The 105,180-nt window shown below is 45.6% G+C and overlaps 3 protein-coding genes across 6 annotated transcripts; all 3 read left to right on the top strand.

Moving 5' to 3' along the window:
- The first annotated feature begins 393 nt into the window (after positions 1-393).
- Positions 394-52,204, top strand: LOC112221553 (cadherin EGF LAG seven-pass G-type receptor 3-like). The gene is made up of 35 exons (XM_042303951.1): positions 394-5,565; positions 12,226-12,563; positions 12,792-13,080; positions 20,239-20,461; positions 20,970-21,085; positions 21,197-21,285; positions 21,740-21,897; positions 23,757-23,920; positions 24,296-24,421; positions 24,538-24,707; positions 24,895-25,080; positions 25,700-25,810; positions 27,513-27,681; positions 38,180-38,321; positions 39,160-39,280; positions 40,579-40,762; positions 41,021-41,122; positions 41,419-41,513; positions 41,618-41,827; positions 41,947-42,130; positions 42,537-42,686; positions 42,813-42,999; positions 43,255-43,422; positions 43,660-43,993; positions 44,554-44,728; positions 44,842-44,954; positions 46,592-46,671; positions 46,875-47,001; positions 47,118-47,237; positions 47,600-47,697; positions 48,007-48,098; positions 48,957-49,130; positions 49,344-49,541; positions 49,734-50,689; positions 50,901-52,204. The coding sequence occupies exons 1-34, from the start codon at positions 696-698 to the stop codon at positions 50,540-50,542; spliced, it is 10,872 nt and encodes a 3,623-aa protein (XP_042159885.1). The 5' UTR covers positions 394-695; the 3' UTR covers positions 50,543-50,689; positions 50,901-52,204.
- Positions 52,205-55,287: 3,083 nt separating this feature from the next.
- On the top strand, positions 55,288-59,630 carry LOC112222106 (WD repeat-containing protein 6-like). Of its 4 annotated transcripts, none has more exons than XR_002949107.2 (5): positions 55,288-55,410; positions 56,045-56,145; positions 56,389-59,050; positions 59,139-59,219; positions 59,427-59,630. XR_002949107.2 is itself a non-coding variant. In XM_024383592.2 (3 exons), the coding sequence occupies exons 1-3, from the start codon at positions 55,376-55,378 to the stop codon at positions 56,589-56,591; spliced, it is 339 nt and encodes a 112-aa protein (XP_024239360.1). In that variant the 5' UTR covers positions 55,288-55,375; the 3' UTR covers positions 56,592-58,734. The 4 variants fall into 4 exon arrangements, 1 of the variants encoding a protein (XP_024239360.1); XR_002949108.2 differs by having other exon boundaries at positions 59,139-59,205; XR_006079638.1 differs by having other exon boundaries at positions 56,389-58,842; positions 58,909-59,050; positions 59,139-59,630.
- Positions 59,631-83,548: 23,918 nt separating this feature from the next.
- Positions 83,549-101,345, top strand: slc26a6 (solute carrier family 26 member 6). Its single transcript, XM_042303949.1, has 19 exons — positions 83,549-84,236; positions 86,014-86,153; positions 86,300-86,410; positions 87,176-87,351; positions 87,531-87,695; positions 88,433-88,585; positions 89,028-89,110; positions 94,762-94,909; positions 95,052-95,165; positions 95,422-95,499; positions 95,583-95,678; positions 96,830-96,936; positions 97,261-97,330; positions 98,125-98,217; positions 98,449-98,571; positions 98,737-98,892; positions 99,104-99,158; positions 99,488-99,621; positions 100,367-101,345. The coding sequence occupies exons 1-19, from the start codon at positions 84,109-84,111 to the stop codon at positions 100,388-100,390; spliced, it is 2,154 nt and encodes a 717-aa protein (XP_042159883.1). The 5' UTR covers positions 83,549-84,108; the 3' UTR covers positions 100,391-101,345.
- Positions 101,346-105,180: the final 3,835 nt, after the last annotated feature.

The raw sequence follows: 105,180 nt of genomic DNA on the forward strand, positions 1-105,180 counted from the left end.
TCTTTATAATGTATTAGGTTACGTGTGACAGAATATGTGCAATAATAAACATCATTTGCAGTACTCTCTGTGTTACACTTTCATATATAATAAAGCCCAAATATTTATAATTATCACCAAAATGGCATTTGGTTTCATATGCTACATGGCTATTAGGTTCTGATATAGGCTATAAGGCTATAAGGTAATTTATTGAGATGGGTTTATTAAAAGATGATTGTAAGATATAGAGTCGCCTTCCAGTTGTGTATATGGCGGCTACGGGTGGCGTAACAGCCCTGCGCGCTGGAATAAACCATTCTCTCCTATTTCTGTGAGTCGAGAGGGAGAGGGAGGCGGAGGAAGAGAGCAGCGAGGGGGAGGGGTGTTGAGAGGAGGAGAGTGTAACGCGAGGATGGTAGTACCACGGGGTCTGCTGAGAGCCATGTTGGATATGAATGAAAGGGAGAGATGATGCACCCCTGACGCCGACAGCCCGAGTTCTACCGAACACAGCGAGTAAATGACAACTTCCCGGGCCCAAGGAGAGACGGGGGAGCGCGGGGGAAGGTGTCGAGCGGTGCCGCTGGAGCTGGCGACCTAGCCGGCGACGGAAGAGAGGAAGAGACGCACTCGAAGATAGAGAGCGAGGGAGAGAGAAAGAGAGAGGGGTGAGAGGGAGAAAGGGGGAGAGGAGAAAGGATCTTACCAGACTAATGGCTGCACTGCTACTGGGTTCCTGCCTGCTCTCGCCACTTCTTCTCCACCTGTTCCTCAGCCCTTTGTTAGCAGTTATCCCGGGGAAGGCAGCAGGGTCCTGCCGCTGGAGCCCGGGACCCTGCCCTGAGACACCTAGCCATCCCGGGGAAGCTGGGGTCTTGGCGAGCAACAGCGGCTCGGTGATTCGCCCCAGGTGGACGTTACAGCGGTTCCCATCGGGACCAGAATGCCCAGTGTGGAGTCTTTTTATATGGCACGGAGACCCTTTTGGACCCTTGTGCACGGAAGAAGGGGAGGCGACAGGGGCGTGGAATGGAGACATGCTTCCCGACCCTGCAGGTATGAGCAGGAGCAGCAGTGAGGAGAGGGGCGTTGTTTCACCTGTTTTCTCTTCCCCTGTTCAAAATGGCAAAATGCGGTTTGTACAAAGGACTAGAGTGTGCGCGCGGTTACCATCCTGTCTGCTGCTCTCCAAACCCGACACCAGGAGAGTCTTTGTGCGCGGCCACCACCGGGGACCTGAGAGCGAGGCGTTCGAGACAGCTACGGACGTGAGAGCGGCTTCTGAAAGGTGTAGAAGGCCTCTCCACCAGCCGGATGATGATTTTGCCTCTGTTTATCTAGCAGCCAAGCCTAAAGTGCGGGCTGCTCCTCCACAGAAATTATCAGTGGTGGCAGGCCGAGAACAGACCTCTCAATCCCGTGTAGAGAGCAAGGGGTTACCCTGGGGGTCTCTCCCCGTAACGGGGTGTTGTGGTTTGCAGCAGATGGATGTGGGGGGAGGACCTCCAGCCAACATTATTGGACCTAGGGGGAGCATAGCAGGGAGTAATGTCGACATTCAATTTTCCCCCACCACAAATATTACGCATAGTCTCTGTTTTCTATCTAACGGTAGGCATACCGCTAATGAAAACATCAATTCACTTAGCTCTACAAACTCGTTTTCCTTATTCCATGATGACATACAGGCAGCAGAATTGTCTGTTCGAGCCACTAATCCTCACCCTCAGTCTGAGCCAGCTCACAGTGAGTCAGCTCTCGTCACGCCTGTAATGTCTTCCATCACCGCTTTCACTATATCATTCTCGGCACACGCCCGTGCAATTAAGTCTGGTGTTACTCACAGGGATATCGTTACCACAACCCCTTTATCATTCTCCATCGAGCTCAACCTGACTAAACGGGATGATGACTCAGATTCACATTCCCGGCCACGAGCTAGCCCCCACCGCACTACCCGTTCTCAGCACATGAGTTCAGCACCACAGGCACTGTGGACAGCTCCCATGAAAACCTTTACACAGGATTCCCAAAGTAAACACGCAGATTTGGCTCAACACTTTCAGCCAATCTTTTTCGGGAGTGTTCACAACGTCAATAACAATAACAACTTAAGAAATGACAACCAGAACCACGACCACCAGAACCACAACAACAATAGCAACGAGGAGAACAAAGAGGAGAATGTTCTAACGAATGACGAAAGTAACGATGCCGATAGTAGACAGGTGTCGGGGGATCTGAGTGGACCGTGCTCACAGACACAGCAGGGGTCGTTCCCGGAAGAGTGCCTTCACGCTGCGTGTGCTGTCGACAGCTTAACCACTGTACAGGGGGGCTCCCGCATGCAATTAAAATCCAGTAAACTGGTGCCATTACAACAAGAAGGTGTCAGTCTGCGAGAGAGGCATATGGTTGTCGAGGTTGAAGAGGGGTCTGGGGAAGGAGAATTACAGGTGGGGGAGGGACAGGCCAGAGAGCCGTGGAGGGAGGAAGTGGAGGAGTGGGAGTCAGAAGGAATAACAAAGAGAGCCACAGCCCAAACAGATGAAACTGGAGAGGGAGAGGGAGGAAAGGGTCAGGAGAGGGCCAGGCACACACAGGCACAGAGTGGGTCAGGAGGACAGGGGAACAAAGAGTGGCAGGGGGATGAAAGCACACAGGGAGAGTGGGAAGAAGAGGAGGAAAGGCACAGTTCAAGGGGAGAGAGAAGCCTGGAAAGGCACATAGTGAAAGATAGAGGTGAGGGGGACAGAGAGAAAGAGGTTTTGGTGGTGGGACGCGCTCGCCGTGCTGCCAACAGACACCCTCACTTCTCCCTGTATAACTTCCAGGTGCAGGTACCAGAGAACCAGCCCCCAGGCACCTCAGTCATAGCCATTTCAGCCACAGACCCAGACTCAGGTGATGCAGGCATGCTCAGCTACACCATGGCCCCTCTAATGAACAGCAGATCAACTGACTACTTCCACATTGACCCCGACACAGGCCTCATCACCACCTCCCAGGTGCTGGACAGGGAGCACATGGATCTGCATTACTTCCGGGTCACAGCGTCAGACCACGGCTCTCCACGCCTCTCTGGCACCACCATGGTGGCCATCACCGTGGCTGACCGCAATGACCACTCGCCCATTTTTGAGCATGTAGAGTACCGGGAGACCATCCGGGAGAACGTGGAAGAGGGTTACCCCATCCTGCAGCTCCGAGCCACTGACCTGGATGCCCCGTCCAACGCCAACATCCGCTACCGCTTCATAGGAGACACCGCAGCCACCGCCCGCGCCGCTTTCGAGATCGATCCCCGCTCAGGGCTGATCACTACGCGGGGGGCAGTCGACAGGGAGACCAACGAGCGTTACACCCTCCATGTGGAGGCCAGTGACCAGGGAAAGGAGCCCGGGCCGCGCTCAGCCACCGTTAAGGTCTTCATCACGGTGCTGGATGAGAATGACAACGTGCCCCAGTTCAGCGAGAAGCGCTATGTGGTGGCGGTCAGGGAAGACATCCGGCCCCACTCGGAGATCTTGAGGGTGAGCGCTACGGACCATGATAAGGATAGCAACGCGGCCGTCCACTACAACATCATCAGTGGGAACAGCCGGGGCCAGTTCTCCATCGACAGTGTGACGGGGGAGATCCAGGTAGTTGCCCCTCTGGACTTCGAGGCAGAGAGGGAGTACACTCTGAGGGTACGAGCCCAGGACAACGGCCGGCCGCCCCTCTCCAATAACACAGGTATCATCAGCGTGCAGGTGACCGACGTCAACGACAACCCTCCCATCTTCGTATCCACACCGTTCCAGGCGTCAGTGCTGGAGAGCGCCCCCGTGGGCAGCTCCATCCTCCACATCCAGGCCATCGACACTGACTCTGGGGACAATGCCCGTCTGGAGTACAGGCTGACTGGCACTAGCCCTGACATGCCCTTCGCCATCAACTCTGCCACCGGCTGGGTGACGGTCAGCTTGGCTCTGGACCGGGAGTCTGTGGAACACTTCTTCTTTGGGGTGGATGCCAGAGACTATGGCGTCCCACCTCTCTCTGCCACAGCCAGCGTGACCATAACAGTGATGGACGTCAATGACAACAGGCCAGAGTTCCTGCAGAAAGAGTACTTTGTGAGGCTTAATGAGGACGCGGCCGTGGGCACCAGTGTGGTCGTTGTGACCGCGGTCGATCGTGATGTCAACAGTGCGGTCACATATCAGATCACGGGGGGCAACACGCGTAACCGCTTTGCCATAAGCACAGCCGGAGGGTCGGGGCTGGTCTCTCTAGCACTGCCACTCGATTACAAACAGGAACGGCGCTACGTTCTGACGGTGACTGCCTCAGATCGCACACTACACGACACGTGCCAGGTCCACGTCAACATCACGGACGCCAACACGCACCGGCCTGTATTCCAGAGTGCTCACTACTCAGTGTCTGTGAATGAGGACCGGCCACCGGGCAGCACGGTCGTGGTCATCAGTGCCACGGACGATGACGTCGGTGAGAACGCTCGCATCACCTACTTCTTGGAGGACAACATCCCCCAGTTCCGCATCGACCCGTCCAGTGGAGCCATCACCCTGCAGGCCGAGCTGGACTACGAAGACCAGATGACCTACACTCTGGCCATCACCGCCCGGGACAACGGCATCCCACAGAAGTCTGACACCACCTATGTAGAGGTGAATGTGAACGATGTGAATGACAACGCACCACAGTTCCTCAGCCCCAGGTACCAGGGCACCGTCAGTGAAGACGCGCCACCCTTCACTAGTGTCCTACAGATATCCGCAACGGACCGAGATGCCCACGCCAACGGCCGCGTCCAGTACACCTTCCAGAATGGGGAGGACGGCGACGGGGACTTCACCATCGAGCCCACATCGGGCATTGTACGCACGGTCCGTCGTCTGGACCGCGAGAGCGTTCCCTTCTATGAGCTGACGGCGTACGCAGTGGACCGTGGTGTGCCTCCACAGAGGACGCCCGTCCACATCCAGGTGACAGTTCTCGACGTCAACGACAACGCACCCGTGTTCCCAGCGGATGACTTTGAGGTTCTAGTGAAGGAGAACAGTGCTGTGGGGTCAGTGGTGGCCCAGATTACAGCCACAGACCCAGACGAGGGGGCCAACGCCCAGATCATGTACCAGATCGTAGAAGGCAACATCCCTGAGATCTTCCAGATGGACATCTTCTCTGGGGAGCTCACCTCCCTCATCGACCTGGACTACGAAGCCCGCTCAGAGTATGTGATCGTGGTCCAGGCCACCTCAGCCCCCCTGGTGAGCCGGGCCACGGTGCGCATCCGGCTGGTGGACCAGAACGACAACCGGCCCCAGCTCCAGGACTTCCAGATTATCTTCAACAACTTTGTGTCCAACCGTTCCAACAGTTTCCCCAGTGGGGGGATCGGACGGGTGCCGGCCCACGATCCGGACGTGAGCGACCGCCTCTACTACACTATCGAACGGGGCAACGAGCTGCACCTGCTGCTTCTCAACCACAGCAGCGGGGAGATCCGGCTGAGCCGCAAGCTGGACAACAACAGAGCCTTGGTGGCCCCCATGCTCATCACTGTCACAGGTGAGACAGAGAGCGAGAGAGAGAGAGAGTGGCTGGATGTGTAGAGTGGGACGAGGACAGAGAGATTTGTGTGTGAAAGAGTGTGTGGTTTGTGTGTGTGTGGGACAGAAAGAGTGTGGGGGAAGAGCTGGTCAGAAGATGTGAATGACTGAGCGGTAAAGGGGCATTTCAAATACTTAGGCTCTTGTTCCATGATTTATGTATTTGTATTGAGATAAATGAAAGAGGCGATATGTGGCATGGTATGATAAACTGCCTGGTAACGATGGTTTATGATTTATTTTACTGTACAACAGTCATGCATTTCTAGTTTGTTAATACATAGGTTTTATATAGGCAGTGTTTTTTGTGTGAGCTGGCCTATTTACAGAGCTTTTATTCCAATATATATACGAGTGTGTGTTTGTTTGTCTATCAGTGTTTGTTTGTTTGTCTGTGTATGTGTGCGTGATTGTATGTGCGTGTGTGTTTGTGCGTCTCTCTTTCTCCCTCTCTCCCTGTCCCTTTCAATTTTCCCTCTGCAGTAGGAGTCTCTGTTCATCGTTTCCCTCCCTCCATGTCGCCCTCCCTCCATCTCTCCCACACTCAGCCTCTCTCAGCCTCTCTCTGCCTTTCTCAGCCTCTCTCAGCCTCTCTCAGCCTTTCTCAGCCTCTCTCAGCCTCTCTCAGCCTCTCTCTGCCTTTCTCAGCCTTTATCTGCCTTTCTCAGCCTCTCTCAGCCTCTCTCAGCCTCTCTCAGCCTCTCTCTGCCCACTCCTCTCCTCCAGGGCTGGAGTGTTATGAGATTATAATGAAATACAGTCAGTCTGAGAGCAAGTCTGTCAGATTCATTGTATATGCTGCTGTCTGTGTCTGCCTGGCTCCCCTCCCCTCTCCTCCCCTCCCTTCACATTCTCTCTCTCTCTCTCTGGCTCTCACGCTCTCTCTCTCATGCTCTCTGTCTCTCTCTCTCTCTCTCTCTGGCTCTCACGCTCTCTCTCTCATGCTCTCTGTCTCTCGCTCTCTATCCGTCTCTCATGGGCTCTCTGTATCACTCTCTTTTCGCTCTCTCTCTCTGTCTCTCATGGTCTCTCTCTCTCTCTCTCTCTCTCTGGGGCTGTGGCTGTCTCTGGTTCTCTCTCGCTTGCTTGGCTTTGACTCGTGCTCTTGTCTAACACTGGAGAGTGGGGATTAAGATGTAATATAGCCAGTCGGTCTAAGATCCCAACAGGACAGCAGGACTCATCTGATATCTGTCTCTGTCTATCTGTCTGTCTTCTTCCCCTGGGACACCAACACACACCACTACCACTTCCCCTCTTTTGTGTGTGTGTGAATCTGTGTGCTTAGGTGTGTATCTGTGTTTGTGTGTGTCTATACAGTACATATGGGTGTAGACAGAGATATTTAAACATGGAAGGCAAATAATAGAGATTTGATTTGCATTTTCTATAAAACGTGTGTTGTAAACGTTTACCCTCCAACATATATAAATGTGTTCTTGACTGGTCATGCAAGGGATGGCCAGATAGTCTGGCACAGTTTACAGTGTTCGTAAAGAGATCCTTTTCTTCCTGCTCCAGCTGCTAAATAATCCCTCTGTTGGCAGCCCAAGTGGCGCAGAGGTCTAAGGCGTCACTACAGACATGGGTTCGATCCCAGGCTGTGTCACAGCCGGCTGTGACCAGGAGACACATGGGGCGGCGCACAATTGGCTCAGCGTCATCCGGGTTAGTTTAGGGTTTGGCCCACTGGGATGTCCTTGTCCCATTGCACTCTGGTGACTCCTTGTGGTGGGCCGGGTGCTTGCAAGCTGACCTGGTCGCCAGTTGTACAGTGTTTCCTCCAACACATAGGTGCGGCTGGCTTCCGGGTTAAGCAAGCAGTGTGTCAAGAACAGTGCGGCTTGGCAGGGTCGTGTTTCGGAGGACGCACGGCTCTCGACCTTCCCCTCTCCTGAGTTCATATGGGAGTTGCAGCGATGGGACAAGACTGTAACTGCCAATTGGATACCACGAAATTGGGGAGAAAAAGGGGTAAAAGTACAAAAAATAAATAATAATAATATAATCCCTCTGTAATTTAACCACAACAGACAGCAGGGTCCCATACCCCCTCTCTCTTTCTTTCCTCTCCTCTCTTAGGATCATCCTTTACTTATTCAACACACACTGATGCATCCTGTAGTGAGTGTGCCCAGGTGTATTTGTGTGTGCAAGCGTAAGGACAGTATAGTCAATGTGAGGGAGCGTGTATGCTACAAATGAGTAATTTCCCATTATATACATACAGTAGTTGTAAACGTGGCATGGTAGATACGTCTGTACGCCTGGGAAGATAAAACAGATAGATCAGATCACTGAGACTGTTAGCATATGTCTGTAAAATGCACTTTTATGCTGATGCCCAATGTGTGTGTAAAGTGATCGTGTGTGTGTGTGTGTATCCATGTATGTGGTTTAATGGGAGATTAGACACTGTGTTGTAAAGATGCAGTATAAGCCTGCAGAGAGCTCTTTGACTGTGTGGCTTATTCCGTTCTACTTTGCACTGAGAATAATGAGTGTTCAGACCTCATGGGGAGAAGGGATTTTAAACAAACAGAGCACGGAAATCATCTGTCAGACCACTGCCTGTAGTGTGTACATGTGTGTCTGTGTTCAAACGAGCAAGATTGTGAATGAATGCAGGCTATAGATGTGTTTCTTTCTATGGTTGTGTGTGTGTGTGTTTCCGTGTGTGTGAATCTGTGCCACATTGTGTGTTCATAATTTACCCCTCCTGGGGACCTACACTTGTTATTTCTAGGTGACTCTGCATGCCCAAAACAATTTCCATCCATTTGAAAAGGCCAACACTTGTTCAGTCTCCCCTGATATGACTGGAGGGAAAGGGAGCTGTGTGTACATGAAATGAAAGTTGTTCCCGTCTCGCAGCAGGTTCAGGCTTGGCTGAAGTGACAGAGGAGCAAGGCAAGGCTCCATCTCTTTAAAAGAGTTTGGGCATATACTGCATAGCTACTGACGTGGGTAGCAGGCAGCTTGCTATTTCCAGCCCTATGTTTAGGAAAGGAAGCATTGCTTATATCTAGGAGGCGGTAAAACTATATTAGCCAAGTGTACCTGGAATAGCCCCTCTCAACCCAGCAGACCTAAAACGCCACTCCTCCGTTTGAAGTGTGGAGTCATGACGCGAAAACATGGATAGGAGCAAAAAGAAGCCCACAAAGTGTTATTTACAAACACTTGTTTTCCCCTCAGTGCTAAAGATGCTAAAATAACCTCCATTTATACTTTGAGGAGGGTTATAAAAGTTTAAAGATGTGCGCGAGAAAGGTAGCTTAGCCTCAGAGGGCCAGTAGCTATATGCATTAGGTCTGGGTTTTGTTGTGTAGCTACAATACCTGCTTCAGAGTGAGTTAGCTACTAGCTGCTAGCTGGGTTATATTATTGTGCTGTATGTACAGTATCTGTTCCTAAGTTATTGCTGATTGCTCAGTTATATTGTACTGTATGTAGCCTACCTGCTACCGACGTAGCTAGCTGCTGGGTGGATTAGTTTATATTGTAGCTCATTGTGTGTACCTGTTTCTGAGTTAGCTCTCTAGCTGCTAGCCAGAAATAAGCCAGGCAAGGGGTGCAAATCACAAAAGATTACCTCCTTTGACTACGATCCATGTCTCATTTCAATAACAAAAGTAATTAGATATTCATTTTTGCAAGTTATTTTGTCTGAGCAGTATTCCCTATTTTGTATTTTGTGTTGACATTTCCTTTTTCTTTTTACAATGAGAGAAATTCTCCACTGTTTTTCCCCATATTATTTCTTGAACATGAAGAATCATATTTTGGTTTGAGCCTTCCTCTCATAATCCTAGTCGACCCCCTGGTTGTTCATTTATTAGCGCCTGGTGTGTGTGTGCGTGTGTGTGTGTGGTGTGAGTGTGTGTGAGGTCAGTAGGGAGTCAGCCTCCTCATAATCCTGTAATCAAACCAGCTGCCACCACTCCCCTCCCCCCACAATGTCAACATCCTCATTCTGTCTCCTGTCTCTCAGTAGCTCCACCGACCCTCACTCTCTCCTGTCTCTCAGTAGCTCCACTGTCCCTCACTCTCTCCTGTCTCTCAGTAGCTCCACCTACCCTCACTCTCTCCTATCTCTCAGTAGTTCCACCGTCCCTCACTCTCTCCTGTCTCTCAGTAGCTCCACCCGACCCTCACTCTCTCCTGTCTCTCCTGTCTCTCAGTAGCTCTACCAACCCTCACTCTCTCCTGCCTCTCAGTAGCTCCACCGACCATCACTCTCTCCTGCCTCTCCTGTCTCTCAGTAGCTCCACCGACCATCACTCTCTCCTGTCTCTCCTGTCTCTCAGTAGCTCCACCGACCATCACTCTCTCCTGCCTCTCCTGTCTCTCAGTAGCTCCACCGACCATCACTCTCTCCTGCCTCTCCTGTCTCTCAGTAGCTCCACCGACCATCACTCTCTCCTGCCTCTCCTGCCTCTCAGTAGCTCCACCGACCATCACTCTCTCCTGTCTCTCCTGTCTCTCAGTAGCTCCACTGACCATCACTCTCTCCTGCCTCTCCTGTCTCTCAGTAGCTCCACCGACCATCACTCTCTCCTGCCTCTCCTGCCTCTCAGTAGCTCCACCGACCATCACTCTCTCCTGTCTCTCCTGTCTCTCAGTAGCTCCACTGACCATCACTCTCTCCTGCCTCTCCTGTCTCTCAGTAGCTCCACCGACCATCACTCTCTCCTGCCTCTCCTGCCTCTCAGTAGCTCCACCGACCATCACTCTCTCCTGCCTTTCAGTAGCTCCACCGACCATCACTCTCTCCTGTCTCTCAGTAGCTCCACCAACCCTCACTCACTCCTGTCTCTCATTAGCTCCACCAACCCTCACTCTCTCCTGTCTCTCAGTAGCTCCACCAACCCTCACTCTCTCCTGTCTCTCAGTAGCTCCACCAACCCTCACTCTCTCCTGCCTCTCAGTAGCTCCACCGACCATCACTCTCTCCTGCCTCTCAGTAGCTCCACCAACCCTCACTCTCTCATGCCTCTCCTGTCTCTAAGTAGCTCCACAGACCATCACTCTCTCCTGCCTCTCCTGTCTCTCAGTAGCTCCACCAACCCTCACTTTCTCCTGTCTCTCAGTAGCTCCACCAACCATCACTCTCTCCTGTCTCTCAGTAGCTCTACCAACCCTCACTCTCTCCTGCCTCTCAGTAGCTCCACCGACCATCACTCTCTCCTGCCTCTCCTGTCTCTCAGTAGCTCCACCGACCATCACTCTCTCCTGTCTCTCCTGTCTCTCAGTAGCTCCACCGACCATCACTCTCTCCTGTCTCCCCTGTCTCTCAGTAGCTCCACCGACCATCACTCTCTCCTGCCTCTCCTGTCTCTCAGTAGCTCCACCGACCATCAATCTCTCCAGCCTCTCCTGCCTCTCAGTAGCTCCACCGACCATTACTCTCTCCTGCCTTTCAGTAGCTCCACCGACCATCACTCTCGCCTGTCTCTCAGTAGCTCCACCAACCCTCACTCACTCCTGTCTCTCATTAGCTCCACCAACCCTCACTCTCTCCTGTCTCTCAGTAGCTCCACCAACCCTCACTCTCTCCTGTCTCTCAGTAGCTCCACCAACCCTCACTCTCTCCTGCCTCTCAGTAGCTCCACCGACCATCACTCTCTCCTGCCTCTCCTGTCTCTCAGTAGCTCCACCGACCATCACTCTCTCCTGCCTCTCAGTAGCTCCACCAACCCTCACTCTCTCCTGCCTCTCCTGTCTCTAAGTAGCTCCACAGACCATCACTCTCCTCCTGTCTCTCAGTAGCTCCACCAACCCTCACTTTCTCCTGTCTCTCAGTAGCTCCACCGACCATCACTCTCTCCTGCCTCTCCTGTCTCTCAGTAGCTTCACAGACCATCACTCTCTCCTGTCTCTCCTGTCTCTCAGTAGCTCCACCGACACTCACTCTCTCCTGTCTCTCAGTAGCTCCACCAACCCTCACTCCCTCCTGTCTCTCAGTAGCTCCACCAACCCTCACTCTCTCCTGTCTCTCAGTAGCTCCACCAACCCTCACTCTCTCCTGTCTCCAAGTAGCTCCACCAACCCTCACTCTCTCCTGTCTCTCAGTAGCTCCACCAACCCTCACTCTCTCCTGTCTGTCAGTAGCTCCACCGACACTCACTCTCTCCTGTCTCTCAGTAGCTCCACCAACCCTCACTCTCTCCTGTCTCTCAGTAGCTCCACCAACCATCACTCTCTCCTGTCTCTCAGTAGCTCCACCGACACTCACTCTCTCCTGTCTCTCAGTAGCTCCACCAACCCTCACTTTCTCCTGTCTCTCAGTAGCTCCACCAACCATCACTCTCTCCTGCCTCTCCTGTCTCTCAGTAGCTCCACAGACCATCACTCTCTCCTGCCTCTCCTGTCTCTCAGTAGCTCCACCGACCATCACTCTCTCCTGCCTCTCCTGTCTCTCAATAGCTCCACAGACCATCACTCTCTCCTGCCTCTCCTGTCTCTCAGTAGCTCCACCGACACTCACTCTCTCCTTCTTTCCTATTTGTGTGTGTCATGCTACCTAAATATGTGTATCTCTACAGATTGACACAGCAACCTCACCCCCCCTCTCTCTCCTCCCATCCCCCTCTCCCTCTCTCCCCCTCTCTCTCAGACGGAGTCCACAGTATCTCGGCCCAGTGCGTTCTACGAGTGCTCATCATCACAGAGGACATGTTGAGCAGCAGCGTGACGGTGCGCCTCCAAAACATGTCCCAGGAGCACTTTCTGTCCCCACTGCTGGGTCACTTCCTGGAAGGGGTGTCGGCGGTGCTGTCCATCCCTCCGGAGGATGTTTTTGTGTTCAACATCCAGCCGGACGGCGAGGCAGGGGGCATCCTGAACGTCAGTTTCACCGCTGCGCTGCCTGGGGGTAACTTTTTACCCTCAGAGGCCCTGGAAGAGCAACTCTACCTCAACCGTCCGCACCTCACCTCCTTGGCAAAGATGGAGGTACGGGAGGAGGAAGAACAGACAGATCAACTCAGAAACACAGATAGCATTAGACATATGTGGTTACGCATCAAGATACATAGATGTACACACTGAACACACACACTTACAAGTTGACGGACACGCACACGCACACGCACACACACACACTCGCTCTCTTTCACTCTCACTCTATTCCCAACCCGTCCACTGAATTGAAACTATCTATGTGTGTGTGTTGTAAAACAGGTGCTCCCATTCGATGACAACGTGTGTCTGCGGGAGCCGTGTCAGAACTACATGAAGTGTATCTCGGTGCTTCGCTTCAACAGCTCTGCTCCCTTCATCTCCTCTCCCTCCATCCTGTTCCGGCCCATCCACCCCATCGCCGGGCTGCGCTGCCGCTGCCCCACAGGCTTCACTGGGGACTACTGCGAGACGGAGATCAACCTGTGTTACTCCAACCCCTGCCTCAACGGAGGTGTGTGTGCTCGCAGGGAGGGAGGCTACACCTGTATCTGCAGAGAAGACTACACAGGTAGTAGGTGTTTAGTCACTGTGTGTGTGTGTGTGTGTGTGTGTGTGTGTGTGTGTGTGTGTGTGTGTGTGTGTGTGTGTGTGTGTGTGTGTGTGTGTGTATGTTTATGTCTGATTCACTGTGTCTGACATTTTGTGTGACGTTTTCTGACTGTTTATGAAAAATGTGTGTGTTTTTTCCTGTGAGTGAGTCTCTGGAAACAGAGTAGTGTTATGTCCTCACAAGGACGTGTTTCCCATCCCTCCTCATTTCCCCTGGGAATAGCTGCAATACTGTCTTATGGTGGAAGTGATGGAGGATAGATGCCATGAATATGTTAGAGGTGTTTCATATTCTCTTTCATTTCAGATCAAAAAAGCTTGGGGTGAACCAGCACTTTTCTTTCAGAAGTGAGAAGGAGCCTTAAGCGCTGTTCAAACTCTTGCAGAGAGAGAAGTTAGAGACTTAAGGAGAGAGGGAAGACTAGAAAGAGGGCGAGAGAGATACGGGGAATGAAGAAAGTGATCGCAACGATGAATAGAAAATAGATACTGATGGGAAATAGAGAGGAGGGTTTTGAGGATTTTCTGTATTGCCTGTGTTTATATGAAATGTCACTGTGTTGTTTCAATGGACTGCAGAGAACTAACACAGGCATTTAATAATGATTCTGCAATAGATGGAATGATTCCCATGGAGATAATAAAAGATATGGAGAAAAGAGAACTACTTAGAGTATTTATAGATAAAGGAAAGGGGGGGAGTATAGAGAGGGAGAGATGGAGCAAAAAGTACATTTTACATTTAGCAGATGTTCTTATCCAGATCGACATAACAGTGAGTGCATACATTTTCTTACTGGTCCCCTATGGAACCCACAACCCTGATGTTGCAAGCGCCATGCTCTACCAACTGAGCGCCATGCTCTACCAACTGAGCTCCATGCTCTACCAACTGAGCGCCATGCTCTACCAACTGAGCGCCATGCTCTACCAACTGAGCTCCATGCTCTACCAACTGAGCGCCATGCTCTACCAACTGAGCTCCATGCTCTACCAACTGAGCTCCATGCTCTACCAACTGAGCTCCATGCTCTACCAACTGAGCGCCATGCTCTACCAACTGAGCGCCATGCTCTACCAACTGAGCTCCATGCTCTACCAACTGAGCGCCAGCTCCACTGCCACCAACTGCTCTACCAACTGAGCTCCATGCTCTACCAACTGAGCGCCATGCTCAACTGAGCTCCATGCTCTACCAACTGAGCTCCATGCTCTACCAACTGAGCGCCATGCTCTACCAACTGAGCGCCATGCTCTACCAACAGCTCCATGCTCTACCAACTGAGCGCCATGCTCTACCAACTGAGCGCCATGCTCTACCAACTGAGCGCCATGCTCTACCAACTGAGCGCCATGCTCTACCAACTGAGCGCCATGCTCTACCAACTGAGCGCCATGCTCTACCAACTGAGCTCCATGCTCTACCAACTAGCTCCAACTGAGCTCCATGCTCTACCAACTGAGCTCCATGCTCTACCAACTGAGCTCCATGCTCTACCAACTGAGCTCCATGCTCTACCAACTGAGCTCCATGCTCTACCAACTGAGCTCCATGCTGAGCTCCATGCCAACTGAGCTCCATGCTCTACCAACTGAGCTCCATGCTCTACCAACTGAGCTCCATGCTCTACCACTGCTCCATGCTCTACCAACTGAGCTCCATGCTCTACCAACTGAGCGCCATCTACTGAGCTCCATGCAAGCTCCATGCTCTACCACTGAGCTCCATGCTCTACCAACTGAGCGCCATGCTCTACCAACTGAGCTCCATGCTCTACCAACTGAGCTCCATGCTCTACCAACTGAGCGCCATGCTCTACCAACTGAGCGCCATGCTCTACCAACTGAGCGCCATGCTCTACCAACTGAGCGCCATGCTCTACCAACTGAGCTCCATGCTCTACCAACTGAGCGCCATGCTCTACCAACTGAGCGCCATGCTCTACCAACTGAGCGCCATGCTCTACCAACTGAGCGCCATGCTCTACCAACTGAGCTCCATGCTCTACCAACTGAGCTCCATGCTCTACCAACTGAGCTCCATGCTCTACCAACTGAGTTCCATGCTCTACCAACTGAGTTCCATGCTCTACCAACTGAGTTCCATGCTCTACCAACTGAGCTCCATGCTCTACCAACTGAGCTCCATGCTCTACCAACTGAGCTCCATGCTCTACCAACTGAGTTCCATGCTCTACCAACTGAGCTCCATGCTCTACCAACTGAGCTCCATGCTCTACCAACTGCTCCAGCTCTCCATGCTCTACCAACTGAGTTCCATGCTCTACCAACTGAGTTCCATGCTCTACCAACTGAGCTCCATGCTCTACCAACTGAGCTCCATGCTCTACCAACTGAGCTCCATGCTCTACCAACTGAGTTCCATGCTCTACCAACTGAGTTCCATGCTCTACCAACTGAGCTCCATGCTCTACCAACTGAGCTCCATGCTCTACCAACTGAGCTCCATGCTCTACCAACTGAGCTCCATGCTCTACCAACTGAGCCACATGGGAAAATGGGGACTAAAGGGAGTGGGAGGGGCTAAGCTAGGAAGAAGAAAGGGAAGCATCAGAGGCAGAGAGAGGAGAACTAGGCAGAGAAAAAGAGAGAGGGACTAATGTACAGAGAGAAAGGGAGTTAAGGAGGTAGAGAGAGAAAAAGAGAGAGAAGGATGTAGAGAGAGAACAGGGAAGGAAGGAGGTAAAGATGGAGAGAGAGGGAAGGAGGTAGAAAAAGAGAGCGAAAGAGTCAGAGGAGGTAGAGAAGGAAGGAGGTAGAGAGATGGCCTCTGGGGATGTACCATGTGTGGGAGGGAAGGAGGGGTAGGTTGAGGAGCCGTAGGGGAAGGGATGGCTTTGATGAATAAAACATCCCATGAATGAAGGGGTGTGAATGCATTAGCTCGAGATACAGAGAGAATGAGGAAGGGAGGAGAAAATAAGAAGCAGGGGAAATAAGAAGCAAAGATAGGGATGACGGGCAATCGGAAGATAGTTTTAAGAATGTGCAGGCATAGGGATGGAGAGAATGAGGGAGGAAGAGAGGAAAAGGGGAAGTCAGGATGGACAGGGAGTGTGGAGAAGAAAAGAGAGAGGGGGGAAGAGAGGAAAAGGGGAAGTCAGGATGGACAGGGAGTGTGGAGAAGAAAAGAGACAGGGGGGAAGAGAGGAAAAGGGGAAGTCAGGATGGACAGGGAGTGTGGAGAAGAAAAGAGAGAGGGGAGGAAGAGAGGAAAAGGGGAAGTCAGGATGGACAGGGAGTGTGGAGAAGAAAAGAGAGGGGGTGGGGAAGAGGACAGAAATAGTGCTCCGTTTGTACAGAATAAAGAGAATCGAGAAGCACCGGTAGAATGTAGAGTCGTTTTTTATAACAAGAGCATAAGTGTCTTGTTATCTTAGGGAAAGCTTTTGTCCAGTAATTGCTCCATAACCATGTAAGTCTGTGGAGAATATGAATGTAGAAGCTAAACTGTGCTCCCTATCGGTTTGAGTGGGCCTTCAGTGTGTTGAGTGAGCACAGAGTTGTACACCAAACAATTATAGGAGAGTCAGTGAAGTGAAAAGAATAGGATCTTCTGTTCTTTGCCAGGGCAACATGGACTCAGTGGTAGACATAACATAGTAAATGTAAATCTGGGCGACTCCAATTAGTATGATATGTTACGTTTAATATGGCATACATTGATTTGTGGATGTCTATCATCCATTTCGTACAATATATTACGAATTGCAATTTGTACAATATGTTACCAATTAACAAAACGTATAATATGTTATGTATTCAAATTTGTTGTCTCTAACATCAGCTAGGTGGCTAATGTTAGCTAGGCAAAGGGTTAGGGGTTAAGGTTAGGATCAAGGTTAGGGTTAGGATTCAGGTTAAAGGGTTAAGGTTAGGGTTAGAGTTAGTGGAAGGGTTAGCTAACATGCTAAGTAGTCGTAGCTAAAAGGAAGTAAGTACTTGCAAAGTTGCTATTTAGCTACAATGACAAAGTTGTCCGTGATGAGATTCAAACACTCAACCTTCGGGTTGCTAGATGTTTGCTCTGTCTGTCTGTCTGTCTGTCTGTATCACTAGAGAAATAATTCATGATTATTAATGTCTGTTTATTTATTTTAATATTAATAAGTTGGTGTGTGTGTGTGTGTGTGTGTGAGCAGTGTGGGTGGAGGAAGAAGGAGGGGTGAAAGTCATTTAAAGTCTTCTTGCTTTTAGACACAGAACTCGACCATGTTTTAACACTGCACATCATACCGGGGGGTACAGTCAGTCAGTTTGTGTGTGTGTCAGCGTGGGTGTCCATACGCGCATGAGAAAAAGACCAAGGCACTCTGCAGTCTCGCCCACCAAGCTTGGTGGTTGTTTTAAACCATGCCAGTGGCTGCATTCACCATAGTAGTGCCTTGACGTTGAACAAATATTGTACCAACGAGACACCATTAGGCCCGCCATACAAAGGCCTGCAGCTCAAACATGATCTGCATGTCTCCATGGACCTCAGCAGGCCTCTAAACTGGGGGCCTGGAGGAGCAGTGTCTGCAGGGTGAAGGCAGTTAATGCCCCCACTGTGTTTACACCAGCTCATTGAAAGGGAGGCTGGCTGGTGCTCTCTAGCTGGGTATTTTACTCAATCTGCTGAGTCTGATTATATGTACATTTTTGCCTGTAGTGATATAGTTTTATTTGCTGGGCATTGAGCAGAGATTTCTGCCCACACAAATAGGTTTGCCTGCAGTGACAGTCATATTTTGAGAAATCCTGGCAAAGGAATAGAATGAGGAAAGGTTGGTTCATTCCATAGAGAATGATAGAAGCAACTAGTGAGACTACTGCCCACTCAAATGGGGTTGCTTGCAGTTACAGTCATATTTTGAGAAATCCTGGCAAGAGAATTGTTTGAGGAAATGTTGGTTTCTCCCATAGAGAATGATAGAAGCCTCTAGTGGCCAAAAGGCTGTTATAGCATGGGCAGCACCATTGTGTGCTTCCACCATGCTTCAGACATTTTAAAGTAGTCAACTGGGTGGGGATTCTGATGGGTTGTAGCCTCAATGGCGCTGCCCATGCTGTCACAGATGCTATAATGGCACAGATATGAAGATGAGTCCTCTATACATTCCTATGGTTCATCGAAACATTTAATACACTCATGACCAAAAGTATGTGGACACCTGCTTGTCAAATATCTCATTCCAAAATGATGGTCATTAATATTGAGTTGGTCCCCCTTTGCTGCTACAACAGCCTCCACTCTTCTGGGAAGGCTTTCCACTACATGTTGGAACGTTACTGTGGGGACTTGCTTCCATTCAGATACAAGAGCATTAGTGAGGTTGGACACTGATGTTGGGTGATTAGGCCTGGGTTGCAGTCGGAGTTCCAATTCATCCCAAATGTGTTTGATGGGGTTGAGGTCAGGGCTTTGTGCAGGCCAGTCAAGTTCTTCCACACTGATCTTGACAAACCATTTTTGTATGGACATCGCTTTGTGCACGGGGGCATTGTCATGCTGAAACAATGCCCAAACTGTTGCCACAAAGTTGAAAGCACAGACTCGTCTAGAATGTCCTTATATACTGTAGAGTTAAGATTTCCCTTCACTGGAACTAAGGGGCCCGAACCATGAAAAACAGCCCCAGACCATTATTTCTCCTCCACCAAACTTCAGAGTTAGCACTATGCATTCGAGCATGTAGCTTTCTCTTGGCATCCACCAAACCCAGATTTGTCCGTCGGACTGCCAGATGGTGAAGCGTGATTCATCACTCCAGAGAATGTGTTTCCACTGCTCCAGGGTCTAATGGTGGCGAGCTTTACACCACTCCAGTTGACGCTTGGCATTGCATATGGTGATATTAGGCTTGTGTGCGGCTGCTCGGCCATGGAAACCAATTTCATGAAGCTCCCAACGAACAGTTCTTGTCCTGACGTTGCTTCCAGAGGCAGTTTGGAACTCGGTAGTGAATGTTGCAACCGAGGACAGTAGAGTGTTACGCGCAACGTGCTTCAGCACTTGGTGGTCCTGTTTTGTGAGCATGTGTGGCCGACCACTTCGAGGCTGAACCGTTGTTGTTCCAAGACGTTTCCACTTCACAATAACAGCACTTACAGTTAACTGGGGAAGCTCTAACAGGGCAGAAATTTGATTAACTGACTAGTTGGTAAGGTGGCATCCTATGACTGTGCCATGTTGAAAGTCACTGAGCTCTTCAGTAAGTCCATTCTACTGTCAATGTTTGTCTATGGAGATTGCATGGCGGTGTGCTCGATTTTATACACCTATCAGCAACGGGTGTGGCTGAAATAACCTGAAATAGCCAGTTTCTTTGCAGCAATTCGACCATGAAGCCCTGATTCACGCAGTCCCCTCTGAACAGTTGATGTTGAGATGTGTCTGTTACTTGAACTCTGTGAAGCATTTATTTAGGTTGCAATTTCTGAGGCTGGTAACTCTATTGAACTTATCCTCTGCAGCAGAGATAACTCTGGGTCTTCCTTTCCTGTGCCGGTCCTCATGAGAGCCAGTTTCATTATAGCACTTGATGGTTTTTGCGACTGCACTTGAATAAACTTTCAAAGATCTTGACATTTTCAGCATTGATTGACCTTTTTGTCTTAAAGTAATGATGGACTGTTGCTTCACTTTGCTTATTTGAGCTGTTCTTGCCATAGTATGGACTTGGTCTTTTACCAAATATGTCTATCTTCTGTATATAATCCCTACCTTGTCACAACACAACTGATTGGCTCAAACGCATTAAGAAGGAAAGTAATTCTACAAATTAATTTCAAAGCACACTTGTTAATTGAAATGCATTCCAGGTGACTACCTCATGAAGCTGGTTGAGAGAGTGCCAAGAGTGTGCAAAGCTGTCATCAAGGCAAAGGGTGGCTACTTTGAAGAATCTCAAATATAAAATATATTTTGATTTGCATAACTTTTTTGGCTACATGATTCCATATGTGTTATTTCATAGTTTTGATGTCTTCACTATTATTCTACAATGTAGAAAATCATTAAAAATAAAAAAAACCTTGAATGAGTAGGTGTGTCCAAACTTTGGACTGGTACTGTATGTGTACAGTAACATGCTGCATCCCCTCTCCTTCCCAGGTGAACGGTGTGAGTGGGACAGGCGTCAGGGCCGCTGTGTCCCGGGGGTGTGTAGGAATGGGGGGACGTGCAGGGAGCTGTCTGGAGGGGGGTTCCGCTGTGAGTGCCCTGCAGGAGGGTATGAGCGGCCCTACTGCGCTGTCACTGCACGCTCCTTCCCCCCCAAATCCTTTATCATGTTCCGAGGCCTCCGCCAGAGATTCCACCTCTCCATTTCTCTCACGTGAGTACTGACATTCTTTCTATTTCTCTCTCGCTCTCTCTTTCAATATTTCTTTTTAGACCCTTTCTCAATTCCCTGCTCTTTCTTTCATGTGTCATGTCATTTATTTTTTATATTTTACCCTCTATCCTGTTCTCGTTGTCCCCTCCCCCACTTCTAGAGGCCCAACTTGGGACCTGGTGTGGCCCCTTGCTGTGTTCTGATTGGTCAGACGTGATTGCTTTTGTGAAGTGGTCACAAATGTGATCTCAGGTCTAACTAAATCCCATGACTCAGAGGTACATTAGCTTTAAGACACATGACGTGATCCGTCCCAGCCTTTCTCAGCAGGCATAGCTCTTTTATTTATTATATACCACAATGTCCTATATACTCATGTACACTTGCATTAGAGATGTGCGGTGAACCCTACAGCTTATCCTGTACTATGTACAGAGCATCTCCTGTACCGTGTGTGTGAGGTGGGGTTACTCACAGCTCCCTGACATGGTTGTGGGTTGTGTTACAGTTTTGCCACTCTGGAGAACAGTGGCCTCCTCTTCTACAACGGACGCTTCAATGAGAAACACGACTTCCTGGCTCTGGAGATCCTGGAGGGTCAGGTGGTGCTCAAGTACTCCACAGGTATGTGTCTATCTGTATATGTATGTGTATGGCTTTGTGGGTGTGCCCCGACTATATAATGGTAGGCGAAACCTTGGTTTTGAGTGTGACCTCAGACCTGTCTGTCCCCAGGTGAATTGTCCACTCAGGTGAGCCCCTTTCTACCTGGGGGCGTGGCCGATGGAAACTGGCACACTGTCCACATCCACTACTACAACAAGGCGAGTCCCTGTGTGTGTGTGTGTGTAACCCGTAATATCTGCACATACCATGCATTTGTTAGAATTTTCTCCCCTTCTACATTTTTCTCAGCCCTCGCACAGTGTGAGTACGGTATGGCTGTGTGTACAGGTTTGTCTTTCACTCTCTGTGAGTGTGGCTGTGTGTACAGGTTTGTCTTTCACTCTCTGTGAGTGTGGCTGTGAGTTCCCCTGCCCTCTTAGCCCATTTGCAGTGTCAGTGTTTCTTTCTATGTCACATATTCTTCCCTCTCTCTGATAGTCCACTGTGTGTGTACTGCATTTTACTCTCTGTCTTTGTAGCAGCACAAGCAGCAAGAGTACAGCAAGATGTTTTGGTGTATTCTGTGTGTTCTGTGTGTGTACTGTGTGTGTACTGTTTGTATGTGTGCGTGTGTATGTGTGTTAAATTTGACTGTTCCTGTGTCTGCCCCAGCCCAAGCGCAGTGTGAGTGGGGAGGCCCAGGGTCCATCTGATGAGAAGGTGGCGGTGGTCAGCGTGGACGACTGTGACACAGCAGTGTCGCTACGCTTCGGAACGCAGCTCGGCAACTACAGCTGTGCTGCTCAGGGCAAACAGACCAGCTCCAAGAAGTAAGTCTCTCCTTCTCTCTATCTCACACACACACACAGACACAGACACACACACACGTGCACGTCATGTGCAAGTCAGTGTCAGGGTTAAACCCTCAGCATTACCACTTAAGCCTGGCAATGCTGTCTGGACTTGACAAGTCACTCACCACTGCTGTGCTCTGTAAGCACTGAGGAAAGTACAAGGGCAACATCTAATAGTGTTGTGCTCCTCTCTTCCATCCTCCTTCTCTCTCTATCCCTCTGCCTTCTCTCCCTCTGCCTTCTCTCTCTATCCCTCTGCCTTCTCTCCCTCTGCCTTCTCTCTCTATCCTTCTGCCTTCTCTCTCTATACCTTTGCCTTCTCTCCCTCTGCCTTCTCTCTCTATACCTCTGCCTTCTCTCCCTCTGCCTTCTCTCTCTATCCCTCTGCCTTCTCTCCCTCTGCCTTCTCTCTCTCTCCCTCTGCCTTCTCTCTCTATCCCTCTGCCTTCTTCTCTCCCTCTGCCTTCTCTCTCTCTCCCTCTGCCTTTCTCTCCCTCTGCCTTCTCTCTCTCTCCCTCTGCCTTCTCTCTCTATCCCTCTGTCTTCTCTCCCTCTGCCTTCTCTCTCTATCCCTCTGCCTTCTCTCTCTATCCCTCTGCCTTCTCTCTCTATCCCTCTGCCTTCCTCCCTCTGCCTTCTCTCTCTATCCCTCTGTCTTCTCTATCTCTCCCTCTGCCTTCTCTCTCTATCCCTCTGCCTTCTCTCTCTATCCCTCTGCCTTCTCTCTCTATCCCTCTGCCTTCTCTCTCTATCCCTCTGTCTTCTCTCCCTCTGCCTTCTCTCTCTATCCCTCTGTCTTCTCTCCCTCTGCCTTCTCTCTCTATCCCTCTGCCTTCTCTCTCTATCCCTCTGCCTTCTCTCTCTATCCCTCTGCCTTCTCTCTCTATCCCTCTGCCTTCTCTATCTCTCCCTCTGCCTTCTCTCTCTATCCCTCTGCCTTCTCTCTCTATCCCTCTGCCTTCTCTCTCTATCCCTCTGTCTCTATCCCTCTGCCTTCTCTCTCTATCCCTCTGTCTTCTCTCCCTCTGCCTTCTCTCTCTATCCCTCTGCCTTCTCTCTCTATCCCTCTGTCTTCTATCCCTCTGCCTTCTCTCTCTATCCCTCTGCCTTCTCTCTCTATCCCTCTGTCTTCTCTCCCTCTGCCTTCTCTCTCTATCCCTCTGCCTTCTCTCTCTATCCCTCTGTCTTCTCTCCCTCTGCCTTCTCTCTCTATCCCTCTGCCTTCTCTCTCTATCCCTCTGCCTTCTCTCTCTATCCCTCTGCCTTCTCTATCTCTCCCTCTGCCTTCTCTCTCTATCCCTCTGCCTTCTCTCTCTATCCCTCTGCCTTCTCTCTCTATCCCTCTGTCTTCTCTCCCTCTGCCTTCTCTCTCTATCCCTCTGTCTTCTCTCCCTCTGCCTTCTCTCTCTCTCCCTCTGCCTTCTCTCTCTATCCCTCTGTCTTCTCTCCCTCTGCCTTCTCTCTCTATCCCTCTGCCTTCTCTCTCTATCCCTCTGCCTTCTCTCTCTATCCCTCTGCCTTCTCTATCTCTCCCTCTGCCTTCTCTCTCTATCCCTCTGCCTTCTCTCTCTATCCCTCTGCCTTCTCTCTCTATCCCTCTGCCTTCTCTCTCTATCCCTCTGCCTTCTCTCTCTATCCCTCTGCCTTCTCTCTCTATCTCTCTGTCTTCTCTCAACCTGCCTTCTCTCTCTATCCCTCTGCCTTCTCTCTCTATCCCTCTGCCTTCTCTCTCTATCCCTCACCCTTCTCTCTCTCTCCCTCTCTCTCTATCCATCTGCCTTCTCTCTCTATCCCTCACCCTTCTCCCTCTCTCCCTCTCTCTCTGCCCTTCTCAGATCCCTGGATCTCACCGGTCCCTTGTTTTTGGGCGGAGTGCCCAACATGCCTGATCATTTCCCGTTTCACACCCGGGAGTTTATTGGCTGTATGAAAGACCTCCACATCGACAACAGACCTTTGGACCTGGCGGGATACATCTCTAACAATGGAACCCTACCTGGTCTGTATAGCATACTCACAGATACAAGTGGAAACTCAGATACTTTACTGGGGGTAAAAATCCAGTTGGAACTTCCACTCACTCACCACCAAAATATGGTGATGAGAGGAGGTACAGTGGCCAGCAGATGGAGAAGATGGAGCGAGATGAAACTGGGCTGACAAATTTTCTCATCGATGAAAAGTTCAATCTCAATACAGTTTTCTGTTCCCAAAAGTATAATATTCTGTGAACACAGTGCGCAAGTTCTGTAGACTTGACACAAAGCGTCTTTAGCTGTCTGTGTTTGTGTTGTCAATAGAAACCACTAACCGCTAAGTTGATTGAGTTTGATTGAGTTAACACAGATGTGATGATTTTCTCTGGTTCTGATAGGATGTAGTGCCAAGCTGCCCTTCTGTAACTCCGACCCATGTCAGAACGGAGGAACGTGTCGTGTCAGCTGGGAGACCTTCTCATGTGACTGCCCCCTAGGGTTTGGAGGGAAGGACTGCAGCCATGGTAAGCACTGACATACCTGTCCAGTAAACATAGGCTTTTCTCCTTTATTAACAGATGTATACACACACCTCATACTAACCTCACTGACCATACCTCTTCTCCTTGCCCCCCTACAGTGATGCCCCACCCACATCGTTTCCTGGGAAACAGTGCCCTCTGGTGGGACCTGAAGAACGACATGACCATCTCCACACCTTGGTACCTGGGGCTGGTGTTTAGGACGCGGGCCAGGGAGGGCACTCTGCTACAGGCACAGGCCGGACAGTACACCAGTCTGGTCTTCCAGGTCTGTACACACATACATATACACTTACCTGTGCTACCTAACCTGCACTAGTTGATCTGTGTCTATATGTCCGTCTGTCTTTGGAAATGTGTCGGTTTATGTTGGAGTAATAGCAACCTACAGGGGGACTCCAGACCATATTTGTGTGGATTACTCTGTGGATTATTCACACGTGTCTCTGTTGCAGCTGGTGAGTGGTCAGCTGGTGTTCTCGGTGACCAAGGGGTCAACGCTGCCGGTGCGTCTGCGTCTGGACCAGGTGCAGGTGAGCGACGGGCGCTGGCACGACCTGCAGCTGGAGCTCCGAGACGTCCGCAGCGGGAGGGAGACGCGCTACGTGGCTACCGTCCGCCTCGACTTTGGCCTCTTCCAGGTGAGAGTCACAAATTGTCCGTACACACTGATTTAAAGTCAGATTTGCGTTTCTTCCCTTAATTGATTAGGTTATAATTGTCGAGGCGTAAACTGATCCTAGATCTGCACTTAAAGGTGACTTTTACCCGGAGAGACACATTAAGGTCGTGTCCAGAATGAACAGTGACACACTAAATCCCCATGTCACTCAGCAGTGCAGACGTCTCAATGCAAATCATAACCTCTAATTGGCCCTGTAATCCTGTAGGTTGTTAATCCCAATATCCAATCCTAAAGCCAGTGTAATGTCTGCCTTAAAACCTGTGTTTGTATACATTCACTCCAGCCATGTAGCACCACACACTGTCTTGTTATGTTCTTTCATGGTCTCTCCTGTATCCTCCTTGTTCACTTGCTTTCATTGAAATATGTTTGTCTCTCACTCTTTCTCTCCCTAAACCTGTCTAACACTTTCTATCTATTCTGTTCTTTCACATATTCACTCTTCCCCCTCTCTTTCTCTAACTCCATCTATTTGAATGCACTGAAGTCATTCTGAATAACAGCGTCCGTTAACTGGCTAAATTTTTAAGTGTAATCTATTTAGTCTCTCTCTATTTCTTCCCACTCTCTCTCAGGGCACAGTGATAGTGGGGAATGAGATTCATGGGCTGAAAGTGAAACACCTCCATGTGGGCGGAGTCCTGGGCTTGGGGGAGGTACAGAACGGGATACGGGGCTGCATCCAGGTAAGGGTTCCATCACAATGGCAACTGTATCTTAACCGATGCCCATAATTCTTTCTGGGACTCTTATAGATTTTGTGTGTTAGCATGTACAGTCGTGGCCAAAAGTTTTGAGAATGACACAAATATTAATTTTCACTAAGTCTGCTGCCTCAGTTTGTATGATGGCAATTTGCATATACTCCAGAATGTTATGAAGAGTGATCAGATGAATTGCAATTAATTGCAAAGTCCCCTTTTTGCCATGCAAATAACTGAATCCCCAAAAAACATTTCCAGTGCATTTCAGCCCTGCCACAAAAGGACCAGCTGATTCTCTCGTTAACACAGGTGTGAATGTTGACGAGGACAAGGCTGGAGATCTCTCTGTCATGATGTTTGAGTTTGAATAACAGACTGGAAGCTTCAAAAGGAGGGTGGTGCTTGAAATCATTGTTCTTCCTCTGTCAATCATGGTTACCTGCAAGGAAACACGTGCAGTCATCATTGTTTTGCACAAAAAGGGCTTCACAGGTAAGGATATTGCCAGTAAGATCGCACCAAAATCAACCATTTATCGGATCATCAAGAACTTCAAGGAGAGCGGTTCAATTGTTGTGAAGAAGACTTCAGGCCACCCAAGAAAGTCCAGCAAGGGCCACGACCGTCTCCTGAAGTTGATTCAGCTGCGGGATCGGGGCACCACCAGTACAGAGCTTGCTCAGGAATGGCAGCAGGCAGGTGTGAGTGCATCTGCACACACAGTGAGGCGAAGACTTTTGGAGGATGGCCTGGTGTCAAGAAGCGCAGCAAAGAAGCCACTTCTTTCCAGGAAAAACATCAGAGACAGACTGATATTCTGCAAAAGGTACAGGGATTGGACTGCTGAGAACTGGGGTAAAGTCATTTTCTCTGATGAATCCCCTTTCCGATTGTTTGGGGCATCCGGAAAGAAGCTTGTCTGGAGAAGACAAGGTGAGCGCTACCATCAGTCCTGTGTCATGCCAACAGTAAAGCATCCTGAGACCATTCATGTGTGGGGTTGCTTCACAGCCAAGGGGGTCGGCTCACTCACAATTTTTCCTAAGAACACAGCCATGAATAAAGAATGGTACCAACACATCCTCCGAGAGCAACTTCTCCAAACCATCCAGGAACAGTTTGGTGACAAACAATGCCTTTTCCAGCAGGGAGCACCTTGCCATAAGGCAAAAGTGATAACTAAGTAGCTCGGGGAACAAAACATCGATATTTTGGGTCCATGGCCAGGAAACTCCCCAGACCTTAATCCCATTGAGAACTTGTGGTCAATCCTCAAGAGGCGGGTGGACAAATAAAACCCCACAAATTCTGACAAACTCCAAGCATTGATTATGCAAGAATGGGCTGCCATCAGTGTTGCCCAGAAGTTAATTGACAGCATGCCAGGGCGGATTGCAGAAGTCTTGAAAAAGAAGGGTCAACACTGCAAATATTAACTCTTTGCATCAACTTCATGTAATTGTCAATAAAATCCTTTGACACTTATGAAATGCTTGTAATTATACTTCAGTATTCCATAGTAACATCTGACAAAAATATCTAAAGTTACTGAAGCAGCAAACTTTGTGGAAATTAATATTTGTGTCATTCTCAAAACTTTTGGCCACGGCTTTATGCTATGTATGGTATATAGGTCTATGTTCTTATGAGACTGTATTTGACACCTAATTTGTCTATGTTTTAGGGGGTTCGTTTGGGGGTGCGACCAGATGCCATGCCCCTGCCCCGCCCCTCCAGGGCTGTCAAAGTGGAGACGGGCTGTAACGTTGGCAACCCCTGTGTCTCTTCCCCCTGCCCGCCCCACAGCCGCTGTTGTGACAATTGGGAACGCCACACCTGTCTGTGCGAACCAGGTAAGATACTACAAGAGAGAGAATATGTATTTGTGTGTTTGTGAGTCAGCAAATGCGTGTGTATATGTGCAGGCATTTAGCATTTGCAAAAAGACCTATGTTTATTTCTCTGTTGGCAAATGATACAAAACTATCAGGTGAGGTGACTATAAAGAGAAAGAAAGTTTGAGAGGTGTGATGAAGAAAGAGTGAAAAAAGGAGGAAGCGGTGAGCACCGCGGGGGGAGGAGAGGAAATACAGATGCTGACATGCCTTCAGCACCATCTACAACAAACACCTCTCCCTATTAGCATAGTGTAGCAGCGCTTCAGTACCACGGTGTTGGCTTTCATCAGCACAATGAGCATTACAGTACATACGGAGCTGTCCAATGAGCGTCAGGAGGAGACCAATCAAAGTTTCATAACGCCACTCGGAAGTGCTCTGAATAATTCCCTCTCATCTTTGGCTGTGAGTACTTCAGTGCTGAATTAGCTTAAGGGCTTTCTCACGCACGAGAGAGTTACAGCTCTGTTCACACACTATATACTATACAGGCACACATACTGTACATACACATAGGGCACTGCACGACAGGGCACTGACATGAGGACATCTGCTGTCAGCGTGGTGCTGTGTTTGTTGGTGTTCGCCTGCTTGCTTTTTAGCATGCACAGGATAATTAGCTGCAATGAAAATGAAATAGGGTTAGTTCTGATAGATTGCAGTTGAATCGGCCCAGAGCTCGCAGTCGGCGTTCCAATTCATCCCAAAAGTGATCGATGGGGTTAAGGTCAGGGCTCTGTGCAGGCCAGTCAAGTTCTTCCACACCGATATCAACAAACCATTTCTGTATGGACCTCTCTTTATGCACGGGGGCATTGTCATGCTGAAACAGGAAAGAGCCTTCCCCAAACTGTTGCCAAATATTTGGAAGCATAGAATTGTCTAGAATGTAATTGTATGCTGTAGCATTAAGATTTCCCTCCACTGGAATTAAGGGGCCTAGCCCGAACCATGAAAAACAGCCCCAGACCATTATTCCTCCTCCACCAAACTTTACAGTTGGCATTCGGGCAGGTAGCATTCTCCTGGCATGTGCCAAACCCAGATTCATCCGTCACTGCCAGATGGTGAAGTGTGATTCATCACTCCAGAGAACGTGTTTCCACTGCTCCAGAGTCCAATAGCGGTGAGCTTTACACCACTCCAACCGACGCTTGGCATTGCGCATGGTGATCTTACGCTTGTGTGCGGCTGCTCTGACATGGAAACCCATTTTGTGACGAACAGTTATTGTGCTGACATTGCTTCCAGAAACAGATTGGAACTCAGTAGTGAGTGTTGGACAGACAGTTTTTAAAGGCTACACGCTTCAGCACTCGGCGGTCCCGTTCTGTGAGCTTGTGTGGCCTACCACTTTTGCGGCTGAGCCGTTGTTGCTCCATGACGTTTCCACTTCACAATAACAGCACTTACAGTTGACATGGGCAGCTCTAGCAGGGCAGAAATTTGACGAATTGACTTGTTGGAAAGGTGGCATCCTGTGACTGTTCCACGTTGAAAGTCACTGAGCTCTTCAGTAAGGCCATTCTACTGCTAATGTTTGCCTATTGAGATTTTATGATCGTGTGCTCGATTCTACACACCTTGTGGCTGAAATAGCCGAATCCAATAATTTGAATGGGTGTCCACATACTTTTGTATATATAATGTATGTTAATTTCCCAACATGCAGCTTGCCACGGCAAGTATGGTGTCATTGTGTGCATTTGTATGCAGTCAAGGCCAACATCTCTGTCTTTGTCAGTTTCCATGGTGAGGGCTATTATGTGTAGGAATCTATAGTGACAGATATCCTTAAATTGTGAATGCAAGGACACATTTAATAGGTGCAGGATCCTTTGTGAGGGACTTTTGTAAGAGCTGTTCACAGAAAGAGGTTCACAGCACTCACCTGGTTCTATAGGGAGTTTATTTTCAACTCTGAAGCTTTGTTCTTTCTGATGAAAACGGTGTTTGTGAGAAGAGCTCTAGGAGGCTGTAGTTTTATATGGATTTCTTTGATACACAAATATCATATGTGTGTGGACAGTAGGGCTCTATGGTGTTATGCAAAGGTTTTTATAGTGGCTGAGGGTTATGTTAAAGTACTTTGTTTTTAATAAAAGGCCATTTCCAATTGAGCCAACATTTGCTGCATTTACCATGAATTGGATCTCCACAAACACATTGCCTTTAAAAGCCACAATTCCAAGAACCTACGATAGGATTGAATAGCGGCCTATGTATCTTGTGTGAACAGCTCTATGCTAAAAGCGTTTTTTTTGTGTGTGTAGTATGTATTAATGCACATACAGTTGAAGTTGGAAGTTTACATACACCTTTGCCAAATACATTTAAACTCTGTTTTTCATAATTCCTGACATTTAATCCTAGTAAAAATTCTCTCTCTTCGGTCAGTTAGGATCACCACTTCATTTTAAGAATGTGAAATGCCAGAATAATAGTAGAGAGAGTGATATAGTTCAGCTTTAATTTCTTTCATCACATTCCCAGTGGGTCAGAGGTTTACATACACTCAATTAGTAGTTGGTAGCATTGCCATTAGATTTTGTAACTTCGGTCAAACGTTTTGGGAAGCCTTCCACAAGCTTCCCAAAATAAGTTGGGTGAATTTTGGCCCATTCCTTCTGACAGAGCTGGTGTAACCGAGTCAGGTTTGTAGGCCTCCTTGATCACACACGCTTTTTCAATTCTGCCCACAAATTTTCTATTTGCAACCCAGCTTTAACTTCCTGACTGATGTCTTGAGATGTTGCTTCAATATATCCACATCATTTTCTTTCCTCATGATGCCATCTATTTTGTGAAGTGCACTAGTTCCACCTGCTTCAAAGAACCTACACAACATGATGCTGCCACCCCCGTGCTTCACTGTTGGGATGGTGTTCTTTGGCTTGCAAGCCTCCCCCTTTTTCCTCCAAACATAACGATGGCCATTATGGCCAAACAGTTCTATTTTTGTTCCATCAGACCAGAGGACATTTGTCCAAAAAGTATGATCTTTGTCCCCATGTGCAGTTGCAAACCGCAGTCTGGCTTTTTTATGGCGGTTTTGGAGCAGTGGCTTCTTCCTTGCTGAGCGTCCTTTCAGGTTATGTCGATATAAGACTCGTTTTACTGTGGACATAGATACTTTTGTACCTGTTTCCTCCAGCATCTTCACAAGGTCCTTTGCTGTCGTTCTGGGATTGATTTGCACTTTTCGCAGCGAGTTACGTTAATCTCTAGGAGACAGAATGTGTCTCCTTCCTCAGCGGTATTACGGCTGCGTGGTCCCATGGTGTTTATACTTGTGTACTATTGTTTGTACAGATGAACGTGGTACTTTCAGGCATTTGGAAATTGCTCCCAAGGATGAACTAGACTTGTGGAGGTCTACAGTTTGTTTTCTGAGGTCTTGGCTGATTTCTTTTGATTTTCCCATGACGTCAAGCAAAGAATCAAGGTAGGCCTTGAAATACATCCACAGGTACACCTCCAACTGACTCAAATGATGTCAATTAGCCTATCAGAATCTTCTAAAGCCATGACATCATTTTCTGGAATTTTCCAAGCTGTTTAAAGGCACAGTCAACTTAGTGTTTGTAAACTTCTGACCCACTGGAATTGTAATTATAAGTGAAATAATCTGTCTGTGAACAATTGTTGGAAAAATGACTTGTGTCATGCACAAAGTAGATGTCCTAACCGACTTGCCAAAAGTATAGTTTGTTTACAAGACATTTGTGAGGTGGTTGAAAAACGAGTTTTAATAACTCCAACCTAAGTGTATGTAAACTTACGACTTGCATTTGTTTTAGGTTTCAATGGACAATTTTTTATTGGTAGTGGCTCCTAATCTGTGACCAGAACTTTTATTTCTGAAGCTCTGTATCTTGAGTTTGCAAATTCTCTGGGAAATTGGAACTTCACACATTTTCTCATGCCAAAACCGGATTAGATACATACCGGTAGTTAAATCAGAGTTAAATGCCTAAAAGATTATATTCGCAATGTCACTAAAGAAAAAACAAACAACCAAAATGGCAATAGCCACTACAATGTCAAAACATGATTTTGTCATAAGTTCAGTAACATTTGCTTGATTTTGCAGACCCACAACATCGCGGTGTATCGACATTAGCATGCCGCTAGTCAGCATGCTACATGATAATCAGCTTGCGTTAGCTAGCTAGCGTTAGCTTCTTAGCTAGCCAGCTCTTGTAGGTGTAAACCGATGTAACTCTGCTGGCTATGTGGCTAGCTAGATGACCAGCAGTGGTGACAGTGAGGGCGATTCAAGACTTTAATTTAGAAGTACCATCATGCAGAAATGGCAAAGAAAATACTGGTTGATGAGCTAACTAAGTCAGCTAGCGTGATAGCTATGACATTTACCAGTGTGCATGCACAAATGCATGATGACACATTGTATCGAAGTCAAGAAGGCATGCAGACTGGACTGCCTCTCTGGAACTGGACTGCCTCGTCTATTTAGCTAGACCAGACTACTCTCAGTCAGCAGCAGAGGGGTACACAGATGCATAGCTCATACAATTATATTTTGTATAGTAAATAACAATACATGTTGCAAAGTTAATACCTGTATCAAATATATATCACTGCATTCCACAATAGTGCGTAAAATCTCTAGTTGTTTGTGGTCCATAGGAAAAGGGACCCAACATCAAGCTTGTGAAGGGGCGATACACATTATGATAGCTTGTGACAGAGGATGAAAAACCTGGTGACCTCTAGATGTCCTCCTATACCCAGATCAAATGCACTAGATTTTCATCAGTTCTGCGTGATTCTATAGTTATCTTTATTTTTTATACTCAGCAGGTAGGGGCCTACGTACTTCAGATCGTTTGTCTTCATGAATGGTTTCATGTAAGCTTGGTTGCATCCCCCATCTGTTTAGCTAGCACAGACTGGAATACGTTCTGGGATACTTTCGATGGCATTGAGGAGTACACCACATCAGTCACTGGCTTCATCAATAAGTGCATCGATGACGTCATCCCGACAGTGACTGTACGTACATACCCCAACCAGAAGCCATGGATTAAAGGCAACATCAGCACTGAGCTAAAGGGTAGAGTTGCCGCTTTCAAGGAGCCGGACGCTAATAAGAAATCCTGCTATGCCCTCCGACGAACCATCAAACAGGCAAAGCGTCAATACAGGACTGAGATTGAATCGTACTACACCGGCTCCGACCCTCGTCGGATGTGGCATAACTTGCAAACTATTACAGACTACAAAGGGACCACAGCCGCGAGCTGCCCAGTGACATGAGCCTACCAGATGAGCTAAATTACTTCTATGCTCGCTTCTAGGCAAGCAACACTGAAGCATGCATAAGAGCATCAGCTGTTCCAGACGACTGTGTAGGCACGCTCTCCATAGCCGATGTGAGTTACACCTTTAAACAGGTCAACATTCACAAGGCCGCAGGGCCAGACGAATTACCAGGACGTGTACTCCGGAACATGCGCTGACCAACTGGCAGGTGTCTTCACTGACATTTTCAACCTGTCCCTGACTGAGTCTATAACACCAACATGTTTCAAACAGACCACCATAGTCCCTGTGCTCAAGAACACTAAGGTAACCTGCCTAAATGACTACCGTCCCGTAGCACTCACGTCTGTGGCCATGAAGTACTTTGAAAGGCTGGTCACACATTAACACCATTATCCCAGAAACCCTAGACCCACTCCAATGTGTATACCGCCCCAACAGATCCACAGATGATGCAATCTCTATTGCACCCCACACTGCCCTTTCCCACCTGGATATAAGGAACACCTATTTGAGAATGCTGTTCATTGACTACAGCCCAGCGTTCAACACCATAGTGCCCTCAAAGCTCATCAATAAGCTAAGGACCCTGGGACTAAACACATCCCTCTGCAACTGAATCCTGGACTGCCTGACGGGCTGCCCCCAGGTGGTAAGGTTAGGTAACAACACATCTACCACGCTGCTCTTCAACACGGGGACCCGTCAGGTGTGCGTGCTCAGTCTCCTCCTCTACTCCCTGTTCACTCATGACTGCATGGCCAGGCACGACTCCAACACCATCATTAAGTTTGCAGACGACACAACAGTGGTAGGTAGACCTGATCACCGACAATGATGAGACAGCCTATAGGGAGGAGGTCAGAGACCTTGCCGTGTGGTGCCAGGATAACAACCTCTCTCCCAATGTGAGCAAGACGAAGGAGATGATCGTGGACTACATGAAAGGGAGGACTGAGCACACCCCATTCTCATCGATGGGGCTGTAGTGGAGCGGGTTTAGAGCTTCAAGTTCCTTGGTATCCACATCACCAACAAACTATCATGGTCCAAACACACCAAGACATTAGTGAAGAGGGCACGACAAAGGCTATTCCCCATAAGGAGACTGAAAATATTTGACATGGGTCCTCAGATCCTCAAAGTTCTACAGATGCACCATGGAGAGCATCCTGACTGGTTGCATCACTGGCTGGTATGGCAACTGCTTGGCATCCGACCACAAGGCACTACAGAGGGTAGTGCGTATGGCCCAGTACATCACTGGGGCCAAGCTTCCTGCCATCCAGGACCTCTATACCAGGCGGTGTCAGAGGAAGGCCCTAAAAATTGTCAGACTCCAGAGCGCCAAGTTTAGGTCCGAAAGGCTTCTTAACAGCTTCTACCCCCAAGCCATAAGACTCCTGAACAGCTCATCAAGTGGCTACCCAGACTATTTGTCCCCCCCCTTTATTTTATGCTCCTGCTACTCTCTGTTTATTATCTATGCAAAGTCACTTTAACTCTACCTACATGTACATATTACCTCAATTACCTAAACTAACCGGTGCCCCCGCACATTGACTCTGTACCCGTACCCGTTAAAGTGACTATTTTACTGCCCCCTGTATATAGCCTCGCTACTGTTATTTTACTGCTGCTCTTTAATTATGTTATTTTTTACTTATTTTTCTTAAAACTGCATTGTTGGTGAAGAGCTGGTTAGTAACCATTTCTCTGTAAGGTGACAAATAAAATTTGATTTGATGTTAGTGTAAGAAGGCAGTTCATACAGCAAAGGATGCAGTATTTACATTTCTCCTGGATTGCCATGTATCATTTAGTTAGCCCCACCTCACCCCAGAAATGTGAGTCAGTTTTCTAATCAGTATACAGAGAAAATACATAGATGTATGTGTGCCTAAGAGATCCATAAGTGTTTTCCAAAATGGGTTAATCTATAAATCATATACAATAGACATTTTACACCAGTGCAGCAAGCTAGTGGACTCTATTTCAAGTACTGTTGAAATCAATTTGATTATTGGGGATATGATGATACCTAGTGGTGATGTGGTTGATTTCTCCCGAACCATCATTTTTATCTCCCCCTCGCAGTTCTGTTTGTTGTGATCTGGTAGGTCACTAAAAACTGTCTCCACTTCTTTCCTGTTCAAGAACTACGAGCCAAATGTCAGAGAAGTTGTTGACTAAATAGGCAACGTAGTGAGATATATTTTGTTGTATGCACTTTTTTATGCAATAGCAAGATAATGGCGATGACACATCTAGCTACATACTTTACAGTTTACAATATGCTCACTCATAGCTATGGGAATTTACGTGTATTGACTATGATTAACTACAGCTAATAAAATATAATTGCAATGAATGAGAGCTGCATCTGTGTATGTGCCGGTGCTTTTGCCTCCCATAGAACAGTCCGTCCTGATTGTAATATTGACAGCACCAGAGGCGGTCTCTATTGTCTTTGACAACACTGGTCCTGCCATGCATGCAAAGCTAGCTAGCATCCTCTTTGATGACAGGTATACAGTGCTAGCTAACTTAGCTAGCTCATCAAACAGTATTTTCTTTGATTTTTTTCTGCACAATGTCACTTATTAGAGGCTTGAATATCATATGAACTCACTGTCCCCACTGGTTATCTAGCTAGCCATGTAGCCAGCAGGGTTGCATCGGTTTCCATTGGACTAGATTAGAGCTTGCTAGCTAGGTAGCTAATGCTGGCTAGCTAGCAAGCTAACACTAGTGTAAAAAATGTATTAAAAAGATATTAACGCAACCATTTCATTTTTTTAAACATTTCATATAAGGAAATCATTCAATTGAAATATATTCATTAGGCCTTAATCTATGGATTTGACATGACTGGGAATACAGATATGCATCTGTTCGTCTCAGATACTCTACCTTAAAAAAAAGGGTAGGGGTGTGGATAAGAAAACCAGTCAGTATGTGTCCACCATTTGCCTCATGCAGCGTGACACATCTCCTTCGAATATAGTTGATCAGGCTGTTGACTGTGGAATGTTGTCCCACTCCTCTTCAATGGCTGTGTGAAGTTGCTGGATATTGGCGGGAACTGGAACACGCTGTTGTACACGTTGATCCAGAGCATCCCAAACATGCTCAATGGGTAACATGTCTGGTGAGTGTACAGGCCATGGAAGTACTGGGACATTTGTCAGCTTCAAGGAATTGTGTACAGATCGTTGCGAAATGGGGCTGTGCATTATCATGCTGAAACATGAGGTGATGGCAGTGGATGAATGGCACGGCATTGGGCCTCAGGACCTCGTCACGGTATCTCTGTGCATTCAAATTGCCATTGATAAAATTCAGTTGTGTTTGTTGACCCCACCGCCACCATGGAGCACTCTGTTCACAACGTTGATATCAGCAAACCGCTTGCCCACACAATGCCATACACACTTTTTGGCATCTGCCCATTACAGTTGAGTCCGGGATTAATCTGTGAAGAGCACACTTCTCCGGTGTGTCAGTGGCTATCGAAGGTGAGCATTTGCCCACTGAAGTCGGTTACGATTCCGAACTGCAGTCAGGTCAAGATTCTGGTGAGGACGACGAGCACATCCCTGAGATGTTTCTGACAGTTTGTGCAGAAATTCTTAGGATGTGCAAACCCACAGTTTCATCAGGGTGGCTGGTCTCAGACAATCCTGCAGCTGAAGAAACCAGATGTGGAGGTCCTGGGCTGGTGTGCTTACACGTGGTCTGCGGTTGTGAGGCCAGTTGGACTTAGTGCCAAATTCTTATGGTAGAGAAATGAACATTCAATTCTCAGGCAACAGCTCTGGTGGACGTTCCTGCAGTCAGCATGCCAATTACACGCTCCCTCAAAACTTGAGACATCTCTAGCATTGTGTTGTGTCACAAAAATGCACATTTTAGAGTGGCATTTTATTATCCCCAGCACAAGGTGCACCTGTGTAATGATCATGCTGTTTAATCAGGTTCTTGATATGCCACACCTTACAGCTGGATGGATTATCTTGGCAAAGGAGAAATGCTCACTAACAGGGATGTAAACAAATTTGTGTACAACATTTGAGAGAAATAATCTTTTTGTGAGTATGGAACATTTGAGAGAAATGATCTTTTTGTGAGTATGGAACATTTGAGAGAAATTATATTTTTGTGGATATGGAACATTTGAGAGAAATAATATTTTTGTGAGTATGGAACATTTCTGGGATCTTTTATTTCAGCTCATGAAACATGCATTTATATATTTTTAGTATAGAACAGTGAGGGTTAGTTCTATAAACATTTTATAGCGTCGCTAGCATGCTAATGTTGATACACCATAGTCGTGGGTCCATCAAATCAAGCAAATGGTACTGAACTCATGTTTTGACATTGTAGTGGCTATTGCTGTTTTGGTCGTTTTTTTGCTTAGTGACATTGCGAATATCATATTTTTGCCTTTTATTTAACTAGCTATGTGTATCTAAGTCCCAAATTCTCTTGAGATACTGTGAGAATTTGTGCACTCACAGATATGAAGCCTCAGAAATAAAAGATCCAGTCACAGATTAGGAGCCACTCCCTTTTTATATCAAATTGTGCACGTGTTGTAGGTTCCCATGATAATGCCTGGGTTCGTGTGTTAGGTTCCCATGATAATGCCTGGGTTCGTGTGTTAGGTTCCCATGATAATGCCTGTGTTCGTGTGTTAGGTTCCCATGATAATGCCTGTGTTCGTGTGTTAGGTTCCCATGATAATGCCTGTGTTCGTGTGTTAGGTTCCCATGGTAATGACTGTGTACGTGTTGTAGGTTCCCATGATAATGCCTGTGTTCGTGTGTTAGGTTCCCATGGTAATGCCTGTGTTCGTGTGTTAGGTTCCCATGATAATGCCTGTGTTCGTGTGTTAGGTTCCCATGGTAATGACTGTGTACGTGTTGTAGGTTCCCATGATAATGCCTGTGTTCGTGTGTTAGGTTCCCATGGTAATGACTGTGTACGTGTTGTAGGTTCCCATGGTAATGCCTGTGTTCGTGTGTTAGGTTCCCATGGTAATGACTGTGTACGTGTTGTAGGTTCCCATGATAATGCCTGTGTTCGTGTGTTAGGTTCCCATGGTAATGCCTGTGTTCGTGTGTTAGGTTCCCATGGTAATGCCTGTGTGTGTGTTTTGTAGGTTTCTATGGTAAGGGCTGCATAGAAGCGTGCCAGCTGAACCCGTGTGAGAATGATGCCAAGTGCCACAGGAAGCCCAGCTCATCACATGGATACATCTGTGACTGTGGAGACAACCACTATGGCCAGTACTGTCAGCACAGGTCAGTCTATCAACTTTACATCAACTGTAGATCAGCACAGGTCAGTGTGTCAACTATACATCAACTTTAAATACATTAATATTCTGAACATACTGTCCATCTGTGACTATGGAGACAGGTCAGTAAACACTATAACTATACATCAACTTCAGATGACTGAACCCCAACCCCAACTATAGTCCCGAATGTCTGTGTGTGTTTCTAATATTAGTAACAGTACATCATAGCAGTACCTGAGATTGTCTGTGTGTGTTTCTAATGTTAGTAACAGTACATCATAGCAGTACCTGAGATTGTCTGTGTGTGTTTCTAATGTTAGTAACAGTACATCATAGCAGTACCTGAGATTGTCTGTGTGTGTTTCTAATGTTAGTAACAGTACATCATAGCAGTACCTGAGATTGTCTGTGTGCGTTTCTAATGTTAGTAACAGTACATCATAGCAGTACCTGAGATTGGGGTGAGACAGCCGTGTTACAGTGCTCTGCTCTGTCTATCTGTCAATGTGGATTTTGTTGTCCTTGTTTTTCAGCAGATCTGCCCTAATCCCCAGGAGAGGATGAGAGGAGACTTAAGTTTCTCTGTGATGATAACACACAGTGTTTATATGTGACCCAGGTGTCACCCCACCCCAATGTGAAATCCCTCCCAGCTTTAGGTCTCACAGATTTGTCACTTCCTAATTTCCCTTTGATCTAGGTACTGTGGCCTATATAGCAGATAGGGACTGAAATTGAGAGAACTACCACTTTTAATGTGTGTGTGTGTGTGTGTGTGTGTGTGTGTGTGTGTGTGTGTGTGTGTGTGTGTGGGTGTGTGTGCGTGCGTGCCTGTGTAGGATTGACCACCAGTGTCCACGTGGTTGGTGGGGCTCTCCAGCATGTGGGCCCTGCCACTGTAACACCAGTAAAGGATTCGACCCCGACTGCAACAAGACCAGTGGCCACTGCAATTGCAAGGTGACCTGCCCCCCACACACACACACATACAAGCGCGCGCGCAATCACACATATCTGTAGTAAATCCTCTTACCGTTATTCAACTCATATCGCAATCCCAGGCACTGATCCATGCTCTTATATAGCTCAGCATCACCCTTACCTACTGTTTTCTAATCCCTGTTTGTGACCCTAATCCTTGATACTGATCCTAACCTGACACTGCTATCAAACAGGCATTGTCTTATGATGCATTATCAGCAGCTTCACCTTGTAATCTGAGCAACCCCATTACCCTTAACACTCTTAATGCCCACGGACCCCCCTTATCCCTCATACCACCCTCCACACTGTGACCCCATCTTAAATCCTGTTTCAAGGACAGTACAGAAGCTCAGTTTTCTCACAGTATAGTATTATATTGAGTATTGTAATTTAAATGTTGAATTGTTCTAAGATGAGATTTAACATGCTGGTGTTTCATACCACCCTGCATACCACTGCTGGCTTGCTTCTGAAGCTAAGCAGGTGTGGTCCTGGTCAGTTCCTGGATGGGAGACCAGATGCTGCTGGAAGTGGTGTTGGAGGGCCAGTAGGAGGCACTCTTTCCTCTGGTCTAAAAAAATATCCTAATGCCCCAGGGCAGTGATTGGGGACACTGCCCTGTGTAGGGTGCTGTCTTTTGGATGGGATGTTAAACAGGTGTCCTGACTCTCTGAGGTCATTAAAGATCCCATGGCACTTATCGTAAGAGTAGGGGTGTTAACCCCGGTGTCCTGGCAAATTCCCAATCTGGCCCTCAAACCATCACGGTCACCTAATAATCCCCAGTTTACAATTGGCTCATTCATCCCCCTCCTCTCCCCTGTAACTATTCCCCAGGTTGTTGCTGCAAATGAGAACGTGTTCTCAGTCAACTTACCTGGTAAAATAACAGATAAAAAAACACATTTCTAAACGCCCACCTGACAATATTGTTTTGTGTTTGTCTGTCCATGTCTCTGTATGTCTCTCTTTTTCTCTCTAAATCCTTCTCTTTTCTGTCAATCTGCCCGCTTTCATCTTCCCCTCTCTCATTTTCATGTTGATGTGTGCGCATTTGTGTATCTGTCTGTGCGCGTCTATGTACATGTATATGGCTGTATATGTATGTGACTTTGCTATGTCTGTTCTTTGTGTATTTGGATGTGGTTGTCTTTGGTCTGAATGTTATGTCTACATGTGTTTGGGTGTATATCTGTTTCTGTTGTGTCTATATCTCTGTATATGTGTGTCTGTCTCTGTGTACCTATCTCTGTGTATATATCTGTGTGTGTCAGGAGTTCCACTACCACCTGCGGGGCAGTGACTCCTGCCTGCCCTGTGACTGCTACCCTGTGGGCTCCTTCTCCCGGTCATGTGACCCAGAGAGTGGCCAGTGCCAGTGTCGGGCTGGTGTGATTGGTCAACAGTGCAACATGTGCGACAACCCCTTCGCTGAAGTCACACAGAAGGGCTGCGAAGGTGAGACCGAGGGGATTCCTCTCCTCCTACCTGTGATCTTCTCTTTCTCTTTTCCTCTCATGTCTTCTCTCTCATCTTCTCTGTGCTTCTCTGATTCACTCATTTTCCCTGCTGTAAGACTCTTTCTCTCTCAAAAACATCTCCCCCTTGTCAAACCTCTCTCCTCTCAAACTAGTATGAGATTTTCATTGCCTTCATACACAGGTTTTATTTTGATTCATAGTCTTTTCCCCCTGTTTCTCTCTCTCTCTCTGTTAGTCATCTATGACGGCTGTCCTAAGACCATCACCCTGGGTATCTGGTGGCCCAGGACGAAGTTCAACCTGCCAGCAGCCGTGCCCTGTCCTAAAGGATCCGTGGGTCAGTCCCTCAACACTCTACACTTTCTCTGTAGTTATATGAACCGTTACTCAGTAAAGTCTTTGACATTGTTGCATTTATATTTTTGTTCAGTATACTGTATATTTCCTGAATCTTCCACAGATGGAAAGATGATAACATCTCCCATTAGAAGACTCATGATCTATACTGACTATAGGCAGATAAACTCCCCATTCCTTTGAAACCTACTATCTGTGTTTGATTGTATCCCCTGTGCTGCTTTTTACTGTTGTGAATGTTATACAGGTATTAGTGTCTGTGTCTGTTCTCTCCAGGTGCTGCTATCAGACACTGTGATGTGGAGAGGGGCTGGCTGGAGCCGGATCTCTACAACTGTACCTCTCCTCCCTTTGTGGAGCTCAATGCAGCAGTAAGAATACTCTACTACCCCATTGCTCATACTGGTTGGAACTGTACAATACGGAATGGTGTCTAACATAGTGTGTGTGTGTGTGTGTGTGTGTGTGTGTGTAGCTGGAGTCGGTTGAGCGGAACGAGACAGAGCTCAGCACCATCATGGAGAAGAAACTGGCCCACCAGCTCCGTGATGTCACCGAGGCCACACCCCGTCTCTATGGCAATGACCTCCAGATTGCCGAGCGGCTACTGTCCCGCCTGTTGACCTTCGAGAGTCTGCAGACGGGCTTCGGCCTGACTGCCACCCAGGACGCACACTTCAACGAGGTGAGGGTTGCCTGGCAACACGCTTGTAAAACCTTTTAGTGGAGTTTGGAAAATGTAGTCACTGTTTTATTAGATTGTGTGTGTAGGAACTGAATCTCCCTCTCCCCCTCCCTCTCCAGAATGTTCTGCAGGGCTGCAGTGCGGTGCTGGGTCCAGGCAGTGCAAGTTTATGGCGGGCCCAGATCCAGGCCCAGGGAGGGGCAGGAGGACTGGCTGATCTGCTGGAACAGTATGCCCAGACCCTGGCCCAGAACATGAAGCTCACCTATCTGAACCCCGTGGCTCTGGTCGCCCCCAACATCGGTGAGCCCCCCAGGACAGAACCATCTGCTCTCTTACCCTTCATGTAGTGGGATCAGTTCATTGTGTCAAATGAGGTCTACCTTTCTGTATTGAGTGGTTGTTCCTGCTTTATTTGGTCAAGTAGTCAATCCATGCAAGTGTGTAGCCCTAGTCCTTTTCCTGTGAAAAAGGAAAGAGAGAACCCTGTTCACAGCAGTGCAGGTAGAGATCCAGGGTTGGTTTTAGCAGGAACATGCTGTATAAATATCAAATACAAGTGTAAAAACCACACACTGATGACAGACGACCGACCTTAATACTTGTTTTATTGTTGAGTAGTGAACAACAACATTGTTCAGCAGGTTATTTTTGTTATGTTGTGTGGTATAACCTGGAGTCATGGACTGTGTGTATGCTTGTGTTTCAGTGATGAACCTGGACCGTGTTGAGAACCACACCCACGTGCGCAGACGTTTCCCTCGCTACCACAGCCCTCTGTTCCGCGGCCAGGCTCTCTGGGACCCCCACACACATGTGGTATTGCCCCCTGCTGCTCTGGTGCCACAACGACACCAACGTAAGGAGAACACACACATACACCACAGCCACTGAAACACACAAGCACACATACTGTACACACACACACAAGCACATGCGCCTACCTACCTTATGCCACTCCTCTTATGCCTTGTGTATTTTCCAGTTTCAGCTTCACAGAACACAGCTCCTGCCCCTGTCAGTACGTTGGCCAATCAGACGGAAGACTATGCTGCAGCCAGGCATTCTGTTTCGCTACTGGAGCCGCCTGTCACCATTGTCATCATGTTGATCTATCGTAGCCTTGGAGCAGCACTCCCCCCCAAGTACCACACTGACCGACGAGGAGTCAGGTGTGTGTGTACTGTATGTGCCTGCCCTCCAGTGTCTGTCTCTCTCATGACATCTGGTTTACCAGGAGTGTGTGTTTGTGACTGTTTATTTATGTTTTCATTGGACTTTTCAAAGCACAGCATTGGAATTGTGCCAAAAGTATTGTGTGTTTGGTGAATCATAAAACAGTCTTAGGGCTATTAAGTCCGTCCTACTAAATCAAATGATCTCACTCCCTCTCCCCTCTCTCCTCTGTCACTCCTCCTCTCCGTTAGACTCCCCAGACATCCAGTGATGAACTCTCCAGTGGTCAGTGTGTCCATCTACAACAACCAGACGTTTGTCGGGGGTCCTCTGGACTCGCCCCTGCTGCTGGAGTTCCGCCTGCTGGAGACCACCAACCGCAGCAAGCCCCTGTGTGTCCAGTGGAACCACAGCAGCCCGTGAGAAGAGCTTTACATGACTTGAGGGGGGCTTGTGCTCTATGGGAAATAGATATTGTCAGCTGGGAGTTGCAGTGTGTTTGATGCCGTTATCTTTCTCTCACTCAACCCAACCCATCTCTTTTCTTCATCCTGACTTTCTCCCACCCACCTTTTCTCTCCCCCTATTCGCTCCTTCTCTCTCTCACTCTGATGCTCTCTCTCTGTCTCTCTCACTCCACCCCCCTCTCTCTACAGGTTGGAGGTGGGAGGTTGCTGGACGGTGAGGGACTGCATCGTAGTATACAGGAACACGTCCCACGTGCGTTGCCAGTGTCAGAGGCTGGGCACCTTTGGTGTCCTGATGGACAGCTCCCAGAGAGAACAGCTGGAGGGGGATCTGGAGACCCTGGCCCTGGTCACCTACTTCTCCCTGTCTGTGTCCATGCTGGCCCTGCTGCTCACCGTCCTGGTGCTGTCCTGCCTCCGGGGCCTCAAGTCCAACACCCGCTCCATCCATTCCAACATGGCCGCCGCCATGCTGCTCTCTGAGCTCGTCTTCCTGCTTGGCATCAACCAGACCGAGCAGCAGGTATGTGTGGGTGGGTAGGTTACGTGTGTGTGTGTGGGGGGGGGGGGCTATGTGTGTTTATGAGCATGGGTGTGTGTGCACCCAGCCAAGATGTCACAGTATGCATTGGTATGTTCAACAACTGTTCCAACTGTGTATCGTATGTACAGTAACAGTATGTTATATCATTGTCTTCAATGACCTTTAATATCCCATGTATTATTTTTAACTAGCTAATCTACACAGTCTGGATCTTTTCCAGTCAAACTGACTGAAAGGTTTTTCTGTTTGAGTGGGTGGACAAAATGTCTGGCTGGGTGCACACTGCCTTGGTGTTCATTGGTGTTTTGCACTGTGATGCTGACCGTATAACACCAGGTTTCATACGTTCTCTCTCCCAGTAAATGTTTTCTAACTGGTCTGAAAGCCAAAGGCCTTAAACAAATTGTTGGCCAAACTCACCAATAGAAGCCCAATGGGCAAATAGTCACTGAACTCGTCTACAGACCCATATGAAGACATTGAAAGTTGTCATAACATAATCTCTATACATGACTCTGACTGTCCTCTTTCTCTGTTAGTTCCTGTGTACGGTGGTGGCCATCCTGCTGCACTATTTGTTCATGGCCACGTTTGCCTGGCTGTTTGTGGAGGGGCTCCATATCTACCGCATGCAGACAGAGGCTCGCAACATCAACTACGGAGCCATGAGGTTCTACTATGCCATCGGATGGGGCGTGCCTGCCATCATCACAGGTACACACACACACACACACACGAAGTTCCCTACAGAGACCTGTTTTAGAATGGATTTCACTGATACCAGTAAGAACACAAAGTGAAACACACATCTTACTCTCTGTGTTCAGGTTTGGCGGTAGGGCTGGATCCTGAGGGCTATGGAAACCCAGACTTCTGCTGGATCTCCATATATGACAAACTCATCTGGAGCTTCGCTGGACCCATCGCTATCGTCATCCTGGTACTGTCTCCCTCTCACTCTGTGTCAGTCACTTAGTTTGCCTCTATACCTCTAGTTCTGTGTCAGTCACTTAGTTTGCCTCTATACCTCTCACTCTGTGTCAGTCACTTAGTTTGCCTCTATACCTCTAGTTCTGTGTCAGTCACTTTGTTTGCCTCTATACCTCTAGTTCTGTGTCAGTCACTTTGTTTGCCTCTATACCTCTAGTTCTGTGTCAGTCACTTTGTTTGCCTCTATACCTCTAGTTCTGTGGCAGTCACTTTGTTTGCCTCTATACCTCTAGTTCTGTGGCAGTCACTTTGTTTGCCTCTATACCTCTAGTTCTGTGTCAGTCACTTTGTTTGCCTCTATACCTCTAGTTCTGTGTCAGTCACTTTGTTTGCCTCTATACCTCTAGGTCTGTGTCAGTCACTTTGTTTGCCTCTATACCTCTAGTTCTGTGTCAGTCACTTTGTTTGCCTCTATACCTCTAGTTCTGTCAGTCACTTTGTTTGCCTCTATACCTCTAGTTCTGTGTCAGTCACTTTGTTTGCCTCTATACCTCTAGTTCTGTGTCAGTCACTTTGTTTGCCTCTATACCTCTAGGTCTGTGGCAGTCACTTTGTTTGCCTCTATACCTCTAGTTCTGTGTCAGTCACTTTGTTTGCCTCTATACCTCTAGTTCTGTGTCAGTCACTTTGTTTGCCTCTATACCTCTAGTTCTGTGTCAGTCACTTTGTTTGCCTCTATACCTCTAGTTCTGTGTCAGTCACTTTGTTTGCCTCTATACCTCTAGTTCTGTGTCAGTCACTTTGTTTGCCTCTATACCTCTAGTTCTGTGTCAGTCACTTTGTTTGCCTCTATACCTCTAGGTCTGTGGCAGTCACTTTGTTTGCCTCTATACCTCTAGTTCTGTGTCAGTCACTTTGTTTGCCTCTATACCTCTAGTTCTGTGTCAGTCACTTTGTTTGCCTCTATACCTCTAGGTCTGTGGCAGTCACTTTGTTTGCCTCTATACCTCTAGTTCTGTGTCAGTCACTTTGTTTGCCTCTATACCTCTAGTTCTGTGGCAGTCACTTTGTTTGCCTCTATACCTCTAGGTCTGTGGCAGTCACTTTGTTTGCCTCTATACCTCTAGTTCTGTGTCAGTCACTTTGTTTGCCTCTATACCTCTAGTTCTGTGTCAGTCACTTTGTTTGCCTCTATACCTCTAGGTCTGTGGCAGTCACTTTGTTTGCCTCTATACCTCTAGTTCTGTGGCAGTCACTTTGTTTGCCTCTATACCTCTAGTTCTGTGTCAGTCACTTTGTTTGCCTCTATACCTCTAGTTCTGTGTCAGTCACTTTGTTTGCCTCTATACCTCTAGTTCTGTGTCAGTCACTTTGTTTGCCTCTATGCCTCTATACCTCTAGTTCTGTGTCAGTCACTTTGTTTGCCTCTATACCTCTAGTTCTGTGTCAGTCACTTTGTTTGCCTCTATACCTCTAGTTCTGTGTCAGTCACTTTGTTTGCCTCTATACCTCTAGTTCTGTGTCAGTCACTTTGTTTGCCTCTATACCTCTATACCTCTAGTTCTGTGTCAGTCACTTTGTTTGCCTCTATACCTCTAGTTCTGTGGCAGTCACTTTGTTTGCCTCATTGCTGTCTCTTTGTTGCAGATGAATGGTGGGATGTTTCTGCTTGTGGCTCGCATGTCCTGCAACCCCTCCCAGAAAGAGACCAAGAAACTACCTGTCATGTGAGTAGCCCAGAGAGGTTGAACATATTACATATAAATGGCCTGGTTCTGCTGAATACAATTCTATTGCAGTAATACAGTAAAGCATTAAATCCACCCATTAAAGCTTTTTTGATAAAGAACCTCTCTGTCTCTCTCACTGTTTGACAAGCTCTCTCTCTCTCTTTCTCTCTATTCTTTTCCTTTTCCTTCTGTCTCTCCAGAGCCACTATACGCGGTGCCATCCTCCTGCTGCTCCTGGCCACCTCTACGTGGTTCTTTGGGCTGATGGCTGTCAACAACAGCATTCTGGCCTTCCACTATATCTTCATTGTACTATGCTTACTGCAGGTACTGACCCTGTCTGGTGTGTGTGTGTGTGTGTGTGTTATTAGACTGTGTGAATTGCTTTATAGTCCTGGTGAGTACTTGGTGGTGTGTTAATGTATACATTCCCCTCCTCCCAGGGTCTTGCTATGTTCCTGGTATTCACGGTGCTGAACGCGGAGGTGCAGGAGGTCTGGAAGTTGTCATGTCTGGGCAAGAAGAGCCCCGACGAGGACACACCTAGAGCCCCACAGATCCCTGTGAGCATGCCCCCCCCACACACACACACACACAGCCCACTACACCAACAAGGAACCCATCTACCCACCCATCCACTGTACATCATCTGGCCCCATTCTACCACACACATCACCCCCCCCATCCAAATCACCACACCCTGGTCTTCCCTTAACATGATCTCCTCAGGGCTCTTCACTTGACCCACATTCCACAATGCACTGTGCTTAGCCTGCTGTCTTTACAATTGTTCTCTACCACTGACTCATCTGGGGAATGATTGTTGCTGTTTGCTCTGACTAATTCTGACTCAACTAGCGCAAGAATGTTGATGTGTGCTCTAGTCCTGAATGTATTTTTCAATACGTGTGTGTTTTGTGTCAAGGGTCAGAACCCCTACAACAATGCGTCGTTGCTGGAGCAGAGCGGGCTGCACCGCATCACCCTCGGGGCTTCCACCATCTCCTCTGTCAGCAGCGCTCGGTCAGTAAGCCATCTGAGATGCACAGGATCTGTGAGACTGAAATATGTAGTGGCAGTTTCCCAGACACAGATTCAGCTTAGTCCTGGGCTAAAAGCTATTTCAATGGAGATTCTCCATCAACCATGCTTTTAAGTCCAGGCTCAGTCAGAGTCTGGGAAACCGGCTCATTGTGTACTTGTACTGCAGACTTCCACTGTTTGTAAATAAGGTTTATATGGAGCCTGGTTAATGTAGTGACCAGTCTAGGGTCTCAGTTTGTGTGATGTCATGTGTAAATGCTCTGGTTAACACCTCCTCTCCTCCCACAGAGAGAACCTGCTGGCCCGCCAGACCTTGGAACACAATCTGGGACATACTGGAGCTACAGACCTGGACGTGGCTATGTTCCATAGAGACAGAGGTACCCACTGGTACACACACACACACACACACATGCGCACAAACAAACACACACGCAGGCAGTCTTGCCCACGTGTGCACACATGCATTGTAATAGAAATACACACATTCATAAACACTCAACTAGGGTTTTAATACTGTATACAATACACTTAAAATTATAACAAATGTACATGACCACTTTTAAGTTTTTATTGGTGACTGACTGATAACTGGTGACTGATAACTGGTTCTATAACCTCGCTCTCTCTCTCTCTCTTACTCCCTCGCTCTCGTTCTGTCTCTTTCTCTCTCTCTCTGTCGTTCTGTCTTTCCCTCTCTCTCTCTCTCTCTCTCTGTCGTTCTCTTTCCCTCTCTCTCTCGCTCTCTGTCGTTCTCTTTCCCTCTCTCTCTCGCTCTCTGTCGTTCTCTTTCCCTCTCTCTCTCGCTCTCTGTCATTCTCTTTCCCTCTCTCTCTCTCTCTCTGTCGTTCTCTTTCCCTCTCTCTCTCGCTCTCTGTCGTTCTCTTTCCCTCTCTCTCTCTCTGTCGTTCTCTTTCCCTCTCTCTCTCTCTCTCTCTTGCTCCCTCGCTCTCGTTCTGTCTCTTTCTCTCTCTCTCTGTCGTTCTCTTTCCCTCTCTCTCTCTCTCTCTGTCGTTCTCTTTCCCTCTCTCTCTCTCGCTCTCTGTCGTTCTCTTTCCCTCTCTCTCTCTCTCTGTCGTTCTCTTTCCCTCTCTCTCTCTCTCTCTCTCTGTCATTCTGTCTTTCTCTCTCTCTCGCTCTCTCTCTGTCATTCTGTCTTTCCCTCTCTCTCTCTCTCTCTCTCTCTGTCGTTCTCTTTCCCTCTCTCTCTCTCTGTGTCGTTCTGTCTTTCCTCTCAGGTGAGGACTCAGACACAGACTCAGATGTCTCTTTGGAAGGGGAACGTAGTCTCTCCATCCCCTCCTCCGAGAGTGAGGACAACGTTCGTCTCCGTGGACGCATCCAGCGGCGTTTCAAACGCACCAATCACAGCGAGCGGCTGCTCACAGAGCCCACCCACAATAGCACCAAAGGTACACACAGACGCTAAGAAAATGTCAGACTGATCATAGATTCACAAATGAATACATACAGATGTTATAAATGTCAGAAACCGATATCCATAAATCAATAAAAATCCTTATCCATTTACATGTCACTTCTACGAAACATTATCTCATATTGGATACAGTTGTGATTTATTTTGAATTGTTGGCCATTGGCTATTGTCCATCTTTGTGTGTCAGACCTGGATGGCAATGACCTGCTCTCCTATTGGCCAGCGCTGGAGGAGTGCGAGGTCCACTCCCTGCAGAAGTGGGGCTCAGAGCGCCGCCTAGGGGCTGACTACAGCAAGGATGGCTCCAACAACAACCAGCCTGACGCAGCGCTGACCAGCGGGGACGAGAATGGACTGACAGGACAGTCCAACCGCCACCGCAAGGGTGAGTCACAACCTCAGTTGGACCAGATGATACTATTTTGGTCTGTGGGGGTATCAATGGTTGACTTTGGAGTGCTGATGACCAGCATTTATTACCAATGGGTTCCACATACAGATTCATGTGGACTCAAAGGCCAAAATACATACACATGATTAACCTTTTCTCTCTTCTCATCTCTCCCTGCTGTCTCAGGCATCCTGAAGAACCGTATTGGCTGTCCGCCGGCCCTGCAGGGTCTCTCCACCATGGGCCGGGTCCCCAGCGATCTCTCCTGGTACCGCACCTCCACCCTGGGCCACAGAGGCGTCCCGGCAGCCTCCTACGGCCGCATGTACAGTGGGACAGGCTCCCTGTCTGGCACGGGCTCCTTGTCCCAGCCCGCCTCACGCTACTCTTCCAGGGAGCACCTGGACTCTCTGGCTCGCCGCCAGTTCTCCAGAGACCCCCTGGGCCGCCAGGCTGGAGGAGGGTCCCAGAACCGCCTGGACCGCCAGGGCTCCCGGGACAACCTGGACCTGCTCCCCCGCCGCCGTGAGCTGGGCCTGGACAGAGCCTCCAGGGAGAACCTGAGCAGCTCCAGAGACAGGCTGGACATCCATCAGCACAGCGCCCATGCCTCCCAGGAGGACTTGAGTGGGAATGGATGTGTGGAGCCGAGTCTGGGGGGGTCGCGCTCCCAGCTCAACAACCTGATGCAACGCCAGGCCTCCTCTCGTGAACACCTGGGAGGAGCGCTAATGAGCAGCCACTCCCGCCAGCAGCTGGAGGGCAATGGGGGCGGTGGGGGGACTCAGACCCAGCCCTGCAGGGAGTGGCTGCGCACACTGCCCCCACGTCAGCCCTCGCACCCTGACCAGCCCCCACCCTCCCCTCCTCCACCCCCAATCAGCGAGGAACCCCAGGAATCCCCCTACCCCGTCGCGGCCGGCTGGACTCTGCTCCCCCATGTAGGTACCCCCTCCCTGCCCTCGGCGCACCCCCAGCCGCCACCCGTCCAGTGAGCACCTGGACATCCTGTCCTCCATCTTAGCCTCCTTCAGCTCATCTGTGCTCACGCCTCCAGACCCCTCATCTGCACAGGGACCCTCCCCCTCCCCGCCCCACTCCGCCACCTCCCACAGCATCTCTGAGGTTTCCCCAGACTCTGAGTAAGTCCTAAACTCAATCACTCACTCACCTTCATCTACCTGCTTCCTTTTCTCTTCACACTCCTGCTCTGCTCTCTTTATCCTCACGCATCCCTCTTTTTGGTCCCCATCAAAGATGTGGTGATTTGGATTCTAAATGTGTCATAGCCTACATATCAGGAGATTTATGTAGCATTAATAACAATGATGTTCTTTTCTCTTGCCTCTTCAGAGTCAACAGAAGTGAAGGACAGTCTTGATGACACCCTCCAAATCCCACAATGCATGTCTAGTGGGGTGACCAAGTACTGCGCGGGGGTAGGGCAGAGGTCAAGGAGCCCCTGGACTGCTGAAGCACTTTGGGATACTGGAGGATATGTGTTGAAGGAAGGCAGAGACAGTGAGAGGGAGTTTGAAGGTGCTGGGTTGGTGCTGCTGTTAAGTATTTTCGGTCACAAGTAGCAACCAGTATGGGGAGGAGGGCTATATGATTGAAACAGAGGCTACCTCAGCCACTACGTTTTAACATTCTTCGATCCTCAGATTTCAACATGAACACAAAGATCGGAATCGATCTGCTAAGAAAAAGATGAACCTGTAGATAACATTTTTATACATTTTGTATCTTTTTCAACAGAGATGAAGAAAAAAACTCTCTTGTGATGTTTTGGAAGATTGTGTCCATGTGTGGTTGTGAAGGAGATGTGAATGGAATCTGGTGCTACGGGCCCTAATTCAATCCCAAATTCCACTACCATTATCCCGAAACCTTTCCTCAAACCTGTCAACTATGTTTATAAAACTAGGGACTGGGGTTGGTTAGTGTTGATTGGATGAGATTACAAGACGTGATAGGATGAGGAAGATGTTGGGGGCGGGTGATTGTAAATAGGAAGGAATTCTAGGAAAGCGGGTTTTGATAGAACAAATGATTGTGAACAAGAAAGAACGCAGATATACTTTTATATTTGCAAGGCTTGATGATGGCTTGATTATCTCCTCATTCTTTAGACATAATTGTTCTGTTAATCCAAGACCCACTGCATTTGAATGTCGAACATCTATTCTACAGCATCATATAGCTCTCTGTGCTACTATAAATCACAAACATATCAGCCAAAACAAAGTATTATATCAGACATGGTTCCGTATCTAATGGTTTCTCTGCCTGAGGATATGTGGTCCATTTATGTGTAGAATATCTCTTTTCAATGACCTGCTGTAATATCATTTCATGTCTTTGGTGGTATGTTATTATAAATGTGACACTATAATTGCCAAAAATGTCCCCAGGGGTACCCCCAATATCCATCCTTACCCATGTTCCATCTGTGTTTAGCTGCTCCAGTTATTTAGCTACTGGGCAGTTATTTTTTCACAGGATTTATTATTGCAGTACCTTTAACTTGTACAGACATAAGATTTTATTTTATTTATGACGATCATATTTCTTACTTTGCAATTTTGTGTGAGAGGATGTAATGTTTCCTATGGCCTGACTCTCCCACTGTGACAAAATGCGTTGAGAGAAAAGAACGAGTGAGAGGAAAGACATTGATGTGATGATGAAGGGATAGAGAGAGGATGGGGGATTGTCTTTGTCAGTTACTTTATTCTGGGGTATGTGCTATCCAGTCAGCATAGGGGGAATTTGAAACGGCTGCTCCTCATTTACCGTGGAAACCATACAAGAGAAATGTTGCACATTAAAAAAAAGAACTATTCCTAACAAGATGTGTTTTCTGTGAGTGACATTCCCTGATGAAAACAAGTGTTAGCAGAGACCAGTTTTGACAGTTTGTTTCCGGAGGCTCTTCTCTCTCAGGTATTTTTATGTGCCAGGTGTCTTTTCATATTCAGAGATATCCCTCAGCCCATTACAACAAAACTCCCCCTGATTCTGAGCAGCAATGAAAAGGAATACTAAAACAAAAATCACTAAAACCTGAAACTGTCAAACTGAAAAAATCATTGTCAGAAAATAAGAGCAATAAAAATGTAAAAAGAAACAAACGTGAAATGATTTGATCGTGATCCTCAATGTCCTTGCTACTAGAGGACAGTCGTACCTCTTCCCCTATCTTCTTCAGCTTAGCCTGATAGTATCTATTTGTTTTGCCTGTAGGCCTTCTTTCTGCCTCACCGCCTGTCTCTTATCATCTAGAACCTTCTGTTCCATCTGTAGAAGCCTCATCCTCTGCTCATGTTCCAGCTCCGACAGTTCCAACATGCGCGGCCCATACCGTGGGTCCTCCGCACCTCGCCCTGCCACTGCCGCCAGAGAGGTGAGGGGTCGTGTGGTGGCCCGGGAGGTGTAGGGTAGGTCAAAGTTCACAGGGCAAGAGGTGAGCAGGCTAGCGGATGAGGCAGCTGGGATGGGTGGAGAAGGGCATGAGGGGGACGTCCCAGACCCAGTGGATCCACTGTGGGTGAGGGTGGAGGCATTGGGCTTGTTGGTGGAGGGGGCCAGAAGGAGTCCACCACTTCCTGTTAGTGCTGTAAAGGAGGTGATGCCGATACTCATGTCTACCTGGTCTTTACTCTCACACTCGTGGGGAAGACATGACACTGGGTTAGATTAACTGTACTGTCAGACATTCTGCTCTTATAATAGAAGAACATTCAGTTAAATTGAACTGTATTGACATTTTCATATGTAAGATCATCATACAGAGAGGTCTGTCTATGGAGATGTGCTCTAGCTGAGAAGACACATTACCTCCCTGTGACTGTACAAATATAAGCCATTCTTACTAATCTGCTAGAGAACCAGTTCAGATTTAAGTATAGCTTTTGTATGACAGATGCCTTTAGTGAGGTCTAATGCTTTAATATTTAATAATTCATCCCAACTGTTACACCGAGAAGATTGGACAATCTTCTCAGAGTAACAGTTGAGATAATGGGACAATTCAGAGTCCAATGCATTTCTCATCCTTGGATTGATGTACGTTTTCTGAGCCATATCTCGTCCGGCTTCGCGGTGTCTTGATCTACACAGGAAATCTGTCTGACCCTAGTGCAGCTGTAAGCAAGCAGGTCGGATCTACTGGCTACGTAAAGTAAGGTATTGAAAACAGGGGTGCCAATCCGTTTTTATTTGTATAAAATCATAATTTTTTGGAGCATACAATATTTGTATTTATTTTAGATTTTTTTTTGGATGATCTTTATCAAGGGTGCAAATAATTTTGGACTGACTATGTGTGTGAGCAGATGACACCACATTATATCATCTGAGGAAAACAAATATTATAAACTCAATGTGATGAGCTCATCTTAGCAGAGTGTCAGCACAGAGTAGTGCTTCTACACCTGCATTGCTTGCTGTTTGGGGTTTTAGGCTGGGTTTCTGTACAGCACTTTGAGATATCAGCTGATGTACGAAGGGCTTTATAAATAAATAAGATTTGAGCAGTGTGGTATCACCTGCAGTGGGGGAGCCAGGCCAGAGGCCGGTGTAGCCCTCCTCTCTGTCCATGTCGTCCTGGTTGGAGATGAGGTTGGGCACCATGGCCGTGATCTCTTGCTGAACCTCGGTCAGGGCCGTGACAGGCAGGCCAGTGACCACCTGCTTATGGCACCGGTGCAGCACCTGGCGACTCTCCACCTTCAGTCTTCCACAGTGTCTTCATGGTACCCACCGAGCTGGGTGGCCGGTCAGGGAAGGCAGCATTGACGACGTTCACCACCTCGCCCCATATGGCATTGCAGTGCACCGTGGCGTTGGTGTCCTTCCTGTAGTCCTGGACTGTGCGAACCATGCTTTGAATCCTCTGCAGGAAGTAGAGCTTTTGCTGCATGGTGAAGTTGGGAGTGAGGTACGACATGGTTGTTGGTTGCCAAGGCAATGGGGTGGAGCTAAGGGGTCTAGTCCTGCTCTGGTTTTGTGCGCTCCCTATGGGACTCCCAATCACGGCCAGATGTGATGCAGCTAGCTAGCATTCAATTGAATTTGAAACAAGGTTTTTTCGGTGACAGTGTTTGGTTTAGTCTAATTTGTTGACCTGATCATTTGCAAGAACTGCTAGGTGCATGTATTTACTTGGATGTGTCATTGTCATGAATGGTACTGTGATCCACAGTAGAGCATCATCTTTACTGGGATAACCAACTGGTTTGGAATGTTCTCACAGTAACAGATGGCTGTCCACTGTTACACCAAATTACATGATGAACACGTGCAGTGGTCAATTGTGTGATTGTTAATCACGCACAAAATCATTTGTTTTCCGGGTTTGAAATAGAAGGACACACATCAGAATGAAATTCAAATGTATATGAATACCTGCGGCAAGGTTGAGATTTTTAGAGGCATCAGCCACCGTTCGCAAGGATTCCAAATTTTTCATCCACCTATCGAATGCATTGCTTGCTACCTTAGCAGGTTTGCTAGATAGCATTACTGTCAAACTAATACACCTGGGATTCCCCATTTAAATGCACGTAGTTTTTATGTACATTTTAAATTACTCACATGCAACCAGACAGTAATAAAAACGCAAACACTGAGTGACCAGGATACAAAATGTAAACAACAAACCTGCGTAATTTACGCAAATAGCACGTTCGACTAGTTTTTAACCAATGGGTATCAATTCTATTGCGATTCATCTGTCAGTGTAGACATATTTGATTGGATACGTGTCATACACTACTCTGGCAGTGGAGGAACACATAGGTGGCTAGATAGAACCAATACACGAAATGGATGAAATGAAAGGGTTCTCCTATATAGATATGTAAGTAGCTAGCCATAGTATTTCTAATACAGCAGTAGCCCTGACATTGCTAGCTAGTTTTATAATTGTTTTTTTTTTATTATACAAAGTTATTAGCAGTATGTCATCTAGCTAGCTATTGGTACACACTCTTTTCACGCCACTTCGATACAGCACAACCGGAAGTGATTTTTGTAGCAGATTACCCAACCTTTTTTCATTCCGGGACCTTTGAGACGTCCCTACCTCATTTGAAGTTAACACTTAAAATGGGTTGGTGAAGGTCAGGGTAGGGGTTACCCACGGACCTTTCGCTAACTCTTTTCCTAACCTTAACCTGAAATTCTCCTAACCTGCTACGAAAAAGTCACTTCCGGCCATAGCTGTATCGAAGCGGCGTGAAAAGTGTTTCTCATATTGTGTTTTCCTGCCTTGGTTTTGACAATAAGTCTGAAGTTGTTGTAAATGAAACTTGTTTCTTTCTGATTCTCATTCATAAGAGAAAGAGTAACATAACGGGCTAAAGCCACACATTATCAATCTAATGTTACAGCACACACACATAGCTAGTATCTAGCAAGTTGACGTTGTCACACTACAGAAAAAGGCATTTAAATAAGAGGATTACTGGCTAATTCTTCTGTATGTGTCCCAGGTTGTCAGGTACTGTTGAGGAGAGGAGCTCAGTGATGATGGAGGCCCTGGTAGTGCCTGTCACTGCTCTGGAGTTCCTAAGGGAGGAGTACCTGCTGACAGGTACGGGATCCCTGGCTAGAGAATACAAGACCGTCCGTACCGTAGAGATCCTATTAAATTACTAATATTCAAATTCCTAATTCTCTGGTTATTACTGCCAAATCAAAACCCCAGCATTATCAATCTGATCTGGGCCATGTTCCAAGAAATGTATAACCTGCATCCTTTCTCTCTTTTTTTGTTGTCCTTGTTCCGTCATGAAGATTTTATTTTAAATAATGACATTTGCATATGTCCATACAGGTGAGGGTCCGATCCTGACAGTTTACTGCCTCCAACCACAGCCCAAAGCCTGCACCTCACTGAGCTTGCTCCACAACTACCGCATCCATGGAATACGTCACAAACCACAGCCAAGAGACGGACGGACCCGTGACCCAGAGGATGAGGTGGTAGTGTTTGGAGGGAAGGTTGTGCGCCTGCTGAGGCTGAGTGCTAGAAGGTAGAGGCTAGAGCCACTGGGCCCCCTCATGGAGCTGCAGGACTGGGCCCTGGATGTCCACTTGGTCTCTGGAGAGGAAGAGCCCCTCCTCAGTGTGGCTCTGGCCTTTGGAGGGACCTGGGAGGACTCTGTCCTGGTGGGGGAGACAGTGTTCAACCAGCTGGTGCTCTGGAGGCCAGGAGGGGCACAGCCAGACAGGAAGGCCCCAGTGGAAAGGTGTCTGCCAGGTCATAGTGGTGTCTTCTTCAGCCTCTGTTTCCGCCGGGAGACTGGTGTGTTGGGGTGCTGTACGGACACCAGTCTTCTCCGTAAAGCTGTCCCCTGGATGGGTGTACAGCACTGGGGAGGACGGGGTCTCTGTTGTGGGACTGGGGAGGTGGGGGAGGGTGGGCCGGACACTGAATGGACACCGGGCTGGGGGAGTGAGGGCGGTCAGTGAGGGAGGGGAGGGCCAGGGCATGTGGGTGGCCACCGGGGGGCTGCAGATCGAGGAGTCCAGCTATAGCAGGTGGGGGGTGAGAAGAGGGCGAGAGCCTGGTGGACCTGGACTTCCCCTCCTGTGACGGGGGTTCTGAGTTCAGGTCCTGTGTGTTAGAGGTGTTGAGACTTATGGGTTGGGGGTCTGCTGCATCCAGGGAGGGGCTGTGTGCTATAGGCAGCCTCCGTGAAGGGGTGCATGTCTTCCCCATGTCCCAGCCTGGTGCAGGGGTGTTGTTGAGGGCAGGGCCAGGGAAGGTCCACAGTGTGCTGTGGGTGGCGCAGGCAGAGGGACAGGGGATACCTGCAGGTGTCCGGGGCAGAGGGGCTGGTCTATCATTGGCAGGTGGAGGTAGAGATGAGACACAGGACTGGATCTAAGGGTAGAACCACTGTGCTCTCCTCCTGCCTTCCTGTGCAAAACGCCGGCTCACTGCTGTAGTTTACCTCAATCATCCACAGGGGGCACTGTTGCTATGTCGAAACAGGAGAGGATCACTGCTTCTTTTTGAAGGGAGAGAACTCCCGAAGCAAGGGGTGACGTGGGTGTGAGCATCGCAGACAGTTGTACAGCGCAGGTAGAGATAGCTGTGTGAGTCCTCTGGGTCGGACCAGAGAGTCTTGAGGTTCTGAGGGTCCATCAGTCATGCAGGGGGATGGAGTGGCTGGAGAGAGTTCTGCTTCTGGAACCCCAGGACTCTGAAGATGACCTGAGGGTCCAGGAACTAGAAGGGACTGGGTCTGGGAGTGGTAAAAAGGCCCACTTTGTGATGATGGTCTTCCACTTGGTCCACCTTGTGGTGCAGTACCATGGGGGAGGAGGTAGAGGGCAGCAGAGTTCCTACAGCTCCAGTCTCAGTGGTCAGTGGCTTTAGCTCACACTGCCCTTCTGACTGCCCTAAGGATGCTGAGCCCTGCTGATGTCCACCTCCCCTGACCAGAGGGTGTTTGTTGTGGCTGGCCAGTACCGGACTCAGCCAGCAGGGAGCGCTCTTCTCCCATGGCATAGACCCAGTAGGGCTGGAGGTATGGATGGGGGCTGGGCCTGTAGTTGGGGCTAGGGACAGGGGCTGGGTGGTTGTCTGTGGACAGGGGTTACAGCTGCTGAAGGTAACAGACATGGAGGATGGAGGGAACAGGTAGCATAGAACTGGAAGAATGATGTGTGGGACGTGTGAAAGAGTCTTTTCACCAGACAAGACAACATGACCTGTTGTGTACAGGACCCAGTGCTTTCAGACCCATGGACTGGTACTTTACTAAATTCATTGTCAAAGCATCTGACATTTTCCTCGGGGGGGGGGTGTATTGCAAGTGCTGTGTTGTGAAATGGAGGTCTCGATGGGGGTCAGTGCACAAGTTTACAGGGGGACAAGACTGCAGCAGATGAACATGAGTTTTTTAGTCACATCCGAGTGCCATCTTCACTGAGGAGATAAAGGGACAATCAGAAAAAGTCTACGAGAGAGAGAGAAGGGTTTGAGTATGGAAATGGACTGCAGAGGTGAATAAATAAGTAAACTATTGAGAGAATGTTAGTTAAAGAGCCAGAGGATGGAAGGAGGGGATGCCTTCTGACCAATGCCGTATAAAAACAACTGTATATGTGAATACATACACATTGCTTCTGACAGGCTCAATGGGAAATCTCTGGATTTGTTTTTTTCCAATAGAAAGACCTGTAATTCAACTGTGTCTGTGCAGAGTGAGAGAAGACTCATGGAAGGAATCTATTGATGCCTGAAGGGAGTCGGGGCTGATTGGTGAAGTCATTTACTGTAAGCACAGTTGGACAGAAGGCATTGTCTGCTGAGAGGTTAAAGTGACAAAGGAGGTGTGTGTAGTGGTGTGTGTGTGTAGTGGTGCGTGAGGGATACCTCGGCGTCGCCAGAGCCAGGAGAACGAGGCGGAGGTGTGCCAGTGGACCCCCGAGGGAGGAGGAAAGACCCCCAAGTTGAGGAGGAGCCCTCCACACCCACCAGAGAGGTACTTTAGTCAAGATGGGTAACATTGTTGTCATGTGTTATTATGGACTAAAGTAATGAACTGAGATCTCTCTGCTCTGTCGTCACAGGTTATAGGCACTATGGTGTTACGGGATCGGTTGCCTATGATTGGCTCCTCTGGAAGGAAACCAGCAGGTGAACCAACTAAGGTTTCACACCACTTAATTTAATAGCGCTACTATTTGAACCTGCTTCACTGTCTGTGTGTTGACTTCTGGTCCATGACTGTTTAAAAGGCCAGCTCCTCCTCTTGCTCTGCATCCTCTCCTACTCCTCCTCATATCCTGTTTCATCCCCTCTCATCTCTGTTGGCTCTCAAGTGTTTGTTTTCCTCTGGCTTTGTTCTCTGTCAACAGACACTTGATCCTGTCAACAGAGACACACAGGGCATGAAATAATAAACAATGCACTGTAACGCTCACAACAACAGTTCTTGTGGAGAGATGTTACCCCACTCTTCCACCAAGGCACCTGCAAGTTCCTGGACATTTCTGGGGGGAATGGCCCTAGTCCTCACCCTCTGATCCAACAGATCCCAGGCGTGCTCAATGGGATTTAGATCCGGGCTCTTCGCTGGCCATTGCAGAACACTGACATTCCTGTCTTGCAGGAAATCATACACAGAATGAGCAGTATGGCTGGTGGCATTGTCATGCTGGAGGGTCATGTCAGGATGAGCCTGTAGGAAGGGTACCACATGAGGGAGGAGGATGTCTTCCCTGTAACGCACAGCGTTAAGATTGCCTGCAATGACGACAAGCTCAGTCTGATAATGCTGACACACCGCCTCAGACCATGACGGACCCTCCACCTCCAAATCGATCCCTCTCCAGAGTACAGGCCTCGGTGGAACGCTCGTTCCTTCGACGATAAACGCGAATCCGACCATCACCCCTGGTGAGACAAAACTGCAACTCGTCAGTGAAGAGCACTTTTTGCCAGTCCTGTCTGGTTCAGCGACGGTGGGTTTGTGCCCATAGGTAACGCTGTTGCCTGGTATCCTGTACCTGTCCCGCAGGTGTGATGCTTGGATGTACCGATCCTGTGCAGGTCTTGTTACATGTAGTCTGCCATTGCGAGGACAATCAGCTGTCCATCCTGTCTCCCTGTAGTGCTGTCCTAGCCATCTCACAGTACGGACATTGCAATGTATTTCCCTGGCCACATCTGCAATCCTCATGCCTCCTTGCAGCATGCCTAAGGCACGTTCACGCAGATGAGCAGGGACCCTGGGCATCTTTCTTTTGGTGTTTTCCAGAGTCAGTAGTACGGCCTCTTTAGTGTCCTAAGTTTTCATAACTGTGAACTTAATTGCCTACTGTCTGTAAGCTGTTAGTGTCTTAACAACCGTTCCACAGGTGCATGTTAATGAAATGTTTATGGTTCATTGAACAAGCATGAGAAACAGTGTTTAAACCCTTTACAATGAAGATCTATGAAGTTATTTGGATTTTTACTCATTCTTTTTGAAAGATGGTCCTGAAAAAGAGACGTTTCTTTTTTTTCCTGAGTTTATGAGCAGAATTACTGTCTTACCCTGTGGCATGTCCAGGGTGTGGCACCCCCTGAAATCTGATTGCCCCGCCCCCTCTTAGTTCTGATATGTTGTCTCTGAATATATTGATCATTTTGACCAAGGCACACACCAACAGAAATCTATCTCACTGGAGAAAGCATCCGAGTGAGTGAAAAAGCGTCCCTCTGTCTTAGTATTTGTAACCCATGTACAGTATCTGACGCTATCTGACCAAAAAGAGTAGAGAGCAGATACATAGGCTACAGATACTAAACCAGAGGGGCGCTGCGTATTGCAGGAAAATGATGAAACATGGATGAGAAATGTGTTTATTTTATTGTAGTTTTGGGGGGAAACATGGCTTCCCTTGGCAACTATGAATACACACTACTTTTTAGGCTGAATGTCATTAACTTAGTGTTTGTAATAGATGTCCTTTTCAAAGGGCGGGTGCACAGTGCACTGTTCGGATGCTGGACTTATTTTGGAGTAGACGAACATGCGCAGGTAACCAACTTAAGGGATTAGTTTGACAATCAGATGATAACATGAATGGTTGTGTTCACATTAAAAGGAAATATGTCTTTATTATAAAGCTCATAAGACATTTGTCACGGAAGGATGGCACTTTCAAGTGATCTTACTGCTGTATGCTAATACATTATATTAAATCCTGACCAAACGCTAACAATCATTTGATTTATTTGAACAGTGAAATTGACTAAACCTAAACTGAAGTATTTAATGCAATGAACCATCATAATTATATAGAAAATCCACCTTGCATCGATTAAGGTTAAAAATGTTATGGCCCCCCTAAACTGGGTCTGTGCCCCACCTTGGCCGCCCCATTCAAAATGTTCTAGACACGCCCAATGGTCTTACCTCAATTAGCCATGAAATCCTAGTTTGAAAGCGACTGTTTTTCTGGAAGCTGTACTGCGCCGTTTCTCCACAAGTGCCAGCTCCCCAATACCAGTTCTAGCCAGTGATCTTCAGCCCCTCGCTATTTGAGTGACAGCTAGCAGGATGCAAACACAGCAGAGGGAGAGCAATGACGTGGTGCACATATCTACACATGTGAGATAGTAAGACATTTTTGGTGACCACTTTTGTCTCGTGAGCGCTACTTTCAGAACTACTGGCTAAAAAGTACACAAAAGTACCGGAGAATCTCTTTAATGTTCAATATAATGTGGCATATGTTCACAATAATTCTCTCCCAATAATGGGGAAACATCTTTTTTCAGCCTATTTGTTTTAGTCATATCACTTTATATTCTACAATCAGTTACAGTCTTTAATGTGTTAATATGTGATGTGGCAAATGAAGGATTTGTCCAAAGACCGTTCTGCATATCAGTACAGCAAGTACACATAATCACATACACCTGAGCTTTGACCAACTCACTTGTACAGATACCTGAGTTCACCTGCACAATCATTTTCGAACACCTATACCCCACTGCCTTGATGCCACAATTGACACCAGTGTTTGGAGAGAACATGACAGCTGCTGAAACACACACATTCACATACTGTACACACATACACTATACCGTGTATTCAGACCCCTTGACTTTTTCCACGTTGTTAGGTTACTGCCTTATTGTAAAATGTATTAAATTATTTATTTTTCTTCAATCTACACACAATACCCCATGATGACAAAGCAAAAATGTTGTGATTTTTTTTTGTTATTTTATAAAAAATGTTAAAACAATCACAATTACATAAGTATTCGGACCCTTTACTCTGTACTTTGTAGAGGCTCCTTTGGCAGCGATTACAGCCTCAAGTCTTGTTGGGTAAGACGCTACCACCTGTATTTGGGGAGTTTCTCCCATTCTGCTCTGCAGATCCTCTCAAGCTCTATCAGGTTGGATGGGGAGCGTTGCTGCACAGCTATTTTCAGGTTTCTCCAAAGATGTTCGATCGGGTTCAAGTCCGGGCTCTGGCAGGTCCACTCAAGGACATTCAGTGACTTGTCCCGAAGCCACTCCTGTGTTGCCAGGTTTCCTCCAGACGTGACGCTAAAGAGTTCAATGGTTTCATCAGAACAGAGAATCTTGTTTCTCATCGTCTGAGAGTCTTTAGCTGGCTTCCGTCTGGCCACTCTACAATAAACGCCTAATTGTTTTTTAAATTTGTATTTACTTCACCGTTATTTAACCAGGTAGGCCAGTTGAGAACAAGTTCTCATTTACAACTGGTCACCTGGTCAAGATAGAGCAAAGCAGTGTGACACAAACAACACAGAGTTACACATGGGATAAACAAACGCATCGTTAATTACACAATAGAAAAGTTGAAAACTGTTTTCTGCCCCTCCCAAAAGATAGAATTTGTAGATAATTGGCCCTCTTTCTGGGACTCACCCACAAACAGGACCAAGCCTGGCCTGCTGAGGAGTGACGGGACTCCATCCTAGCTGGAGGGGTGCTCTCATCTTATCTACGAACATAGACAGGGCTCTAACTCCTCTAGCTCCACAATGAAATAGGGTGCAGGCCAGGCAGCAGGCTGTTAGCCAGCCTGCCAGCTTAGTGGAGTCTGCCACTAGCACAGTCAGTGTAGTCAGCTCAGCTATCCCCATTGAGACCGTGTCTGTGCCTCAACCTAGGTTGGGCAAAACTAAACATGGCGGTGTTCGCCTTAGCAATCTCACTGGGATAAAGACCTCCTCCATTCCTGCCATTATTGAAAGAGATCGTGATACCTCACATCTCAAAATAGGGCTACTTAATGTTAGATCCCTCACTTCAAAGGCAGTTATAGTCAATGAACTAATCACTGATCATAATCTTGATGTGATTGGCCTGACTGAAACATGACTTAAGCCTGATGAATTTACTGTGTTAAATGAGGCCTCACCTCCTGGTTACACTAGTGACCATATCCCCCGTGCGCATCCCGCAAAGGTGGAGGTGTTGCTAACATATACGATAGCAAATTTCAATTTACAAAAAAAAAAAATGACGTTTTCGTCTTTTGAGCTTCTAGTCATGAAATCTATGCAGCCTACTCAATCACTTTTCATAGCTACTGTTTACAGGCATCCTGGGCCATATACAGCGTTCCTCATTGAGTTCCCTGAATTCCTATCGGACCTGGTAGTCATGGCAGATAATATTCTAATTTTTGGTGACTTTAATATTCACATGGAAAAGTCCACAGACCCACTCCAAAAGGCTTTCAGGCTTTCGGAGCCATCATCGACACAGTGGATTTTGTCCAACATGTCTCTGGACCTACTCACTGTCACAGTCATACTCTGGACCTAGTTTTGTCCCATGAAATAAATGTTGTGGATCTTAATGTTTTTCCTCATAATCCTGGACTATCGGACCACCATTTTATTATGTTTGCAATTGCAACAAATAATCAGCTCAGACCCCAAACAAGGAGTATTAAAAGTTGTGCTATATATTCTCAGACAACCTAAAGATTCCTTGATGCCCTTCCAGACTCCCTCTGCCTACCCAAGGATGTAAAAGGACAAAAATCAGTTAACCACCTTACTGAGGAACTCAATTTAACCTAGCGCAATACCCTAGATGCAGTTGCACCCCTAAAAACTAAAAACATTTCTCATAAGAAACTAGCTCCCTGGTACACAGAAAATACCCGAGCTCTGAAGCAAGCTTCCAGAAAATTGGAACGGAAATAGCGCCACACCAAACTGGAAGTCTTCCAACTAGCTTGGAAAGACAGTACCGTGCAGTACCGAAGAGCCCTCACTGCTGCTCCATCGTCCTATTTTTCCAACTTAATTGAGGAAAATAACAATCCTACATTTCTTTTTGATACTGTCGCAAAAATAACTAAAAAGCAGAATTCCCCAAGAGAGGATGGCTTTCACTTCAGCAGTACTAAATTCATGAACATCTTTGAGGAAAAGATCATGATCATTAGAAAGCAAATTACGGACTCCTCTTTAAATCTGCGTATTCCTTCAAAGCTCAGTTGTCCTGAGTCTGCACAACTCTGCCAGGACCTAGGATCAAGAGAGACACTCAAGTGTTTTAGTACTATATCTCTTGACACAATGATGAAAATAATCATGGCCTCTAAAAAAAAAAAAAAGCCAAACCTTGACTCAGAAAATATAAAAACCTATCGGCCTATATCGAATCTTCCATTCCTCTCAACATTTTTAGAAAAAGCTGTTGCGCAGCAACTCAATGCCTTCCTGAAGACAAACAATGTATACAAAATGCTTCAGTCTGGTTTTAGACCCCATCATACCACTGAGACTGCACTTGTGAAGGTGGTAAATGACCTTTTAATGGCCTCAGACCGCGGCTCTGCATCTGTCCTCGTGCTCCTAGACCTTAGTACTGCTTTTGATACCATCATGATACCACATTCTTTTGGAGAGATTGGAAACCCAAATTGGTCTACACGGACAAGTTCTGGCCTGGTTTAGATCTTATCTGTCCGAAAGATATCAGTTTGTCTCTGTGAATGGTTTGTCCTCTGAGAAATCAACTGTAAATTTCGGTGTTCCTCAAGGTTCCGTTTTAGAACCACGATTGTTTTCACTATATATTTTACCTCTTGGGGATGTTATTCGAAAACATAATGTTAACTTTCACTGCTATGGGGATGACACACAGCTGTACATTTCAATGAAACATGGTGAAGCCCCAAAATTGCCCTCGCTAGAAGCCTGTGTTTCAGACAGAAGGAAGTGGATGGCTGCAAACTCTCTACTTTTAAACTCGGACAAAACAGAGACGCTTGTTCTAGGTTCCAAGAAACAAAGAGATCTTCTGTTGAATCTGACAATTAATCTTAATGGTTGTACAGTCGTCTCAAATAAAACTGTGAAGGACCTCGGCGTTACTCTGGACCCTGATCTCTCTTTTGACGAACATATCAAGACTGTTTCAAGGACAGATTTTTTCCATCTACGTAACATTGGAAAAATCAGAAACTTTCTGTCCAAAAATGATGCAGAAAAATTAATCCATGCTTTTGTTACTTCTAGGTTAGACTACTGCAATTCTCTACTTTCTGGCTACCCGGATAAAGCACGAAATAAACTTCAGTTAGTGCTAAATACGGCTGCTAGAATCCTGACTAGAACCAAAAAATGTGATCATATTACTCCACTGCTAGCCTCCCTACACTGGCTTCCTGTTAAGGCAAGGGCTGATTTCAAGGTTTTACTGCTAACCTCAAATCAAATCAAATCAAATTTTATTTGTCACATACACATGGTTAGCAGATGTTAATGTGAGTGTAGCGAAATGCTTGTGCTTCTAGTTCCGACAATGCAGTAATAACGAATAAGTAATCTAACTAACAATTCCAAAAAACTACTGTCTTATACACAGTGTAAGGGGATAAAGAATATGTACATAAGGATATATGAATGAGTGATGGTACAGAGCAGCATAGGCAAGATACAGTAGATGATATCGAGTACAGTATATACATATGAGATGAGTATGTAAACAAAGTGGCATAGTTAAAGTGGCTAGTGATACATGTATTACATAAGGATGCAGTCGATGATATAGAGTACAGTATATACGTATGCATATGAGATGAATAATGTAGGGTAAGTAACATTATATAAGGTAGCATTGTTTAAAGTGGCTAGTGATATATTTACAACATTTCCCATCAATTCCCATTATTAAAGTGGCTGGAGTTGAGTCAGTGTCATTGACAGTGTGTTGGCAGCAGCCACTCAATGTTAGTGGTGGCTGTTTAACAGTCTGATGGCCTTGAGATAGAAGCTGTTTTTCAGTCTCTCGGTCCCAGCTTTGATGCACCTGTACTGACCTCGCCTTCTGGATAACAAAGCATTACATGGGCTTGCTCCTACCTATCTCTCTGATTTGGTCCTGCCGTACATACCTACACATACGCTACGGTCACAAGACGCAGGCCTCCTAATTGTCCCTAGAATTTCAAAGCAAACAGCTGGAGGCAGGGCTTTCTCCTATAGAGCTCCATTTTTATGGAACGGTCTGCCTACCCATGTGAGAGATGCAGACTCGGTCTCAACCTTTAAGTCTTTACTGAAGACTCATCTCTTCAGTAGGTCATATGATTGAGTGTAGTCTGGCCCAGGAGTGTGAAGGTGAACGGAAAGGCTCTGGAGCAACGAACCACCCTTGCTGTCTCTGCCTGGCCGGTTCCCCTCTTTCCACTGGTATTCTCTGCCTCTAACCCTATTGCAGGGGCTGAGTCACTGGCTTATTGGTGCTCTTTCATGCCATCCCTAGGAGGGGTGTGTCACTTGAGTGGGTTGAGTCACTGATGTGATCTTCCTGTTTGGGTTGGCGCCCCCCTTTGGGTTGTGCCGTGGCGGAGATCTTTGTGGGCTAAACTCGGCCTGGTCTCAGGATGGTAAGTTGGTGGATGAAGATATCCCTCTAGTGGTGTGGGGGCTGTGCTTTGGCAAAGTGGGTGGGGTTATATCCTTCCTGTTTGGCCCTGTCCGCCTGTCTCAGCCTCCAGTATTTATGCTGCAGTAGTTTGTGTCGGGGGGCTAGGGTCAGTTTGTTATATCTGGAGTACTTCTCCTGTCTTATCCGGTGTCCTGTGTGAATTTAAGTATGCTCTCTCTAATTTTCTCTTTCTTTCTCTCTCTCGGAGGACCCTAGGACCATGCCTCAGGACTACCTGGCATGATGACTCCTTGCTGTCCCCAGTCCACCTGGCCGAGCTGCTGCTCCAGTTTCAACTGTTCTGCCTGCGGCTATGGAATCCTGACCTGTTCACCGGACATGCTACCTGTCCCAGACCTATTATTTGACCATGCTGGTCATTTATGAACATTTGAACATCTTGGCCATGTTCTGTTATAATCTCCACCCGGGCACAGCCAGAAGAGGACTGGCCACACCTCATAGCCTAGGTTTCTTCCTAGGTTTTGGCCTTTCTAGGGAGTTTTTCCAAGCCAATGTGCTTCAACACCTGCAATGCTTGCTGTTTGGGGTTTTAGGCTGGGTTTCTGTACAGAACGTTGAGATATCAGCTGATGTACGAAGGGCTATATAAATAAATTTGATTTGATATGAACGAGAGAGAGAGAGAGAGAGATCTTCTGCACAGATTCTGACAGATCTTGGCCCTGACAGTAAACCTTAGTAAGACCAAAATAATGGTGTTCCAAAAAAGGTCCAGACGCCAGGACCACAAATACAAATTCCATCTAGACACCGTTGCCCTAGAGTACACAAAAAACTATACATACCTTGGCCTAAACATCAGCACCACAGGTAACAGTTCCAAACTGCCTCTGTTAGCAACGTCAGCAACGTCGGGAGCTTCATGAAATGGGTTTCCATGGCTGTGCAGTCGCACACAAGCATAAGATCACCATGTGCAATGCCAAGAGTCCGCTGGAGTGGTGTAAAACTCGCCTCCATCTGACCCCCGGAGCAGTGGAAAAGCGTTCTCTGGAGTGATGAATCACGCTTCACCATCTGGCAGTCCGACTGACGAATTTGGGTTTGTGCCAGGAGAACACTACCTGCCTGAATGCATAGTGCCAACTATAAAGTTTGGCGAGTAGTAATAATGGTCTGGGGCTGTTTTTCATGGTTCGGGCTAGGCCCCTTAGTTCCAGTGAAGGGAAATCTTAAAGCTACAGTATACAATGACATTCTAGATGAGTCTGTGCTTCCAACTTTGTGGCAACAGTTTAGGAAGGCCATTTCCTGTTTCAGCCTGACAATGCCCCGATACACAAAGCGAGGTCCATACAGAAATGGTTTGTCGAGATCGGTGTGGAAGAACTTGACTTTGACTGGCCTCAACCCCATCAAACACCTTTGGGATAAATTGGAACACTGACTGCGAGCCAGCCCTAATTGCCAAACATCAGTGCTCAACCTCACAAATACTCTTGTGGCTGAATGGAATCAAATCCCCGCAGCAATGTTCCTTCTTGTGGAAAGCCTTCCCAGAAGAGTGGAGGCTGTTATAGCAGCAAGGGGGGGACCAACTCCTTTATTAATGCCCTTGATTTTGGAATGAGATATTCGACAAACAGGTGTCCATATACTTTTGGTCATGTAGTGTACATGCCCTCCTGTGCTAACTGACATCGTGTCACGTGTGGGTGTCTGATATCAATGGATAGTGAGACTGATAACTAGAGGCTTTGATGTTGTGTATTTGGACTTTGCCCTCCAGAATGGGGTGGAATATAACACACATATAACCCTGTGATCAAACTTTATCAGTGTAGAAGCAACAGTCATGTTTCATACTTTGGTAGTCCTTATTTGATCTGGTTTCATTCAAATATAATCAAATTTCATGAAAACAACAGGATTTTCATTTTTCAGGACCTTTTTAAGCAGTTTGTGTGTTTAGTGATTTAGTATATGTGTTGAATGCTTTCCTCAGTTCTCCACACTGTTGGCTTTGAGGGATTAGTTCAGTGTAGTCGTGAATGATGCCTTGTAATCCACCAACCATTTCACTGATGGTGTTGTAGGATTTTAGACTGATCTCTTAGAAAGAAACCCATTTGCTTGATAGCTGAAGTCATCCTGTGGATATGACAGTATGGCTATAGAGATGGGCCAGGAGATCATGGGGTTTGTTTGGATTCTTTCTACTGGGCAAAGCCCTACTAAAGCCACAGTTCTCTTCCCAAATGGCCCCCTATTCCCCATATAGTGCACTACTTTTTACCAGAGCCCATAGTGCACTAAAAAGGGATAGGGTGCCATTTAGGATGCTGCCTCTGTCTGAATGGGAGCCATTGATAAAGGAGGCATTCAGTAGCATTGAACAGTTGGGAAAGGGGAGGGGAAGGGAGGGAGTCGGGAGGGTGGATTGGCCCTATTCTGAGTCGAGTTCAAGGCTTCACTCCACCCTCCCAGGCTCACATGGTGTACGCTACACACACTCTCACATTCACGTTACATAGGCCTACTCGTTCTCTCTGCACATAGTTTCCTACAGGTTTTTTCTTCACCATAGTATTTTCTCTACTACACACTGTTTGGATATTTCCCTATTTAATTACTATGCTATTATTTTTTTGCATTCACTCTAATTATATCTAAACTGTTTCACTCAACTAATTATACAAAAAATAGAGAGACATTGGCGAATGGAAAATGGTCAGAAGTCAGGGAATGTTGACTGTCCTTATCTAGCAGTGCTGGAGAGTGTTTCTGCACTGTGCTTTTGACGTCAGGATGAACAGTATTATTCTTAATTCTCTCAAGCCTGTTTTGCCTGATCACACAGCCATGCTGGATGAAGCACACAGCTGAATATCCTTGTGCAGCGGTTCAGAAAGAAGTCCCGGTCGGTTTGGGAGAGGTAGAAGACAGAATGCTGGTGAGTGAGGGCCTTGTTTGCCCCAGCGCTGTGTTCATGGAAAGATTCTCAATAGGGTTTCGCTAAACTCCTCTGTCCTCCGTACTCTCCTTACATCCTTTTGAAAAAGGTAATTGAGGAAACTTGGAAACAAATGCACTTGTATGAAATGAGACTCCTCCACTAGCACAGCATCAAGCAAATGATGCTTACAGAGTATGAATCCCAAAATACATGATTTAAGTTGTACACATGTATTTTAGAGATAAAAGGATAAGTAGCATATTGTTTTGAAATGTGTGCATGATTTTCTCTTGTGTGTGGCAGAGTAAACTCAGAGGATACACTTGTGCTCGCTCCGTGGGAAGACGCAATGGAGGACAGAGGCAGACTCCTCCATTCACCTAATAACGAATTGACACTCCTCGATCACTCAACCACTTATCGGTTTCCAGGTCATGGAGGAGAAAGGATGGAGGAGTCATTTATTTGTCCTTTCAGCTTGTGCTAAAAGAGTGAAATGTGGGTCAAGTTACCATGAGAGAGAAAATCATGCAAGGCTTTAAATATAATAGCTATCGGTATGTTTGTATGTATGACTGACACAGGTACTTTTGCCATTCTTGCTATCATGATTGGCACTGTGGAGTTGCTTAGCAACGGTGTTGAGGAGCGGGAGGGTTGACAGAGACGTGGCCAGAGTGTGTGTGTCACATTCTGTTCTTTATTTCCTTTATTTTGTCTTTATTTAGTCTGGTCAGGGCGTGAGTTGGGCTGGGCAGTCTATGTTTGTTTTTCTATGTTTGGTTTCTGTTTCGGCCTCGTATGGTTCTCAATCAGAGGCAGGTGTTGTTAGTTGTCTTTGATTGAGAATCATACTTAGGTAGCCTGGGTTTCACTGTTGGTTTGTGGGTGTTTGTGTCCGTGTGAGTGTTTGTCGCCACACGGTACTGTTTCGGTTTCGTTCATGGTCACATTTATTGTTTTGTATTTTATAGTGTTCAGTTTATTTATTAAAGTAATCATCATGAACACTTACCATGCTGCATCTTGGTCCGATCCTTATTCCTCTTCAGACGAAGAGGAGATCTGCCGTTACAGTGTGTGGCAGTACAACTTACCTTCCTTTGTGGCCTCATACAGGTGAACGCACACACACACACTGTCAATTGTCTCTGTTACTCTACAGATAGTGTTTTTGTTGGGGTGTGTGTAGCTGGCTGTCTCAGTCCCTGTTGAGTGGCTACACCATGGCACCAGCGCTCCATATCAACATCCACCAGCTGCCTCTACTCTTGGCATCCCAACCTACAGGCACAGCGGCATTCTGGTTGTAGGTTGGGTAAGCTTTGCTTGGTGTGTGTGTGCAGGAGAGAGTGAGAGACGCTGGTTGATGTGCTGTCTGGAGTGACAGCATGTGCTTCTACACCTGCATTGCTTGCTGTTTGGGGTTTTAGGCTGTGTTTCTGTACAGCACTTTGACATCAGCTGATGTAAGATGGGCTTTATAAATAAATTTGCTTGACTGTTGCAACGCCTGGCATGCTGTTCTGGTCATCTCTATGGTGATCCTGGTGGGACTCAAGATGCTGAATAGACTCTTCAAGATGAAGTTGCCCATTCCATGGGAGCTGGTGCTGGTAGACACACACATATATACACACATTCAGAAATGAGCCAGAATTGCATAAAGGTCTGTCTTTCTGTGGATGACTGTTCCTATATGATTTCCTCTCCTCTGTTCTCTTCACTTTATCCTCAGATAATCCTGGCCACCTTCCTGTAGGTGCAGTTGGAGTAATCCTGGCCACCTTCCTGTCGGTGCAGTTGGAGTAATAATGGCCACCTTCCTGTCGGTGCGTCAAGGTAGTAGGACACATACCCACTGGGTCAGTCTTACTGTCTCCATCTGTTTGTGCAATGTAGAGAAATAATTGTGAAAGTGAATTTATTTGTGATATAAATGTTCTCCCACAAACATGGTTACACCTTGGACAGCAACCAGGTAACTGAGAAATTAGTCCTCACATTGGCTCATAATGAACTCACTATCCTCACTCCACTGTCAGAAGGACCAGTTTTTCTCTCCCCCTATTTCACTGCTATAAGTGGTCTCCCTGCTGTAGGAACATGTTTGGCGATAGGCCTCTGCAACACAATTGGAGAGATGTTCCTGTGTTTCGCTGTCAGCTGATCCTTGCCACACAGTACGGTCCAAGGGAGTGTTGGGGTGAAAACTCAGGTAGTGGTGTTAAATGTGGGAATATGTAGTCCATAGTTGGCTGCATTGTCACTAGACTAAACTCTGGCACAAATAAATACTTCATTCCAGGGCTTTTCTTTATTTGTACTATTTTCTACATTGGAGAATAATAGTGAAGATTTGTAGTAACCAAAAAAAATGTTAAACAAATCAAAATCCATTTTATATTTGAGATTCTTCAAAGTAGCCACCCTTTGCCTTGATGACAGCTTTGCACACGCTTGGCATTCTCTCAACCAGCTTCATGAGGTAGTCACCTGGAATGCATTTCAATTAACAGGTGTATCTTGTTAAGTTCATTTGTGGAATTTCTTTCCTCCTTAATACATTTGAGCCAATCAGTTGTGTTGTGACAAGGTAGGGGTGGTATACAGAAGATGGCCTTATTTGGTAAAATACCAAGTCCATATTATGGAAAGAACAGCTGAAATAAGAAAAGATAAACGGCAGTCCATCATTACTTTAAGACATGAAGGTCAGTCAATCCAGAAAATGTCAAGAACTTAAAGTTTCTTCGAATGCAGTCGCTATAAACCATCAAGCGCTATGATGAAACGTGCTCTCATGAGGACCGGCACAGGAAAGGAAGACCCAGAGTTACCTCTGCTGCAGAGGATAAGCTCATTAGAGCTAACTGCACCTCATATTGCAGGCCAAATAAATTCTTCACAGAGCTTAAGTAACAGACACATCTCAACATCATTTGTTCAGAGGAGACTGTGTGAAATCAGGCCTCCATGGTCGAATTGCTGCAAAGACACCACTACTAAAGGACACCAATAAGAAGAGGCCAAGAAAAATGATCAATGGACATTAGACCGGTGGAAATCTATAGTTTGGTCTGATGAGTCCAACCGCTGTGTCTTTGTGAGACGCAGAGTAGGTGAATGGATGATCTCCGCATGTGTGGTTCCCAACATAAAGCATAGAGGAGGTGTGATGGTGTGGGGGTGCTTTGCTGGTGACACTGTCTGTGATTTATTTAGAATTCAAGGCACACTCAACCAGTATGGCTACCACAGCATTCTGCAATGATATACCATCCCATCTGGTTTGGGCTTAGTGGGACTATCATTTGTTTTTGAACAGGACAATGACCCAAAACACCTCCAGGCTGTGTAAGGGCTATTTGACCAATGAGAGTGATGGAGTGCTGCATCAGATGACCTGGCCTCCACAATCACCCGACCATAACCCAATTGAGATGGTTTGGGATTAATGTTATTTCATAGCTTTGATGTCTTCACTATTATTCTACATAGTAGAAAATAGAACAAATGAAGAAAAGGCCTTGAATGAGAAGGTGTGTCCACTTTTGACTGGTACTGTATATTTTCTGGTAACTGACAAAATAAAGGAAACACTTGAGTAAATGAGGGATACAAAGTATATTGAAAGCAGGTGCTTCCACACAGGTGTGGTTCCTGATTTAATAAAGCAATTAACATTACTGGCTAGTTGAGAACAAGTTCTCATTTGCATAAACTAATTACCAGTAAGTACCCCTCAAGATACATTTCATTTTAACCTGGCCAAGATAAAGCATAGCAGTGTGAACAGACAACCCAGAGTTACACATGGAGTAAACAATTAACAAGTCAATAACACAGTAGAAAGAAAAAAAAGAGAGTCTATATACATTGTGTGCAAAAGGCATGAGGAGGTAGGCGAATAATTACAATTTAGCAGATTAACACTGGAGTGATAAATGATCAGATGGTCATGTACAGGTAGAGATATTGGTGTGCAAAAGAGCAGAAAAGTAAATAAATAAAAACAGTATGGGGATGAGGTAGGTAAAAATGGGTGGGCTATTTATCGATAGACTATGTACAGCTGCAGCGATCGGTTAGCTGCTCAGATAGCAAGAAACACTAATGTGTTGATAATCCCAAATTGTTTGCATTGCCAATTTACACACAGCTCTGACACACACACTTATCCCACCAGACATGCCACCAGGGGTCCCCAAATCCAGAACAAATTCAACAAAGCGTACAGTATTATATAGCGCCCTAATTATATGGAACTTCCCTCCATCTCATATTTCTCAAATAAACAGCAAACCTGGTTTCAAAAAACAGATAAAGCAACACCTTACAGCACAACGTCTCTCCCCTATTTGACCTAGATAGTTTGTGTGTATGCATTGATATGTAGGCTACATGTGCCTTTTTAAAGATGCATGTAGTTCTGTCTTTGAGCTGTTCTTGTCTATTGATGTTCTGTATTATGTTTCATGTTTTGTGTGAACCCCAGGAAGAGTAGCTGCTGCTTTTGCAAAAGCTAATGGGATCCTAATAAAATACCAAGTGACGTTCTATGCTTTGAAATAGTGTGTTTTCAGTTAACCCAGATGGTACACTTTATTTTGGTGGCAAGTGCTAGCAATAACATTGGCTGGAGATATATTTTCAACAGTCCACATTCATGGGTAAGTAATTAGTCTGTTGAGCATAATCTCTCGGACACCCAGCACATCCACGAGGAGTCACAACCTTTGTGAGAGTTGTTACTAAATCGGATGCAGCTGAGAAGAAACATGTAGTGGAAAGCTGCCCATTAATTGTTACACCTTTGTAATCACAGACCACAATTACTACCAGTTACTTGTTATTACACTAACTATTAGTTACAGTTAACTACAATACTTGTTACACTAATTACACTGTAATTACACATGCAATTACACTGTAACAAGCAGCCCTTAATATGAAGTGTTACCCCAGGTTATGATGAGGTCTTAACTATGACCAGTAGGCCACATAGTGGTCAGAATTATGACCTGCTGGTCGTATGGTGGTCAGAAAAAGACATATTCTGGTCAATAATAAGACTTCATAAAAATGGCCGACTAGAATAAGCCGTCATAAAAAGACACCGTACGTCCGTCTCTCCCTACAGCTGGTGTGTTTGGCCACCCTAATCTCCACCCTGCTGTTCAATCTGGATCTGGGCCTGACTGCTGCCATGGCCCTCTCTCTGATAACTGGAGTGACTGTATTCTCCTGCTCCAACCCTCTGTGCTTTGCAAACGCTGAGCTGTTCTTCTGCTCTCTGAGGTACTGGAGGTAGGCTACATGGCACGAGACATAAACTATACCTCAACCCAGACAAAAAACATGAACCATACCTCAACCCAGACAAAAAACATGAACCATACCTCAACCCAGACAAAAAACATAAACCATACCTCAACCCAGACAATATAACATAAGCTATACCTCAACCCAGACAATATAACATAAACCATACCTCAACCCAGACAATATAACATAAACCATACCTCAACCCAGACAATATAACATAAGCTATACCTCAACCCAGACAATATAACATAAACCATACCTCAACCCAGACAATATAACATAAACCATACCTCAACCCAGACAATATAACATAAACCATACCTCAACCCAGACAATATAACATCAATTATAAACTGGGTGGTTCGAGCCCTGCATGCTGATTGGCTGACAGCTGTGGTATATCAGACCGTATACCATGGGTATAACAAAACATTTATTTTTACTGCTCTAATTACATTGGTAACCAGTTTATAATAGCAATAAGGCAATTCGGGGGTTTGTGGTATATTGCCAATATACCACGGCTAAGGGCTGTATCCAGGCACTCCGCGTTGTGTCTTGCTTAAGAACAGCAGTCCTCATTGAGAACCATCCCTTACCTCAAATGTCAGGAACAAGGCACGGTCTGGTGCTAGAGTTAACCTCAGTCATCTTCATGGACTCTGTCAATCAAAGCACTATGCAAGGTGAGCCCAAACAGTTATTGCCTGAAACAAATAACACAAACCCCATGTAAAGACAATGATGTTACCACACTGTTAGGTCATTATCTCTAGTTCTGCATTCCAGCTGTACAAACAATTTGCTCTATTGGGTTGATTGCCTTTAACAATAGCGTTGTGACTGGTGCATAACATATTGCATAATCCAGCCAAACATAATACCCATTATATCATAAAATATGACTGTGCTGTGAGATCAAAATGTATGGACCTCCTTTACCTCACAGCACATCATAATGGATGTTGTTGATGTTATCTGTGTGTTCTGTGTTATCTTCAACCATACAGATAGTTTTTGAATAAGGTGTGTGTGTGTGCGTGTGTGTGTGTGTGTGTGTGTGTGATAATGAGCATAGGAGAGAGTGTGAGATAGAGATATTCCATACTGTGTGTTTCTGGCAGCTTGCCCAGATAAATTCCCACAAACCGTCATGTTACTGCCATAACAACCTCCCTTATAAAACTCCCTGCTCTACCCTCAACAGTGATTGATGTACTGTATATACTGTATATCCTATTGTGAAACTGGACATTGCTATGATACTGTACCCCTCAGGACATTGATAGTACTGTTTTTGGTGTAAGATGTGATGGCAGCTGCAGTTGTTTTAGAAATCAGTTTCAGATTGTGATGTACTGTGCATGTCGGTTTCATATTGTAATGTACTGGGCATTTCGGTTTCAGATTGTAATGTACTGTGCATGTCGGTTTCAGATTGTAATGTACTGAGCATGTCTGTTTCAGATTGTAATGTACTGGGCATGTCTGTTTCAGATTGTAATGTACTGAGCATGTCTGTTTCAGATTGTAGTGTACTGTGCATGTCGGTTTCAGATTGTAATGTACTGGGCATGTCGGTTTCAGATTGTAATGTACTGGGCATGTCGGTTTCAGATTGTAATGTACTGAGCATGTCTGTTTCAGATTGTAGTGTACTGTGCATGTCTGTTTCAGATTGTAATGTACTGTGCATGTCGGTTTCAGATTGTAATGTACTGAGCATGTCTGTTTCAGATTGTAATGTACTGAGCATGTCTGTTTCAGATTGTAATGTACTGAGCATGTCTGTTTCAGATTGTAGTGTACTGTGCATGTCGGTTTCAGATTGTAATGTACTGGGCATGTCGGTTTCAGATTGTAATGTACTGGGCATGTCTGTTTCAGATTGTAGTGTACTGGGCATGTCTGTTTCAGATTGTAATGTACTGGGCATGTCGGTTTCAGATTGTAGTGTACTGGGCATGTCTGTTTCAGATTGTAATGTAGGACTATGGAAGGTTTCTTTCCTTTTGAGCTCAATATTAACATGCTGTAGTCTTCTTTTGAGCTACGAAAAGGCATCATAGGGAGAGGAGCCAGCCTAAGTCAGTCGGTCGGTCTGTCTGCAATCTCTGTGACATGTCCATGTCCAACCCTCCTGCGCAATGATAAGAGGTGTCTGTGTGAGTTTAACGGTTGGCTGTTTCTCTTGGACCACCTCCAATGAGATAAGAAATGGGTGAGCTCAGCTGATGTCATTACGATGGCATCCTCGTTTCCATTTCCATTGCAGGCCTGCTGTACTACTGGCATTGCCCAGGTGGGTTGGTCAAGTTTATAAAGACAAATGTCAAGGTGTCTTTCATGTTACATAGAAATAAGTCATGACTGACTGACTCGCCCTCTTGTCACATCATTTCCAAATCAAGTGTAATTCAGGAGGGTAAATGTGGATGGCTTTTTCAACCTCGCTCAGTGAAAGGTTGTACATTGTGTGTTTTAGAAAGAATGGAAATAGAAGCTGTTTATATAACATATGTATTGGAGCAATATGGTATCTTGTGTTCAATTCTATGTTTCATAGCAGGTTAGTGTTTTGAAGGGGAAGAGAAAGGTTAAAGAAGGATTTTTAAACCTTGAGACAATTGAAATATTGGATTGTGTATGTGTGCCATTCAGAGGGTGAATGGGCAAGACAAAATATTTAATTAATAAGTGCGGGATATGGTAGTAAGTGCCAGGCGCACCAGTTTGTGTCAAGCATTGCAATGCTACTGGGTTTTTCACACTCAACAGCTTCCCGTGTGTATCTAGAATGGTCCACCACCCAAAGGAAATCCAGCCAACTTGACACAATTGTGGGCCAGCATCACTATGGAACGCTTTCGACACCTTGTAGAGTCCATTCCCCAACAAATTTAGGCTGTTCTGTGGGCACAAGGGGGGAGTGTAATCAATATTAGGAAGGTGTTCCTAATGTTTGGTATCTTCAGTGTATATATCCACTCACAGACAGGCAGACAGACAGGCATAAACTCAGACAGACAGGGATGCAGGCAGGCAGACAAACTCTAAACTCAACCCGAAACCTAACTTCATATATATACACATATAGCCATAACCCTAACCCTAACCCTAGCCATAACCCTAACCCTAGCTTCATGTCCACTCCCAGCTCAACCCTAACCCTAGCCATAACCCTAAACCTAGCCATAACCCTAGCCATAACCCTAAACCTAGCCATAACCCTAACCCTAACCATAGCCATAACCCTAACCCTAGCCATAACCCTAACCCTAGCCCTAGCCATAACCCTAGCCATAACCCTAACCCTAGTCCCCCACATCTTGGCCCTGCTCTTGGAGTTCGGGTTGCTGAGGCCAAGATGTGGACATGAAGCGAGGGTTAGGGTTAAGGGTTGAGCCGGGAGTTGATATGAAGATGGGTTGAGGATAGGTTTAGGGTTGAGCTGAGAGTGGACATGAAGTTAGGGTTGAGGCTAGGTTTAGGGTTGAGCTGGGAGTGGACATGAAGCTAGAGTTAGGGTTGAGGCTAGGTTTAGGGTTGAGCTGGGATGTGGACATGAAGCTAGAGTTAAGGTTAGGACCTCAATCCTACACTTAAGCCAATTTATTCATTTTCCCCTCCCCCCACTGCATGGCAGAAAGGTAGGCCTCAATTGAAGCCTGACCTAGAGTTAATGTGCTTTTGAGTGGCATCAGCAGAACGGTTGAGACTTGAAACAAAATTTGCGCATGGGGATTGTTCAACAGAATGCAAGCCTACTTGAACTCTTTACAGTGAAAACTTGGTCCCACAGAGAACCAGGCTTTTTTCCATAGAAAAGCATTACCTATAGCCCTCACATAACCATGTTGCCCGCGTTGAATGCGATTCAATTAGCTAACCATCCTTGCCCACAACCAATCGGGAGCTTATAGGGATGCTCTATGTTGATGTTCTACTCCATGTGGCAACAGGAAATGGCTTAATTAATCAACATGGTCCTTTATTCTCTCACTGCAGTTACACAAAAACAGTCTTCCATCATCTGTAGAATGGTCCAAAAATATATATTTAAAACTTTTCAGGGGTAGATCAGCTTTAATATTGCAGATAGATTGTAGCTTCCATCAATGTAATTGTCTTCACTATTATTCGACAATGTAAAAAATAGTAAATAAAGAAAAACCCTTGAGTGAGTAGGTGTCCAAACTTTTGACTGTGTGTGTGTGTGTGTGTGTGTGTGTGTGTGTGTGTGTGTGTACAGTTGAAGTCGGAAGTTAACAAACATTTAGGTTAAAACTAGTTTTTCAACCGCTCCACAAATTTCTTGTAAACAAACTATAGTTTTGGCAAGTCAGTTAGGACATCTACTGTGTGCATGACACAAGTAACTCTTCCAACAATTGTTTACAGACATATTATTTCACTGTATCACAATTCCAGTGGGTCAGAAGTTTACATAGACTAAATTGACTGTGCCTTTAAACAGCTTGTTCCAGAAAATGATGTCATGGCTTTAGAAGCTTCTGATAGGCTTATTGACATCATTTGAGTCAATTGGAGGTGTACCTGTGGATGTACGTATTTCAAGACATACCTTCAAACTTGACATCATGGGAAAATCAAAAGAAATCAGCCAAGACCACAGAAAAAAATGGTATACCTCCATAAGTCTGGTTCATCCTTGGTAACAATTTCCAAACACCTGAAGGTACCACGTTCATCTGTACAAACAATAGTACGCAAGTATAAACACCATGGGACCACGCAGCCGCCATACCGCTCAGGAAGGAGACACTTTCTGTCTCCTAGAGATGAACGTACTTTGGTGCGAAAAGAGCAATTCAATCCCAGAACAACAGCAAAGGACCTTGTGAAGATGCTGGAGGAAACAGGTACAAAAGTATCTATATCCACAGTAAAATAACTCCTATATCAACACAACCTGAAAGGCTGCTCAGCAAGGAAGAATCCACTGCTCCAAAACTGCCATAGAAATTCCAGACTACGGTTTGCAACTGCACATGGGGACAAAGATTGTACTTTTTGGAGAAATGTCCTCTGGTCTAATGAAACAAAAATAGAACTGTTTGGCCACTACCATCGTTATGTTTGGAGGAGAAGGGGGGAGGCTTGCAAGTCAAAGAACACCATCCCAACCGTGAAGCACGGGGGTGGCAGCATCATGTTGTGGGGGTGCTTTGCTGCAGGAGGGACTGGTGCACTTCACAAAATAGATGGCATCATGAGGAAAGAAAATTATGTGGATATATTGAAGCAACATCTCAAGACATCAGTCAGGAAGTTAAAGCTGGGTTGCAAATGGGTCTTCCAAATGGACAATGACCCAAAGCATACTTCCAAAGTTGTGGCAAAATGGCTTAAGGACAACGCAGTCAAGGTATTGGAGTGGCCATCACAAAGCCTTGACCTCAATCCCATAGAACATTTGTGGGCAGATCTGAAAAAGCGTGTACGAGCAAGGAGGCCTACAAACCTGACTCAGTTACACCAGCTCTGTCAGGGGGAATGGGCCAAAAGCTTGTGGAAGGCTACCTAAAACGTTTGACCCAAGTTAAACAATTTACACTCAATGGTAGCATTGCCTTTGTGTAAACTTCTGACCCACTGGGAATGTGATGAAAGAAATAAAAGCTGAAATAAATCATTCTCTCTACTATTATTCTGACATTTAACATTCTTAAAATTAATTGGTGATCCTAACTGACCATAGACATGGAATTTTATACTTGGATTAGATGTCAGGAATTGTGAAAAACGGATATAAGTGTATTTGGCTAAGGTGTGTGTAAACTTCCGACTTCAACTGTATATATGTACATATATATATTTTTCACACTTCTTTTTAAAATATATTTTCCTTCATTATTTTCCGCTAACCCTACACTACACTAATTGGAGTAAATTAATGAACAACAACACTTAGGCTTCTACTTCCAGCTTATACATACATACTGTATACATTTTACGGACACAATCTCTTTTACAATAGTTCTGTTTTTGTTTTTAGTCCTCAACATCTCACATCTATCGGTCAATTCTTAACGTAAAGATTTGAAAGACAGGGCATTGTTAAACAGTGTCCCCAGGAAGCTGTACATTGACGTGACTTAACTGGGCATCGTTAAACAGTGTCCCCAGGAAGCTGTACATTGACGTGACTTAACTGGGCATTGTTAAACAGTGTCCCCAGGAAGCTGTACATTGACGTGACTTAACTGGGCATCGTAGGGGTGGTTTCAAAGGGTTAAAAAAGTTGAATCTTCCCAAATGTTCCATATTTGTGATCTGGGGACCCTGCAAATGACATCTGAAGTCAATCGAACCAAAAGCGTTTTTGACCTCCATTGGACACAATGGTCTTGCAGTTCTAGAAAACGAATTGAATTATTGAATGAATTCTGAAGAGGATATTGGTCAATTTTTGTTTTTATTAACTTGAAACTGTCTTTCTGTTTCTCTGCCTGCCTAACTGCCTGTCTGTCTGTCAGCCTGTCTGTGTCTCTGTCTTTGTATGTCTGTCTGCCTGTCTGCCTGCCTGCCTGCCTGTCTGTCTGTCTGTCTGTCTGTCTGTCTGTCTGTCTGTCTGTCTGTCTGTCTGTCTGTCTGTCTGTCTGTCTGTCTGTCTGTCTGTCGGCCTGTCTGTGGGAGAGAGGAGGGAGAAGGAGAGAGAGAGATGAGGGGAGGCAGGGAAAGAGTAGAGGGAGAGAGAAGAGAATGAACTGTTAACTACTGTGACATTAAAAAATAAATTAAACCAAGCTGACATTATCCTGTGATACCATGTTGTAACAACACTGTTAACCCTAACCTTAAATTAAGACCAAAAAGCACATTTCTGTTTTCATAAATGTTTACAATACAGGCAATTTTGACTTTGCAGCTGGAGAAACCTGATGACAATAAACATGTCAACCTGATGTGTGGGGTAAGTTGAGCTGATGTTTCATAGGGGAGAGTGGGGTAAGTTGAGCTGATGTTTCATAGGGGAGAGTGGGGTAAGTTGAGCTGATGTTTCATAGGGGAGAGTGGGGTAAGTTGAGCTGATGTTTCATAGGGGAGAGTGGGGTAAGTTGAGCTGATGTTTCATAGGGGAGAGTGGGGTAAGTTGAGCTGATGTTTCATAGGGGAGAGTGGGGTAAGTTGAGCTGATGTTTCATAGGGGAGAGTGGGGTAAGTTGAGCTGATGTTTCATAGGGGAGAGTGGGGTAAGTTGAGCTGATGTTTCATAGGGGAGAGTGGGGTAAGTTGAGCTGATGTTTCATAGGGGAGAGTGGGGTAAGTTGAGCTGATGTTTCATAGGGGAGAATGGGGTAAGTTGAGCTGATGTTTTATAGGGGAGAGTGGGGTAAGTTGAGCTGATGTTTCATAGGGGAGAGTGGGGTAAGTTGAGCTGATGTTTCATAAGGGAGAATGGGGTAAGTTGAGCTGATGTTTCATAGGGGAGAGTGGGGTAAGTTGAGCTGATGTTTCATAGGGGAGAGTGGGGTAAATTGAGCCACCCTTGTTTCTAATACATACACAAAATTAAGAATTTGACCAAATAGCACTGACACACACACACACACACACACACACACACACACACACACACACACACACACAGTTTCCACAACGGTGGGTTTACTTTTAATGATTGACAGGTGCAACACCCCTATTAGATTACTTATCATTAGGAGTCTTTTCCCAATGCAAAGTTATGAAGCCAACACTTCTATGTTAGTCTATGTGAACCTTTTGAATAGTAAATAAAGTCATATTGTTTCAACATATATCATCAAGCTTCAGATAGAAATGAAATATGAATAAATATTAAATATCCGCTCCATGTCAGAAGAGGGGGGGAAGAGAGTACAGCCTATAATTTAACTTTACTGCAAAGGGAGGGACAGAAGAACTGCCCATAGATAATAAGCAGAGAGCAGAGAGCATACATATAGTTACATATTAGGGACTCCACAAGAGGGGTGAACTGGAGGGCAAAGTTGAAAGGTCATCCAGGATCACCATTTTAGGCATTTCCTTTGACATGGACCAACAACAACCTGTTCCAAAAGAGGTTTGGTTTTTAACATTAGAATGTCCAACAAACAGGTTCATTATTTATACCTCAAGTTCCCCTAGAATCATTATTGGGGCCGTATCAGTTTGTGCACACAACCTGGTCGTACACCATCCACACAGGGTAAGCAAAAACAATGGTAATATCCCTGACTCGACTGAATTGATGTCCTCTATCTAATCAGGCCCAGATAAGACTCCTCATATTGTCTCTTTCTAAAGACCTGCTGTCTCACTGCCTTGGCTTGAAGCTCCAACGTCCAACCGCATGCCTGACTGTCCGTCTCAGCTGTGACAAATGATTGACTGGGACTTTGCTCTCCTCCTCAGTCCTCCCCACCTCCACGACTATATCTCTGTTTTGTCTTCAAGGTCCACTGTCAAGATACTTGGACAAGCGGGAATACTCAGTAACAGAGAAGACTAAGGAGGAAAAGAGTGTGGCTCTCAGTGAATCTCAAAGGGATTAATTAGATAAAAAATATCCTCTCTAACTGGAACAAAGTCGTACAAAGGCTCAGAGAGTTTGGACACAGATTCATCAAGCATTTGGATGACCATATTTGGACAAACCGACATTGAAGGAGAGAAACATCTTTCCACAGGTTGAAACTACGACAAGTGGGATATCACAACTGATCCTTGAGAATCAACCTGAAGCCACTTTCTATTGAGACACAAGACGTTTAAGTCATAAGATCACAACACATCAGAGCACAGGGAGAGACAAGGTTGAAGGAATTATCAGAGGTGACCTCTACACATACGGGACTCTAACAGATCACACAGGCCCAACCATGGAGGAGAGAAGGCGTGTGGGCTACTGTGTTCACAGAGAGGTGCTGGATGAGGGAAAAGTGGACCAGATGGCTGAGAAATCAGATGTTAGAGTCCCTTTCTCTGAAAAAATCAGAGAGTCATTGAGGTAAGGTGATAACCTTATTTTAACCTTGCATACAAAAAAAATTAAATTAAATGAAACTGTGACAAAACAGTGTTTAGTGTTGATGTCTCTAGAATGCTGTGTCTCAGAAATGACTCACAATTGAGTGAGTATTATTAAGTATAATAATGCACAAGGTTGGGTAGGTTAATTTGTAAATGTAATCGGTTACAGTTACAAGTTACCTGTCCAAAATTATGCGTAACGCAACTTTTGAATTACTCAAACTCAGTAATGTAATCTGATTACTTTCAGTTACTTTTGGACTGCTTTTCCCCTAAAGATGCCATCTGTGATCTTAAGCACAACAAATTCGTAGCATTTTTTACGAATTGGATTTGGAACATATCATATGAATTACCAAAAAACAGGGGGAAAAAAAATATTTTTTTGCTGTACACCATGTTCTACTGTCTGAAATTAGACAAAAGTTCTGAAGGATCACTTTGAGAGGCATCCATCAAATGCATTTGGTATGTCATCATAGGGTTCTCTGACTCGGCATCAGACTCCTTCAGGTGGAACAAACTTAAACTTGCAAATTTTTTAAATTCTGAATTGAATGTCATTGAGTAAACAGAAAGGTGTCGTCATGTATTTTCTGCAAACACACTTTCTGAACTTAATTCCCCGGGTGCCGATGATTTGGACTTCGATTAATAAGGCAGCCCCCAGCACCTCTCTGACTTAAAGGGGTTGGGTTAAATGTGGAAGGCACATCTCGGTTGAATGCATTCAGTTGTGCAACTGACTAGGTATCCCCCTTTCCATATTCAACTGACTAGGTATCCCCCTTTCCATATTCAACTGACTAGGTATCCCCTTTACATATTCAACTGACTAGGTATCCCCTTTACATATTCAACTGACTAGGTATCCCCTTTACATATTCAACTGACTAGGTATCCCCTTTCCATATTCAACTGACTAGGTATCCCCTTTCCGTATTCAACTGACTAGGTATCCCCTTTCCATATTCAACTGACTAGGTATCCCCTTTCCATATTCAACTGACTAGGTATCCCCTTTCCATATTCAACTGACTAGGTATCCCCTTTCTCTTCCCTAAAACATATCCAAGAAGTAATCATCCAATTTTTCAAAAGTCTCTGTAATCTGATTACAAAATTTGAGCTGGTAACGTAACTGACTACAGTAAATATAATAACATCTGTAATGCCTGGACAGTCTCAGTGTATCCTAGTGTTGTTCTAGCAGTTTGTCTAAGAGTATCTGAGTGTGCCTCTTAGTTCCCCCTACAGATATGGGATCTTAATATGAACAAGTTTGCTACAGCAGGAAAATGATTCTGCCGCAACAGGAAATGTCAATTATTAAGATCCTACACCTGTATGTCTCAGTAGGTCCTGTGTGCCTGTTTCAGGGCTTTAAGAGATTATCGGTACTCAATTTATTGTTGTCATACCAGGGTTAAAACTTTAGAACTGGAAATCGATACCAGGTGCTGGTACTCAAACAGTAGAACATTAGAGGCGAATCTCTGTACCCTCTTTAACCACAGACCTGCATATGTCTCATTAGTGTTAGCTTTTCTAAGTCTCTGTGTGTGTGTGTGTGTGTGTGTGTGTGTGTGTGTGTGTGTGTGTGTGTGTGTGTGTGTGTGTGTGTGTGTGTGTGTGTGTGTGTGTGTGTGTGTGTGTGTGTGTGTGTGTGTGTGTGTGTGTGTGCGTGCGTGCGTGCGTGCGTGCGTGCGTGCGTGCGCACATATGTGTGTATATGTGTGTGTGTCTTCTCTCAGGTGTTCTGGCCCCAAGCTGAAGAGTTGTATGTTGTCGTCTGTTCCTGTCCTCTCCTGGCTGCCTCGCTACTCCCTCAGAGACAACGCCATCGGAGACCTGATCTCAGGCATCAGTGTGGGCATCATGCACCTACCACAAGGTCTGATTGCCTGACTAAATATAACGTCTGTATTTAAAACATCCTTTTATGTGTCTTGTATTATTGCCTTGTTACCCTCTTTAATAAACACATATTAACCATCTTTGAGTAACCTTTGAATATGAATATATGTTGTGTCACTGTAGGGATGGCCTATGCTCTGCTAGCAGCAGTGCCACCAGTGTTTGGTCTCTACTCTTCCTTTTACCCCATCCTCATCTACTTCATCTTTGGGTCGTCCAAACACATCTCTGTGGGTAAGTTCTTTACTATGTAGAGAGTACAAACCATGTTTAATGTTTGATGTCACACACAGAGACCATGGGTCCTACTAATCACCCCAAACAATCCAAAACAACCCAAAACGACTCCAAACAGTTACCCTAAAGAACCCCAAATAACCTATACATGCACAAACATTTCAGTCATACTTTTTTTATTATCTCTGCTATCGTGACAATATAGAATATAGAATCCTGAACCTAATATAGCACAAACAAACCAAAATGTGAACAAACTGATCATTTGGGTGGTTTTGTGTTGTTTTGGTGGCCAGTTTGTGGTTCTTTCGGGTACTTATGGGTTGTTTTGTGTACCTGTTTGTGGTTCTTTGTGCTTGTTTTAGGTTGTTTTGTGTAGCTTTGGGGGGGTTCTCTTGGGTACCTTTTGTGTTGTTTTGGGTACCTTTTGCGTAGTTTTGGGTACCTGTTTGTGGTTGTTTTGGGTACTTTTGGATTGTTTTGGGTACTTTGGGGGTTCTTTTGGGGTGTTTTGGGTACCTTTTTCGGTTGTTTGGGGTGTTTTAAGGTCATTTTGGTTACTTTGGGGTTGTTTTGGGTACTTTTGGGGTTGTCTTGGGTTCTTTTGGGTACCTGTTTGGAGTTATTTGGGATGATTAGTAGGACCCGAGATGACTATACCTTATTTTGCCATCCAGTGAACACAACACTAATGTTTTGCCTAGTCAGAACATTAATTTCAAATGAACTACTTTACTGTACATAAACCTCTCTCTCTCTTAGGTACATATGCAGTGATGAGTGTGATGATCGGGGGAGTGACAGAACGCTTGGCCCCAGACACTAACTTCATGATGTATGATAACGCCACCAATCAGAGTATGGTGAATGTTTTGGCTCGAGACACAGAGCGGGTGAAAGTGGCTGCTGCCGTTACTTTCTTGTCCGGCCTCTTCCAGGTAAATCTGACTGAACTTCCACTGCATGCCACAAGACTGTTAGCCTGCTGAGCTAAAGCATAGAAAGTCTTTAGGTCTCAGGCAAAGTTAGTCATCATTACTTGTCTCCAAACTACCTGTTATATTAGCAGAGATTGTATGACAGCCTCTCCCGTGTGCGTGTGTGAATATGTGTGTAGATGCTCCTGGGCCTGGTTAAGTTTGGCTTTGTGGTGACCTACCTGTCTGAGCCCCTGGTCAGAGGGTACACCACCGGAGCAGCCATCCACGTCATCGTCTCTCAGCTCAAGTACACCTTTGGCATCAGTCCAAAACGCCACAGCGGACCCTTCGCCCTGATCTTTGTAAGTACTACAAACACACAGTTAAATGCATATACTCAAGCATGTGTCCTGTCCCATGTCCTGATGCCCATCTCTCTCTCTCTCTCTCTCTCTCTCTCTCTCTCTGTCTCTGTCTGTCTCTCTCTGTCTCTCTGTCTCTCTCTCTCTCTCTCTCTCTCTCTCTCTCTCTGTCTCTCTCTCTGTCTCTCTCTCTCTCTCTCTCTCTCTCTGTCTCTCTCTCTCTCTCTCTGTCTCTCTCTCTCTCTCTCTCTCTGTCTCTCTCTCTCTCTCTCTCTGTCTCTGTCTGTCTCTCTCTGTCTCTCTGTCTCTCTCTCTCTCTCTCTCTCTCTCTCTCTCTCTCTCTCTCTCTCTCTCTCTCTGTCTCTCTCTCTCTCTCTCTCTCTCTCTCTCTCTCTCTGTCTCTGTCTGTCTCTCTCTCTCTGTCTCTGTCTGTCTCTGTCTCTCTCTCTGTCTGTCTCTCTCTCTCTCTCTCTCTCTGTCTCTCTCTCTCTCTCTCTCTCTGTCTCTCTCTCTCTCTCTCTCTCTCTCTCTCTCTCTCTCTCTCTCTCTCTCTCTGTCTCTCTGTCTCTCTCTCTCTCTCTGTCTCTCTCTCTCTCTCTCTCTCTCTCTCTCTCTCTCTCTCTCTCTCTCTCTCTGTCTCTCTCTCTCTCTCTCTCTCTCTCTCTCTCTCTCTCTCTCTCTCTCTCTCTCTCTCTCTCTGTCTCTCTGTCTCTCTCTCTGTCTCTGTGTGTGTGTAGACGGTGATAGAGGTGTGCTATCTGGTGCCAGAAACCAACATAGGCACTCTAGTGGTGAGCCTGGTGTCCATCATTGGCCTCGTCATGGTCAAGGAGCTCAACACCTACCTGGGCAAAAAGCTGCCAGTACCCATTCCTGTAGAGCTGCTAGGAGTGAGTCACAGTCCCACTCCTCCTACACCCAACAGAGGATAAACAGATTAGTTCCCATCGTGAATATTAGACCAATTAATGGCATTGAGATAAAATTGTTGTGCATTTTACAATGGACAATGAAGTGGAGTAGGAGGAACACTGTTAATGTAGAACAAAAATATAGTAACTTTATTTTGACCACATAAACAGCCAAACATTATTTTTATGAAAGTACAACAAGGTACTGTAACAACTATCTATAGCTAGAGTATATTTTATTCAATCTAAGTTCCAACTGTGAAAAACATTGCTCTCTATCTCTCTCTGACAACATTGACTTTAATATCTGATTTTTTTTTTTTTTACAAAAGATTATCTAGAGATAATGTATAATGTCCACTAATACCGAATGTGGATTCAAACATTGAATTAATCTCTTCGTCTGTCTGTCTGTTGTCAGATCATCATCGCCACGGTGGTCTCCTGGCAGGTCAACCTGGAGGGGAAGTATGGAGTGGAAGTGGTGGGAGAGATCCCCTCTGGGTGAGGAGAGGAGCATTATACATACATAGAGATACCACATAGATACACAACCACATAGATACACAACCACATAGATACACAACCACATAGATACACAACCACATAGATACACAACCACATAGATACACAACCACATAGATACACAACCACATAGATACACAACCACATAGATACACAACCACAGATACATATTTTTAAAAATGTTTTATTTTATTTCACCTTTATTTAACCAGGTAGGCTAGTTGAGAACACCTTTATTTAACCAGGTAGGGTAGTTGAGAACACCTTTATTTAACCAGGTAGGCTAGTTGAGAACACCTTTATTCAACCAGGTAGGCCAGTTGAGAACACCTTTATTTAACCAGGTAGGCCAGTTGAGAACACCTTTATTTAACCAGGTAGGCTAGTTGAGAACACCTTTATTTAACCAGGTAGGCTAGTTGAGAACACCTTTATTTAACCAGGTAGGCTAGTTGAGAACACCTTTATTTAACCAGGTAGGCCAGTTGAGAACACCTTTATTTAACCAGGTAGGCTAGTTGAGAACACCTTTATTTAACCAGGTAGGCTAGTTGAGAACACCTTTATTTAACCAGGTAGGCCAGTTGAGAACACCTTTATTTAACCAGGTAGGCTAGTTGAGAACACCTTTATTTAACCAGGTAGGCTAGTTGAGAACACCTTTATTTAACCAGGTAGGCCAGTTGAGAACACCTTTATTTAACCAGGTAGGCCAGTTGAGAACACCTTTATTTAACCAGGTAGGCCAGTTGAGAACACCTTTATTTAACCAGGTAGGCCAGTTGAGAACACCTTTATTTAACCAGGTAGGCTGGTTGAGAACACCTTTATTTAACCAGGTAGGCTAGTTGACAACACCTTTATTTAACCAGGTAGGCTGGTTGAGAACACCTTTATTTAACCAGGTAGGCTAGTTGAGAACACCTTTATTTAACCAGGTAGGCTAGTTGAGAACACCTTTATTTAACCAGGTAGGCTAGTTGAGAACACCTTTATTTAACCAGGTAGGCTAGTTGAGAACACCTTTATTTAACCAGGTAGGCTAGTTGAGAACACCTTTATTTAACCAGGTAGGCTAGTTGAGAACACCTTTATTTAACCAGGTAGGCTAGTTGAGAACACCTTTATTTAACCAGGTAGGCTAGTTGAGAACACCTTTATTTAACCAGGTAGGCTAGTTGAGAACACCTTTATTTAACCAGGTAGGCTAGTTGAGAACACCTTTATTTAACCAGGTAGGCTAGTTGAGAACACCTTTATTTAACCAGGTAGGCTAGTTGAGAACACCTTTATTTAACCAGGTAGGCCAGTTGAGAACACCTTTATTTAACCAGGTAGGCTAGTTGAGAACACCTTTATTTAACCAGGTAGGCCAGTTGAGAACACCTTTATTTAAACAGGTAGGCTAGTTGAGAACACCTTTATTTAACCAGGTAGGCCAGTTGAGAACACCTTTATTTAACCAGGTAGGCTAGTTGAGAACACCTTTATTTAACCAGGTAGGCCAGTTGAGAACACCTTTATTTAACCAGGTAGGCTAGTTGAGAACACCTTTATTTAACCAGGTAGGCTAGTTGAGAACACCTTTATTTAACCAGGTAGGCTAGTTGAGAACACCTTTATATAACCAGGTAGGCTAGTTGAGAACACCTTTATTTAACCAGGTAGGCTAGTTGAGAACACCTTTATTTAACCAGGTAGGCTAGTTGAGAACACCTTTATTTAACCAGGTAGGCCAGTTGAGAACACCTTTATTTAACCAGGTAGGCCAGTTGAGAACACCTTTATTTAACCAGGTAGGCCAGTTGAGAACACCTTTATTTAACCAGGTAGGCCAGTTGAGAACACCTTTATTTAACCAGGTAGGCCAGTTGAGAACACCTTTATTTAACATGGTAGGCCCGTTGAGAACACCTTTATTTAACCAGGTAGGCTAGTTGAGAACACCTTTATTTAACCAGGTAGGCCAGTTGAGAACACCTTTATTTAACCAGGTAGGCTAGTTGAGAACAAGTTCTCATTTACAACTGCAACCTGACCAAGATAAAGCATAGCAGTGTGAACAGACAACAACACAGAGTTACACATGGAATAACAAACATACAGTCAATAATACAATAGAAAAACTATATATACAGTGTGTGCAAATGAGGTAGGATAAGGGAGGCAAGGCAATGAATAGGCCATAGTGGCTAAATAATTACAAAATAGCAATTAAACACTGGAGTGATAAATGTGCAGAAGATGACTGTACAAGTAGAGATACCTCGGCGCAAGGAGCAAAATAAATACAATAAATAACAGGATGCGGATGAGGTAGTTGAATGGGCTATTTACAGATGGGCTATGTACAGGTGCAGTGATCTGTGAGCTGCTCTGACAGCTGATGATTAAAGTTAGTGAGGGAGATATGAGTCTCCAGCTTCAGTGATTTTTGCAGTTCGTTCCAGTCATTGGCAGCAGAGAACTGTAAGGAAAGGCGTGCGAAGGAAGAATTGGCTTTGGGGGTGACCAGTGAAATATACCTGTTGGAGCGCATGCTATGGGTGGGTGCTGCTATGGGGATCAGTGAGCTGAGATAATACAGGGCTTTACCTAGCAAATACTTATAGATGACCTGGAGCCAGTGGGTTTGGAGATGAATATGAAGCGAGGGCCAGCCAACGAGAGCATTCAGGTCGCAGTGGTGGGTAGTATATGGGGCTTTGGTGACAAAACGTATGGCACTGTGATATACTGCATCCAATTTGCTGAGTAGAGTGTTGGAGGTTATTTTGTAAATGACATCGCCGAAGTCATGGATCGGTAAGATAGTTCGTTTTATGAGGATATGTTTGACAGCATGAGTGAAGGATGCTTTGTTGCAAAATAGGAAGCCAATTCTAGATTTAATTTTGGATTGGAGATGCTTAATGTGAGTCTGGAAGGAGAGTTTACAGTCTAACCAGACACCTAGGTATTTGGATTTGTCCACATATTCTAAGTCAGAACCGTCCAGAGTAGTGATGCTGGATGGGCGGGCAGGTGTGGGCAGCAATCGATTGAAGAGCATGCATTTAGTTTTACTTGCATTTAAGAGCAGTTGGAGGCCACGGAAGGAGAGTTGTATGGCAATGAAGCTCGTCTGGAGGTTAGTTAACACAGTGTCCAAAGAAGGGCAAGAAGTATACAGGATGGTGTCGTCTGTGTTGAGGTGGATCAGAGAATCACCAGCAGCAAGAGCGAGCGACATCATTGATGTATATGGAGAAAAGAGTCATCCCGAGGATTGAACCCTGTGGCACTCCCATAGAGACCGCCAGAGGTCCGGACAACAGTTCCTCTGATTTGACACACTGAACTCTGTCTGAGAAGTAGTTGGTGAGCCAGGCGAGGCAGTCATTTGAGAAACCAAGGCTGTTGAGTCTGCCGATAAGAATGTGGTAATTGACAGAGTTGAAAGCCTTGGCCAGGTCGGTAAATACAGCTGCACAGTATTGTCTCTTATCAATGGCGGTTATGATATCGTTTAGGACCTTGAGCGTGGCCGAGGTGCACCCATGACCAGCTCTGAAACCAGATTGCATAGCGGAGAAGGTATGGTGGGATTTCAAATAGTCGGTGATCTGTTTGTTAAAACCTGTTATGGATCCCTTCGCGCGCCAAATTCAAACTACAGAAATATCAATATTCAAGATTCACGAAAATATAAGTATAATACATCAAAATAAAGCTTAATTTGTTGTTAATCCAGCCGCAGTGTCATATTTCAAAAAGGCTTTACGGCGAAAGCAGACCCTGCGATTATCTGAGGACAGCGCCCGCATACAAACACATGAAAATAATTTTCATCCAGGCAGGTGGCGACATAATAAATGCCTTACCTTTGAAGATCTTCTTCTGTTGGCACTCCAAAATGTCCCAGAAACATCACAAATTGTCCCTTTGTTCGATAATGTCCTTCTTTATATCCACAAAATGTACATTTATTTGGTGCGTTTGATTCAGAAATACACCGGTTCCAACTCGCCCAACATGGCTACAAAATATCTAATAAGCCACCTGTAAACTTGGTCCAAACATTTCAAACAATGTTCCTAATCCATCCTAAGGTATCCTAAAACGTAAATAATCGATCAAATTTAAGACGGGATATACTGTGTTCAATACCGGATAAAAACAATGTGAAGTGCGTTCCAGTTCACGCGCATCAAACAGTAGAGTCCACTTGGAATGATACTTACAATGAACAGCCCTACTTCTTCATATCTCAAAAGAAAAACATCAATCAATTTCTAAACATCTAGTGGAAGCCATAGGAACTGCAACCAGGTTCCTATTAAATAGGGCTGAAAACAGTGACCTCAATTTTTTTTCCCCTGACAAATCAGTTCTGTTATACTCACAGACATTATTTGAACAGTTTTATGCATATCCTAGCTTCTGGGCCTGAGTAACGGGCAGTTTACTTTGGGCACGCTTTTCATCCGGACGTGAAAATACTGCCCCCTATCCCTAAGACGTTTTAACTTGGCTTTCGAAGACCTTAGAAAGGCAGGGTAGGATAGATATAGGTCTGTAGCAGTTTGGGTCTAGAGTGTTACTGCCTTTTGAAGAGGGGGATGACCGCGGCAGCTTTCCAATCTTTGGGGATCTCAGACGATATGAAAGAGAGTTTGAACAGGCTAGTAATAGGGGTTGGAACAAATTTGGCGGATAATTTTTGAAAGAGAGGGTCCAAAATGTCTAGCCCGGCTGATTTGTAGGGGTCCAGATTTTGCAGCACTTTCAGAACATCAGCTATCTGGAAAGTAGAAATGGGGGAAGCTTGGGCAAGTTGCTTTGGGGGGCGCAGAGCTGTTGACCAGGGTAGGGGTAGCCAGGTGGAAAGCATGGCCAGCTGTAGAAAAATGCTTATTGAAATTCTCAATTATCGCAGATTTATTGGTGGTGACAGTGTTTCCTAGCCTCAGTGCAGTGGGCAGCTGGGAGGAGGTGCTCTTATTCTTTACAGTGTCCCAGAACATTTTGGAGTTTGTGCTACAGGATGCACATTTCTGTTTGAAAAAGCTAGCCTTTGCTTTCCTAACTGCCTGTGTATATTGGTTCCTAACTTTCCTGAAAAGTTGCACATCGCGGGGGCTATTCGATACATAACCACATAGATGCACAACCACAGATACATAACCACAGATACACAACCACATAGATACACAACCACAGATACATAACCACATAGATGCACAACCACAGATACATAACCACATAGATACACAACCACAGATACATAACCACATAGATACACAACCACAGATACATAACCACATAGATACACAACCACAGATACATAACCACATAGATACACAACCACAGATAATAACCACATAGATACACAACCACATAGATACACAACCACATAGATATATAACCACATAGATACACAACCACATAGATACAAAACAACATACAGTACATACACAGCCATAACAGCCCATATCCCAGATACTCAGTCACATAGTCTAACTACACAACCACTCGTACAGATGCCATTATACCTAGCTATACAACCACCAAACTACAGTACACAACATGATCACACAAAGATATCCTTGTCAAGGAGAATAACAGTTACCCTTGTTTCTCTTCCCTAGTCTACAGCCCCCTGTCATGCCTACAGCCTCTCTATTTGGGCAGGTGATAGGTGATGCCTTCGCTCTGTCTGTGGTTGGCTACGGCATTGCCATCTCCCTCGGACGGATCTTTGCCCTAAAATATGGCTACAAAGTTGACAGCAACCAGGTAAAATCATTGTCAATGACTATGTGATTGGAAATCTCTCTGGGTGTGGTTGTTGTAATGTGTGGCATGCACTGCTTGTGAATGACTGGTTGTGCTATTCACTCCCCTATTTACTGAAGAAAGTGGTCTCTACCTGGTTTAGGAATTGATAGCCCTGGGTCTCAGCAACACCATTGGAGGGGTGTTTCAGTGCTTTGCAATCAGTTGCTCCATGTCCCGCACCATGGTACAGGAAAGCACTGGGGGCAAGACTCAGGTACAGACTCCTCTCATTATGACAGTAGTCATACATTATTCTGTTGCATTGATAAGTGGGTTAATTAAAAAACACTTGAAGCGTTAATTAAAACCACATCACACACCCACATGGATTCATTAAAACACATATAATTAGTTGTCTAGCTCATCATTTAAACAGACAGGGCTCAATATTCACAACATTACACAATTACAGGAGGGCCTGGTTATTGTCTGTTTTAACCCTCACTGATCCATCACTCTCTCCCTCCCAGGTGGCGAGTGCTCTTTCAGCCATGGTGATTCTGGTCATCATGCTGTGGATTGGGGCTCTCTTTGAAGAGTTGCCAAAGGTACCATTCTATTGGCTGTTTGTTAATAGACTGAGGTGGTTCTGTGTGTGATTGTGATTGGTGGCTGTCTCTCTGTCCACCAGGCCGTGTTGGCAGCCATAATCTATGTGAACCTGCAAGGGATGATGAAGCAGTTCATGGACATCCCAACTCTGTGGAAGAGCAATAAAGTGGATATGGTGAGTGAGTGAGAGAGAGATGGAAGGGGGAGAGAGAGAGCAGGGGGAGATGAAGGAGGAGAGAGGAGAAAGAGGGCGGGAGGGGGAGGGGGATATATTGGAGAGATGAAGGAGGAGAGAGGAGAAAGAGGGCGGGGGAGGAGGGGGAGGGGGATATATTGGAGAGATGAAGGAAGAGAGGAGAAAGAGGGGGAGGGGGATATATTGGAGAGATGAAAGAGGGGGAGTGGGATATATTGGAGAGATGATTGAGGAGAGGAGAAAGAGGGGGAGGGGGATATATTGGAGAGATGAAGGAAGAGAGGGAGAAAGAGGGGGAGGGGAATATATTGGAGAGATGAAGGAAGAGAGGAGAAAGAGGGGGAGGGGAATATATTGGAGAGATGAAGGAGGAGAGGAGAAAGAGGGGGAGGGGGATATATTGGAGAGATGAAGGAAGAGAGGAGAAAGAGGGGGAGGGGGATATATTGGAGAGATGAAGGAGGAGAGGAGAAAAGGGGGAGGGGAATATATTAGAGAGATGAAGGAAGAGAGGAGAAAGAGGGGGAGGGGGATATATTGGAGAGATGAAGGAGGAGAGGAGAAAGAGGGGGAGGGGGATATATTGGAGAGATGAAGGAAGAGAGGAGAAAGAGGGGGGAGGAGGATATATTGGAGAGATGGAGGAGAGGAGAAAGAGGGGGAGGGGGATATATTGGAGAGATGAAGGAAAGAGAGGAGAAAGAGGGGGAGGGGGATATATTGGAGAGATGAAGGAGGAGAGGAGAAAGAGGGGGAGGGGGATATATTGGAGAGATGAAGGAGGAGAGGAGAAAGAGGGGGAGGGGGATATATTGGAGAGATGAAGGAAGAGAGGAGAAAGAGGGGAGGGGGATATATTGGAGAGATGAAGGAAGAGAGGAGAAAGAGGGGGGGGATATATTGGAGAGATGAAGGAGGAGAGAGGAGAAAGAGAATAGAGGGGGAGGAGAGGAGAAAGAGCATAGAGGGGCAAAAGGGGAGGAGGAGTTAGATTTAATTGTTTTTTCCTCACAGAGGTAATACGATCCCATAGTAGAAACAGAAGTCTCAGGGGTAAAGTGAGAGAGTTTGGTGAGGGAGGAGGATGTGTGTTAACTTTCCTCTGTCTGCCCCCCTCCCTCTCTCCCTAGCTGGTGTGGGTGGCCACTCTGATCCTGACCGTGCTCTTCAACCCTGACATTGGCCTGGCAGCCTCCATTGCCTTCTCCATGCTCACGGTCATCTTCAGGACCCAGCTGTGAGTACACAACTGCTCTCACACACACACACACACACACACACACACACACACACTAGAGTGTACACGCCTACACACACACACACACACACACAAAACTATCCCAGACAGACTCCACCTAACCACAGACATCCAACACTATTCATTTGGATCTACCCCACACATCATTAAACCACCCATTCACTCTTAAAAGTCATTTTAACAGATTTAAAAGGGACTAGATGTCATATCACTACACTTGTGAAACTATCTTTGCAAAAACATACCAAGTTGTGTCATAAATTGTGTGTTAAATCGCTACACCTGTCTATTTGTCCCTTTCAGGCCGAAGTACTCCCTCCTAGGGCAAGTCCCTGAGACCGACATCTACAGACCAGTGGAGAACTATAATCAGGTATGCATCCATGGCAACAGGATATAAAAACATACAGTATGTATTCAGTTACTCTCTAATCATACTGCCACTCAATCAAGAGGGAGTCTTCAACGTGTAGGTATCAGGTCTATGTCTGTGGAGGTGTTTCACTTTGGTTTTCTACAGTATATCAGTTGTAAGGTGTACTTCAACTAGGGTCTGGGGTGACGTTTCCCCTAGTTACAGATCTAGGATCAGCTTCCCCTCCCCAATCATATCCTTACTACTGGAATCATTAGTTGCAACATCCATTTTTGCACTTATAAATTAATGATATACACCCATTGATTCTAGAAGAATATCATTTATAAATGCCTTAACTGTCGTAACCGATCAGAACCCAAAATATTAGCTTGTTTTACTCCAATGTAAATGTAAACCCTGTATAGCCTCACCATGGTTAAAACTCTACTTTTGATATCCATTGCTCTGTCTATGAATTTGAGAGCGGATACATTTCTCCACGCCTATCCCTCAGCTTTTTACTAAAACAGTGGCAGGGTAACCACTTTTGTATTGTTTCAATCATAGCCGCGGGAAATAGGGGTGCTGAGGGTGATGCAGCACCCACTGAAAAAACATAAATAAATACAAAGGATTTATAAAAATATCGATTTTTTTTCCCCAAAAGTATTGCACTGGGCCTTTACAAGTCCTGTATTAGCGGACCCATACAGACATCTGTAGCACGGGCAAACATTTTTCCAGCACCCCTCCCACATTAGTCTTTATTATAATAAGAGCATTGATAAAAAATGACCATTGTCTCTCAGGTGAATGAGATCCCTGGTGTGGTGATCTTCCACTCCTCTGCGACTCTCTACTTTGCCAACGCAGAGATGTACCAAGACGCCCTGGCAGAGAAGGTGAGGTCACAGGAATTACTATGCACTACACAAGCATACTTTGACAAATTGTCAAAACGCCTGACCTGTTTAGCTTCCATTCTGCTGTGTGCGTATGGAGAGCGTGACAGACATGGTTAAGGTGGCATCCATTCCTCTCTCCTCTCTACAACCCCATTATGCTGTCATGTTCCAAGGCAGGAATAGAAAAAGATGATAGAATGTCTCACTCCCTTGCTATTGTGTCTCCAGAGTGGGATTGACATCACCAAGCTCATCTCCCAAAAGAAGAAAGCAGAGGCCAAGAGACTGAGGAAGGAAAAGAAAGAGGCCAGGAAAGCCAAGAAGGACGCAAAGAAGAATGCACAGGACTGGGTGAGGAGGAGGAGTGGCACTGAAGAGATCATTCCAGTCTGTTTGTATATCTCCAATGAAATCCACTAATATGGTCAATGTGTTCGGAGAGTATTGGATTACTATGCAGGTAATGTGTTGGGTGAGTGTCTTATGGATGATCCATCCATGTCTTGTCCTGTCCAGGAAGGTGAGCCAGACAGTTCGGAGAACGAGGTGGAGAAGGGTGTGGCCACAGTGGAGGAAGGGAGTAAACCTGACTCCACCCTTCCTCGTGCCATCATCCTGGAACTGAGTCCAGTCAACTTCCTGGATACTGTGGGCGTCAAGACTCTACGCAATGTGAGTCGTCTGTATGCACTGATATCCATCTTACTCAACCTTTTAACCTGTTCTGCCAGCTTACCTCGCTCTTTCTCTCCCTCTATCTCTCTCTATGTTCTCTGATAAAATGCAAAAATGCAATGAGAGACACAATTCAAGCAAAATGAATGGAGCAGTCTCTTTCTCGCTCTCTCTGACCTGACCTTTGACCTCTCTGGTGCTGCTTCAGATCCAAAGAGACTACGGTGATATCGGTGTAGAGGTGGTCCTGTGTGGATGTCAGAGTGAGTGTTACATTTTCCATGTACTATTTCCAAAACCTCCAATGCAAAACATTACAGCACTGTAACACACATACCCTGGGTGCTGAAAATAGTGTGTGTTCCTGTAGTTGTTTCTGTGTTTTCCATCATGTTTTCAGAGTTATTTGTTGCATTCTCTTATGTAATTGCTTAGCATTACTGATTATACAGGCAAAAATCACTAAAGTGGCCAATGTTTATGTAGTTAAGAATGTTGATTAACCATAATTATGAATGTTTGATCACATCACTCACTACTCTCTCCCTCTCTCTCTCTCTCTCTCTCTCTCTCGCTCTCTCTCTTTCTGTAGCTGGTGTTATTGAGAACCTGGAGAGTGGAGGGTTCTTCAGTGAGAAAGTCAGCAAAGCATGTCTCTTCTCCTCAATCCACGATGCAGTGCTTCACTGTCAGACAGACAGGGCCAAGATGAACAAAGATGACGAGGTGAAACATACTAACACACATGGGCACGACACGTGCACGACACGTGCACGAACACACAAGCATGTCTACACAAATATACACACACACACAAACACACTCACATTATTTTACTAAAATAATGTGAACCTGTTTATATTGTTTATACACACAAATGGTTATTTTCAAACATTTGGTTTTGTGGGGTTTAGGTGTTGGTTGCTGGCAGCTCTGTTTTAGCATTTAGATGCAAGTGTGACTATTCTACAGCTCCACAGGGAGATTGTCTGTGGTACTTGGTCAGGGAACACACACTACAGTCAGGGAATGTTTTACCAGTGATTAGGCAGGTTATACTGATAGATCCTGAAAAGCCTTCTCTGAAAGCGTCAAGCGGTGTTTGGAATACAAAGCCTCTGACCTATAAGCCTCTCTGAAGCATTGTGCAGAGACTATGTTATGAAACTGCAGAGGGTGGTGGCTGTGTTGAAACAGGAAGTGCCATTAACTTCACAAGATCTTCCTCTCAAACCAACAAACTCAGTCTGCTGACATTATGTGCAGGGTGGCCCCAAACATCTATGTGACTATACAAGAGTGGTCCACAATGTACGTGACCCTGAGTGGAGCTTTTGCCTTTAGTTTTAGATTGTAGTTGTTAACTATTTATAACCAAACCAGCCATGGTATAACACTCTGTCCTCTCCTCGTTTCTCCCCACTCTCTCTCTCTCTCTTGCTCTCCCTCTATCTCCCTCTCTGCTCTCTAGGAAATGCAAGCGACTCATTTCTGAATACTGAGGGTAATGGAGGCATCTTACTGTATGGGACTTGGGTACTTATTAAAAAGTTCAGAATACTTGACATTCATATTATGTCCACATATTTTTTGACACAGAAAGAAAGAATGTATCAAAACGAGACACAGATACAAACACTTCAACGAGACACAAACCTTGACAACCCCAGACAAATGTTAACCTTGTACTCCATGCAATGTGCCAAGGATGTACATTGAAACAGAATAGTACTATTCTATGACCTTCCTATAAGCAAATAGATACACCTTTGGGGAAACTTTTATATTGAAAGATATTTACATTTTCTGTGCTAAATAAACTATTGTATATTTATTGTTTAAATTGTTAACAAATAAAAAAATCACATCTAAAAACATGTCTCTTCATACCTAACTTTATATTTGTTGTAGGAAGAATGGTGTTAGTTATCTGTTGTGATTGTCAACATACATGTTTGATTCTATATTGCAGAGATGCATTGTGTTCAGAGTCATGTCTATCTCAGTTCAATGTCAAATGTTCAATGTCAATCAAAATAATGACTAAATGTTCCATAGTATCTGCATGTGCTGTGTCATATAATCTTCATTTACTGATGTAGCTAAGCTTGTGCTCAGGATGCAGAGCATGATGTATAGGTAAGCTGTTCTCTCGTGTTCTACCACCCAAGGCAGTGTTCAGAGTGTCAACAACATATGCTGCCTATATCTCTTAAAGGCACAGTCAGGAGAGAGTGTTAGAAAAGACTATATGATACCGAGAGACTGAGAAACAGCTTCTGTCACCAGGCCATTAGACTGTTAAACAGCCATCACTAGCAAGGTACCTTCCCGGTACTCTGCCCTGCACCTTAAGACTAATGCCCCATGTATAGCGATATATTGAACACTGGCCACTTCATATACACTTCATATACTGTTTACTCACTGTGTATGTACAGTTGAAGTTGGAAGTTTACCTACACTTAGGTTGGAGTCATTAAAACTAGTTTTTCCAACCACTAAAACAAATTTCTTGTTAACAAACTATTGTTTTGGCATGTCGGTGAGGACATCTACTTTGTGCATGACACAAGTAATTTTTCCAAAAATTGTTTACAGACAGATTATTTCACTTATAATTCACTGTATCACAATTACAGTGGGTCAGAAGTTTACATACGCTAAAGTTGACTGTGCCTTTTTACTAGGATTAAATGTCAGGTATTGTGAAAATATGAGTTTAAATGTATTTGGTGAAGGTGTATGTAAAACTTCCGACTTCAACTGTATATACTGTATTCTCAACATAACTCTTCCTAATATACCTACTACTGTACACACCATTTTCTTTTCCAAATGATATACAGTTGAAGTCGGAAGATTACATACACCTTAGCCAAATACATTTAAACTCAGTTTTCCACAATTCCTGACATTTAATCTTAGTAAAATTCCCTGTTTTATGTCAGTTAGGAACAGCAATTTATTTTAAGAATGTGAAATGTTAGAATAATAGTAGAGAGAATGATTTATTTCAGCTTTAATTTCTTTCATCACATTCCCAGTGGGTCAGAAGTGTACATATACTCAATTAGTACATGGTAGCATTGCCTTTAAATTGTTTAACTTGGGGCAAATGTTTCGTGTAGCTTTCCACAAGCTTCCAACAATAAGTTGGGTGAATTTTGGCCCATTCCTCCTGACAGAGCTGGTGTAACTGAGCCAGGTTTGTAGGCCACCTCGCTCGCACATGCTTTTTCAGTTCTGCCCACACATTTTCTATGGGATTGAGTTCATGGCTTTGTGATGGCCGTTCCAATATCTTGTCTTTGTTGTCCTTAGACCATTTTGCCACAACTTTGAAAGTATGCTTGGGGTCATTGTCCATTTGGAAGACCCATTTGCAACCAAGCTTTAACTTCCTGACTGATGTCTTGAGATGTTGCTTCAATATATCCACATAATTTTCATACCTCATCATGATTCCATCTATTTTGTGAAGTGCACCAGTCCCTCCTGCAGCAAAGCACCCCCACAACATGATGCTGCCACCCCCGTGCTTCCCGGTTGGGATGGTGTTCTTCGACTTGCAAGCCTCCCCCTTTCTCCTCCAAACATTACGATGGTCATTATGGCCAAACAGTTCTATTTTTGTTTCATCAAACCAGAGGACATTTCTCCAAAAAGTACGATCTTTGTCCCCATGTGCAGTTTCAAACCGTAATCTGTCTTTTTTATGGCGGTTTTGGAGCAGTGGCTTCCTTCTTGCTGAGCGGCCTTTCAGGTTATGTCGATATAGGACTCATTTTACTGTGGATATAGATACTTTTGTACCAGTTTCCTCCAGCATCTTCACAAGGTCCTTTGCTGTTGTTCTGGGATTGATTTATACTTTTCGGCACCAAAGTACTGTCACGACTTCCACCGAAGTTGGTTCCTCTCCTTGTTTGGGCGGCGTCCGGCGTCGCCGGTCTTCTAGCCATCATCGATCCATTTTTCATTTGTTTTGTCTTGTCTTCCCACACACCTGGTTTCAACTCCATCATTACATGTTGTGTATTTAACCCTCTGTTCCCCCCCCCATGTCCTTGTCCAGAATTGTTTATTGTAAGTGCATGTGCACGTTTATCTGGTGTGCGACGGGTTTTGTATCCATTGATTGTTTGTTCTGTTTCCGGTGGTTTTTATTATTAAACTTCTCTGTTGTAACACTGTTTTTGCTCTCCTGCGCCTGAGTTCACTGCCGCCAGTACGCACCCCTTACAAGTACGTTCATCTCTAGGAGACAGAACGCGTCTCATTCCTGAGCGATATGAGGGCTGCGTGGTCCCATGGTGTTTATACTTGCATACTATTGTTTGTACAGATGAACGTGGTACCTTCAGGTGTTTGGAAAGTAATCCCAAGGATGAACCAGACTTGTGGAGGTCTACAAATGTTTTCTTTTGATTGCTTTTGATTTTCCCATGATGTTACGGCTCTCAACGAAAGGAGTGGACCAAAGCGCAGAGTGGAAAGTGTTCATGATATTTTATTTTCAAAAAACACTCAACCAAAATAACCAAAGTGAAACCGAAAGCACACAGTTCTGTCAGGTACAGACACTAAACAGAAAACAAGATCCCACAAAACCCAAAAGGAAAATGACAACTTATATGTGATCCCCAATCAGAGAACGATAGACAGCTGCCTCTGATTGGGAACCACACACACACACACACACACACACACACACGGCCAAAAACAAAGAAATAGAAAACATAGACTTTCCCACCAGAGTCACACCCTGACCTAACCAAACATAGAGAATAAAAAGGATCTCTAAGGTCAAGCAAAGAGGCACTGAGTTTGAAGGTAGGCCTCAAAAATACATCCACAGGTACACCTCCAATTGACTCAAATGATGCCAATTAGGCTATCAGATGCTTCTAACGCCATGACACAATTTTCTGGAATTTTCCAAGCTGTTTAAAGGCAGTCAACTTAGTGTATGTAAACTTCTGACCCACTGGAATTGTGATACAGTGAATTTTAAGTGAAATAATCTGTCTGTAAACAATTGTTGGAAAAATTATTTGTGTCATGTACAAAGTAGATGTCCTAACCAACTTGCCAAAACTATAGTTTGTTAACAAGAAATGTGTGGAGTGGTTGAAAAACGAGTTTTAATGACTCCAACCTATGTGGATGTAAACTTCCGACTTCAACTGTACTGTCTTAACACACCACATATTTATATTTTTCTTGTAGATTCTGACACTGCTCACTCTAATATACGTGTCTCCTTGGATTGTTAATTGGACTCATTCTGCCATTTCTTGATTTTGTTTTAGATCATTTGTGTATTTGTATAGCATTTGCTAGACATTATACTGCAGTGATGGAGCTAGTAACACAAGCATTTTGCTGTACCTGCTTTAAAACGCGCAAATCTGTGTACGCGACCATTAAACTTTGATTTGATATGTTTAGTTGCAAGCGTGACTATTCTACAGCTCCACAGGGAGATTGTACATGTCTGTGGTAGTTGGTCAGGGAACACACACTACAGTCAGGGAATGTTTTACCAGTGATTAGGCAGGTTATACTGATAGATCCTGAAAAGCCTTCTCTGAAAGCGTCAAGCGGTGTTTGGAATACAAAGCCTCTGACCTATAAGCCTCTCTGAAGCATTTTGCAGAGACTATGTTATGAAACTGCCGAGGGTGGTGGCTGTGTTGAAACAGGAAGTGCCATTAACTTCACAAGATCTTCCTCTCAAACCATCAAACTCAGTCTGGGGCTGCTGATGTTATGTGCAGGGTGGCCCCAAACTATACCAGTCAAAAGTTTGGACACACCTATTCATTCTAGGGTTTTCTTTATTTTTATTGTAGAATAACAATGAAGACATCAAAATGATGAAATAACACATATGGAATCATGGAGTAACCAAAAAAGTGGTAAACAAATCAAAATATATTTTAGATTTTTCAAAGGAGCCACCCTTTGCCTTGATGACAGCTTTGCACACTCTTGACATTCTCTCAACCAGCTTCATGAGGTTGTTACCTGGAATGCATTTCAATTAACAGGTGTGCCTTGTTAAAAGTTAATTTGTGGAATTTCTTAACTTCTTAATGCATTGGAGCCAATCAGTTGTGTTGTGAAAAGGTAGTAGTATACAGAAGATAGCCCTAGCTGGCCGGTGTGTTTACGGACATAGTCAATCAATCCCTATACCAGTCTGCTGTTCCCACATGCTTCAAGAGGGCCACCATTGTTCCTGTTCCCAAGAAAGCTAAGGTAACTGAGCTAAACGAC

This window comes from Oncorhynchus tshawytscha, linkage group LG22 (genome assembly GCF_018296145.1).
Source record: "Oncorhynchus tshawytscha isolate Ot180627B linkage group LG22, Otsh_v2.0, whole genome shotgun sequence".
Lineage (NCBI taxonomy): Eukaryota > Metazoa > Chordata > Actinopteri > Salmoniformes > Salmonidae > Oncorhynchus > Oncorhynchus tshawytscha.

Excerpts from the sequence above, each read along its gene's own strand:
- LOC112221553 (XM_042303951.1), top strand. The coding sequence starts at position 696 with ATGGCTGCACTGCTACTGGGTTCCTGCCTGCTCTCGCCACTTCTTCTC. Across the intron at positions 20,462-20,969 it reads CACCTCTCCATTTCTCTCAC|TTTTGCCACTCTGGAGAACA; the intron begins GTGAGTACTGAC and ends GTTGTGTTACAG. Across the intron at positions 49,542-49,733 it reads GTCCAACCGCCACCGCAAGG|GCATCCTGAAGAACCGTATT; the intron begins GTGAGTCACAAC and ends CTGCTGTCTCAG.
- LOC112222106 (XM_024383592.2), top strand. The coding sequence starts at position 55,376 with ATGGATGAAATGAAAGGGTTCTCCTATATAGATAT. Across the intron at positions 55,411-56,044 it reads GGGTTCTCCTATATAGATAT|GTTGTCAGGTACTGTTGAGG; the intron begins GTAAGTAGCTAG and ends TATGTGTCCCAG. Across the intron at positions 56,146-56,388 it reads GGAGGAGTACCTGCTGACAG|GTGAGGGTCCGATCCTGACA; the intron begins GTACGGGATCCC and ends ATGTCCATACAG.
- slc26a6 (XM_042303949.1), top strand. The coding sequence starts at position 84,109 with ATGGAGGAGAGAAGGCGTGTGGGCTACTGTGTTCACAGAGAGGTGCTG. Across the intron at positions 84,237-86,013 it reads AAAATCAGAGAGTCATTGAG|GTGTTCTGGCCCCAAGCTGA; the intron begins GTAAGGTGATAA and ends GTCTTCTCTCAG. Across the intron at positions 97,331-98,124 it reads CAGTGGAGAACTATAATCAG|GTGAATGAGATCCCTGGTGT; the intron begins GTATGCATCCAT and ends ATTGTCTCTCAG.